At 43.2% G+C, this 111,274-nt stretch overlaps 2 protein-coding genes across 7 annotated transcripts; both read right to left on the minus strand.

Annotated features, from left to right (window-relative positions):
• Positions 1-1,313: 1,313 nt before the first annotated feature.
• LOC139582859 (centrosomal protein of 170 kDa protein B-like) lies at positions 1,314-31,640 on the minus strand. Of its 4 annotated transcripts, none has more exons than XM_071413254.1 (20): positions 31,327-31,639; positions 29,415-29,552; positions 21,450-21,539; positions 20,207-20,287; positions 20,008-20,064; positions 19,732-19,843; positions 18,171-18,287; positions 17,472-17,999; positions 16,112-17,370; positions 15,573-15,761; positions 15,211-15,334; positions 13,343-15,121; positions 6,127-6,385; positions 5,809-5,980; positions 5,516-5,554; positions 4,787-4,924; positions 4,446-4,534; positions 4,230-4,323; positions 4,062-4,113; positions 1,314-3,863 (listed from the first exon to the last, which is right to left on the minus strand). In XM_071413254.1, the coding sequence occupies exons 2-20, from the start codon at positions 29,517-29,519 to the stop codon at positions 3,613-3,615; spliced, it is 5,535 nt and encodes a 1,844-aa protein (XP_071269355.1). In that variant the 5' UTR covers positions 29,520-29,552; positions 31,327-31,639; the 3' UTR covers positions 1,314-3,612. The 4 variants fall into 4 exon arrangements, with proteins under 4 accessions (XP_071269355.1, XP_071269354.1, XP_071269356.1 ...); XM_071413253.1 differs by having other exon boundaries at positions 18,150-18,287; XM_071413255.1 differs by lacking the exon at positions 5,516-5,554 and having other exon boundaries at positions 18,150-18,287; positions 31,327-31,638.
• Positions 31,641-33,745: 2,105 nt separating this feature from the next.
• LOC139582860 (RAC-alpha serine/threonine-protein kinase-like) lies at positions 33,746-100,709 on the minus strand. 3 transcript variants are annotated; one of them, XM_071413258.1, is made up of 14 exons: positions 100,535-100,709; positions 59,989-60,173; positions 39,544-39,672; positions 39,222-39,336; positions 38,741-38,867; positions 38,484-38,615; positions 38,342-38,407; positions 38,162-38,230; positions 37,811-37,936; positions 37,561-37,689; positions 37,183-37,397; positions 37,015-37,102; positions 36,809-36,911; positions 33,746-36,615 (listed from the first exon to the last, which is right to left on the minus strand). In XM_071413258.1, the coding sequence occupies exons 2-14, from the start codon at positions 60,032-60,034 to the stop codon at positions 36,536-36,538; spliced, it is 1,425 nt and encodes a 474-aa protein (XP_071269359.1). In that variant the 5' UTR covers positions 60,035-60,173; positions 100,535-100,709; the 3' UTR covers positions 33,746-36,535. The 3 variants fall into 3 exon arrangements, with proteins under 3 accessions (XP_071269359.1, XP_071269361.1, XP_071269360.1); XM_071413260.1 differs by having other exon boundaries at positions 39,222-39,333; positions 100,535-100,708; XM_071413259.1 differs by lacking the exon at positions 100,535-100,709 and adding an exon at positions 99,439-100,248.
• Positions 100,710-111,274: the final 10,565 nt, after the last annotated feature.

Below are 111,274 nucleotides of genomic sequence, written 5' to 3' on the forward strand. Positions count from 1 at the left end.
TGTGGACTAGTCTGAGGTGCATCTGCGGACACTAATGTGGTTTTCCAAAAGCTGAGATCAACATGGCAGTGTTGCCATTGTTTATAAATATCAAAATAATGTCTCCAACTCCCGTATCACACTCGAACTGAAATTATGTGTCTACATTGTACGATCAGTGAGAGCCTCATGACATGAATCACGTCAAACTTGATTTCAGTGATGTCTTTAATACTAGCGTGAGAAGAAAATAAGTGGTTGATTATAGAGCCACAATGCAGGTGATGGCTGTAGGATGAAGTTGGTAAAGAGCAAGTGCAGAAACTTGCCGTCTTCATGACCGTTGATCACAGTTTTTGAAGTTCATGTAGGCACAAGTTGGAAAATGTTCATCCCCGTAATGCAACACACTTTGGAAGGTGGTGACTGTCTTGACAAAAGTGATCTGCTTGAACGCGCCCATTATCGCCTGTGCTGCTCCTGACAAGTAATTTCACTAAGTCTACTTTTAAAAAGAGCACTTTTTTCATCAATTGTACACAAGACAAGATTGAAATTTGACTTCTGCTTTTACTCAACCCCTCTGAAAAACACATACATACACAGGTTGGAGCAGGGGGCTGCCACTGGGCACTAGTGGAGCAGTTGTTGTGGGAGGGTTAAGTGCCTTGCTCAAGGGCACAACAGCAGACAATGGCATCTAGGATTTGATACCAACAACCTTCCGGTTGCCAGTTCACTTACCACCTGATATTTCCCGTCAGTCCCAGGATTCGAACTGGCAACCCTCCGGCTGGAGGCTCGCCTTTAACTGTTAGGCTACCTGTCGCCCCATGCTTTGTACACCTGAGGCAATATTAGGCTATCAATTCATAACATTATTGACAAAATTGCTACATTTCTGTTTGGTTGGGAATCATTGGACAGCTATTGTCAAATACAGTAGCAGAGATTGAGACTTGTGGGACTGGCCCAAGACATCTGTAATCCACAGTGTGATGTAACGCCCATGACCCAAGAAGGGCAGGCATGGTTTTATGGGTAGGCATAGTTTAGTTTGATTGAACAGTTCTGTTACAATGCCTCCCATCAGAACAAGAATAATCTAAGATTAGACCTTTTGTTCCAAATCCTCCCCAAAGTGTAGGCCTACCCACAATGCTAGTCTTGTAAATCCCAGACCAATAGCACTGTTGCATTCACTTTAAGCTGGAACATTAGACAAATTGCCTCCCAAAATGTACCGTCTACTAACAATGTGATGTAGTGTACTAGTGTAATTGTTCTGTATGTCATCAACTTTTTGTTGAATATAACATCTGGAATAAAATACATTTATGACTGAAATCAGTTTATTACAAATTATATGATGGTACAAATCAATGTTCATGATGATGAACAAACTGGTCCATGACATCTATAAATATATTCAGTACAACAAAAATAATTAAATACATCTGGAAGAACATAACCGTTTAATTTAGAAACAACATTGTAGCCTTCAGTCTGACCATAACCTCAGTCATAGGAAAAAAAAAAAAACTTTTGACATATACCCGACAAATATTCACATAAAGTTTGGTTTGCACTTTGCAGTAATTTTTTAATTTTTTAATACAGCTTATACTTGAGTTGCATGCATTGTAACAAAATGTATATTTAGAAGCAAGTAGCTCAATGCTGACATCACCCTTAGCAGCAGAAGTGACAATCAGCACGATAGTCAGATGTCTGCTCTGGGTAGATGACAAATCCATACATTCTCAATGGCTTCAAGGTCAGTGAACACCATGGCACTAATGATTGTTAAAAAAAAGCTTTGCTTTTAGCATAGATATGGTCTGTTGTAGGCTTAAGTACTTGACAGAAATCAAACTGATAAGCACTACCCTAAAACAGCCTGCCCTTGAAAGTTAAAACATTGCGAAATCAAAATTTCAGCCACAAGTCATTGTATTTACTGCTTAATTAAAGGTACTGCTTTGTTTTCAGTTCCACCCATGGGTTATGAGGTGTATCTCAATGAAAAAGTGCACATTTGGTGAACTAGCCTGAACCCAACTAAACTATATAATTATGGTACACATGCACTTTCACAAAAAAAAAAAAAAAAATGTTTTTTTTTGTCAGTTCTTATTCTTTAACTTACATCTATACAGCATTCTTCTCACACATTCCCACCTATCCCAGCTGCCTTGGCAGACGGCGGGAATAAACTGTGACATTGGCTCAGCACACAACAGATACAGAACTCACAAGTGCTCTTAGTGCACACACACCAGTGGAGGCTGCTGAGGGGTGGACGGCTGATGATAACGGAGTGGAGCAAATGGAATACCATTCCACTGATTCTGCTCCAGCCATTACCACGAGCCCGTCCTCCCCAATTAAGGTGCCACCAACCTCCTGTGACACACATACAGGGGACAATAAAGAACTGCTCCATTCTACCTTTTACAAAGCTAGCACACTACGATACAGTCAATTTGGGGCAATTTACTCATTTGAAGCATCTAGGTTAATTAATCGCTTCACTCTTGAATCCTCAAGCGTTCTCTCCTTCAGACACACCAGAAGAAGCTACATCAGTACCATACTATCGACTACCCTGACAGAAATATAGTGCCACTGCCAATAACATGAAATCACAACCATAAAGCTTCATCATTGATACAGTGTCATCCAAAGCTTGGTAGAGAATGACAAAATGGAGGACTTAAATAATACCTCATAGTTGTTTGACCTAAATTAACAAATTCATTCATTCAAAATGACAGCATATGAAAATGTTTTGCCAAGTATGTTTTTCCCCTCCCTCTGATGCTGTTTATTGTATACTGTATTTATTTGGAATCTCAAACATTCTGATACACTATCCTAACATTCTGTACACACAACATTCATATAGAACACATCTTAAGAATTTTCACTATCAGACAATCAATTTGAAAAAAAGGAGGAGTGGTGGTCCGTTCATTCAGCAGTAGCTTTTTGCCAAGCAGTAAAATGTCCCAGTCGCTCAGGAACATTTAATGAATCATATTTTACAAGACAAGCACATAACACCACTAACACCCGCTCTAATTCTGCCATATTATTGAAGCAGTCCAGCACATGTTCTCATGGACACCTAGTAGTGTTTTTATTATGATTATCATCACTATGGTAACAAAGAATGGACAAGGATGTAGCCTGTCTTATCTTGGTCATCTTGCCAAACCTAGCCTGGTTGCTGTCTGTTCAGCTATTACATTCCACTCCTTGCCACTCCTGTCATTTGCCAAATCACAGGAGTGGCTAAGAGCGGCATGTTAGCTGAAAAGACTGGTACCCAGACTAGGCCAAACCTACAGTACTGGGCAACCACACATAGCACATAGTAGAGGACAAGTAGACAAGGCATATGGACATTATTTGGTCCACAATCGACTTATTAAAGCAAGCAACAAGTTACCACTTCTTTTACCCAGCTTTGCCTACTTTTACTTTTACTTGTGCAATGTGGAAGAAGCAATTCTAAACAGCGGTACTCAGTTACACCTTTACCAGTCAAAACCCATGTACAGTATACTGTGTCATGATGGTTTTATATTATAACCATCAGGAGATGCTACAGAACCCTGGGATCACTGATCAGGCCACAACGTTTGCCCCTTTGTGTCCTCGAGTGGACCTCTTGGTGCTTTCGTTGGTGTTGTGTTTGGAGGTGGTGGGGCTGGTAGAGGGGCTGGCACCACGCTGTCTGTCCCCAGTGGGCTTACTTGGGGCTTTCTTCTGCCGTAAGGGGGACCTGGTGGCCTGTCCTGCAGAAGTAGCAGCAGCCACCACTGCCACCTTAGGTTTCCCAATGCCAGCTCCACCGGGTTCCACAATGCTGTTGATCACTACAGAACCAAAGTAACATTCAGTGTTCTATTCAATTTCATTGGCCAACTGGATCATATGCTTTCAGCTTTATTTAGATGTTCTGAATATGTTGTGCAGATATGAGGCCGTTCGGGACAAGCAATTCAACATTACACTCCCAATCCATTTTAGGAAGATTATAACAAAACAAAAAACGAGCCATGTGTAACTCTTACTTTCTAGTTGTTTCTGTACTCTTCTCAGCTCGTTCAGGATGGAGGAGATTTCCTGTGAGAGTAGAATTAAAACGATGACAATTAAACATTTTCCCATATATGATGACCTCAGTTTTACACCAACATGTCTACCAATGTAAGATGTGTGGCTGGCTACAAATGTTGTACCTTATTTGATGTTTTTAGGATGGGTACTTCGTTTTCAGCATTGATCTTCGCTTCAATCTCCTCCCAGGCCTCAGTCTTATTGTGGAATAAAACCCTGACAGAAAAAAGACCAAGTATAATCTAACTGAGCCAAGCAGAGATGAAATAATGGATTAGCTCTTTTCTATTGAACAGAAACACAAGGTGAGAGCTCTGGGGTACATCAAGTTCCCTTACTTCATTTTCTCAGCCAGCTGTTCTGTGTTCTCCCGAATGGCCTGAGAGAGCTGAGAAACAGGGTTCAACATCAGATTGTCCAAAATCACCTGGAGGGAGAAAATGGCGGACGTCAAACCCTCAAGTATTCCCAAAGTAGTTTCACCCGCCTAAATATACTCTAGTCTAATTCCCAGCAGACCAAAACTAACTGCAACAGATCCATTTGTGTAGCCTGAGTGCCAGTTTGTTTACGAATGAGCCAGCTTTGCTATTTGTTATATTCCTAGGTTTCCAAATTATTGATAGGTAGGGAAAGTACTATTCTAAAAGGGACAAACAAGTGTTAACAGGAAAGTGACCTCTTCACGGTTCCACCGTGGCTTAGAGCTTGGGTCTTGGTCATTCATGTTAGGATCCAGGTCCATGACAGCGGTAGAACCTGGCGATAGTAGAACCTTCTGGTAGTTTAAGCTGGCTTCAGGGATATGTTGGACCAGCTGGAAAGAGAACAGAATCAGTGCATGGTCCGCACGTTCTGAACAACTGAAATGACCATGACTACTGAGGGACTCAGTGCCTCAAGGCCTTCTACTGCACTTCAAGGGCACAGCGAGAATAAGAAGTTACAATATCTTTGTTTTACTGTCCTAGAAAAAAATCAACCAGTGTGACTAGTGCTTTGTGATCACATGCTCCACGGCAACATGCAGGGGTGAGAGCAGTTGAACTGTGAGCAGTGAATTTGAGTTTTGCTGGGATACAAGCCGGAACAAAGTTACATTAGTGAAACGTGAAAATGTGCCTGTTACAGTGAGAGTTGCAGTGAAAGTCTGTAGTGAGACAGTGGCAGGCAGGTTTTATGGTCCTGAAAAGCTGTCACCATAGAAGGTCCTTAGAAACATAGAACATCCCAGTGTCATAAAATATAAGAATCTGTAGCTTGACAATCCAACAAAATACCAGTGTTTGGATTAGTGATGATAGCATGACTTGTGTGGGAGCACGGAGGTGAAGGGAAAGAAATAGAAACCGTTGCAGGACAGCGAGAGACAGAGAGAGAGACTGTCTAATGTATCTGAGGTATGCACCTGAGATGGGAGGACCCCTCGCAAAGATGTATATGGCCTCTGTACAGTAGAGAACAGAGACATGCTCATGAGAATCTAAGACATGATAAGGGATCCTTTGCACTTGTCACTGAGCCTATACAGAATATTGATGTAAAATATTTAGTGGCACATTGGTTTAAAAAAAAAAAAAATCCCATACGCTGCAGTGCCATTGTATTATGCATTGGAACATTACAACAGGATGAAAATAATGTGAGGTACAGGCCAGAAGGGCATATTTGAAGTGCATTATGGGTAGTGGGTGGGCACACCTCTTCCCGGCTAGAGATGGGGATGGTGGAGGCGGGCCCGGGTGTGTTGGGTGCAGAGCTGGGGGAGGGGTTTGTGCCCATTCCAGAGGAACTCTGGGAGTCCCCGTCCCCCGCCACTTCATGGATCTCACGGGCCAGAATGGCAAGGTCCTTGGCCAAGTCCTGACTGAGCCTGGGAAGACACAAACACAAGTCACGACCATTTAAAAAATACATACGTACAGAATGCATGTTCCACAGCTTTCAATCATGAGGCTCAGTAAGTGGTTTCAGGTGATACACAGTCAACCCATAGTTAGTGCCATTATGTCACCCTACTTTGCTATCTCGGCGCTGTGTGTGGTCCAGTTCTGGTAGTGGTCAGTCTCATTCTGGACTTCGTCCTCCTCAGTCTCCAGTGAGCCGGACTTGGACCGAGCGACTGCTGCTACTGCAGCCTTCTCCTTCTGAGTCCGGGGGGTCTGTGTGGCAGCAGACGTGTGGGAGGAGCGTTTGTGTTTGGGGGTTCCAGAGCTGGCCTCATATTCCTCCTCAGATGTGGAGGTGTAGTCTGAACCTTTCTGCCTTCGACGGGAACCTACCAGAAAATAGCACGGTTCATTTGACCAAACTCATTCAATTACAGGATTATTCCTCCCAGAAATAATCCTAAAAAAATAGTACACTCTAAATAAATTCTCAGATAGGAAGATCGTAACAGTAGACTAGTCATTCACATTAACAATTGCCAGACCCTTGGGATTACTCCACAATATTGATACTGATACATAAGTACGTAATACACCATCTACAGTGCATTCGAAAAGTATTCAGACCTTTTACTCAGTACTTTGTTGAAGCACTTTTGGCAGTGATTACAACCTTGAGTCTTCTTGGGTATGATGCTAAAAGCTTGGCACACCTGTATTTGGGGAGTTTCTACCATTTCTTCTCTGTAGATCCTCTCAAGCTCTGTCAGGTTGGATGGGGAGTGTCGCTGCACAGTTATTTTCAGATCACTCCAGAGATGTTCGATTGGGCTCTGGCTGGGCCACTCAAGAACAATCATAGACTTGTCCTGAAGCCAATCCTTTGTTATCTTGGCTGTGTGCTTAGGGTCGTTGTCCTGTTGGAAGGTGAACCTTCACCCCAGTCTGAGGACCTGAGTGCTCTGGAGCAGGTTTTCATCCAGGATCTCTCTGTACTTTGCTCTGTTCATTTTCCCCTCGATCCTGACTAGTCTCCCAGTCCCTGCCACTGAAAAACATCCCCACAGCATGATGCTGCCACCACCATGCTTCACCGTAAGGATGATGCCAGGTTTCCTTCAGATGTGACGCTTGGCATTCTGGCCAAAAAGTTCAATTTGTTTTCATCAGACCAGAGAATCTTGTTTCTCATTTAGGTGCCTTTTGGCAAACTCCAAGCAGGCTGTCGTTCCTTTTACTGAGGAGTGGCTTCTGTCTGGCCGCTATGCCATAAGGGCCTGATTGATGGAGTGCTGCAGAGATGGTTGTCCTTCTGGAAGGTTCTGCCATCTCCACAGAGGAACTCTGGAGCTCTGTCAGAGTGACCATCGGGTTCTTGCTCACCTCCCTGACCAAGGCCCTTTTCCCCTGATTGCCCAGTTTGGCCGGGCGGCCAATTCTAGGAAGAGTCTTGGTGGTTCCAAACTTCATCTATTTAAGAATGATGGAGGCCACTGTGTTCTTGGGGACCTTTAATGCTGCAGAAATGTTTTGGTACCCTTTCCCAGATCTGTGCCTCGACACAATCCTGTCTCGGAGCGACCACCCGGTTACTCAACACTGCACCTTAGAGGGTGCTGCCCTGTATACATAGACATGGAATCACTGGTCACTTTAATAATGTTTACATACTGCTTTACTCATTTCATATGTACTGTATTCTATTCTACTGTATTTTAGTCAATGCCACTCAGACATTGCTCCTCCTAATATTTATATATTTCTTAAGACATTAATACTTATGTGAATGAGGTATTTCTGTTTTCTATTTTTAATAAATGTGCAAAAAAATATATATATATATAAAAAAGAAACTGTTTTTCGCTTTGTCATTATGGGGTATTGTGTGTAGTTGAGGGAAAAAATTATTTAATCCATTTTAGGATACGGCTATAAGTAACAAAATGTGGGAAAATTGAAGGGGTCTGAATACTTTCAGAATGCACTGTATGCATAATATGGGTCCAAATCTGTTTAACAATAATTTACATGCACATCGAAAAATAGCTGTGTGATGATGTACGGTCAGGAGCTGTGTTTCTATGGAAACGGCAGCAGGCAGCAGAGGGCATCATCACACTGCTTCGTAGCGACTACACTGAGTTCCTACAGGACAAGCCACAATACAACATACCTGCATGCATCTCACCAAGGACAATGAGTCACATTCACTATGAAGGGTGGAAAAGGTCACTTCAACTCAGTGTCAGGCTCTGTTTCAATAATCTGATGATAGAGTATATTACCTTTAAATCATGATTTACAGTTCAGGATAAAAACTGTGTTCTCTGCAGTGCTTTGAGCAAGAAAATCCAAGATGGCGTAGCAGTCGGACGTGTGTTTGTCTTGTCCCGTGTAAATAGTCCTCGTATTTTTCGTATACATTTCGTATATATTTTAATTTCACTTTCCATCTAGGAACTGAATATACATTCCTACATTCCGCCTCACCCAATGTGGTACGGACCTGCTATTTTTTATACTTTAGAACCGTAACCCCAATCAGAAGCTAGCCAGATAACTAGCTACTAGCTAGTAGTCAGTTAGCCACTGCTGCGGTCTTCACCCTTAACTCGGACACAGCCAGCTTCAGCTCGGGCCAATACCTGCCAGTCTGCAAGCGCGATATCAACCCAGAGCATATAGGACTGCTTTTTCTCTACCACATCACCGGATTCCTGACGCAAGCTCTGGACAATTACACCGTATCATCACAGCTAGCTAGCTGCAACCGAGTGGCTACTACTGGCTAACACCTCTGTCCCGAAGCAAGCACCAGTTAGCCTTGAGCTAGCCTCGAGCTAGGCCCATCTGCCGGCTAGCCGAAGAGGTCTACCAGCGAATTCTTGGGCTACAATACCTCTTTTGCCAATTGGACTGGACCTTTTTTTGCCGACACAGAGCCCTGCCAATCCATCACAACTGGTCTAAATCAGCTACAAGCTAATTTAGCCATTTTTTGCCGCTGCTAGCAGCTTTTACCTTCTGCACAGACACCAGCCCTGTTATTAGCCTGGATATTACTCACCAATTTACCAGCATCGGACTGTCTCTCGACAACAACGCCGGATTCCTGCCGTAATCCCTGAGCCACTACTTCTGATCCTCACAGCTAGCTTGCAGCTAGCGCAGCTAGCGCCACTGCCACGAAGCTAGCACCAGTTAGCAAACACAATTCTACAATTCACAACCTCTCTTTCGCCATCGCCATCCGGCTTGGATTCTCTGTCGACACGACCACGTCTGAGCAGACCCCCTCCGTCTGAGCAGACCACCCCCCGGGCTACTAACTTTAAACGCCGCGTGCTAGCTTAGTGGAGGCCTCCCTGCTCCATCTACGGCTGCCCCCTGGACACTATGATCACTTGGCTACATAGCTGATGCCTGCTTGACTGTCCATTAATTCACGGTACTCCATTCTGTTTATTTGTGTTTTATCTGTCGGCTCTGTGCTTTAACTCAGGATCTGTGTGTAGTTAATCCGACCCTCTCTGTCTAGTCGTCGCCATTTTTACCTGTTGTTGCTGTGTTAGACTAGCACCCTGTTATTGCTGTTATCTTACCTGTTGTTTTAGCTAGCTCTCCCAATCAAGACCTGCAATCACTTTATGCCTTATTGTATGTCTCTCTCAAATATCAATATGCCTTGCATACTGTTGTTCAGGCTAGTTATCATTATCATTGTTTTGGTTTGCAATGGACCCCGTAGTTCCACTCTCCGTACCTCTGATACCTCCTTTGTCCCACCCCCCACACATGCGGTGACCTCACCCATTGAGACCAGCATGTCCAGAGATACAACCTCTCTTATCATCACCCAGTGCCTGGGCTTGCCTCCGCTGTACCCGTGCCCCACCATACCCCTGTCTGCACATTATGCCCAGAATCTATTCTACCACGCCCATAAATCTGCTCCTTTTATTCTTTGTCCCCAACGCTCTAGGCGACCAGTTTTGATAGCCTTTAGCCGCACCCTCATCCTACTACTCCTCTGTTCCTCGGGTGATGTGGAGGTAAACCCAGGCCCTGCATGTCCCCAGTCACCCTCATTTGTTGACTTCTGTGATCGAAAAAGCCTTGGCCTCATGCATGTCAACATCAGAAGCCTCCTCCCTAAGTTTGCCTTACTCACCGCTTTAGCACACTCTGCCAACCCTGATGTCCTTGCCGTGTCCGAATCCTGGCTTAGGAAGGCCACCAAAAATTCTGGGATTTCCATACCCAACTATAACACTTTCCGTCAAGATAGAACTGCCAAAGGGGGAGGAGTTGCAATCTACTGCAGAGATAGCCTGCAAAGTTCTGTCATACTTTCCAGGTCTATGCCCAAACAGTTCGAACTTCTAATTTTAAAAATGAATCTCTCCAGAAATAAGTCTCTCACTGTTGCCGCCTGCTACCGACCCCCCTCAGCTCCCAGCTGTGCCCTGGACACCATCTGTGAATTGATCGCTCCCCATCTAGCTTCAGAGTTTGTTCTGTTAGGTGACCTAAACTGGGATATGCTTAACACCCCGGCAGTCCTACAATCCAAGCTTGATGCCCTCAATCTCACACAAATCATCAAGGAACCCACCAGGTACAACCCTAAATCCGTAAACATGGGCACCCTAATAGACATTATCCTGACCAACCTGCCCTCCAAATACACCTCTGCTGTCTTCAATCAAGATCTCAGCGATCACTGCCTCATTGCCTGTATCCGCCACGGGTCCGCGGTCAAACGACCACCCCTCATCACTGTCAAACGCTCCCTAAAACACTTCTGCGAGCAGGCCTTTCTAATCGACCTGGCCCGGGTACCCTGGAAGGATATTGACCTCATCCCGTCAGTTGAGGATGCCTGGTCATTCTTTAAAAGTTACTTCCTCACCATATTAGACAAGCATGCTCCGTTCAAAAAATGCAGAACCAAGAACAGATATAGCCCTTGGTTCACTCCAGACCTGACTGCCCTCGACCAGCACAAAAACATCCTGTGGCGAACTGCAATAGCATCGAAGAGCCCCCGCGATATGCAACTGTTCAGGGAAGTCAGGAACCAATACACGCAGTCAGTCAGGAAAGCAAAGGCCAGCTTTTTCAAGCAGAAATTTGCATCCTGTAGCTCTAACTCCAAAAAGTTCTGGGATACTGTAAAGTCCATGGAAAACAAGAGCACCTCCTCCCAGCTGCCCACTGCACTGAGGCTAGGTAACACGGTCACCACTGATAAGTCCGTGATAATCGAAAACTTCAACAAACATTTCTCAATGGCTGGCCATGCCTTCCTCCTGGCGACTCGAACCTTGGCCAACAGCCCCGCCCCCCCCGCTGCTACTCGCCCAAGCCTCCCCAGCTTCTCCTTTACCCATATCCAGATAGCAGATGTTCTGAAAGAGCTGGAAAACCTGGACCCATACAAATCAGCTGGGCTTGACAATCTGGACCCCCTATTTCTGAAACTGTCCGCCGCCATTGTCGCACCCCCTATTACCAGCCTGTTCAACCTCTCCTTCGTATCATCTGAGATCCCCAAGGATTGGAAAGCTGCCGCGGTCATCCCCCTCTTCAAAGGGGGAGACACCCTGGACCCAAACTGTTACAGACCTATATCCATCCTGCCCTGCCTATCTAAGGTCTTCGAAAGCCAAGTCAACAAACAGATCACTGACCATCTCGAATCCCACCGTACCTTCTCCGCTGTGCAATCCGGTTTCCGAGCCGGTCACGGGTGCACCTCAGCCACGCTCAAGGTACTAAACGATATCATAACCGCCATCGATAAAAGACATTACTGTGCAGCCGTCTTCATCGACCTGGCCAAGGCTTTCGACTCTGTCAATCACCATATTCTTATCGGCAGACTCAGTAGCCTCGGTTTTTCTAATGACTGCCTTGCCTGGTTCACCAACTACTTTGCAGACAGAGTTCAGTGTGTCAAATCGGAGGGCATGTTGTCCGGTCCTCTGGCAGTCTCTATGGGGGTACCACAGGGTTCAATTCTCGGGCCGACTCTTTTCTCTGTATACATCAATGATGTTGCTCTTGCTGCGGGCGATTCCCTGATCCACCTCTACGCAGACGACACCATTCTATATACTTCCGGCCCTTCCTTGGACACTGTGCGATCTAACCTCCAAACGAGCTTCAATGCCATACAACACTCCTTCCGTGGCCTCCAACTGCTCTTAAACGCTAGTAAAACCAAATGCATGCTTTTCAACCGTTCGCTGCCTGCACCCGCACGCCCGACTAGCATCACCACCCTGGACGGTTCCGACCTAGAATATGTGGACATCTATAAGTACCTAGGTGTCTGGCTAGACTGCAAACTCTCCTTCCAGACTCATATCAAACATCTCCAATCCAAAATCAAATCAAGAATCGGCTTTCTATTCCGCAACAAAGCCTCCTTCACTCACGCCGCCAAACTTACCCTAGTAAAACTGACTATCCTACCGATCCTCGACTTCGGCGATGTCATCTACAAAATAGCTTCCAATACTCTACTCAGCAAACTGGATGCAGTTTATCACAGTGCCATTCGTTTTGTTACTAAAGCACCTTATACGACCCACCACTGCGACCTGTATGCCCTAGTCGGCTGGCCCTCGCTACATGTTCGTCGTCAGACCCACTGGCTCCAGGTCATCTACAAGGCTATGCTAGGTAAAGTGCCGCCTTATCTCAGTTCACTGGTCACGATGGCTACACCCACCCGCAGCACGCGCTCCAGCAGGTGTATCTCACTGATCATCCCTAAAGCCAAAACCTCATTTGGACGCCTTTCCTTCCAGTTCTCTGCTGCCTGCGACTGGAACGAATTGCAAAAATCTCTGAAGTTGGAGACTTTTATCTCCCTCAACAACTTAAAAAATCTGCTATCCGAGCAGCTAACCGATCGCTGCAGCTGTACATAGTCCATCTGTAAACTACCCACCCAATTTACCTACCTCACCCCCCATACTGCTTTTATTTATTTACTTTTCTGCTCTTTTGCACATCAGTATCTCTTCTTGCACATGATCATCTGATGATTTATCACTCCAGTGTTAATCTGCTAAATTGTAATTATTCGATTTATTGCCTACCTCATGCCTTTTGCACACATTGTATATAGATTCTCTTTTTTTTCTACCATGTTATTGACTTGTTTATTGTTTACTCCATGTGTAACTCTGTGTTGTCTGTTCACACTGCTATGCTTTATCTTGGCCAGGTCGCAGTTGCAAATGAGAACTTGTTCTCAACTAGCCTACCTGGTTAAATAAAGGTGAAATGAAAAAAAAAAAAAAAAGTTACTTAACTGTGACAATAATACTCACTGGTTGTGCTGGAGTATTTAGCCCCGCTGGAACGTGTGTGGGTGAGGAGCTGCTTCACGGGGGCTCCGGCCCCTCTTGTGGCCCCCTGCTTGGCCCCTGTTTCACCCACTGATGTCTTCCTGATAGGCCCAGTTGATTCTGCACTCCGGTTGGAGAAGCCAGGCCGGGTTGTAGGGGTCATGGTGGAGGACTCGTTGTCACTAGGCGTAGTGAAGGAGCCTGTTCTCTTCCTGGGCATGGCCAAGATGTCCAGTCTGGAGAGGAGCTTCTTCCCATCAGCAGACACCTTGCTGGAGGCACCAATGTGGTCTGAGTTCTGGGACCCCCGGTCTGTCTCAGTTCCCTCATTGTCAGAAGTCTCTCCCAGACGTGCCCTGCGCAGCATGGATGCCCGGGTGGGCCTTGGTGCTGACAGGCTGTTGGAGCGGATCAGTGCCTGCTGTGCTGCACTCTTGGCGGTCTTCCCATTGTCCTCTTTCTGTAGGGGCGCTATGAGCTTCTTGTTATGGCTGGTGGGGCGGGGACCGGTGTCATGGTCAGAGGCAGTGTCAGGCCAGTGCTGACCAGAACCCTGCTGGCCCTCTGATAGGTCCAGGGAGCCGCGGTTCCCCACGCTGCGCCGCATCTGGAAGCGCTTGGCCTGCTCGGCCTTGCTGCTGGAGTTATCACTGGCTGCCGCGTGGCTGCGGCGTTTCTCTGACAGACGCTCGCGGGCCGTGGGCTGGCGGTGGCCCTTACCCTGGACAGATTGACTGGAGGAAGATCTCTCCTTCTGGAAGCCACTGACGGTCATCCTCTTCTTAGGGCCTGTGGTGACAGGGATGTTCTTGTTGCTGACCAGGCTGACGGTGCTGGCTGTATCCACATCTGATTCCCCAGACAGAGAGTCGTCCATGTGACTGGAGGAGCCTCCTCTCTTAGAACTGCGTCCGGAGCCTGAGGAAGGGAACGTGACCTCCAGAGAGGAGAGAACGACGTCTGCTTCTTCCCTGAGGAAGGGCTGTGGGTCCTGGGGTGTCTCTCTCTGCTCCATGTCCCTCAAGGTGGGGTGACTGGAGATGTGTGGGAGCCTCTTGATCTGGACATCATCACTGGGTCGCTCCTTGGTGAAACTCTCCTGCCTGACGAATGAGGAAGACCCCAGGATGTCTTTACTGGGGTCTTTAGAGTCTTTGTCCTGCTGGGAGTGGAGGTTGGGGGCTGAGTTGTTAGGCTTTACGCCCGCCCTCCGGGGCTCGTGGCTGCTCAGGTGCCTGATGAGGACGGTGGTGGGGGAGGTTTTGGCAGGGGTGTCTCGCCCCCTCTCAGGCCCCTGAGAAAGAATAGGGCTTCGGGCCAGGTCCAGCTTGCCTGAGCTGCCATCCTCAGACCCAATGTAAAAGGAGGTGGACTTGGTAGACTGAGTCGGAGACAGCTTATCTTGACCCTTATACTGAGGTCCAGTGTCCCCGGGCGAGGTAGCGCCACTCTTCCTCCCCTGGCTCTTCCTGGTCCTCTCCAGCACAGAGCCATCGTCAGAGCGGCTGGCGTCACTCAGGCTGTCTGGGTCTACATCGTCCTGGACACAAAGACTCTGGGTGTTGTCCTGATGCCGGGGCGTGCCACTACTCCTCTCCAGGGTGGGTTCGGGGCCTGGGTAGATCAGGATGCTGGGGGTGAGGTTCTCTGGCTTGTCTCTGTCTCCAGGTGGAACCTGGGGAAGCAGCCTCCTGGTCCTACAACTCTGGCTACCCTCTAACTCAGAGTTATCCACGCTGTGGCTAGATATCAACTGCACATCTAAGAAAGAGAAATATTTTAATTCATGCTTTTTTCTGTTTTCTCACATAAGTTCTGAGCAGAGCGGTCAGTGGTTGCAGATATCTCACCTCCCTCTGCAAATTCCCCTTGAGGTGGAGTAGAGCCCGGTTCTGCATAGTTGTCTGCCAGACTGGCCCAGCGAGAAACCCACTTAGGCCCCTCCTCCTGTGCTGCATTGTTAGCAGACTGCACCTGAAACAGTGGAGGAAACTATAAGGGGTTGCATACAACTATACAGAGCACAACGTTGAAGGATAACTATAATTTCAATCTCCTTCCAAGGACAATCCTTACATTGTAAGGAGAGGCACTGTAGAAGCCAAAGGGAGTATCAAGGAAGGACAAATAATAAACGTGCATAGGTTTGTGCTGGAACATGCAAATGTATTAGATCCCTTATTTCTCCAGTAGCGTAGGACGGTGATGTTACCTGGATGGGGCCTGAGGGGGCCCCACTGAGGGTGGCTGGGTTAAAGCCATGCATAGAAACTGCTGCCATTTGATCCACAGTGCTATCGTCACTAGGCCGGAGCATTGCCAGCTCGTCCTTGCCATCATTAATGATGGGTCTATACACTCCGGCACCACTGTACTCTGGTGAGTCGAGGACCCCAAACACCTGTCAGGGAGGGACAGAGCATGCATGAAGTAGGTAGGAGAAGAGATTGGACAATGGGACTTTGCAAGGGGAAGAAGGAAGGCTGAGTTGGGAGGGGGTACTGGGTAGAGGGAGGATGTTCAAAGCATGCGTCCGTCAAGGTATTGTCATCAAGGCATTATATGGTTTATTGTAGAATTATACCACTTGTTAGAATCGTAGCATTTAATGTCAGAATCCAAACAGTTGAAAAGCTACCATACAATAATTACACGCATGTGAAAAGGTCCACCATCAACCAAAAAAAGTAATGGTGGTGGCAGAGACTTTAAAAATGGAGAATGAGTACCCTCTGGCTACTACAATCTCACCTGGTCGATCATGTTGCGTGCCTCCTCCACCTCTTTGTCCTGGGACTCTGTTTCGATAGTGTATGTGCCGGCATCACTCAGACTGTCCTCTTCCTCGTTTCTCACCACCCTGGAGGCTTTAGGGTCCACCCCACGCACCCCCAGATCCAGGGGCATCGGAGGGGGCAAGGAGTGGGCTGGGGAGGCAGTCTGGACAGGGCTGCGGGAGGGGGGGTGGGAGATGGCTAGGACTGGGGAATGAGGGGCAGGAGTTGGAGAGTAGGAACGTGGCGCAGTGGGTTGCAAGGGGGTGGAGGGATAGGAGACGGCTGAAGGAGGGTCTAAGGGGGACGGAATGCGGGTGCGAGAGGGTGACATCACCATCACCGGGGGAGCGGACATGGGAGGAGGAGACGTCTTATCCCTGGTGGGAGACAAGGCTCTGTGGACTGTATCTTTCATCAGGAACTCTGCTGCAAACTCCTGGGCCAGCTTGGTCTTCTTCCCCACACTGCCAAACGGCTTGATGGTGATGCCAGAGGAGGTGCGAGAGGAAGGCCCAGAACCGGAGGAAGAGGAGGCACTGCCTCCACTCAGGGGCTCCTCCGTCTTCTCCCTCTTCAGGGAGCTAGACCTCTGGGACACACAGTGTCCCTGGCCCTTCAGAGGAACAGTCACCTGCTGGGTGGGAGGGATGTGGCCGTGCATGGAGTTTGGCCTCTCCCCACCCTTCCTCCGCTCCAGCTTGGCCTTGAGGGCGGAGTAAGAGTCTGCGTGGGCAGGATTGGCGGTGAAGGATTGCGAGCGTTTCTTGCGCGGGTTGTCGTCGAAGAACTCTATGATGAAGGCTTGCTGGGTGAGGGGCTCCTGGGGGCCGGGCTTAGAGGGACCCATGGTGGGGGAGCGAGCCTCAGGCGGGCTTTGAGACAGGGGCCTCTCAGGGGCCACAGGAGAAACTGGGGTCAGTTTGGGAGGGGAGAACTGAGGCTGAAGTAACCTTTGTGACGAAACTGACTGCTGCAACGGAACTGACAGGACTGTCTGGTGTGACTGGACTGACATAACTGACTGCTCGGACTGGATCAATTGGTTTGACTGGACTGTCTGTTGTGACTTGACTAATTGGTATGACAGCACTGTCTGTTCTGACAGCTCAGACAGGGAAAGCTTTGACTGGATCGAATGTTGCGACTGGACCCGGTGGTGTGACTTGCTTCGCTTCCCTTTCCCTAAGACCAGGTCCTCAGAATCACTCTGGGTCCCATCGTCATGGTGGTGTCCTAGAAACAGAACCATTCAAACCGCAAATAAGGGACAGGAAACAAATAAACAACACCTTACAGATTTCTATAAAATATTTATCTAAAAGTACCCCTCTGACCTTTGAGGCTTTTGATGTTGACGGCCTGGTCACTCTTGACACTGTAAACATCCTCACACGTGGGACGTCTCCTCATCATTCTGACATCACTGTGCACCAACCAATCTACCACCTTGCACTCAGCTGACATCACCTCAGTGGGTGTGGTGGCCAGAGTTTTCCCGGACGCCTGCTGCTGCTGCTTCCTCTGGCGCGAGGAGAACTTGGTCACGTGGTCCTTGATCTTGATCTTGCCTGGCGTGCAGTCATCAAACTCTATGGTGAAGGAGGCGTGGCTCTGCACCACAGGGGGACTGGGTGTGGTGAGGGTGGGAGGGGCTTGGGCAGAGGGCGTGTCTGTGTCCTTGGTGGGGATCTCATGGAGCTCTGCCCCCAAGGACTTGGGATGCAGCTGGAACTCCTTGGTAGGGATCTCAAAGTAGCTAGGCTCCCGGTGGTAGGGGAAGATGGACTTGCCCTGATTGTCTCTGTACTCTAACAGGGAGCCATTCACCTCTGGATCTAAGCCTGAACCTTCCTTTGGAATCTCTGGAAACGGATAAAGCCCCAATTAGCACCAACAAGCAAATTAAAGGACAACCACAAACCATGTTTTGTTAATCTCTATTCCCTAAAAAGGAACTGGAAACATTTTCACTTAAAATTTCCAAAGTTTTAAGAGTATTTTAAAGAAAGGACCTCTAGTAACGTGGGACCGACCTGGGTGACCCTCCTCTGGCCTGTGTCCCTCACTGTGCTGTCCTTTGCTGGCCGCATCCTCCTCCCCCCACCACGAGGGCTGGCCATACAATGGGGTGGGTCGGGAGGTTGGAGCCTCTGAACATGCACGGAAACACACAAACACGCACGCACACACGTACGTATGCAAGCACACACACACACAGCCAAATGAGAGAGGAGTAATTTTTCGGAACTGCAGCAGTCATCCATCTACTATTGGTTCACTGGGAGTTTAAAGGAAGAATATTTAAGGTTTGTCTTTACCCCACTAGAATACATCAAATCACCAGACTGCAGAAAAATGATAGAATCCATCTCTAAGCTAGATACTATGGGAGCACTGGTAGCAAACCCAAATGAAGATTAAGTATGTTAGATATCACACCCTATGGATCCGTTCTTTCTTCAGTATCAGATTTATTTCACATACCCTATCATACTTCAACCCATGTTTCCACTCAGGGTTTCTTTTTATACCTTTTGATGCTAATCAAGACAAGTGCTAACATCAGACACGCATAAGGTGTGTTATTTATGACACAGTATTTCATCCAGTGTGTCCAACCCATCCAGTGGAAGTGCTTTAGGCAGTGTTTATTCAGGTTTTATCTGAGCACAGAGGCTGCAGTAAACAAGGAGATTAACTCTGCGTTGATTTCAGTGTGGATTCAGCTGTATTCCAGTGATTTATATGTATGTCATCACAGCATCGCAGGGCAAGCAAAATGTTTTTCAGGGACAACACATCAGCAGGAGAGGGCACAACACAGCCTATCCTGATAAAGCTGTTGAATCAGTGTCCACTAGTCGATAGGTAATGTTTATGGCTTCTTGGATGAAATGACCCCTCTGGCAGAGAGCTTGACAGGGGTATGCCAGTGTGAATAACATAGAGCAAAAATCAAGCAGGCCGTAAGTGCTGAACTGTGACTATGGGTGCTGCAGCTGTCACCATGGAGACGTTATGTGACCAAATGCAGCCGCCAGAGGGGGAGAGGGTGGCAGAGAGAGGGATGGAGGGCGAGTGAGGGAGGGGTGACAAAGAGGGGGAGGGGAACATGTTCTGACTGAAAGAGGTTGAGCTGATGCTGACATCATAGTCAAAGGACAGGGACGTTTTTCTTTTCTTTAGAGGAGCAAAGCAAGGCTAAAATACTCATGATCCTCACACACCATACCATTCCAGGTATTAGTGAGTCACATTTGATAAGCAGAATGATCAAACCTATTCAATCTAGGATATTCTGCCAAGTTAAACAGCTGTGTCATTAAGCAGTGGCATGATGAAGAGAAAGCAAGCAAGGTCATGTTTAACGTAGCATGATGTCCCAATTCCCAGAGTTGTCATGAGCTCAAAGATAATATCAACGCATGTAGCTATCCAAACAGGTATATCAATATGAGCACTACATGTATCTAGACCCCCCCCCCCCCCACCCTACCCCAGTAGGCGAGGAGCTTTGTTGAGAGAAAAAATATACTGAGGGAATATATGGTGGAATAGCATTTAAACAGGTTTGAAGCCTTCACTAACACCTACCTTGAGACAGAGATTTCCTTTCTGTCTTCTCTAGCTTGGACTCCAGGTGCTCAGCCATCTTCCCCTCTGAGGCCTTCAGACCCATCTGCAGCTGGCTGGTGTATTTCTCATGCTGAAACAGTAGGAGGCACAACACAACTCACAAAAAGAACACACTCAAGTTGCCAAAGAGAGTAAAGTGAATTGATGGTAGACTAGAACTGTCTGAAAAGCTAGTCCAGGTTAGGGTTTAGTGTTTTATTATAGTTGATGTTAGCATTAGCATAGAAAGCTGACCTTGAGTGCCTCCTCTGGGACTTTGTGTTGGCTCCTTTCTAGGATGTACACATGGGAATGTAAATACTAGGTTAAGGCAATAGCCAATCACATCACAGACAAACATTTCAATGACATTCCAACGCTGATGTTTATATAGGTTATTATGCATACATGGCACAATAATTATGCATTTATGACATGAGTGAGGAAAAAGGATATCATATCCGAAGCGAATGACATCAGACAGTTTGAGGGTGATGTAGGTTTGGTCTGGGATCCTCAGGTCATTCACAAAGGTCTAGAGGGGAACACAACATAGTTGGTTACTGTAAACTGGAGATATTGAATGAAGACAACAGTCTCCATGAGGTACTGGGATAGACACTGTGCACCACTCATCCACCTTCAACAATCAACACAAGAACAAGAACGTCAGTGGTATTTCAGTCCAGTACAGAAGAGTAACTGTATGGTTAAGGCCAGGGAAACCTAGTGGCAAAGCCCACTGGACCACATAGAAAGAGAAAACAACTGGAGATGTAATGATGCACAACATACAGGCCCTGAACTAAAAAATTATAGATATTTTTTATTGTCACATACACCAGATGGTTGCAGTGAAATAGGTTGTTTTACAGGGTCAGTCATAGTAGTACAGCACCCCTGGAGCAAATTCGGGGGGGGAAGTGCCTTGCTCAAGGTCACATCAACACATTTTTCACCTTGTTGGCTTGGGTATTCAAACCAGCAACCTTTCGGTTACGGGCCCAACGCTCTAACCACTAGGCTACCTGCCGCCCCAGTCAGTTACAGACAATTAGATACAGGCCCTTAGCCTAACTGTAGTGCAGTGCTAGTTGGACATGATCGATCCAGTCCAGTGAAAGCTACTTGGAATGTTTCTGCCTACTACGGAGGGAAGTCTGCATCAGCAGCAAAACAAAACGTCTCTCTGAAATATCTAACAGCTAGCCTCCCGCTCGCAACCAAATATTTCCCATCTCACAGCACTATTTGGAGGCCTTTACCATTTAAAAGGAAAATGTTTTCTTGACTGTTCAGTAAAATGGCCTCAGCAGCACTTTTGGACCGCAGTTGTCATGTTGCATGTATGTAATCATAACAAGTAAAGACACAGCATTTACATTATTACTGCACAGTAGCCTACGTTTCAGCGGACAGAACACCAGAAACTATCTTCATAGGACAGAGCTTAACCCTGCTTCTTTTGGCTAGCATTAACTTACATATGTAAAAGAGATAAGTGCCATTAAGTGCTTGCTTAAGCTGGTTATCTACGATGCCAGGCTTAGAACTACTTAATAGAATACTGAAACATATTGGGCCTTTTAGATATAATTCTGTCTTTGTGTATAGTAAGAGAGGGGAGTCCTTGTACCAAAGACAGAAAGGAAAACTACTTAAACGTTTCCCTGCCCATCCCCCCCGTGGGTACTCACTCCATTGAGGCTGCCCAGGTCTTTGACCAGGTGCTCATTTGTAGCAGGGTTGTAGTTGATGACGGCGTGCTGCTTGTCCACACTTCGAGACTGAAAGAGATAAGAGAGGACCATGGATGGTTACTTAAAGAGTAGGTTTACTTCACCTGTGCCCTACAATTATAATCTATTTTCAAATAATGCAATACTACATGAATAAGTACCATTATTACATATATAGGACAGTGACTGGAATTCCTCACATTTACTTCTGCAGTGATACAATTTGCAAGACTATTTTTAATACTCAGCAATACTACATGTAGATAATGAATGGTATCCCGTGGTATTTGGTGAATTGTATGAATGATGAGCAAAATATACTCTACATTCACATCCTCCTACTAACAATTGTGCCTGAACAGAACGTCCTCATAATGAAAACCGGTGATTACCAGCGACTGAGCTCTCTCTCTCTCCTATTTACCTACTCCAGCATGACACTTCAAACAGGGCCAGCCATACAGCGATCTCTCTCATCACAGGACTTTCTGTTGAAATTCATGTCTTTATTCATCCCTCCTCCATTATACGGACTCACACACCAACTGAATGTGAACAACAAAGGTCAGACACTAGGAGGTGCCTGGCTGTGCAGTGTGCACTAATGCAATGGCAAGCTTTGTCTTGATGGTCACTCATAAAGAGCAGGGTTTCTCAATACATTTCCCACCAACAAACCAAGTGCATGAGTACAGTACTAAACAGTGGGCCAAGTCAGTTGAAAAAGATATACCTACTATGATGCGTGATAAGGCTTGACAGTGGAAGGAAAAGGGAAATGCTACAATGGGGTCTCTTCCAGGAAGGGAAATGAGTCAGAGACAAACTCAACTACCTCATGACAGGAGTCATCCTCCAGACAAGTATCCAGAGAGCTTCGGACAGTGACCTGAAGCATTCTGCCTAGCCAAGTTGCTGGGTTAGTTGCAAAAATCACTGTTAAACACATAGTGATGAAAGACTTAGTGACACTGAAGCCTGATACAATAGACAAAGGATGGTAGTCATGATCCACCTCAGATGGAGGCACCATAAGACTGAACTAAATACTATATGGCAGTCATGGCACTAAAATGGCTAAGGGTCCACAATAGCAGTCTCTTAAAACTGTATCACAACCGCCCGTGATTGGGAGTCCCATAGGGTGGCGCACAATTGGCCCAGCGTCGTCTGGGTTTGGCCGGTGTAGGCCGTCATTGTAAATAAGAATTTGTTCTTAACTGACTTGCCTAGTTAAATAAAATAAAAATAAAATAGTACCTTTTTGAACACACATTGTATCTGATTTTAATGAATTATAAAATCATGACAAATAATCCAGTTAAATAAAATGGTGTAGCTGCACCTGTGTGTCATATATTCAAAACAGTGTTTTGAACTACACAATACCATCATTGTTGCCAGATGTATGAGGTAGCTTTCACCTCTAAACAAAAAGGGGGGTGATGAATAGTGCTGGCCTCAGTCACAGACACTGCTGTGCCTCGGTAGGTAGGACAAAGGCCTATTATCTGTGGCCAACAATATGGAGGGGGTGTAAATTACACACAACATCGGGAAGAGAAGGCCTTTCTCCGCTACAGAGGGGTCCAGGAGGATGAGGAGACTTTAAGTGCAGGTATGGAGAAAGATATGGATGGCAACAATTTTTCACAATACAAACTGTGTTTAGATACAAAGAGCAGGTGAGGAAGCATTAGTCCTATAACACAATGTTATACTGGGATAGCAACAGGCCCACCATTCGCCGTGTGAGGAAAAAGTCCACCTCAGCTGTTGCTATAGGCAACTGACCAGATCAGAGGAAGCTGCAGGGCTGACAGCTCTGCATCGTCGGGATCTCCAAACTGGTTCCACGGCAACTGCCAGGGACTATATATATATATATATATATATATATATATATATATATATATATATATATATATATATATATACTGTGCTCTAATGGCCTCTTTTTCACTGCTGTTCTGGTTCAAGACTTTTGTTGACAACTGGATGACTGGGTAATCTTTCTAAAGGTGTCTTCCTCTAGTAGCAAACAAGAGTGTATCTTTTGTATTGAAATCCAGGGGTTGATTTTTGGAATATCCAGGGCTGAGGTTTTGACTGACAAAAGCCTGACACATATAATAGAAAAGCCAATAAGAAAAGTGTCTATTTCAAAGTCTAGTCGTGTCTTTCACAGTACAGTTGTCTGAGCTATGCAGTGAAATGGGACATCAATCTGGCTATAAATAGCAGTATGTAAATCACACTGTTGCTGTTCCACCCACATATCAATAAGGTAGTGATCTCCAGCCGACAGCGCACTAGCCCTAACCGGACGACAACCAATTTCGACATACAGTACACCATCTCATTAAACATCCCAACATAAGAGTCCTTTGTTGAGAGGCGTCCGCTTCCTGATTTCTGTGATGCTTGATGTCCATTTCCCCTTCTTGCTGCCCCTTCCTACAGTATGGTAGTCAATCAGATTGTTCTAAAAAAGGTTTTACCATAACACAGCCCATGCACCCATTATTTTAGAGTGCCTTCAGAAAGTATTCACACCCCTTATCTTTTTCAAAATTGTGTTTGGTTACAGCCTGAATTAAAAATGGATTAAATGGATTTTTGTTTTTTATCACTTTATCACACACAATACCCCATAATGTCAAAATGGAATTATGGTTTTTGAAATGTATTAACATTTATTCAAAATGAAAAGCTGAAATGTCTTGAGTCAATAAGTATTCAACCCCTTTGTTATGGCAATTTTGAAATATGTTCAGGTCAAATTAGCTTAAAGCTGCAATATGTAACTCTTTGGGCAACCCTACCAAATTCACATAGACAAGTGAGTTATAGATCTGTCAGTCTCATTGAAAGCAAGTCTAAGAAGCTGTAGATCTGTTCTATTTGCTAGTTCTATGCTTTATGCTTTCTATTCTTAAGTTTTGTTTTTGCATCTTTTACTTTCGGTTTTGTACACCAGCTTAAAACAGCTGAAAATACAATATTTTAGGTTATTGAAAGGATTTTTTTTTTTACAGCGGTTTAGATGGTACAATGATTCTCTACACTGTATTCTCTATTGTTTGTTTAGTCACATAAACTGAAATTAGGCGAACTATTAGAATTTTAGCAATCAGGAAATGGGAGAGGGAGTTCTGCATATTGCAGCTTTAACAAGTTACATAAGTTGCATGGACCCACACATACAATTAACGGTAAGGTCCCTTAGTCGAGCAGTGAATTTCAAAAAACAGATTCAACCACTAAGACAAGGGAGGTTTTCCAATGCCTCGCAAGAATGGCACCTATTGGTAGATATTATTTTTTTTAAAGCAGACATTGAATATCTCTTTGAGCATGGTGAAGTTACTAATTAGACTTTGGATGCTGTATCGATAAACCCAGTCACAACAAAGATACAGGCGCCCATCCTAACTCAGTCGCCGAAGAGGAAGGAAACCAACCGCTCAGGGATTTCACCATGAGGCCAATGGTGACTTTAAAATAGTTACAGAGTTTAATGGCTCTAATAGTTTTCTCCTATCATTGTAGTTACTCCACAATACTGTACAGAATAAAAAATATTCCAAAACATGCATCTAAAGTAATACTGAAAAAAATGTTGCTAAGAAATTAGCTTTTTGTCTTGAATAAAAAGTGTTATGTTTGGGGCAAATCCAATACAACACATTACTGAGTACCACTCTTCATATTTTCAAGCATAGTGGTGGCTGCATCATGTTATGGGTATGCTTGTAATTGTTAAGGACTGGGGAGTTTTCAGGATAAAAAAGAAATGGAATGGAGCTACGCGCAAGAAAAATCCTAGAGGAATCATCACTGGGAGATTAATGCACCTTTCACCAGGACAATAACCTGAAACACAAGGCTAAATCTACACTGGAAATGCTTACCAAGAAGACAGTGAATATTCCTGAGTGGCCGAGTTACAGTTTTGACTTAAATCTACTTGAAAAACTATGGCAAGGCCTACAAATGGTTGTCTAGCGATGATTAACAAACAATTTGACAGAGCTTGAAGAATTTTGAAAAGAATAATGGGCAAATGTTGCATAATCCAGGTGTGGAAAGCTCTTAGAAACTTTCCAAGAAAGACTCAGAGCTGTAATCGCTGCCAAAGTTGTTTCTACAAAGTACTGACTCAGGGATGTAAATACAGTTGAAGTCGGAAGTTTACATACACTTAGGTTGGAGTCATTAAAACTCGTTTTTCAACCATTCCACAAATTTCTTGTCAACAAACTATAGTTTTGGCAAGTCGGTTAGGACATCTACTTTGTTCATGACACAAGTAATTTTTCCAACAATTGTTTACAGACAGATTATTTCACTTATAATTCACTGTATCAGAATTCCAGTTGGTCAGAAGTTTACATACACTAAGTTGACTGTGCCTTTAAACAGCTTGGAATATTATGAGAATAATATGAGTAAATTGGAGATGTACCTGTGGATGTATTTCAAGGCCTACCTTCAAACTCAGTGCCTCTTTGCTTGACATCATGGGAAAATCAAAAGAAATCAGCAAAGACCTCAGAAAAAAATGGTAGACCTCCACAAGTCTGGTCCATCCTTGGGAGCAATTTCCAAACGCCTGAAGGTACCAGGTTCATCTGTACAAGCAATAGTACGCAAGTATATATACCCTGGGAATGGGCAGCCGGTCATACCGCTCAGGAAGGAGACGTGTTCTGTCTCCTAGAGATGAACGTACTTTGGTGCGAAAAGTTTAAATCAATCCCAGAACAACAGCAAAGGACCTTGTGAAGATGCTGGAGGAAACAGGTACAAAAGTATCTATATCCACAGTAAAATGAGTCCTATATCGACATAACCTGAAAGGCCGCTCAGCAAGGAAGAAGCCACTGCTCCAAAACCGCCATAAAAAAGCCAGACTACGGTTTGCAACTGCACATGGGGACAAAGATCATACTTTTTGGAGAAATGTCCTTTGGTCTGATGAAACAAAAATAGAACTGTTTGGCCATAATGACCATCGTTATGTTTGGAGGAAAAAGGGGGATGCTTGCAAGCTGAAGAACCCTGAAGCACCAACCCTGAAGCACGGGGGTGGCAGCATCATGTTGTAGGGTGCTTTGCTGCAGGAGGGACTGGCGCACTTCACAAAATAGATGGCATCATGAGGGAGGACAATTATGTGGATATATTGAAGCAACATCTCAAGACATCAGTCAGGAAGTTAAAGCTTGCTCGCAAATGGGTCTTCCAAATGGACAATGACCCCAAGCATACTTCCAAAGTTGTGGCAAAAGGGCTTAAGGACAACAAAGTCAAGGTATTGGAGTGACCATCACAAAGCTCTGACCTCAATCCCATAGAACATTTGTGGGCAGAACTGAAAAAGCATTTGCGAGCAAGGAGGCCTACAAACTTGACTCAGTTACACCAGCTCTGTCAGGAGGAATGGGATAAAATTCACCAAACTTATTGTGGGAAGCTTGTGGGAGGCTACCCGAAATGTTTGACCCAAGTTAAACAATTTAAAGGTAATGCTACCAAATACTAATTGAGTGTATGTAAACCTTTGACCCACTGGGAATGTGATAAAATAATTAAAAGCTGAAATAAATCATTCTCTCTACTATTATTCTGACATTTCACATTCTTAAAATAAAGTGGTGATCCTAACTGACCTAAGACAGGACATTTTTACTAGGATTAAATGTCAGGAATTGTGAAAAACGGAGTTTAAATGTATTTGGCTAAGGTGTATGTAAACTTCCGACTTCAACTGTACATATGTAAATGAGATATTTCTGTATTTCATTTTCAATATATTAGCTAAAATTTCTAAAGACATGTTTTCACTTTGCCATTATGGAGTATTGTGAGTAGATGGGTGAGATCAAAATAAATGTCATCCATTTTTAATTCAGTCTATAACACAACAACATGTTGAATAAATCATGGGGTATGAATCCTGAAGGCACTGTATGTGATGATGTAGGGGGAGTGGGTGAATTTGGAGAATTTAACATTTCTCAAGAACTTTAAACAGCTTTTTGCTGCAATCTAGGGAGATAATCATTATGCCGAATTCTATGTAAAAAAAATAAAAATTTAACTATTTTTCTGCATAGGTTCACTAAGCATACCCAGTTGCCTGTTTACATTTCATTTTAATGAGGGTGTCATTCTGACTTTTGTAAATCACACATCTCAATATTCTACACTAACATGACTAGGTGTCACGTTCGTTGGAATAAATATCGGACCAAGGCGCAGTGGATGTTGAGTTCCACATAATTTAATGATAAAGTGAAACTTAGCAAAGACAAAAAACAAATAAACAATAAACTAACACTGAACCGTGACTACAGCGGTGCTACATGCACTAACTCAAAACAATATCCCGCAAACACATGTGGAAAAAATGCTACTTAAATATGATCCCCAATTAGAGACAACGATTACCAGCTGCCCCTAATTGGGAATCATACCAATCACCAACATAGAAAAACAAAACTAGAACCCCACATAGAATAATAAACTAGACTAACCCCCAGTCACGCCCTGACCTACTCTACCATAGAAAATAAGGGCTCTCTATGGTCAGAACGTGACACTAGGATATTACATCCAAATTACAACACAGTACATGTGATCATAACACACATCATCAATACAGACACATATCATAGCATCATAATTAATACGCAAATATCATGATATTATCATAAGGTGCCTGATTACATTTTAATCAAGTATTTTTCTGCATATCTAAGCATACCTCTTGAGCTATCTATATCCACCTGACATGTGGTTGTTTATTAAAAGAAACTAAATATGCTTCTCTGCTAAAATCAGGTTCAAAGATTGAAAGGAATGTGAGTCTTATTTAGTACATTTAGTAATTACTTCCTTTTCTAAAGTCTAGCAACCTTGCCAGATCGTTAGACAAGCTACTCTAAATTGATTGATAGCCTGAAATGGCTTGGTAGCTAATTATGAGGTTGGGAGATTGGGAACCTATCTAGCTGGCTAGCTAAAGCCATCTTCATAAAATTGCTAGATGGCTAGTATCTAGCAAACAAACATTTTTGTTTTATTTATTTATCAAGAAGGAATGAATAGACTACATAGCTTGATAAAATTCATTTACAAACATACCTCCTGTGACTCCTGCCCATTACAGGCAGCTAAAATGTAAATCAAACGCTGTGTGTCACTCTACACTCTCTCTTCTCCTCCACTGACAATACTGCACATACTAGAATATCTAGCATCCTGCCTTACTAGCGAGAATAGGGGGGGGGGGGTACTCTTTGCCTGGTCCAGTCAGTTCCCCCTCCACAAAATACTGCTGACAGATCTTTGATTAATAATTATGATAAAACATGGGCTTGAAAATTAAATGGATCGAGTAACACTGGTCTATGCTACTGCTACTGCACTGTACAAACACACGCACAGGTCAAAGATTGTTTTTCCTCCAGACAGCAAACTTTCACATGATGGGATAATAACTGAGCATGCATTCTGAGGGAGGATAGCTAGAGACATCTTCTGACTTTTGAGCAATTTGTTGTCTTTCATGCTACACAGAGGAAAGAGACAGTGGCTGAGGAGGGCTGAAGAGGGTTGTCTGACTGGGTGGAATACTCACTGTTCAATGGGCACAACTACCAGAAGCTTTATCTACTGCCCTGCTTTACTTCAGTCACAGACATCATCTCTGAATGATCTTAGTAGTCACCATGTTTTACACACAGAGCTCTCCTCTTCCTCAAGAAGAAGAGGACTACAGAGAATACAATACCAGCATACAATGTTCTCTCTAATTATCTGTGCCTGAAGCTAAAAGTATGCATTTGATTAGAGTAACATAAACATCAAGCCTTTAAGGAGGTCTTCAGTTTAGGGCAGGGTCACATCACCTACCTGCAGCATGAGTTCACAGTCCTCCCGGCCCACAAAGATCATCTCCCGTGGGAGGCGGTGGCGGGTGCCAGAGCTGCTGACCAGGAACCATGATGTCACGCTCATATTTACAGGCCCCCTAGGAAACCCCTTTGCATCCTGGGACACACAGGGGACAAATACAGTAAGTCAGAGTAGGTGGTAACACACACAGTGCTGCACACTGCCAAGCCTTGTAGATACCGCTACATCAGCAAATACAGTTCAATGATGGCTAGAGCATTTCAGAGCACTTCATCCACTCAACCAACAAACAATAAATTGCTGATTTCAATGCTTTTTCTGTCAATATACATTGTACATCCATCAGCTCGCTGTAGGCCTAGCTAGCTATGTATATATATGAGGGAGCAGGACATCAATTGATTGACTTGTTATTTGACTTCACTGGCTCACGAAACATTCCCAAAATGCTATGCAGGATGCTGATTCACAGGAAATGACATGAGAAAGGGTGGTGTTATTGGTATCATTGAAAAATCAATGGCAGACATGCTTGGGTGGAAACATGACTGTGAGCCTATTTTTAAATGACACCATAATTAATAATTCGGTGAGCATGATCAGAAACTACTGTCTGTGTGCCCTTTGCCCTGGTTCAATGTCATCAACAGGAAACGGTACTGTAGCTAGGGATGTGGTGAAGGTAAGTCCACAGCCCCCTGGGTAGAAGTCAGATCTGATATGACACAGGGTGCTTTGGTACTGGTGCCAAGGGATGTGAAACTGAGAGGGGCCAAGATGCTACATGTTGTATCAAAAACACTCGAACCACACCCTTGACCAGGGATGGCTAGCCCTCTGCTAGGAGGAGATCGCAATACCGCACAGCCATTTCACTGTGGAATAAATGGGGCTTTGGTAGCAGCAAACAGCATCAGATGCCTTGTAAACTTAATGAGAGCCTACGGTATGTCCAGCAATGGACAAATATGGTGTTGCTCTGATACCAAAACAAATATACTGTAGGCCCTAAAGACACCCAAAACCATATATACTGTATATATACAAAATAACAATGTAGGCCTATATGGTGATAAGTAAGCTATTATTAGTATGTTATAAGCCTTATCCTATTGACTAGCACATGTTAGGCCTATCTCAAATGGAAACAATAAAACATATTTGTAAATATATTATATTTAATATTTCATACTTAATTATTCATAAACACATTTTATTCATTATTCATACTGAGAATACGAATCCCATCAATTTCCACATTCCATTACAGGCCAGTGTCAGCAGGCTATAGGGTGCACGTGATTCAACACTTTCGTCTGTAGGCCCTACTTGAAACATACAGGCTAATTGAATCACCGTCCTGGTTACATTCAAGCTCAACCTAAATGTGTTATTGAGGCGACCCGTTTATCCAATACGAAGGACAGTGAAAATTCAATCCAAAGCATTTAATTTGAGAAATAACTCGATCAGATAGCGAAGCTGTGGTCCCGAATGCATCAGGGATCAGGGAGAAGCCGAGACGACTGGATGATAATGATGATGCTATGTCTGCCTTATATGCCTAGCCCTATTGCTACTTCACATAGGCTACTACGATACACTGTATTGATATTTACACATCCTGTATAGGTCGCTATAGCATAATATAAGCAGAGGGTGCCACTGTCGGAAATGCCATGGACAGAATGCTTGGATACAATGTAACATTAAAAATGCGTGTTAAACGCCAATACTAGTCTGTAGCAGGCTGCTGGCCCATTCATTGAAGCACGGACGAGCTAGATCTTTCTCCTTTTAACCTCAAATATATCCGCGCCGACCACACCAAAGATAGGCCTTGGCTACTGGCATCATAAACCAACGTCATTTTCTACTATAGAAATCCTCGCCCGGTCATGCGACCTACCTACAATATTCCAGATGCTGCTCCCCACCAGAAAGCAACAAACGATGTCACCACCAAATATACAGCAACAGCCTTGGCGCAATCCCTTGACAGTTTGTGGTCAAATGTGGCTTGAAATCATTGTCGTTACGCGGGTCCAGGTGAATAACATGCGAACTTCGGGTGGGGATATTGATGATGCTGTTATGGCATTTCTGTCTGTGACGGAGAGTCGCCGACCGTGGACCAGCGCCGCCTCCAAGCCCTCCGCAGGTTGTTGACGCAACACCACCAGAGGCGAATATCAAACGCTGCTCTTTCGGGTGGTGCACCTGCTGTAATGTAGGCCAAATACAGGAATTTAGTTATGTCTATCTCAAATAAATATTATCAAGCGATGTCACACGAAAATTTGTTGAGGATTCCTGTGAAAATAGCATTGGATATTGAAAATATATATATATATTTTTAAATTCAAGTGAGGGACATTGGTCACTTTATGTGATGTCGTCAAGTCTTTTGTTTCCTTTATAATACATTAATATTGTAGTGTAGGCTAACCGCAAATTTGGAGTAGCTGACATGATTTCAAATCTTGCACGTGTTATTATTACGGATATTGACTGCACGTAGGCCTATAGGGTATGCTTTCTCATCCCATCCAAACTGTCAGGTTAGGCTAGGCTACATGTCTTTACCACGCCCTTTTGGGTGGCCTGTAAATCCGCGCGCCCGTACTTATGTAGTAGCCATCAGTAGGCTATTCATTAGATGTGGTTGCTGAAAGCAAATCACAACTTTAGAAACTGTTCATAGTTATTATTTTTCCGCTGGAACCTCTAGCGCCAAAATCCGTAAGAACTACCAACATCAAAACAGCATTAATGCTGCACGCATTAATGTTGTGTTGATGCTGCACGCATTAATGTTGTTTTGATGCTGCACGCATTAATGTTGTTTTGATGCTGCATGCATTAATGTTGTTTTGATGTTGGTAGTTCTTACGGCACTGGTTAAGTTGCTTGAAAAAAAACAACTTTTGATTATATTACTTATAGTTTTCACACTACAACCATATTTACATAAATCCCAATGCATTTCAGGGGCCATAGACTTGAATGGGGAAAAAATCTAGAATAAGCTAGAAAATACCATTCCATTTAATATAGAAACGCTAAAACGTGCAGACCGGTCTGGAATAGTGTGCTTGTCTACAGCTTTTTGATACCATTTAAATACTTTTTGAACTAGAATTGTTTTAAATCTGCATAAAACTCCATAGGCTTGAATGAGAAGTATTTGAATTCACCACTTGAAACGTTAAAGCTACAAAGGATTGTTGCTATTTACATTTGCATAAAAGCCCCATGGACTTTAAAGGCCAAATTTGGATTCACCACTGATCTTGATCTATTTCAGCAGACTGACTAAACTTTTCCTACTTTATAACCCATAAAGCTTGCTGTATCCCCTTTAATTTCAATGGCGGAATGCAGGCTTCAACATTCTAAACTGAAACCATTGAGAATGTTCAAACAAAAACATTTTTGAGAGCTTAAAAACACATATGGCTTATGATGATATAGTACTCACTCTTGCTTACTATATATACTAGTCCACTATAATAACTCCACACCTACAAACCACCCCAAAATAGGTCACTATAACACAGCCTATGAAAACCCTTTTACAGCCATAAATACTTAAAGACTAGCAAGCACACCACATTTACTTCAGTAAAAATCCTTTTCTAGTTGGTGTAATTTCTGTTCATGGTCAGTTATAAATTGTGATTTCAATCGGTCTCCTGTAAAACTATGATGTCATGTATGATTTTAGATGCTTCATTTGGCTACATGTGCCAACACAGTCTAATGCCTAACCTTTCATGTGTTTTTTGTGATCATTTAGCTTTATCCAAGATGGGCCTATGTGTATCAGGAATAACTGCATAGAGTGAGTGCAACCTTTACCATTGACTAAATACAATGATAGACTGCATAGCCTTTTGAGCCAGACGATGGCGCACTATGCATGCCATATGGCTTTGCTGAAACAGAGCCTCCTTGAGGAACTAGCTGAAGAATTAACATCACAATGTAAATGCAAAACATCCTTCAGATCTATAGGAGTTTTTTTTTTAGAAGGTAGGGGCTAGGGGTCAACTGAGAATTCAGCAATTGTCTAATGTGTTGCTCCATCCACATCAAGCTCCAGCACCCAGCTTGGCTCACAGCTGGACACTAGCACACTGGACTGTCTCCCTGGACATCTGCTCCCTATTCTGGGCCATCTACACTTGGCTCTGGACCTCCATTGTCAGCCCAATACAGATATCCAGAGGATGGGCCAGCAAATGATGTGCTGGACAATATTTTTTAGGCTACCTGATACTCTTTATACAATTGGGGAGCTTAGAGTTAATTGAAAGAATCGAAAATCACCCAAAAAAATCTTTATTTCTGAATTCCAATTAAAAATACCACACACAGTGAGGGAAAATGTTATTTGTTCACAAAAGCTGGTGCATTCAATTGTTCAGTTTCTCATCTACTAAGGGGGCAAAGGAAATGAAATAACTTAAGAAAATGTTTAACACCCCCCTGACAGGGTAACTCATCAGGGGAGGACCGGTCCCTGACCGGTCGATAAGCAACAATTAGGTCAATGATAAAAATAAATGGAATGTGACAAAATTAAATATATGTTTTCCATTCATTTACAATTTATTTTCCATTAATTATCAATTGTATTGTTTTGTGAAAATTCCAAACCATTTCCTCTAGAAATCATTTATATTCAGACTAAACTAAAGGCCTTAACACTTGGCAAACCTAGAATCTGGTGGATCAGGACAAAGTCAATTATCTTCTTAATTCTTGAACAGTCAATCATTTTAAAGCTAAACGTAGATATCCTCACTTGGATTCAATTAGGACCATTGAGACACATTGAATTGTTACCCTCACAGACCTGTCCGCACAATCTCGTGCACACACACAAATACATACAAAATAAATGGTCATCCTTCCTCGATGGTGGTCAGTCACAGCCTGTTTGGTGTGTTTCACTTGCAACAGTAACGGTCTATGTACAGTAGCAGTCTGTCTGAAAGGTACTGTAACAGTCACTGAGGTGTTGCTAAAAGCATTGCGGAGAAAACACCCAATAACCGGAAAGGATCACAAAACAATAGAAAAAGAAAATGTACACAAACAATCACAGAATAGGCTACCTGTTGAGAACTAACAGCAAAGAGAAGGTCATTTTATTGGCAGAACATTCACAATTAATTTTGTACACTCAATCCCAAGGTTCGAATCAGTACATGCCTTTCAGATGATATTATCCAGGCTTCAGTCGGTGCTACTCCGATAAGGGTCAGGGCAAAACAAAGCAGAAAGTAAGGTTGTAAATCTCTCAAACTAAACGAGACTTTGGTCACAGTTCTAGCTAAGACGGATATTAATTTCAAACCATTTATTTTGTTTCAGCATTGCCCTCACGAGGACGCCAGTGACAATGTCTGCCTCCTTTCCCCTCACCATGGCATGGTGTTATTGCACAAACTCTCCACCAAGCTAACAGTCTTCAGAATATTTTCCAGAACTGAATCATTGATGAGAGTTTTGTTATACATTGTCCGGACTGTGACTGTTCTCAATAATAGACAATATTTGTGGAGAAACTGCTTGGTTGGTAAACTTTTTTTTCAAAAAAAAACAAAAAACTCTACAGGCAGGTGAGCTTCACTCTTGCGTAGTTTAAGCTATGCATGTGTGCACATTCAATGGCATGCTGGTAGAAAAAGACATATGTTTTCAACAAGTTGATTTATTTTATCAACATGTAGCTAGCATGATTTTCTGCTAGATATAAAAAGTGAGTTATATTACTTCTCATTTCAATGTACTTTGAAGTATATGTCTACAGCTTTGATAGAAAAATATAAACCAAGGACCAACTCAACATTTGTTACAGGGTAAATGGATAGTGCCCTTTCTAGAAAAAACAAGTGTGTGTGTGTGTATGCATGCATGCATGTATGTTACACACACACACACCTAGTCATTTCACCATAAAATGTATCAGGAAAATACCTCCCCTACTGTGGTTGCAGCAGCAACTTTACAGGAATGAACAAGATTGCTATTCACATGATTTCTCATGAAAACATCTATTTCACTAAACATAAATGTAGCCAATACACCCATCAAAAATGTCCTTTGGAATTCACAAAATGATGTGTGGATCATACTCTGTGCTTCACTTTACAGATGGTGTGATCCAGTAGAGCCAACTGTTTTCTCGATACATTGTACTGTAGTCACTAAGGACAACTGAGGCCAGTAACACTGAAGAAAAGTAGACGGCTCATTCCATACACTCCATTTCAGTTCTATAGCACTTACTCCTACTAGAAGGTGTGTGTGTTAAGGAGGGTCAACATTTGAGAGGTGAGAGACTGCAGGGTTATGCTCAGAAGGCACGAAATGGGAGAAGGCAACAGGAGGTGCTACGGGAACTTGTTCAATAAGAACACATATTTTCATTTTCTATTTCAAAACTTGTTGCTTCGTGGTGTCCTACTGAACACAACCCAGGTGTAGAGCTTTAGTGTTACCTCTCGCAAACATGTAAAACCTGGGAGTCAGAGCACAATGGCAGTGGTGGCTAGTAGATGGAGATGGGAAGGACTATTTCTACAGATCACGCTCTGATGTTTCCCTTTGCTCCATCAAAATATAAAGACAATCATTTGGAGAAATATATAGTGTACCGTTTAAAAAGCTAGTTTTCAGAGAACGCTTATGAATGTGCTTCTCTTTTGAGGCTAGCGGCATACGTATCATTGACAGGAACATCATGCTGCCATGAAGAATTAGGTAGGTCGGTCACCACTGTGTCCAAGTGTGTTGCTTTCGGCAGGCAACAGAAACCTCCCCTTAAGCAGAACAAGAACGGTATTTGAAACACTGGTGACACCAAGGTTGACTCAATAGTTTATAGTGACCTTTCTCTCATTGTCCATCTGAAGAGGAGACCAGGATAAGAAGCCACGCTAGACAATTGAGATGTGCACCAACAATTACAGCAAAATAATAAAAGTGAAAAGAGGTCATAGATGGCCTGTGAGGATGTGTTCTGGTCAGAGGTTGCTGTGTGTGGGGTCAGGGTGAGAAGGGTATGGTCCATAAGAGAGTGAGGAGAGGGAGTCTAGGTTTTTGGTTCAGGCTGTCCCACTGGCAGAGTAGGAGAACTGAGGGAAGTGGGGTCTCCTGTCGCTGTCGAAAGACTCCATGCTGTCATCTGGGAAGGAAAGAGAGAGAAAGTTAGAGCACAAATCATTAAAAAGTAACATTCATCTTTCAAAGCAAAAAACAAGGTCAAAATGTGGTTTATCTAGTAGTATGAACGCTACTAAGCCAACTAAGGGGAGTCGATGTCCTATAAATCCATAAAATCTTTAAGCAACGTTTTGTTGAGTTGGGAGGGAGGGTACCTTGTCCTGGAGGCGTGATTGTGATGGTCTGCCCGGTGAACTCCACGTCAAAATAGCGGGTGTCCGTTTCCGAGGTGACCTGGGGCTTGAATGGCGGGACCAGCTGAGAGGAAAGGGGAGGAGTCATGAGTGGGCACCTGCCTGTCATAACACTTGCCATCACCATGAGAACAATGACAACACATAGAAAGCTTAGGATACGATACCTTCTTCTCGTACACATCTTGCCACTCGATCCCAGCGAAGAACTTGTGCTGCATTATCTCCTTGGCGTCATCAGGCCCTCCACCTAACCTAAAGAAAGGAACACACACACAAAGTCAGTGTGTACACACACACACACACCCACCCACCTACACACACACACACCTTACCTCTGCTTGGGGTCCTTCTTGAGCAGACCAGAGAGCAGGGACTTTCCCTCAGGGCCCAGGGTTCTAGGAAAGCGGATCTCCTCCATCAGGATCAGCTCAAACAGCTTCTCATGGTCCTGGTTGTAGAAGGGCAGCCGACCGCACATCATCTCATACATGACCACACCCAGACCCCACCAGTCCACAGCACGACCGTAGTCATTGTCCTCCAGCACCTGTGTGTTGGAAAGGGGAGGTAGAACATGAGCGTCATGTACATGTGGGTGGTAGATCCTCTGGAAGGGCTTTCTAACCTCATAACTATGTCTATGGTAGTGGTCCTGATTCACTGATAGTTTTCGATCAGTGGAAGGAAAGGGTTGATGGGTAGGTGTTTACCTCAGGGGCCAGATACTCTGGCGTCCCACAGAAGGTCTTCATGGTGACCCCGTCCTTGATGCCCTCCTTACACAGGCCAAAGTCTGTGATCTTTATGTGGCCGTCTTTGTCCAGCATCAGGTTTTCCAGCTACAGTAGAGAGGGTTTCACAAGGTGAGTTCGAGAACAGGGAGGTTCCTACTTGAACTTGTCCAATAAAAACACATTTGTATTTTCCCTTGCGAAATGTTTTCACGACTCCCTAAGTCACCTTCAGGTCCCTGTAAACCACATTCTTCTCCAAGTGGAGGTAGTCCAGCGCCGACACGATCTCCGCTCCGTAGAACCGGGCCCTCTCCTCGGAGAACACACGGTCTCGCGATAGGTGGAAGAACAGCTGGGTTGAAAGAGATTGTTATTGTGTCAATTCAATTTACAGTCACATAAATCCGAACCATTTCCCCCAACCTTACCGATATTAAGATCACCATCATACGATTGTCTACCATGTAAGATAAGGAACCATGTCCACTCTATTCATTACGGTCCATCTGCAATGTTCTGAGTATTTCACCTCACTGATAAGGCCTTTACATCAGGTAAAATGCAACAAAGTACTCACCTCTCCTCCATTGGCGTACTCCATGACAAAACACAAGCGGTCGTGCGTCTGGAAGGAGTACTTCAGACTCTTTATGGAGCGGATGAAGGAAGAGCACAATTAGGTTACCCATTTATATTAGTATAACAGTAAACAGAGGGAACAGAGTTTCTATTGGACACCAATGGAATGGTCGCTCACCGTTAAGAAGGGGTGTTTGGAGTTCTGTAGTACTCTGTTTTCAGTGAGAGTGTGTGCTACTTCATCCTAGAGAAGACTAAGGAGATGAGCTTGATCCAAGAAAAGGAAATACCAGTATATACACACACACACATCTACTCACTTTTGCCACAATCACTTCTTTCTTGAGGATTTTCATAGCGTAGTATTTTCCGGTTGCTTTTTCCTTCACCAGGATAACCTTCCCAAAAGTGCCTTTTCCCAAGAGTTTGAGGTATTCAAAGTCATGCATAGTCTAGGAGACAAAGTGTTAAAAACAAAGAGTTGGATAAACTTTATTTTACCACATCTAAAACCCTGCCACTGGTATTTGCCTTACAGCAACACAAACGCTGAGAACAGAGGGTTAGGTGTACGCACCACTTTGAGTTTGGGCTTGGTGAGGTACATCTCCATGTCCATGGGGTCTGGTGAGGAGTCCATCCTCTCCTCCTCCTGTTTCTGCAGCCCATCAGCCACCTCCTGGATGGCCTTTGTCCACTGCTCCCTGAGGACGGAGGGAACCAGAGGTTGGATGACTCTAACGTGTGTGTGACACATTTATTTTTGTGGGGACCAGAAGTCCCCACAAGAATAGTAAACAACAATTTGAGCAACTGGGGACATTGTTAGTCCCCATAAGGTCAAATGCTATTTCTAGGAGGTTTAGGGTTAAGGTTAGAATTAGTGTTAGGGTTAGAATTACGTTAAGGGTTAGAAGCTAGGGTTCGTTTTAAGGTTAGGAGCTAGGGTTAGGGTAAGAGCACAGGTTAGGTTTAGGGAAAATAGGATTTATAGGACTGAATTGTGTCCCCCCACAAGGTTAGCTGTACAAGACTGTGTGTATGTGTGTTTAACCTACCTATCCTCTGGACTCTCCACATGGAAGGTGCGTTCTATGACAGTGGTCCACTGTAGGCAGCGGATGATGAATGTGTTGGGCTTGGGTCGCTCAGTCTTCATGAGCTGACAATCTGCTGGTCATAAGGAAAAAGAGGGAGAGAGCGGGAACGAGAGCGAGATATGTCATGTGGTGAACCATCAGGGATGCATAGAATGTAGTGCAGGGCAAGAACAAAAATGTGCAACCTCTGAGGTACTTGAGGACCTGAGTGGAGATGCACTGCTCAATTTGTGTGTTAAATATTGTGATTAGGGGGGAGAGTGTCAGAGGGTTGCCTTACGTGCTACTGAGAAGTTATTGAGTGGCGTCTCCAGTTGGTCGACGTCTTGCGGTCGCTCCTTGTACCCGATGAACGTACCGTCTCTCTTCAGCAAGAAATACCTGGGCCTCCAGGTCTTTATGTACTCTCCTGAGAAAGCGAAAGAACCATTTAACAGATACCCTTCAGCCAATTGCATGTATTACATCAGAAAGGAGACTACTCAACCTGTCAGTGCAATCCTAACCCTAACCCAGTCTGAAGAGCTAGTAAGTGTGTGAGAGAAAGACTGAGTTTGGTTGACCGCAAACTTGAGGCATTTGTCCTGGTGGTTTCGACGAAAACAGAACTTCCCCTCATAGGCCTTTTCTATTTTTTGTATCTCCCCTTTGCACTGCATGTATTTACTGTATGTGTCTGTTGTACTGCCTTCCTGTACTGTACCTTTAAGAAAGGCAGCTAGTAAACAGGGTCTCCGATATGTTCTTCATTTATTTTTATAACCGCGACTACGGGTACTTCTGGTAATCAACAACCATATTCTAGAAAACAGGAAGTGACACACTAACAGCACATTTAGAGAAAAACGACACCCCAATCAGGTGTAGTGTCGGTGCTGCTGCTGACTCATCTGTTTACTGCTCAATAAGGGCGATAAGATGAGATTGGAATCTTCGAAAAACAGTTTCATTTCACACGCACATTTCATGCCTAGCGACTAAAGCAGATGAGTATGTGATGCTCCTAGGGCAAAGTGACCTAATGAACAAGCTGTTGCCTTATAAAAGACAATCCATACCTATTAAGTGTTGTTGCATGGTGCCTGTCCAGACTCATTTACCAATGCCACTCATCTGAAACCCATATCTTTGCAAACACATAGGCCTAGGGTTAAACTTGCGGTAATTTATGGCAACTTGGTCATTTTTTTTCTTTCCAATTGTAGTCGTATATAGTATTATTTTTTTTATATCTCTGTGTCAATATTGTCCATAGGTTTCAAGAGAAAAGCCTAATTGAAAAAAGCATCTAAATCAACAATGGGATTACTTTCAAATTTACTTTTTTCAACATTTTGGTGACAAAACATTTAAAGTAAAATAAGTGTGAAAAAAAGGCTATTTCATGCAGAAATCCACACACACACACACACACACACACACACACACACATAAATGAATGAAATTGTATTTGTCACATGCTTAATCAACAACAGGCTACAGACTAACAGTGAAAAGCTTACTTACGGGTCCTTTTCCAACATTAGAGTTTAAAAAAATCATTATGAGGTATAACTAATGAGAAAAATAGCATGGTTATATACAGGGAGTATGAGTACCGATGTGCAGCAATAGGAGGTAAACGAGGTAGCTCTATAAATATACAATGATTTCGGGAAAGTATTTAGACCTTAAACTCCCCACATTTTGTTACATTACAGCCTTTTCTAAAACTGATTAAATAAATGTTTTTCCTTAATCTACACACAATACCCCATAATGACAAAGTGAACAGGTTTTTAGAAAGTTTATAAAAAATAAACAGAAATACCTTTAGTATTCAAACCCTTTGCTATGTGACTAAATTGAGCTCAGGTGCATCCTGTTTCCATTGATCATCCTTGAGATGTTCCTACAACTTGTTTGGAGTCCACCTGTGGTAAATTCAATTGATGGGACATGATTTGGAAAGGCACACACCTGTCTATATAAAGTCCCACAGTTGACAGTACTGTGGGACCTTCCCCAACCAGAAACCGTGGATTGATTGCAGCATTCGCGCAAAACTGAAAGCGCAAACCACTGATTTTAATCATGGCAAGGTGACCTGAAACATGACCGAATACAAACAGTGTAGCTATTCCCTCCGCAAGGCAATCAAACAAGCTAAGCGTCAGTATAGAGACAAAGAGGAGTCGCAAATCAACAGCTCAGACACGAGACGTATGTGACAGGGTCTACAGACAATCACAGACTACAAAAAGAAAACCAGCCCCGTCGCGAACACTGATGTCTTGCTCTCAGACAAACTAAACAACTTCTTTGCTCGCTTTGAGGACAATACAGTGCCACTGACACCGCTACCAAAACCTGCGGGCTCTTCTTCACCGCAGCCAACGTGAGTAAAACATTTAAATGTGTTAACCCTCGCAAGGCTGCCGGCCCAGACGCCATCCCTAGCCGCGTCCTCAGAGCATGCGCAGACCAGCTGGCTGGTGTGTTTACGGACATATTCAATCAATCCCTATCCCAGTCTGCTGTTCCCACATGCTTCAAGAGGGCCACCATTGTTCCTGTTCCCAAGAAAGCTAACTGAGCTAAACGACTATCGCCCCGTAGCACTCACTTCAGTCATCATGAAGTGCTTTGAGAGACTAGTCAAGGATCATATCACCTCCACCCTACCATACACCCTAGACCCACTCCAATTTGCTTACCGCCCCAATAGGTCCACAGACGACGCAATCACACTGCACACTGCCCTAATCCATCTGGACAAGAGGAATACCTATGTAAGAATGCTGTTCATCAATTACAGCTCAGCATTTAACACCATAGTACCCTCCAAACTCGTCATTAAGCTCACCCCACCCTGTGCAACTGGGTCCTGGACTTTCCGACGGGCCGCCCCCAGGTGGTGAGGGTAGGAAACAACATCTCCACCCCGCTGATCCTCAACACTGGGACCCCACAAGGGTGCGTTCTCTGCCCACAACTGTAGGGCTGTCCAGAGGGTAGTGAGGTCTGCACAACGCATCACCGGAGGCAAACTACCTGCCCTCCAGGACACCTACACCACCCGATGTTTCAGGAAGGCCAAAAAGATCATCAAGGACAACAACCACTCGAGCCACTGCCTGTTCACCCCGCTATCCTCCAGAAGGCGAGGTCAGTACAGGTGCATCAAAGCTGGGACCGAGAGATTGAAAAACAGCTTCTATCTCAAGGCCATCAGACTGGTAAACAGCCATCACTAACATTGAGGTGGCTTCTGCCAACATACAGACTCAAATCTCTAGCCACTTTAATAATAAAAAATGGGATGTAATAAATGTATCACTAGTCACTTTAAACTATGCCACTTCATATAATGTTTACATACCCTACATTACTCCTCTCATATGTATATAATGTACTCTATACTATCTACTGCATCTTGCCTATGCCGTTCGGCCATCGCTCATCCATAGATTTATATGTACATATTCATTCCTTTACACCTCTGTGTATAAGGTAGCTGTTGTGAAATTGTTAGATTACTTGTTAGATATTACTGCATGGTCGGAACTAGAAGCACAAGCATTTCGCTACACTCGCATTAACGTCTGCTAACCATGTGTATGTGACCAATAAAATTTGATGTCAGAGCAAAAACCAAGCCATGAGGTCGAATTTGGGGAAGGGTACAAAAAAAGATATCCGCAGCAATGAAGGTCCAAGAACACAGCGGCATCCATCATTCTTAAATGGAAGAAGTTTGGAACCCCCCCAAGAGACTCTTCCTAGAACTGGCCGCCCGGGACAAACAGAGCAATCGGGGGAGAAGGGCCTTGGTCAGGGAGGTGAACAAGAACCCAGATGGTCACTCAGACAGAGTTCCAGAGTTCTTCTGTGGAGACGGGAGAACCTTCCAAAAGGACAACCGTCTCTGCAGCACTCCACCAATCAGGCCTTTTGGTAGTGGCCAGACGGAAGCCACTCCTCAGCAAAAGGTACATGACAGCCCGCTTGGAGTTTGCCAAAAAGGCACCTAAAAGGACTCTGACCATGAGAAACAAGATTCTCTGGTCAGATGAAACCAAGGTTGAACTCTTTGGCCTGAATGCCAAGCGTCACGTCTGGAAGAAACGTGGAATCATCCCTACAGTGAAGCATGGTGGTGGCAACATCATGCTGTGGGGATGTTTTTCAGCAGCAGGGACTGGGAGACTAGTCAGGATCGAGGGAAAGCTTAACGGAGCAAAGTAGAGCGAGATCCTTGATGAAAACCTGCTCCAGAGCGCTCAGGATCTCAGACTGGGGTGAAGGTTCACCTTCCAACAGGACAACGATCCTAAGCACACAGCCAAGACAACGCAGGAGTGGCTTAGGGACAAGTCTCTGAATATCCTTGCGTGGCCCAGCCAGAGCCTGGACTTGAACCCTACCAAACATTTCTGGAGAGATCTGAAAATAGCTGTGCAGCGACACTCCCGATCCAACCTGACAGAGCTTGAGAGGATCTGCAGAGAAGAATGTGAGAAACTCCCCAAATACAGGTGTGCCAAGCTTGTAGCGTCATACCCAAGAAGACAAGGCTGTAATCGTGGCCGAAGGTGCTTCAACAAAGTACTAAGGGTCTGAATACTTGTGTAAATGTAATCCGTTTTGAATTTCTAATACATTTGCAAAAATGTATACATCTGTTTTTGCTTTGTAATCATTCTGTGTAGATTGATGTGGGGGGTAAATAATGCAATACATTTTTGGGTTAAGGCTGTAACGTAACAAAATATAGAAAAAGGGGTCTGAATACTTTCCGAATGTAGTAGCAGCGTAGGTTATTTTTGAAATTTTTTACTACCCCTTTTTTCCCTCCCCAATTTCATGGTATCCAATTGGTAGTTAGTCTTGTCTCATCGCTGCAACTCCCATATGGACTCGGGAGAGGCGAAGGTCGAGAGCCATGCGTCCTCCGGAACACAACCCAACCAAGCCGCACTGCTTATTGACAATGCTTATTGACAATGCCCGCTTAACCCGGAAGCCAGCCGCACCAATGCGTCGGAGGAAACACCGTACACCTGGCGACCATGTCAGCGTGCATGCGCCTGGACCGCCACAGGAGTCGCTAGTGCGCGATGAAACAAGGACATTCCACTGCACAAGTTTCATTCACCCACGTGGGTATAACCAATGAGGAGATGGCACGAGATGGCACGTGGGTACCTGCTTCTATAAACCAATGAGGAGATGGGAGGGAGAGGCAGGACCTGCAGCGCGATCTGCGTCAGAAATAGGAATGAGTTATATTTTAGCCCTTGGCATCGCAGACGCTCGTTGGCGCGCGCGAGCAGTGTGGGTGCAATAATTGAATAGCATGGATTTCTAAATTTATTTTGCGACGCTTGCGCACGCGACGTGTCCGGTCTGGTCAGCATGTGAGTGTGTGACAGAAAAAAAATCGTTTTTGTGTCATTTAGAGGGGAAGTGCTGCTGCCATGTGGGAAATAGTAGGTGGCTTATTTCAGCTCGTATCTTTTTGACTGATGTCATATCGATGGTAATATGGCTAAGAATCGCAAGCTAACCAACAACTGTAACGATGTATTTGAGACATTGTGCAAATGTAATGTTTTCAATAAACATTGTTGACGAAATATAGTTTACATGTTGTCAACAATTCAAGCCAACCCAGTCTGTTTTGCCTCAGTTGCGCAGGTGTCATTTTATTTTCTTAACAACTAAACTGTCTATAAAGACAATCCATCTCTATATATTAAGTGTTGTATGGTTCCCGTCTAGACTCAATTACCAAAGACGCTCATCTCAAACCCATGTCTTACAAACACAACACCTAGGCCTAAACTTCCGGTAATTTACCAAAGTTACCAGAACTTTCGGTAATTAACTGGTCATTTATGCCACTATGGTAACTCTGGTCATTTATATTTGAACTTTTATAAAAATGTATTAATATATATAGTATTCATTTGCTTACATCTGTGTCCATGAGTTTCTAATGGATAGAACATATGATTCAAGAGAAAATTTAAAAAGCATCAATTCAACAATAGCATTGTTTTCATTTAACTGCAACTCTTCCAACTATTTACTTTTCACAACTGCCACCAGTTTGGCACCAAAACATTTTTTTTTAAATTAAACAAAGTGTATTTCATGCTGAAACCCTCATATTAAACAGCAATGCTATTCACTAAGTTGATGGTTTATATTTAGGATCATGTTTTACAGCTTTGTCATTCTATTTATAAAATCTTATTTGATAATTTTCTATATTTATTTTACATGTGATAAGGCCACACAGAGGGCCAGAGATACACATGATTATCTGAAGTACCCAAAAGGCTACTAAATGTCATGTGATAAAATTACAGTTAGCAATAATATACTCTCCGTTTGCAACACTACATAAAATCTGCCTCCACCCTAGTGGCAGATCAGTGCATTTGAGGTAAAAGGAGAGAGACCCAGTAAACAATTGTGATTAAAACTAATAATGAATAAATAATTTATAGCTACCCAAGCAGGCAGGAAGTCAGTGGCTAAGCCCGGTGGTACAGTGACAGGGCAGATAAGAGATGCCATTGCAGTCTGGGTTAGGAGGAGGATGTGGTTTCAAAAGGAACTGTGTGGCTTATAATAAGAATCCACTTCCTCCTCCCGCCCGGTTGTCTTAGGTAGTCTCTTCTAAAAGAGAAGTCGAACACATGTAAACTATTGCGTTGTATGCATGTAGATAGCTACAAAAGAAGCAACTTAAACAAGTACCTTTATTGGCAAAGCAATCAATCATCTATGTATGCATAGTGTGCTTACACTTCGTTAATATCACTCTGAAAAGAGTATTGCATGAAAATAGCTTGTGAGCAGAATGAATGAGGGTAGACCCGCACACTTCCTGTCTAGACTAAGACAAGTGGGTCAAAACAGCAGTCAGATGTCAGCTGTCTCTGGCCTTTTCCATTCAAACACAAGCACAGGCAACAGTGGTCCAGTAGTCTTCTGGTCAGTAGTCCCATTTGCAAGCATCTATGAGCCTTATGCTGGGCCTTGTTAACACAAGGTGGTACAGTAATCAAATGTACACGTACAGCACTAACTCAGCACACATTTCTCATCTACATGTAAGTGTTGAGAGGAGCCAACACCACAAGTACGTCTCAGCCTTACAACCACTCCTCAAGATTCCTCAACTCACTCCACAGTGTGTTCAACCACACTGGGTCTGAGGTTTTTGGTAAGGAAGGTACTGGATGGCCTGGCTAACAACCATGGCCACCCTCCCCCAACTAACTGCCAATCTCTACAGACAGATCCTGGTGTATCCATCTCTGCAACATTCACAAATGGAATGCTTTGATCAGGCAAGAGTGGCACACCATCGCAAGCCACACAGCTGCACACTAAAGGGTGTGGTCTGCTGCCTGCAACATGGGTGTGGCTACTTCGACTAGCCGGGAGGCTAGTCCCATATCAGGGACAAACCAGCTGCCAGGATACTAAAACATAATTTAGGCTGAAGCTGGGATTTAAGAATACGTCTTTCCAGTGGTGATTTGAGTCACATCCAAACCATCTTGTTTCTCCTTCATCTTGTATGACTCATTTGATTGGAATCGGAGAACTCCTAGCCATGTTGAGAGATTGGCTAAAGGGAAGGGTGGATGCGTTCCAGGGAATCCAGATGTTTTTCCCTCAGAGCAGGCTTTTCCAGTGGGTGACTAACTCCTTGGCTCAGGCCCCTGCCGCGTTTCAACGTGAAAAGAATCACAGGGAGGTCATCCAAGCAGCCATCCGTGGCTTTGATTATCCCTGGAATAGTGGGAAAGTCCACGCTCTGTCTGCTGTGATGGAACCGATCCCATAAGAGAACACCTTTGAATACCATCCAGTAAATCTTGTGTACTTAACTCACCTCACACTAAAATACAGCCCTATTTAATGGAAGCAAGATACTTGACATAAAATTGTGTCATTCAGGCAAAATGTATACACCTCATTTTCAGTACATACAAATCAGTTCAGCATGTTGTCAACCATACAGATGAGACATGACTGGTATGCTTGGCCTGTTTAAATTAGGTGGCTGCCATTCAGTGCTTTAACGAGCATGACCCTCAGTGTGTCCCCTATATTCATTTTGCAGCGTCAGGCCGCCGCTGCTAAATCTTAGGCACCAGTCTCCCGCAGCTAAATCGTAGGCACCAGTCCCCCAAAAATATACAGAAGTTTGGACACACCTACTCATTCAAGGGTTTTTCTTTATTTTTACTATTTTATACATTGTATGATAGTATAGTGAAGAATGATAGTGAAGACAAACTATGAAATAACACATGTAGTAACCAAAAATAGGGTTAAATCAAAATATATTTGCCTTGACAGCTTTGCACTCTTGCCGTTTTCTCTCAACCAGCTTCACCTGGAATGCTTTTCCAACAGTCTTGAAGGAGTTCCCACATATGCTCAGGTCTTGTTGGCTGCTTTTTCTTCATTCTGCGGTCCAACTCATCCCAAACCATCTCAATTGGGTTGAGGTCGGGGGATTGTGGAGGCCAGGTCATCTGATGCAGCTCTCCTTCTTGGTCAAATAGCCCTTACACAGCCTGGAGGTGTGTTGGCTCATTGTCCTGTTGATAAACAAATTAGTGGGACTAAGCCCAAACCAGATGTGATGGTATATCGCTGCAGAATGCTGGTTAAGTGTGCCTTGAATTCTAAATAAAATCACAGACAGTGTCACCAGCAAAGCACCCCCGACACCATCACACATGCGGAGGTCCGTTCACCTACTCTGCGTCTCAAAGACACGACGGTTGGAACCAAAAATCTCAAATTTGGACTCATCAGACCAAAAGGACAGATTTCCACCGGTCTAATCCATTGCTTGCGTTTCTTGGCCCAAACAGGTCTTCTTATTGGTGTCCTTAGTAGTGGTTTCTGTGCAGCAATTCTACCATGGAAGCCTGATTCATGCAGTCTCCTCTAAACAGTTGATGTTGAGGTGTCTAATTTGAACTCGGAAGTTTTTATTTGGGCTGCAATTTGAGGTGCAGTTAATTCTACTGCAGAGGATAAGTTCATTAGAGGTACCTCTGGGTCTTCCTTTCCTGCAGCGGTCTTCATGAGAGCCGATTACATCATAGTGCTTGATGGTTTTCAACTGCACTTGAAGAAACTTTCAAAGTTGTTGAAATGTTCCGGATTTACCGACCTTCATGTCTTAAAGTAATCTTTCTCTTTGCTTATTTGAACTGTTCTTGCAATAATATGGACTTGGTCTTTTACCAAATAGTGATATCTTCTGTATTCCAACCCTACCTTGTCACAACACAACTGATTGGTTCAAATACAAGGAAAGAAATTCCACAAATTCACTTGACTACCTCATGAAGCTGGTTGAGAGAATGCCAAGTGTTACTACATGATTCCATGTGTTATTTCATAGTTGTGATGTCTTCACTATTGTACAATGTAGAAAATAGTACAAATAAAGAAAAACCCTGGAATGAGTTGGTGTCCAAACCTTTGACTGGTACTGTATAATTTTTTAGAAAATGATATTCAAGAGATGGGAAAAGGTTTTCAGTTTAAACTTAAAACGACTAAAACCAGATAGATATAAAGTACATAGAAAAGATAATGTAGCTACCCAATTATAAGATCATCTTTGAGAACTAACAAACAAAATAAAAAAGTAGCCAGTCAGGGAGAATAAAATTCCAAATTTCATGGGCCCCCCATTGATTTTGCTATAATGTTTGAGTCACTCAGCATTAGAACACTGCATAAGCCATGGCAAAATATGTAGAATTGCAGGAAACTACACTTATCAAAAAATATTAGGCGTTAGTCCCATGTTTCAGGAGATGAAATAAAATATCCCAATATGCACATAAAAGAGCACTATAAAATGTGCCGTTTTGTCACAACACAATGCCACAGATGCCTCAAGTTCAGGGAGAGTGCAATTGGCATGCTGACTGCAGGAATGTCCACCAGATCTGTTGCCAGAGAATTTAATGTTAATTTCTCTACCATAAGCCGCCGTTTTAGAGAATTCAGCAGTACGTCCAACCAGCCTCGCAACCGCTGAAAACGTGTATGGCACCGTGTGGGCGAGCGGTTTGCTGATGTCAATGTTGTGAACAGAGTGCCCCACGGTGGCGGTGAGGTTATGGTATGGGCAGGCATAAGCTACGGACCACAAACACAATTGCATTTTATCAATGGCAATTTGAACGCAGACATATACAGTGACAAGTTCCTGAGGCCCATTGTCGTGCCATTCATCCACTGCCATCCCCTCATGTTTCAGCATGATAATGCATAGCCCCATGTCACAAGGATCTGTACACAATTCCTGGAAGCTGAAAATGTACCAGTTCTTCCATGGCCTGCATACTCAGACATGTCACCCATTGAGCATGTTTGGGATGCTCGGGACCGGCATGCACGACAGCATGTTCCAGTTCCCGTTAATATCTAGCAACTTCGCACAGTCATTGAAGAGGAGTGGGACAACATTCCACAATCAACAGCCTGATTAGCTCTATGCGATGGAGGTGTCATGCTGCATGGGGCAAATGGAGGCCACAGCAGATACTGACTGGTTTTCTGATCCACGCCTAGGGCTGTGGCGGTCATGAAATTGCCAGCCGGTGATTGTCAAGAAAAGAACTGCTGGTCTCACGGTAATTGACCGTTAATTAGCATAAAACATGTTTAGCATCTCCTGGCTTCCACGCATATCCTACAAGCCAATGATGCAGACCTTTGGAATATCTACATTTTAAAAAGTCTAATAAATGCATGTAATATAGCCTACATCATCACAATAAATCCATTATTTAAGTTAGACAGGTCTAAACAAACATGATATGAAGAAAATGTAGTCTATTTCAGAAGAATAGAATACTCTGAGTGGTCCTTACGTTAGGCTATGCCATATGACTGTGCGCTACACTAGTTTATTTTAACAGACAAGTTTTGCTTAGAGTCCCATGGCATTATTTTGAAAAAAAGTGCGCACATGCGGCTATTTGTTGAGCGGTTAACAAAGAAATTGGTCCTATATACTTAATTTATAGTTATTTATGCAACTTTAGTTGTGATAAACGGTGGGCAATATATGTTTAGATTTTTTATACACTCATGATGGGACTCTAATGACGATTTGGAAAGAAGTCGCAAGCTGCACACACTTCAGTCTCTCATTCCCAATTTGATATTCTCGCCAAGCCTCGAATTTCCCGGCGGCATCCCCCTCGTGTGGCCGTAATCCCCCTTAATTAACTTCTTAAGGCTAGGGGGCAATATATTCGGAAGTTCAGATGACTGACGTGCCCAAAGTAAACTGCCTGTTACTCATGCCCAGAAGCTAGGATATGCATATAATTCGTAGTATTGGATAGGAAACAATCTGAAGTTTCTAAAACTGTTAAAATAATGTCTGAGTATAACAGAACTGATATGGCAGGCTAAAACCTGAGGAGAATCCATCCGGAATTAAACATTTTTTTTTTTTTAGGTCACCACCCATTGAAATGTTTGTCTATGAGGAATTCAAAGAAAATCCTCCCAGATTGCATTAAGGGTAAGGGTTAGAAAGGGTTTCTGGTTTGTTTTTTGAAAAATGAATTAGTAGTTGTAGTTTTTCAAGGTGGCTCTCATTTTGACTGTCTTGTGGCATGCGTGGATGAGGACGCACACCTCGTTATTTATCTCCTGTATTAAACATACAACATTCAGTCTTAAATGTTATTGTTTATTTACACATTAGGGTACCTGAGGGTTGATTAGAAACGTTGTTTGACCTATTTGGACAAAGTTTATTGGTAACTTTTGGGATTCCTTTGTATGCATGTTGAACTAGTGGAACAGGTGGATTACTGAATCAAACGTTCCAACTAAACTGACTTTTGGGAAATAAAGGACTTTATCGAACAAAACAACCATTTGTTGTGTAGCTGGGACCCTTGGGATTGAAAACAGAGGAAGATCTTCAAAGGTAAGTGATTTATCTTATCGCTATTTGTGACTTTTGTGACACCTCTGCTGGTTTGGAAAATGTTTTTAATGCTTTTGTATGCGGGGCGCTGTCCTCAGATAAATCGCATGGTATGCTTTCGCCATAAAGCCTTTTTGAAATCTGACAAAGCGGCTGGATTAACAAGAAGTTATGCTTTAAATATTGTATAACACTTATTTTCATGAATGTTTAAATATTAAAATTTTTGTATTTTGAATTTCGCGCTCTGCAATTTCACCGGCTGTTGTCGAAGCGCCCCACCTTTCCCAAAAATCCAGGCCTTTTGAGGCCAAAGTGGCCGTTGTGTCCTTGAGCTGAATATAATAAACTAATTATAATTCCCGGCTGTCGTGCTCCGAAGCACCTCTCACTCACATGGCTCTCTGAGATGTAGCCAATGCCTGCTATATGATCGGGTCCTTTACAGTCATTTTAGCTAAGTAGTAGGCTACAAGTGAATGACACGTCGTGGATGCAACTGCGCACGTCCCCCCTTATCGAATTCCGAGGCGCATATTGAAGATGTTAGAACTGTCCACATTTAGCCTACTTTTCGTCAGCCAACAAGTTCAGTAGGCTTAACGAACAGCAAAAGCACTAGCCTATGTCAATCTACTGTCCCCCATAGTGCAAATTTTGACCTATTCTACTGGTCAACTTGTCCTTCTGTGTAATAAATAAATAAATAATCCAAACACTCTTGGACAGTCGTGGGATGCGATAGATCACAAATGAATACAACTCGCATCAAAAAACTTTTAAACGCAATGAGGCTGATGGTTTAGCTTAAAATGTTTAAACTATTAGGCTATTTTTTCACATTATATGCGCAGCAATGAGCACACGGCGGCAGGCTATAAGCGCAAATGTTCCAAAATGCAATCTATTGGCAGGAAAACTGTTCTTGAAAGTGACAGCAAATGCAATTATCCATGTAATGCTTTATTATAAAGGTGCATTTTTATGGTAAAAATGATCTTCCCCAAACTTGAAACAAGTTTGCCAGTTAGGCTTTACACCGGTTGTAAAGCAGATTAATGTGCTTCATTTTCAAGACCTTATTTGGCCACTTTAGTCGTGATACAAACCTTATCCAAACATAAACCTATGGTCTAGGATACATGTGTGCAACTAGGATTTGAAAAAGTCTAAAAATAAATAAGGTATGCTCTGTTTCGTGACTTAAGTGATAATACATAATTCACAAGCAATAGGCTAATATTGTCACCCATCAGACTATTCTTAATTTAATGTTGTCTTTACATATGTGTGAAATTAGTTTTGATTTAGAATGGACCATTATCATGCATCTGTCTCAGAACAGGGGCATGGGCAAAGAAAATGCATGTAAACTACGCACTTAAATAGAAAATGGAGGACGCTTTTTTCCATGCCAGCCAGGTAGGCTTTGTTCCTGCATTAAAGCGACACAATATTAGGAAAGTTGATGAATAAAATGTAATAGGCCTAGCCTATAGAAAGCTGATGGGATGCTCCTCTTTTTAATAAAGGCCATCAAATGTTCACGCAATTGCATAGCCTATAGTAATGTTGCGCAACATGAGCACTCATGAAATGTTTGATTTACGATTACATTTGCATTGATGTCAGAGTGATTAGAGGAACAATGAAGTGCTGAATACCAGGCAGTTAGCACGTTTACGCTACAAATTACCATCAGCAGCATCAGAAGCCTAATTACCATGATAAAACAGCCACGTGGAATTTGACTGCCTTCTAGACCCGTGACTGCCGGTGTGGCAGTAATACAGTCACCGTAACATCCCTATCCATGCCCCTACCTTTTAAAAAAGTTATAGTATCTGTGACCAACATATGCAGATCTGTATTCATGTGAAAACCATAGATAAGGTCTCAATTTATTTATTTCAATTGACTGATTTCCTTATGAACTGTAACTAAGTAAAATCTTGATGAGTTTCTATTTTTGTACAGTATAGCTTTAAAACTGTACAACTTTCTCTCCACCTCATGCCAAAATGTGTAGAATTAAGAATGTCCCCTACAAAAAAAAACTTGCTCGAATAGTCTTTTCTTTCGACCAATCGATTGGTAAATGTTTAAACATATTTCTCCATATATAGACACATCCTATGTGTTTTAATCAAATCAACTAAACTCAGCATAAAAAGAAGCGTGCTCTCACTGTCTACGTTTATTTTCAGCAAACTTAACGTGTAAATATTTGTATGAACATAAAATTTAACAGACAAACTGAACAAGTTCCACAGACATGTGACTAACAGAAATGGAATAATGAGTCCCTGAACAAAGGGAGGGTGGGGGGGGGTATCTGGTGTGGCCACCAGCTGTATTAAGTACTGCACTGCATCTCCTGGACTGCACCAGATTTGCCAGTTCTTGCTGTGAGATGTTACCTCACTCTTCCACCAAGGCACCTGCAAGTTCCCGGACATTTCTGGGGGGAATGGCCCTAGCTCTCACCCTCCGATCCAACAGGTCCCAGACGTGCTCAATGGGATTGAGATCTGGACTCGTCGCTGGCCACGGCAGAACTCTGACATTCCTGTCTTGCAGGAAATCACACACAGAATGAGCAGTATGGCTGGTGGCATTGTCATGCTGGAAGGTCATGTCAGGATGAGCCTGCAGGAAGGGTACCACATGAGGGAGGAGGATGTCTTCCCCGTAACGCACAGCGTTGAGATTGCAGGCAATGACAACAAACTCAGTCCGATGATCCTGTGACACACCGCCCCAGACCATGACGGACCCGCCACCTCCAAATCGATCCCGCTCCAGAGTACAGGCCTCGATGTAACGCTTATTCCTTCGACGATTAACACGAATCAGACCATCACCCCCCGGTGAGACAAAACCGCGACTAGTCAGTGAACATTTTGCCAGTCCTGTCTGGTCCAGCGACGGTGGGTTTGTGCCCATAGATGACGTTGTTGCCGGTGATGTCTGGTGAGGACCTGCCTTACAACAGGCCTACAAGCCCGCAGTCCGGCCTCTAGTGGACAGTCTGAGCACTGATGGAGGGATTGTGCGTTCCTGGTGTAACTCGGGCAGTTATTGCCATCCTGTACCTGTCCCGCAGGTGTGATGTTCCGATCCTGTGCAGGTGTTGTTACACGTGGTCTGCCACTGCGAGGACAATCAGTTGTCCCTCTTGTCACCCTGTAGCGCTGTCTTAGGCATCTCACAGTACGGACATTGCAATTTATTGCCCTGGCCACATCTGCAGTCGTCATGCCTTCTTGCAGCATGCCTAAGGCATGTTCCCGCAGATGAGCAGGGACCCTGTGTATCTTTTTGGTGTTTTTCAGAGTCAGTAGAAAGGCCTCTTTAGTGTCCTAAGTTATCATAACTGTGACCTTAATTGCCTACCGTCTAAGCTGTTAGTGTCTTAACGACAGTTCCACAGGTGCATGTTTATTAATTGTTTATGGTTCATTGAACAAGCATGGGAAACAGTGTTTAAATCCTTTGCAATGAAGATCTGTAAAGTTATTTGGATTTTTACAAATTATCTTTGAAAGACAGGGTCCTGAAAAAAGGACTTATCTTTTTTTGCTGAGTTTATATGCACTGAGCTTGTCTGATCCTTTAAGCAAACTGTTTGATTAAATAATTAAGACAAATGACTAGAGGGAGTTTGACCGCAATTGATTTGATTGCGCTGGACCTGGCTCAGACTTGCTGCGCTGTGTAAGAAAATAAATAAACAGCGAGTGACTGACTAGCACCTGTCGTCTCCCTCTCCTCCCTGCTGCAGCGACCACTACAGAACATCAACAGTGTGTATTGCACTGCAACATAATTACAACCAAGTCTGACTGAAAAGTTCTTACCGAAATCTCTCATTTGTTCAGAATTGTTTACCTATTTCCTCAACCCTTGCTCTCTTTACTGATGCATGCGACCAATAGGGTCTGATCTATAGCATATCATAATCACATCGATAAATTGGTCATAAACTCTGACCAGCGTAACACGACAGAAAAATGGATTTAGAGGACGTGACAAATAAACTTGAAAACGGGGGAATGTTTACTGGTTGCTCAGGAGGTAAAGGTGTGTGGAATGAATGACTAGTTGTGGAAAGTACTGGTGATCAAGAATAAAGTAAGGGGCAAGCGCTGCGTGCATATTATGTGTGACAAACAGGTGCTGTTAGATTACAATATACGTTTTCTGACCATTTGGAACAAAGTATGTTTTTTTTGGTAAAGCCTTTATTACAGCAAAAACTAAAAACAGTCACATTCATTCGTTAAGCAAATTAGAGAAATGGAACGATTTAGGCCTATTTATTGTTTACACTAATTATTCAATCATCCCTTTTATTTAATTAAAACTAAAATGCTTTATTGCATTTCAAATCATAAATGACTCATTTGCTGTGTGATGACATTAATGAATAAATGATTGATATTTAAGAATTGAAATAAAGGCCGAAGTTGGTTACGGTATTAAGATTAAACAGGATGCGCTCTTAAGCATACAGCTCAATGGTGGTTATACAAGGCTGCTATACTAAGCCTACTAATGATAATGACATTACTTATTATAATGCTAATAATAACAATAAGGAGATCAAGGAAAAAGTGCCATTATTATATATATAATTTGACCATTTGGAACAGTGTAGACACTAAATAAATAAAAAATAATACCAGAGGCTGGTCTAACGGAAAAAAAGAAAGTGTGAAGTCTATTTCAGCATATCAAAGATTAAAAACAGTGTGTGTTCTTGTTTTGGTTACATGAGTGGTTGTTGTGGTTACATGAGTGGTTGTTGTGGTTACATGAGTGGTTGTTGTGGTTACATGAGGCCTGGTGCTCATGGAATCAGTAGGCTGTTAAACACTCAAACAGGCAACAGAAGCAGGATGTCATTTCTGTAGATATGATTTATAAAGCCAAGTACATTTAAACAGTTAAGCTATTGATTAAAGACCTAATTAAGTTGGGGTTTCCTCTCTCTCCTCACTTCTACTCCACAATTAAGGCAAGGGCTGTTCTCTCATCTCCTAACTCTTCTGCTGCCTCCGCCCCATTGTTCTCAACACCAATATGCTGGTTAACTTCGCTATTATGCACATGGCAACATGGTCTATGAAAAGGCGCCAATTCAACAGCGCACTGATGTGTTTCAGAACCGCATCCAACGCGGAAGAAAACCCATTTGTAAAATATATATTTTTATTTGTGATGCAACATTGTTCTTACATAATATAACCACATACAATTTCAGTAGCAAATATCTGACTGATGGACTGTGCCATCCCCATGGATCAGTCCACTCAGACATGCAAGAATCGGACAGGTGTCTTGTACACCATGATTATTATTTTTATTGCTACTGCTCGACTAAAGAAATCTCGATCGACCAACAGCCTATCGACCAAACAATCCACCAATCGACTAAAATGGGTCAGGCCTAGTAGAATTGCAAGTAATTCGCTTTAAAACAGCTACATTTAGTCTCTGCGGCCAAGAGAGCCACTAAACTTTCAGTTGGAGGCTGTGCTATTGGACACACCCACTACCCCTCCCCCTACGCTTCCTTTGCCACCACTGTTGAAAATAAATCCTAGGGGAAACACTGCTAAACAAAATTTGTTGTAGGATGTTTGAGTGACAGGTGGGCAAAATCCACCCTGAGCAGAAAGTGTCTGACAGAACCACTCTGCAGCCTTCATAGTTTCCTGTGGGTGATGTCACCATGGTCACGTCAAGAGAGAAAACATCTCCAAATCCCTTGTGGACAAAACAGGCTCCCCGCCACATTAAGCGGCGCAAATCCAGCACTGGCTGCCTTTTGATCAGGGCCCAGAGCCATTCTGGGTGGGGTCTGTCTGCATAGCTGAACTGGGATGACCCCCAAACTCCTAGCCACGGCGCTACACTGTCCGACTGACTGGCCAAGGCTGGAGGGAGGGAGGGGGTAGGACTCTCCAGTAAAAACCCAATGGCCTTGCAAACGCCGACCGTCCCGCTTCCACAGTTTGTGTAGTAGGAGTCTTGCTGCTGCCATCCTCAGCCACACCCTAATCCCTGCTCCATTGCGCCGCCTGGCTTTTCCAGAAAGTTGGCCTCTGGTTGAGTTGGGTGTTGTACACAACCCAATAACACCATTTGCTAGAAAATACCATATTGGAGAGTCCGTAAAATATATTACATCCAGTATAGGCTATCATGGAAGATTTCATGTGTGAAAACCATCGTTTTTCATTGTTGCAATCTGGTCGTCCCCGTGGCTAAAGCTGTGTTGAGGCGTAACGGCGTACACTACGGCTGGGCGGTACCGTATATTATGATATACCGGTATTGATGCAGGGACTGGTTTGGGTTTTTACTTTACCTTCTATACCAGTATTTGAATGTTTGGTTTGTTGAATGTGATACGCCATGTGTAATGTCAATTTTTATAGTTTACTTCGCTACTTGAGTCATCTCTCTCCGTGCCACAGACCTAGCCACGCCCCCTGTCACTGAAGGAGAGCATTTGTTGTTCCTCAACCACGAGACACTTGCATTCAGTCTGCATGGTCAATGCAGCACATGCAACAATGTTGATGACAACGATGCCGTTTTTACTTTGCTTCTTAATATAAATCCACTAGCGTTCTATGATGACACTATTAGTTCATGTTTCTTACATCAGCAAACAGCTAGTATGTCCTTTCTTAGCAAGTTGCCCTAAATCTTGTGAGATGCTAATTGTTAGCCACTAATGCTAATAGCTAGCTAGCTAATAAATGTACTGAGTAAGAGCAAATGTAGCTAGCCAATACAGCCTGATAATACCATTGATGGTGTAGACCTAAATCAGCTTGTTGTTTGTGCAACAGTATCTTCTAAATCAAAGAGGAATATGCAAAGCAAGAATATGTTAGATACATGAAGTAGCTAAGAGAAAACATGCAATGTAGCCAAAGCTTATAGGGTCCCCTAAGAAACACTTTAGTTCCTACCCTGTCACAATAACTCCTCCCTGGCATTTTAATTCATTGTCATCTCAAACACTGTATTCAATGTACCCACTATTATATTCTAACTATAGAATTAGACTAGTCATTCTATTTTCATGATTCCAACAGTTTTGCTCTAATTAGCAAGTCAAATTGCAATTGCAACATTTGGTTAAAAATAAGTCCTAGATGATTTGTCCATATCATGCAGCCCTACGTGGCAGTATGGACATTCTCAATTGAGCAGTGGTGTAAAGTACTTAAGTAAAAATACTTTGAAGTACTACTTAAGTCGTTTTTTTGGTATCTGTACTTTAATTTGGACTACTTTTACTTCACTACATTCCTAAAGAAAATGCTGTACTTTTTACTCCATGCATTTTCCCTGACACCCAAAAGTACTCGTTACATTTTGAATGCTTAGCAGGACAGAAAACGATCCAATTCACGCACTTATCAAGAGAACATCCCTGGTCATCTACTACCTCTGATCTGGAGGACTCACTAAACACAAATGCTTTGTTTGTAAATTGTGTGAGTGTGCTCCTGGCTCTCTGTAAATAAAAAATGGTTTGCTTTAGGAATTTGAAATTATTTATACTTTTACCGTTGATACATTTTATCAATTACATTTACTTTTGATACTTAAGTATATTTAAAACCAAATACTTTTACTCAAGTAGTATTTTACTGGGGTGACTAACTTTTACTGGCGTAATTTTCTATTACCGTATCTTTAATTTTATTCAAGTATGACAGTTTGGTACTCTTTCCAGAGTGCAGGAAATGCAGAAATTATGAAAGTGCTGAAATTTGTTTTAGTTGAAGTTGAATTGAACAGTATAAAACAATCAGAATGGAGAAAGACTTAATGAAATCACTTAGAATGGATGTGTTGCCACTCTAGGATCATTCACTACTCAAAGCAAAATGTACAACTTTCATTATTCAAAAACAAACAAAAAAATATTTTAAATACCGTGATATAATATTTTGGCCATATCGCCCAGCCCTAGCGTGCGCTGGCAACAGTTAGTTAATACAGTGTGGGGGGGGGTCTATTTCTTTGTTTATAGAACACGGAAAGGGTCAAAGGTGAAGCAGGTGCGAGTGAAAAACACACCAATTCCAGACGGGACCGGAAAATATGCACATGGAATGGCCTGGGTCACAGCAGAGACCCAGAGTTCAATCTGCACAAAGACTAATCCAAAACAAGAGAAAGGTTGAAAAACACAGCTTTAAAGTTAAATGGATGTGCGATCCCCCCCCACCCCCAGAAATTGGCAAATGTTTTACACATAAAACATTTCTCATCATCAGCTTTTACAAATGCCCTGATATAACCTCTACTAGTGTGTACACTAACAGGTTTGTTATGAGGATGTATTCACAGGCCTTAGGTGTCAGGAACCACATTTTTATGGACCATAAACATTCATAGGGGCCATAAACATTCTTATAGACCGTAAACATTGCATCACTTGCATTGTAGACCTGGTTATCGGTGAATGGAGCTGAAACAGGAAGCAATCTCAGAAACGTGTGATGCAGGGACGACTTTATATGCCCTTATCTCAAGAGACAACAGGTTGGCTAATTGAAAAGCATGCAAACATAACCAGAAAAAGCTACTACAAAATCTACACTTATTTCATAGCAGGACAGAGGCAACATCAATGGAAGATTGTGTGATTTCCAAAGCCTTAGGTAAGAGGGTGGTGGAGATCGAGCGTACAGGTATTACCTCGTTTGTGAAGCCATCCCTCCTTCACAATGACTACTTCACCCATGGTGGCCCGTGGAGGAATGGGGGGGGGGAGGGGTTCTGTCCGCTGAGGTGGTCCCACAGAAGGAGGCGTCACTCTCGTCCCCTTCACTCAAATCAGGAGCGGTATAGTGCTGGGAAAGGTTTCAGCCAGCACTCTTTACCTATTGGGAGGTTAAGACAGACGGACAAGGAAGAAATGCGTCCTAGTTCAAATCCAGCAAATTATACATTCTTAAGTGCTGCAAATATTAACAAAAGGTAGAGTGAGAGCAACATTTAGAGACAAAGAAACTACAAAATGGCAATCAGTGCTTATTCCGCAAAAACACCAAGTTACTTACTATACAAAGCAATTACAAAATCACCATTAACAAAATGTTAATACAATGTTAATGTAATTACAGTTTTACAACACATGAAAAACAGCAAATGAAATGTTACATGTTCCTATTTCTGTCTGAACGTCTTGTAGCATCCTCCTGAACAAGCCTCTTGTATTTGTTAGTACAAGACCCTTACTGTAAATGAAAGCACAGGGACATAGAACTATGCAGACCCTTTAGCAGCTGTCAAATCATTCTACTTTGTTATGGCTAACCCCACTTATCCCTCCATACATCTCAACAGTGGAAATATTGCTTCATTATCATCCCCTGGATATATATTTTGTGCAATGCCACATATATCACGTAATGGAATTATAATCAAGATGGTTCCCAGGTTAGGTCAGGTAGTTAACCTGATATACACCTGGGGCTGAGTGACATTTCAGACTTATATTGGTAGGCCTAATAATTATACTATTGTACCGTAACTACACTATGATCATAATACATATTAGAACAAAATAATAATAATTAATATAATTATTTATAAATATCCGTTAGCAAGCATTGTGGGGCTCTATTTGTGCTAATCCTTAGTTTCTGGAAATCCTGCCCCTGACTGCCACCCAATGATATTCAAATAAATTGCACCACTGTTTATCAGGATGCAATGAAAAGGCATGAAAAGAGCTTATGAATGCACTGACAGAAGACATGCATTATAGAGGGGGTAATGCTGGTTCACATTCTGATACTGTATTGTCTTCAACAACAGACAGCAGGTGCTGTCTAGCACAGCATATGCCAAGTGCATTCTAGTGATGGGGGTATCAATGCAGTTACATAAAATCGGGATATTATTTGAGCTAGTAGGCTGTACCACTGCAACAAAACTCCAGTATTTTCCATTAATAGATTGTTTCCCCCATCACTTTAAACTACAATATGTACACTCCGTTCAAAAGTTTGGGGTCACTCAAATATTTCCTTGTTTTTGAAAAAAATTCAATGATGCTGGAGGAGTGCTTGACACCATCTGTTAAGCATGGTGGAAGCAATGTGATGGTCTGGGGGTGCTTTGGTGGTGGTAAAGTGGGAGATTTGTACAGGGTAAAAGGAATCTTGAAGGAGGAAGGCTATCACTCCATTTTGCAATGCCATGCCCTGTGGACAGCACTTAATTGGAGCCAATTTCCTCCTACAACAGGACAATGACCCAAAGCACAGCTCCAAACTATGCAAGAACTATTTAGGGAAGAAGTAGTCATCTGGTATTCTGTCTATAATGGAGTGGCCAGCAGTCACCGGATCTCAACCCCATTGAGCTGTTGTGGGAGCAGCTTGACCGTATGGTACGTAAGAAGTGCCCATTAAGCCAATCCAACTTTTAGGAGGTGCTTCAGGAAGCATGGGGTGAAATCTCTTAAGAATACCTCAACAAATTGACAACTAGAATGCCAAAAGGTCTGCAAGGCTGTAATGGCTGCAGATGGAGGATTCTTTGACGAAAGCAAAGTTTGAAGGACACAATTATTATTTATAACCTTGTCAATGTCTTGACTACATTTCCTATTCATTTTACAACTCATTTCATGTAGGTCTTCATGGAAAATGTCAAAGTGACCCCAAACTTTTGAACGGTAGTGTAACTTCGTGCGACCCCAACCAAATTCACAATGAAATGTGAGTTATAGAGCTGTCATTATCATTGAAAGCAAGTCTAAGAAGAGGTAGATGTTCTGTGTGATCCATTTCCATGCTTCCCGTGCTTAAGTTTTGCGTCTTTTACTTTCAGTTTTGTACACCAGCTTCAAACAGCTGAAAATACAAACATATTTCACAGTGGTTTAGATGGTACAATGATTCTCTACACTACACGTGCTTGTTCTGTCAAACTAGTTGAATTTTAGCAACCAGGAAATGGAGCGATTCCTACATAGTGCATCTTTAAATAGGGAGACAATTTTTTTTCTGCACTTATATTTCCGTGACTGATCAACAAAACAAAAAAATCTCATGGCTCTCTCATCCATCTGCAGCAGACAGACACATGGTGAGGAATATGTTTGGAACATCAAACTGCAATATATAATGAGAAATGCAATACATATTGTATTGACACCTAAGTATGGTGATAATATCATATTGTGAGGTCTCTGGCAATTCCCAGCCCTAATACATTCCAGATGTACATTTTCTGCACATCTTTGCAGATAATAAATAACATGTTGATGTGGTTCCTGAGACAGAGATGTCAGCAAATTACTTCCAAGTTCCCTCCTCACTGCACTACATTGCACACTCCATCTAGCAGCTACTAACAGTCTTTACTTCGCACCTTAATTGTTTTGATCTACCTATCAAGTATCATTTCGCCTGGAGTAAAAAGAACAGGTTCCAACAGTGAACTGCTCAGAAGGCCAAAACAAAGACCGGACATTTTTAAACATACATGCTCCTTTGTCGACCATAGCCCACGAGATTATTTGTTTGAGTAAATAACGAGCTGCCAGATACAGTTAACTGCCAAAATAAATGAAAAACATTTGAGTAAACGAGGGTTGCAAAATACTCTACATGACCAAAAGTATGTAGACACCTGCTCGAACATCTAATTTCAAAATCATGGGCATTAATATGGAGTTAGTCCCCCCTTTTCTGCTGTAACAGCCTCCACTCTACTGGGAAGGCTTTCCACTAGATGTAGGAACATTGCTGTGGGGACTTGCTTCCGTTCAGCCACAAGAGAATTAGTGAGATCGGGCACGGATGTTGGGCGATTAGGCCTGGCTCGCAGTCGGCATTCCAATTCATCTCAAAGGTGTTTGATGGGGTTGAGGTCCGGGCTCAGTGCAGGCCAGTCAAGTTCTTCCACACCGATCTCTACAAAGCATTTCTGTATGGACCTCACTTTGAGCACAACGGCATTGTCATGCTGAAACAGGAAAGGGCCTTCCCAAAACTGTGGCTGAAATAGCCAAATCCACTAATTTGAAGAGGCGTGTGTGTGTACACAAGTTTTTTTGTTTTTGTTTTTATTGAGGAACAGAGAAAGTACAAGTAAAAGAACAAAAAGGATCTGGCAGTTACAGCGCACATCATTTTTGTATTCCTAGTGATCGCCTTTTTACTGGCTGCCAGCAGGATCTTCAAGAGGTACTTTTCTCTATTGTGTAAGTTATCAGGTATTTCACCCAAGTACAAAGAAATTAATGTTTGTTCTGTCAAATCCCATTTTTCCCCCCCAATGTTCAATCTTATTTCTCCCCAGTAAGTTTTGATTGCGGAGCAGGACCAAAAGATATGAGAGTGAACCACCCTTGATAGCCCACATTCTCTCCAACAACGGTGTAGGGAGCCAGTCTGTTTTGATTTCAGCTTAGGTGTTATGAAGAAACGTATAACATTCTTCCAACAGGATTCTCTCCATGATCTTGAGTTGGTGGAGCTTTGTTGAGTCTCTAATATGTTCAACCATGTTTCATCAGTTATTTCAATGTCAAGTTCCTCCTCCCATTTCTTTTTAATATAGTTTGTAGAATAATTCTTTGAAGATTGAATACCCAAGTAAAGATTAAATATTTTTTTTGTTACCCCAAGTTGTATGCGTTACTGAATACTTGGATTAATTTTAGAGGTGCTTGAGGTAGGGTTGCACATTTTGGGGAATATTCAGTTGTGGAAACTTTCCGTGGGAATTAACAGAAATATATGCAAATGAATATTAATACAATAAATGTAATGTTTTTTGCATTGATATATTTACCATAGCATATGGAGAAAGAAACATAATCCTTTCACCTTATCATAAGTAGACAATTGCAAATGATTAAATCCTTCCAATAGAAATGAAACAATTTAATTACAAATAGAAATTTAATTTAATGAGTTAACTCTTCACATGATTTCACTGAACAACAAAAGGGAATATTGAATAATGCCCAATGATCCATCGCATATCCTAAAAACATCTTCAACATACAAGCTTTGGTTGTCTTCCTCTCAGGCTTCCATGTCTTCTCCCTGGACCTCCTCAATGTCCAGCACTTGAACATCAGACTGAGGACTCATCTTCACTATCACTTTCCAACCTTGTTGAAGATGGCTCGTTTTCAGGCTCAAAAACCCTCATTTGCCCGGATGGCCACCAATTTTTCAACCCTTGTATTGGTCAGCCTGTTGCGTACTTTGGTGTGTGTTCCCAAACAAGGACCAGTTGCGCTCTGAGGCAGCTGATGTTGGTGGGATTTGGAGGATGATGGAGGCAACTGGGGAAAGAGCCTCAGATCCACAAAGTCACTTCCACCAGATGGCTGATGAGATATGCTGGCACGACTGCCATATTGCATCTCCATCCCAAAACCCTTGCTTTGAAGTGTACTTCGCCAGACTGCCAAGAAACTTTCCCTCATCTAGGCCAAGGTGGCGAGACACGGTAGTGATGACACCATAGGCCTTGTTGATCTCTGCATCAGACAGGATGCTCTTGCCAGCATACTTGGGGTCCAACACTGTGGGGTGCATGGGCTTCAGGCAGAAGTCTTCACGCTTTTTGATGCATTTTCAGAACTGCAGTTTCCTCTGCTTGGAGCAACCGTGAAGTGGGCAGGGCAGTACGGATTTCTTCTCTTACATCTGCAAGCAGAGTGAACATCAGACAGGATGGCATTGTCTCCCTCAATCCATGTAATGGCTACTGCTATGGGTTTCAGTTTGACTGCTTACCACTCTCTCCCAAAATACATCATCCAGGAGGATCCTCTTGATGGGGCTGTCCATATCGGCAGACTGTGATATGGCCATTTCTTGGAGAAACTTCTTCCCCTCCAAGTGACTGTCAAACATGACAACACCACCCTAATGGGTGTTGCTGGGTAGCTTCAATGTGGTGCTCTTATTCTTCTCACTTTACTTGGTGAGGTAGATTGCTGCTATAACTTTATGACTCTTCACATAGCTAACCATTTCCTTGGCTCTCTTGTAGAGTGTATCCATTGTTTTCAGTGCCATGATGTCCTTGAGGAGCAGATTCAATGCATGAGCAGCACAGCAAATTGGTGTGATCTGAGGGTAGGGCTCCTCCACTTTAGACCAAGCAGCCTTCATGTTCGCAGCATTGTCTGTCACCGGTGCAAATACCTTCTGTGGTCCAAGGTCATTGACGACTGCCTTTAACTCATCTGCAATGTAGAAACCAGTGTGTCTGTTGTCCCTTATGTCTGTGCTCTTGTAGAATACTGGTTGAGGGGTGGCGATGTAGTTAATTACAAATGAGTAGATAAAGCATGTCTGGTTGGAGGGGTGTATGCTGGGCAAAGAACATTCAGAAATCTCTTCCAATCACCTGTGAGCATCAGAGGTGAACCAGTTGCATACACAGCTAGAGAAAAACATTCATTAGCATTTCTCTGATTACGTTTCTCCATTGAGTCAAAAAAAACGTTGGTTCCAGGAGGACCGTGAGCTGTTGCTATCAATAAGGTGTCTGATTCATCATTTTCACCTCGAATAGAAGTAGGGGGTCTTTTGTCAGAGGTTGCTTGTTGTGAGCGCTGAGGGAACTTTATGCACTTGGCCAGATGATTCTGCATCTTCGTTGCATTCTTCACATATGATTTGGCACAGTATTTGCAAATGTACACAGCTTTTCCTTTTACATTAGCTGCAGTGAAATGTCTCCATACATCAGATAGTGCCCGTGGTATTTTCCTGTAAAGATTAGGGGGGAAAACGTTAAAAAAGAAAAATACAATTCCATGTACAGATACATAGTTAAGCAATTTAAATCTAACTCCTTTGTAAGATAAATGTTTTAAAATCAATCAGGTTAATTAACACTCCTCAGTTAGCAAGCTAAAACCCATATGGGTAGCAGAAATTGTTAACAAGTTAGAAATGATTTAAACACACTTTGCAGTAGGCTACTATTTAATAGTTAAGACAAATCATGTCATATAAAATATATATATATTCACCCCACCCAGTATTGTAATCAAAACTTACCAGAAAGCATGTAGTCCTTGGCTCGGACAGTGTAGTAGTGTGGGCTCAATAACATCTCAGTGTGCAAAATCTTGAGAAATCAGCTGTATATGTGATGGAAGAGTGCACTGTGCATGCAGAGGGTTGCAATTCCATTGAATTGGGGATAGTTTAACCAAAATATGCCACAAGAACAAGAATTGCCTTGTGTGTATCCCATAAAAAAAAGTTGTGTTGTCATGTGTCTGCCTATTTCGCATGAAACCCGTTTGATCCCGATCAATCAATTCTGGGATTACGTCTTCCATTCTTTTGGCTATTATTGATGAATATAGTTTATAATCCGTGTTAAGAATTGCAATTGGTCTATAAGAACTGCATTCCTTATCTTTACCCACTTTTGGGATTACAGATATGATGGCTTCTCTCCAAGATGATGGAAAACCCTCCCCTCCCGTAAAGTCCAGTTAAAAAAGGCCTTAAGTAGGTGTTAGTTGTTCTCTGAAGGCTTTGAACCATTCTAAAAAGGGAAGCCATCAGTGCCTGGAGACTCGTTTACTTTTAGATATTGCTTTATTAATTTCTTCAGTAGTTATTTCTGAAGTAAGTCTATCATTTTGCTCTGCCCCAATTGAGGGGCAGAGCAAAAAAAAAAAAAATGCTCTATTGTCTGTGCATCTGCGTTCTCTGGTTGCTTGTACAGATGTGTAATATGATTAAAATGCATTCTGTATTTCATCCAATTTACATGTAATCTTTGTTTTGGGGTCTTATTTTGAAAATGGTATTCCGTGCTTGTTTCCTGAGTCTCCATGCTAGTAATTTTGTTGCCTTTGAGCCTGCTTCATAATATCGTTGTTTCAGGAATCTGAGCTTTTTCTCTTCTTCACTATAAATCTGGTCAATTTCTTGTTTTACCCTTGAATCTCTTGTAATATGAGGGTCTTTGTAATGACTGGGGCCTTTCTAAGTTGAATGTTTCCTGTAAATTCAGAAGTTTCTGTGCTTTAATCTTTTTCTTGAGAGATGTGGCTATGATCTTTCCTCTAATAACCACCTTAGCTGCATCCTACAATGTAGCAGGAGACACTTCACCGTTATCATTATTCACCAGATAGACGTTCAATTCTGTCTTTATTCATTCCTTGAATGCTGGATCATTCAGCATGCTTGTTTTAAGCCTCCATAAAGTAGTTCTTGGTATGCTATCAAAGTAAGGTAAACTCCATTATGATCTTTAATTTCTGACAAACTCTAAATTAACTGAATTTGGGATCAAGATTGCAACTCCCCTTATACCCATTTTGTAAGAAGAAAAAAAACAATTCCTATATCCCATTTTCTTGAGTTTCTCGTGTTCAGGTGTGGATAAGTGAGTTTCCTGCCAGAATAGTATGTCAACTCTCTCCTGTTTCATCTTTGCTATTACCTTACTTCTCTTGATGGCACTCCCCAGTCCGTTTACATTGAGACTTAGGACCTTAAATTCCCGATGATGCATCGATATAAATAAAAAAACCTGTGCACCATAACTGCCTGCTTTAACATGAGCCTAGAAATTAACGAAAAAACAAGAACAATAACGTAAACCAAAGTGGGAAAATACTTTGGCATTTGGACTCCCATGTCAGAGGACTGTCTCTTGCCTCTGGGGTTTGAGGGGATAAGCCTGTCCGCAGGAGGTGCCCCTCGCTCAGATATAAAAATGCGTAACGCAGTCGCAAACAGAACCGAAAATATTTTGTCATTAACCGACGTGTATAAGCAACAAGTGAAAACTATATAGGTCATGCGTGCATATCATGAATCCTCCCCTTGATATGCCCTTCTGTCACCCCGTTGTCAATGTGTCATTAACCATGAGCTAATAGATATGTTACCTTCTCTAGGGTAAGGTACAGCATTCGGAATTTTGGATGAAATGCATGCCCAAATTAAAACTGCCTGCTTCTCGGGCCCAGAAGATATGATATGCATATAACTGGTAGATTTGGATAAAAAACACTCTAAAGTTTCCAAAACTGTTAAAATAGTGTCTGAGTATAACAGAACTGATTTGGCAGGCGAAAACCTGAGAAATCAATTCAGGAAGTTGTTATTATTTTGGTTTTGTAGTTTTCTATTCAATGCCATTACAGTATCCATTGACTTAGGACTCAAATTGCAGGTCCTATGCCTTCCACTAGATGTCAAGTCTTTAGAAATTGTTTCAGGGTTGTATTCTGAAAAATGAAGAAGTAAGAGCAGTCTCAATGAGTCGACCCTAAAGTGTCAGAGCTTTTTCATGCGCGAGACGGAGAGAGTGTGCGTTTCTTGTTTACCTTTTAAATTGACAACGTTATTGTCCGGTTGAAATATTATCGATTATTTAGGCTAAAAACAACCTGAGGATTGAATATAAACATCGTTTGACATGTTTCTATGAACTTTACGGATACAATTTGGATTTTTTTGTGTTCCTGTTTTGACTGCGTTTGAGCCTGTGGATTACTGAAGAAAACACGAACAAAACTGAGGTTTTTGGATATAAAGAGACTTGATAGAACAAAAGGAACATGTATTGAGTAAATGAATGTCTGCTGAGTGCAACCATATGAAGATCAAAGGTAAGGGATTAATTTTCTCTCTATTTCTGACTTGTGTAACTGTTCTACTTGGCTGGTTACTGTTTGTAATGAATTGTCTAGTGGGCTATGTTCTCAAATAATCGTAAGGTATGCTTTCGCCGTAAAGCATTTTTTAAATCTGACACCGTGGTTGGATTCACAAGAAGTTCATCTTTAAACCTATGTAAAATATGTTTTGTTTTCTGAATTTTTATAATGAATATTTATGTATTTGAATTTGGCGCCCAGCAGTTTCACTGGCTGTTGAAGAGGTGGGACGCTAACGTCTCACGTACCCAAGAGAGGTTAATGTGATCACACATAAATTTGTCCTTAAAGAAAACACTTTTGGCTAATCACCCTTGCTCAGCATTAGGGGAAAAATAGGGGTTAACATTTGACCTAATGATGCACCAATATATTTTTGGCTGATAACGATATTCTATATTTTCCTTGACAAAAATAGCAATATTTAAAATTTGCCTTAAGCATTCTAGTACAGTTAAAGTTACACACACACACACACACACACACACACACACACACATAGAGGCAGCAGTCTAATGCACTGCATCTCAGTGCAAGAGGCATCACTACAGTCCCTGGTTCCAATCCAGGCTGTATCACATCCGGCTGTGATTGGGAGTCCCATAGGGCGGCGCACAATTGGCCCAGCGGCATCCGGGCCATCAATGTAAATAAGAATTTGTTCTTAACCAACTTCCCTAATTAACTTCTCTGGGATAGGTGGCAGTATTTTCACATCCGGATGAAAAGCGTGTCCAAAGTAAACTGCCTGCTACTCAGGCCCAGAACCTAAGATATGCATATTATTAGTAGAGTTGGATGGAAAACACTCTGAAGTTTCTAAAACTGTTTGAATCATGTCTGAGTATAACAGAACTTATTTGGCAGGCAAAACCCAGAGGACAAACCATTCAGATATTTTTTGTTGTTGAGGTCACTCTTTTCAATGGGAATCCAGATTTCTAAGGGACCTTCTTGCAGTTCCTATCGCTTCCACTGGATGTCAACAGTCTTTAGAAATTGGTTGAGGTTTTTCCTTTGAGAATGAAGAAGTAACACTTTTCATAATGAGGCTCGAGGGAAGTGTACTCTTGTTAGAGGCGCGTTACACAGACGCTCGCTACACTTTGTTTTCCTCCGGTATTGAACACAGATCATCCCGTCTTCAATTTTATTGATTATTTATGTTAAAATACCTAAAGTTGTATTACAAAAGTAGTTTGAAATGTTTGGACAAAGCTTACAGGTAACTCGAGATATTTTGTAGTCACCTTGCGCAAGTTGGAACTGGTGTTTTTCTGGATCAAACGCGCCAAATAAATGGACATTTTGGATATGTATCGACGGAATTAATCGAACAAAAGGACCATTTGTGATGTTTATGGGACATATTGGAGTGCCAACAGAAGAAGCTCGTCAAAGGCATGAATTATATCTTTATTTCTGCGTTTTGTGTCACGCCTGGAGGGTTGAAATATGATGGTCTGTGTTTGTTTGCTTGGGTGCTATCCTCAGATAATAGCATCGTTTGCTTTCGCCGTAAAGCATTTTTGAAATCTGACACGTTGGCTGGATTCACAACAAGAATAGCTTTAATTTGGTATATTGAATGTGTGATTTCATCAAAGTAAAATTTTATAGTAATTTATTTGAATTTGGCACTCTGCATTTTCACTGGATGTTGGCCAGTTGGGATGCTAGCGTCCCACATATCTTAGAAAGGTTAAAAAGTTCACACGCACACAAAAAAGTTTGTTGGCATTTACATATGTCCCCACTATCAGTAAAACATACTCAAAACCTATTTCTTTCACTTACTTGCTGTGCTGTTTCATTGTTCATTCTCAACCAGGATTTCTATGGAACGCCGTTTGGGTCTTTGCGTGTCAATAGATATGTCAAATAACACTATTTGATGTGTCAAATAAGCTTGTTGACCAATCAGTACCTGAATATGACTGCACGGCACAATCATTTAAAGGCATTAATAATTTTACGTAGCTATTAAACATTGATTACCCTATCACTCGTATTTCAAATGTCACAACAATTCATCGATACATATGCTATGATGCTGGTAAAGTTGTCTCACGCAACTACAGTGCTGGTCATTAAAAAAAAAAGCTAGCTTCCGCATGGATGCAAACAATGTTCTTCCCCAAAAACATAGCAAAACGACAATCTGTTTCAGTTGCTATAGTTAGCTAGCTATATAGCTAGGTGTCATCTAAAATAACCCTAATTTATAAGACAGTTCTTATTTGATTAATGGTGGTCTGACCCATCTATTTTGAAGCTAGCCACAATAAGGATTAGGCACAATAGTGGACTTTGCGGTCAGCCTTCAAAATAAAACTATGCCATAATTATATTTATATTCATTTGCATCACTGTCAATGACTGACAGTGATGCAAATTAATACAAATAGAATGCCATACTTTTATTTTGAAGGCTGACCGCAAAGTCCACTATTGTGCCTAATCCTTATTGTGGCTGGCTTCACAACACAACCAGGCCCAGCCTCACTAGCCAGATGAAGCTAGCTGGCTGCTTATAACGTTAGCAACCGGGTAAATTAGCTGGCTAGCTATTTATTTTTATGAACCGAACAAGTGGCAACCTAGCCAGTTGGCAATAGTCAACATCGCCCACGACATAGAACAGTTGATTGTCAAGGGCAATGAATTCAATCATCTTGGCTTTAAAAGGATTTCACCTTTGAGTTGGCTCGCTGACATTTTCTTACTCTTTCAAATGACTGCTCGACTTCTTGACTGCTCGATCCACACAGACATTGTGGGCGTCATTACGTCATGTACCTACGTTATATAGGTATGCACGGTAGCTTTGACATCGGTTTTTAACAATCGGCGTTAAACCAGACATCGGGCCAACACTGATGTTCGCATTTTGGAGCTAATGTCGGCCGATTCCGATATGTTCACCGATAGAACCGTGCATCCCAAATTTCTCCTATTGCAATATCAACGGTAACAACCCAATATGTCTAAACAGCTCGCGGTAACTATTAAGTCTGTTAAATCCAATTCAGTGTCTTCCATCTTCGTTGGAAATGCCTGAGTCTCTCGAATGTGAACGTCTTCTCGCCGAGGTGATTTCCCGCTTTCCTTGACTCTGCTCGCCGAAAATGATCCATGGGAGGGCCTGCTCGAGTCTTTCCGTCGGTGAAGATGCTTTTCTCCTTGCGGTATACTTCACTGGGCTGCCCCTTCGACTACAGGTCCTCAGCCGCCTCGTCTGCACGCTCGTATGTAACCGGGCCATTATCCAGAAATACCTGCAATTTTGCCGGGAATGGTGTTTGGAAGCGAAATTCCGCTAAGTGCTTTCTTGATGGGGGTGTATTCCTTCCTTTTCAGTATCTCTCCCGCGTAGTCCTGATTAAAGAACCGTAATACTATGGATCTTGGTGGGGTGCCGCTGGGGTTTTTTTTGAGGCCAGAGCATGGTGTGCTCTCTCGATCCCCAGGTCAGTGTCGTCTCCAAGTATTTCTTTGAATAGACCCTCCACGAATTTGGGCATAGAGTCTTTCTGCGCCCTCTGCACGGAATAAAGTCTGTTGTTTCGATGTGAAAAACCTTTGAGTTCTGTCACTTTTGCCTGTAGTGCGTGATGGCTTTTCAAAGACAAGAAAAAAGGAAAAAGTATTTCCTTGACTGCAGTGTTCCATGTGTCCGTTTCCCCAATGCGCTGTTCTGCATCCCCTATTCTTGTAGATATGCTGTATAGTTTTGTTTGTCGAGTTTCTGGTTAATGTCCTTCTTGAACTCATTAGTTATTTTCGTACATCTTCTCGAAGTTCCTCTCGTAAGCCTGTGAGCGCAATTCCTCTATCACATCACGAAATGAGGGTTATTTTGCTGGTGCTAGCATTAGCCATCTGTTTCGTCGACGATTATATCTTCTGCGGTCTTGTTACGGGCTATTGTTGTAGCTCCACAACCTTCCCAGAAGTACTCCTTTTGTATATATTTAAAGCAGCTGCTTCCACACAGGTGATTCTTGAATTAATTAACATCATTCTAAGGATCCTTTATAAAAATGCAGAGTTGCCCATTATTTTGGCAACCTTGGCTAGAAGCTGTTCTGTGTTGGAATGGTTTGGGCATAACCCAACAGAATGGTATGGGTATATAAAAGGATACTAAAAATTTGAATGCAGGGCGCTGATTGGCCAGCTCATTCTCGAGACCGCTGATCCTCGCAGGGAGTTGACATGTTCTATGAGGAAATAGCAACCATTTTATTTTTTTAATAGTCTGTTTAAGGTGGGGTTAAGTGTCAACATTATCTGGGTGTGAGTTAACAGAATATGAATTTAAGATATTCACTGGGCAGTTACGTTTACACAAAACGGTGCATGTAATCTCCCCTCAGTAGAATATTAGGAAAGTCTACTCTATCCCTGGGATGGCCTTTGATCTGTGCAGTACAAAGGGTCAAGCGGTTGTCTGAATGTAATGTCTCCCTGGGGAGTTAGGGAGGTAGTACAGTGCGCCCAAAGAGGTGAAAACATGGCATTTTTTGTCTGCATTGAGGCAAGCAGGAAGTCAGACACTGACCTTTGTTGCTTTGCAGCACATAGAGCCCCAGTGTTATAACACTCTTGCTACACAGCAGAGGAAGAAGGCTGACAGGACTACCTAGAGATTTAGGTGAGGGAGCCAGGAAGGGGGGAGAATGCGAGAGTTGTTTTTCATTGCTTAGACTTGGTGGGAAGCTGTCGGTTAACATAAACACACATTTCCATAGGATGTCCCAACTCAACGAGCCACGCTAAAAAGGTATTGCAGCCATGTAATGTTGTCAATCAAAAATGTATTTTCCAAGCTATAGCACACAATATTTGACATAAAGCAGGTTTTTAAAAAGGACCAAAGAGTTGTCTGCTTCGAGGTTTCCTTTTCGCAAAGGAAAACAATATTGCAATACTGGTATCAATCACAGACCTATGTATACGTTAGCGCTGTGAGTTGCCAGGGACCTCACGATATGAACGATACTTAGGTGCCGATATGCATTGCAATTCCATATGTATTGTGATTCGATACTATGATTTTATTGTGAGTCGATGTTCTAAAAACATCCTGCTCACCATATGTGACCCATTTCAAGAAACTAGGCTTACGACGCACGTCACAGGAAAGGTATGAAGTTCACTTGTATGCATTTTTTTGCAGAAATTCCATGTGCCTTTCTAACAAACTTGTATGCAGACCAATCTATAACATGTGCTGCTCAGTATGTGTGGATAATCTTATCAACCATGGCTTTTGAAAATGATCATGAAGATCTGAAAAAGTTTTGCTACTGCTCAACATTGCTACCCTGAAGTTAATAGCGCTGTCGCAAAGCTCTGTACTTTCTGGAGGATGATGGTGCCATACTGACTGACTCTGAAAATGAATCAGACAATGAGGAAACCCCTGATTTAGCTAAAAACTTTTTTCATTTAACCAGACATTGTAGTCTTCCGGTGACAATGGTGGGGAAGAAAAGATGTCGTCACGGAAGAAGAATGCCTGGTGGAAGCAGAGAGATGACTGCCAAATGTGGAGAGTCCAAAAAGATAACACAGAAAGAAGGTTGTTGTATAACACCCATCTCCAGATTACATCTTCAAACTAAAGGCAACGTTTACAGGTAAGGGTCTAGCTACATTTTCAGATTTTGTATGTTTCTAATTTTGTCAGAAAGTCATTTTCATTGCAAGTTAAAAGTATACTGCTAGCTAGCAAGCTAACGTTAGCTGGCTGGCTCGCTAGCTACCGTCACGTGTATGATCTGTGTAGTAATATTATTTGGATCTCAGAAAACCATTTGCATTACTAGATATAGCCTAATGTTAGCTAGCTAACATTGAACCTAGTTGGTTAGCTTTAGCTACCTCCAGATTCATGCATGGTAGTATTGCCGCGTTCAAAACTGGGAACTCTGTCAAATCATGACATCAGTGATCTTGAGGTTGGAAAGTCGGAGCTCTAGAAAGTGGCCCAAGTTCCTGAGTTGGATGACCGTTAGATTTTTCCAATGAACTTTTTTTCTTCTTGAATTCCCAGTTGTTTTGAACACATTAAGAGTTAGGATTATGGTTCATTGTTCAGCTAGCTACATGTCTATAAAAAATAAAAAAAATAAAAAAAGACTCCACTATTCAAAACCATTTCACTGTACTGTTTACACCTATATCCTGTGCATGTGACAAATAAACTTTGATTTTAATTGATAGTGTGTTTACCAGAGACAGTAATGTAAAGAACACGGCCTGTACCAAAGTCAGATTAGGATATAGGCCAAGGGCTGGATATTGTATTTTACTACTTTTTGCTACTACTTACATCACTTTTAGTCTTGAAATCTTTGGTCGTTTACTACACTTTGAATCCTTAACCTCACTGGTGCAGGGGGCAGTACTTTCACGTCCGGATGAAAAGCGTGCCCAGAGTAAACTGCCTACTACTCAGGCACAGAGGCTAGGATATGCATATTATTAGCAGATTTGGATAGAAAACACTGAAGTTTCTAAAACTGTTTAAATTATGTCTGCGAGTATAACAGAACTCATCAAATCCAACCAGGAAGTGGGAAATCTGAGGTTTGTAGTTTTTCAAGTGATTGCCTATCCAATATACTGTGTCTATGGGGTCATATTGCACTTCCTAAGGCTCCCACTAGATGTCAAGTCTTTAGAAATTTGTTTCAGGCTTCTACTATGAAGGGGGAGCGAATAAGAGCTGTTTGAATCAGGGGTCTGGCTGAAAGCCATTAGTTTAGTCACGCGCGCAGCCGTGAGCGCAAGCTCCGTTCCTTTGCATTTCTATTGACAAAGGAATTGTCCGGTTGGAATATTATTGAATATTTATGATAAAAACATCCTAAAGATTGATTCTATACATCGTTTGACATGTTTCTACAAACTGTAATAGAACTTTTTTGACTTTGTGCATTTTGATTACTGGACTAAACGTGAACAAAAAGGAGGTATTTGGACATAAATGGACTTTATCGAACATTTGTCTAACATGGAGACCGGGGAGTGCCATCAGATGAAGATCAAAGGTAAGTGATTCATTTTAACTCTGACTTTTGTGACACCTCTCCTTGGTAGGAAAATGGCTGTATGGTTTTCTGTGGCTAGGCGCTAACCTAACAATCGCAAAGTGTGCTTTCGCCGTAAAGCCTTTTTGAAATCTGACAGCGGTTGCATTAAGGAGAAGTTTATCTTTAAATGCATGTTAAACACTTGTATCTTAGATCAATGTTTATGAGTTTTATGAGTATTTCTGTAATTTGATGTGGCTCTCTGCACTGTCACCGGATGTTTGAGACAATGCATTTCTGAACAATGCGCCAATGTAAACAGATTTTTTATATAAATATTAACTTTATTGAGCAAAACATACATTATTGTGTAACATGAAGTCCTATGAGTGTCATCTGATGAAGATCAACGGTTAGTGATTAATTTAATCGCTATTTCTGACTTTTGTGAGCCCTCTCCTTGGCTGGAAAATGGCTGTATGGTTTTCAGTGACTAGGCGCTGACCTAACTTAATCGCATGGTGTGCTTTTCGCTGTAAAGCCTTTTAGAAATCGGACACGGTGGTTGGATTTACAAGAAGTTTAACTTTAAAATGGTGTATAATACTTGTATGTTTGAGGAATTTTAATTATGGGATTTCTGTTTTGAATTTGTCGCCCTGCAATTTCACTGGCTGTTGTTGAGGTGGGACGCTACCGTCCCAGAGAGGTTAAGAGCTGGGTGGGGCTAGGGTGTCGACAAAGCTCTCCAGTAGGTGTACCAAAACATTCACAGGACATTTTCTCAAAAGTGGGGTTACAAATTCAACTTTCAAAACAGAATTACTTTCCCATTATTCCACAACTGCAACTCCATTTTCTAGGTCGGAGTCTCTACATCTATCCAATGTATATAAAAAAATAAAATAAAAAACTTTACATTTTGCTACATAGCACCGAATCCAGGTGGTGGGTCGCATATGTCTGCTGCAGGGACAAGAGAACCATGAGAAAACGAGTTTTGATCTGTCATGGAAATACAAGTGCTGTAAAGAAATTGGCTCCCTATTTAAAAAGATGGAGATCAAGCTATGAAGGAAAAATACTGAAGTTTTGCCACGAAAAAGAAAAGATGTATCGTCAACTATAATATCCTGATATGCAACTATCAAATTTTCCCTCATGTCATATTTTCCCCCCAGAATGGGATGTACAGTGTAATGAATCTCAGACAGACCTATATGCAGACCATAGGAATTGCCTTGAAATTATCCAGTGATAACTTCAAAAGGAACTGGGGGGGCTACAGTGAGGGCACTATTGACTGGGACTAGCCAATGAGAACAGAGGCGGTAAAAGGTAGACCAAGTCCAAGTAAAAAATCTGCTGAATACACCCCTCTTTCCCCTTCTTTGCACCCCCCTTATGTCTGGCTCTTTGGAATGCACTGAAAGAGAACAGTGTTCCTGTGAACTAAAAAGTTGTCTATGATTGGTTCCAAATCGGTAATGGAATTTCTGCAATTTAATTGGCTACAATGGGAAATCATAGTAGTCACAAACCACAGATTGGTTCACAAGTTTGGACAGCACAGTAGAGTATAGTTCAGTACACAGTAGAGCACACTAGATTTGAGTACACTATAATGTACTGTACTCTACTGTCCAAATTCCTCATCCATAATTATGCATTTTTGTATAGTACAGGCACCCATGAAGAAATTCCATTATCGCAATTCACTTATTGAGGTTCAAAAACCAAAATAGATTGTGTCAACATGCAATGTCATAGCCGACGCCATTCTTTCCGCAGACGTCATTGAATCTTAATTCGGAGCAGATATTTAGTCAAGTTTTTGGAAACCATGAAGGAGATATTAATCGAAATTCTGTTGCCAAACTTCGCATCAGCATAGTTCTTCCAGTAAACATATTTTTGTAAATGTTTCAGTATAAATTAAAAGTAGTCCTTGTGCATAGAGTTGCATGGTTTGTTAAACTTTGAAATCAATGTTTTTTTGTTTGGCATACATTTTAAGTGAAAACTCGGAGGTTCAGTGCAATTTCGTTACCGTGTAAGACTTTGTTTTTTAGATACTCTCACCTGTGGACACCAAGCAAGCTGCAAGATAAAGCATGCAGTCCAACACAAACATATGCAGTAAACACATCCTTTTCTCACAACACCTATAGGTTTTGATACAAATAGTCATGTCATGCGAACAGGCACACACAAAACCCAGTGCTAGCATACCAAATGTCACAAGAATGGCTCATACTTGCAACACACACACCCCCCCCTTGGAATCTCACAGACAACCACTCCTGGTTCAGGCACACTGCTACAAACCAGAGCATTCCTCCCTCTCGAAGCTCGCCCGCCCACCCAGTCACTGCTGCTGGGGGGAAAAATGGACTGGGCCTGTGGCCAACACTCTCGCTCCCTCAAAAGAACTTGCCTACTCAAAACACACACACACACACACACACACACACGACAGCACTCAAATGAACCCAAATCCCTCACAGCTGGGCACATGGCCAAGCCAGAGAGGGAGGGGAGGAGAGAAGGATGAAGAAAGTGTATGTGCGAGAGGAAGACCGATACAGAGAGAGGGAGATAATGGTGGAGGGGAAAGGAGGGAGGTGAAGAGAAAAGAGAGAGGCCCCTTAAGGATGCCACCACCACCGCCCCTCCCGCCCGCCAGGTTCCACATTTGTGCCCTCGCTCATGGTGAAGTGTGCACCACACGCCCCAGTGTCAGGCAACCTAGAAAAGCTGCTGCAAAGAAGAGGGAGTGTATAAAAGACAGCAAGAAAAGAGGGTGGTTAGAGGATGGCCTCTTCCACATGCCACGCAGCTGCACCCTTATGCATCCACAGCTGGGATTTGGGGCATGCCAGTGGCCATGGCTTTGCATTACCTAACATGTGGCTTGCTGCAGAGAGCACTAAGTAGCAGGGTTTTATGATGACTATGGTTCAATGGGTTCATCCCAGTGGCGGCACAGCACTCGTGCGCCCTTCAAAGTACAGGTGGTGTTGGCCATTTGAAAGGGACGTTAGCAGGCATTGTGGGTTTCTGATGAGTGTGGTCAAAGACTTGAGTCAACGTGACAAAAAGCATTTCAGTGCAGTTTGTTTTCACTATTTGATCATTTATGGGTAAATCCATTTTAATTCACTTTTTGACAGCATCCCTTTTGATTTAAAACGTTCCATACATGTTTGCCCATGGCAGTGGTCAGAAAGTGCATACCCCACCCATGAGACATCCATGTCTTCATCACTGGAAAAGATATACGGTTGCATTTGATATAATTTAAAAGCCTACAGTGTTAACCTATTATTTATTTTAAAATGTTTTGATACATTTTTGAAAACTTACAGCTGCAAAATGTAACTTTTTGGTCAACCTGTCCAAATTCACATAGAAAAGTATTATAGATCTGTCGGTCATTGAAAGCAAGCCTCAGAAGCGGTATATACACTGCTCAAAAAAATTAAGGGAACACTAAAATAACACATCCTAGATCTGAATGAATTAAATATTCTTATTAAATACTTTTTTCTTTACATAGTTGAATGTGCTGACAACAAAAATCACACAAAAATGATCAATGTAAATCAAATGTATCAACCCATGGAGGTCTGGATTTGGAGTCACACTCAAAATTAAAGTGGAAAACCACACTACAGGCTGATCCAACTTTGATGTAATGTCCTTAAAACAAGTCACAATGAGGCTCCGTAGTGTGTGTGGCCTCCACGTGCCTGTATGACCTCCCTACAACGCCTGGGCATGCTCCTGATGAGGTGGCGGATGGTCTCCTGAGGGATCTCCTCCCAGACCTGGACTAAAGCATCCGCCAACTCCTGGACAGTCTGTGGTGCAACGTGGCGTTGGTGGATGGAGCGAGACATGCTGTCTCAGATGTGCTCAATTGGATTCAGGTCTGGGGAACGGGCGGGCCAGTCCATAGCATCAATGCCTTCCTCTTGCAGGAACTGCTGACACTCCAGCCACATGAGGTCTAGCATTGTCTTGCATTAGGAGGAACCCAGGGCCAACCGCACCAGCATATGGTCTCACAAGGGGTCTGAGGATCTCATCTCGGTACCTAATGGCAGTCAGGCTACCTCTGGAGAGCACATGGAGGGCTGTGCGGCCCCCCAAAGAAATGCCACCCTACACCATGACTGACCCACCGCCAAACCGCTCATGCTGGAGGATGTTGCAGGCAGCAGAACGTTCTCCACGGCGTCTCCAGACTGTGTCACGTCTGTCACATGTGCTCAGTGTGAACCTGCTTTCATCTGTGAAGAGCACAGGGAGCCAGTGGCGAATTTGCCAATCTTGGTGTTCTCTGGCAAATGCCAAACGTCCTGCACGGTGTTGGGCTGTAAGCACAACCCCCACCTGTGGACGTCGGGCCCTCATACCACCCTCATGGAGTCTGTTTCTGACCGTTTGAGCAGACACATGCACATTTGTGGCCTGCTGGAGGTCATTTTGCAGGACTCTGGCGGTGCTCCTCCTGCTCCTCCTTGCACAAAGGCGGAGGTAGCGGTCCTGCTGCTGGGTTGTTGCCCTCCTACGGCCTCCTCCACGTCTCCTGATGTACTGGCCTGTCTCCTGGTAGCGCCTCCATGCTCTGGACACTACGCTGACAGACACAGCAAACCTTTTTACCACAGCTCGCATTGATGTGCCATCCTGGATGAACCGCACTACCTGAGCCACTTGTGTGGGTTGTAGACTCCGTCTCATGCTACCACTAGAGTGAAAGCACCGCCAGCATTCAAAAGTGACTAAAACATCAGCCAGGAAGCATAGGAACTGAGAAGTGGTCTGTGGTCACCACCTGCAGAACCACTCCTTTATTGGGGGTGTCTTGCTAATTGCCTATAAATTTCCACCTTTTGTCTATTCCATTTGCACAACAGCATGTGAAATTTGTCAATCAGTGTTGCTTCCTAAGTGGACAGTTTGATTTCACAGAAGTGTGATTGACTTGGAGTTACATTGTGTTGTTTAAGTGTTCCCTTTATTTTTTTGAGCAGTGTATATGTTCTGTGCACGCTATATCTATGCTTCCCGTTCTTAAGTTTCATTTTTGCGTCATTTACTTTGTGTTGTACACCAGCTTCAAAATATTTTTGGTTATGGAAAAGATCATTCACAGCAGTTTAGATACAACAATTCTCTACACCAGCGGTCCAACCTTTTTTGCACCACGGACTGGTCTCAGACAATATTTTCCTGGACAGGCCGTTGAGGGGAGGTCACGATAAGGACCGGGACATCGATTAGGCCTATAAGTTTAGTATAGACGCTTTTTCATAACATTTTAGTTGAAGTAGGTCTAACGTGATGACATTATAAAATCAAAGTGCATATTTTATATATTTTCTCTTAATGACCATTTAATAAAAACACTAACTCACCATGTCGCTGAATCAGTGGGAGCCCTGAACTTGTTTCCCAGCAACAAGACGGTCCCATCTAGGGGTGATGGGAGACAGTGACTCCCTGTCCCTTATGTCCATACTCTGTAATTTCGTTTTGGTTGCAGTCATTGCGGAAAACCGCAGAGATAGGATGTTGGAAATGGAAGTAACGTTTTCAGTATGTTTGTGACTCAGGATATTCTGCCTTGATTTTAATCCAGAACGTCGGCAGAGATGAAGTTCTCAAACATAATTAAGGCCACCGTCATTTGCAACCTCAAGGAGTTGATCTTCTTCCTGCACGGACATGGACGATTCACCTGGGACATTCACAAATGGGTCGTGGATCCATTCCTTCGCACTTCGTGGGTCTTTGGCAGTTGGGAAGTAACGCTCAAACTCCATTGACAGCGAAGCTAGGTGATCACACACCAGCTGGGAGAAAAACAGCCCTGTCTCAGTCTCTCCCAAAATCCCCGCTAATGTTTAGAACATGACAAATATGCTCCGGTCTACTCCCCGTCTCCACAGTTCCAGTTTAGCTTTGAATGCAGCCACTTTATTTGCCAACTTAAAGATGGTTGTCATTCTCCCCTGAAGTAACAGATAGAGTTCATTGAGCAGGTTGAATATGTCACACAGGTAAGCGAGTTTTGCGACCCATTCCTCGTCATTGAAATGTGCTGCCAGTGGTGACTTTTTTTTCTTAAAGAAACCTCTGCAGCGGTCTCGTAACTCACACTCTGGCAAGCCATCTCCCCCTGGATAGCCATCTGACTTCTGTGTATAAGACAGTCCTTCTCAAATAGTGGGGGACGCCCCCCTGGGGGGGCTCGGAGCGATGCCAGGGGGGGGGGCGTGTGACCCCGGGGAACATGCTTTTTTTTGCCGCAGCGAGTAGGCTAATTTTTGCACCGAACAAGAGCACACAGCACAGAGCAGGAGATATGAAGTGCAGATAACAAACTTAAGAGACATCATGGAAAAATATTTAACAGGGATGAAAAGGCAGAGAGGGACGGAGATAATGAGACAAACGTAAGTCTCCCGAAAGCTAAGACGAGGAAATATGACGACGCGTATGTAGCGCTTGGCTTCACTGTGACTACGGTGGGAGACGAGGAAAGACCGGTATGTTTACTGTGTCTAAAAATGTTGGCAGCGGACAGCATGAAGCCAAATAAATTAAGGCGTCACTTAAAGACATTACACCCCAAACACGCTGATAAGCCGCTTGAGTTTCTTCAGTGAAAACGTGCCGAATATTGCTAACAATCGTCACGCTTCGTGAATGCTACTTCAGTAAACCAGCAAGCACTGTTAGCATCATATAAGGTGGCGTACCAAATTGCTCAGTGCAACAACAACAAAAACACTCCATAGCAGAGGAGCTGATACTGCCTGCAGCATTAGACATGGTCTCTGTCATGCTGGATGATGCAAGTGCTGCAAAAATAAAAACTATCCCTCTGTCCAATGACACTGTCGCCAGACATATAAATGACATTGCTGACGATCTTAAAGAACAGCTGGTAGATAAACTCAAAGACAAACGTTTTGCCTTACAGTTCGATGAAGCAACAAAGACTGTTTGTTTATCGCTTATGTACGTTTTGACATGACAAACTCCCTGTGTGAGGATCTACTTTTTTTTTTTAAATATGTCAGAGACAGAGCCACAGCTGAAGAGCTATTCAAAATGCTGGACTGCTTCCTGACTGAGAATGGGCTAAAGTGGGATAACTGCATTGGTGTTTGCAGTGATGGTGCACAGACCATGGCAGGGATGAGAAGGACTTCGGGCACTCAAGAAGGCCTCACCTAATGCTGAGTGGACACACTGTGTTATATACAGAGAAGCACTGGCATCAAGGCACCTTTCCTCTGAATTAAGTGAGGTTATGACTGACATTGTAGGTGTAGTCAATTTTATAAAGACCAGACCACTAAAAACAAGAGTCTTCTCTGCTATCTGTGAGATGGGAGCTGAACATCAAGCTGTGCTGTTTCACAGTGAAGCAAGGTGGCTGTAACGAGGAAAAGTCTTGTCCCGAGTTTGAGCTCAGAGAGCAGATAAGAATGTTTTCGGAGCAGGAGTATGACCTCGCAGAAAAACTGTGATGAGAACTTCCTGGCAAAACTGGCCTACCTGAGTGACATATTTGGAAATCTAAATGAACTAAATCTACAGCTTCAAGGGAAAGATAAACACCTCCCTCAGGTCACAGACAAGATCAGCTGTTTCACTCGAAAGCTTGCAATGTGGGGACGGCGACTTGAAGGAAATACTGATTCATTCGAGAACCTGCATGAATTTGTTGACACTACCGACTATGAGGCCACCTCAGTGATTCCATATATTAAAGGAGCATATTTCATCACTGATGGGATTCTTTAAAAAGTACTTCCCTGAAAACAGTTCTCTCTTTCTTTCTCTCTCTCTCGGAGGACCTGAGCCCTAGGACCATACGTCAGGACTACTGGGCATGATGACTCCTTGCTGTCCCCAGTCCACCTGGCCTTGCTGCTGTTCCAGTTTCAACTGTTCTGCCTGCAGTTATGGAACCCCTACCTGTCCCAGACCTGCTGTTTTCAACTCTTAATGATCGGCTATGAAAAGCCAACTGACATTTATTCCTGATTATTATTTGACCATGCTTGTCATTTATGAACATTTTGAACATCTTGGCCATGTTCTGTTATAATCTCCACCCGGCACAGCCAGAAGAGGACTGGCCACCCCTCATAGCCTGGTTCCTCTCTAGGTTTCTTCCTAGGTTTTGGCCTTTCTAGGGAGTTTTTCCTAGCCACCGTGCTTCTACACCTGCATTGCTTGCTGTTTGGGGTTTTAGGCTGGGTTTCTGTACAGCACTTCGAGATATTAGCTGATGTACGAAGGGCTATATAAAATAAACTTGATTGAATATGACTGGGTGAGAGATCCTTTCAATGCACCAGCTCCAACTGGTTTCAGCTCTGCAGAGGAGGACCAGTTCATTGATATGACGTCTGACTCCACATTGAGACTGAGGTTCACATCACAGACACTGAGTGAATTCTGGCTGAGTGTAGAGAGGCAGTATCCACTCTTTGGGCAGAGGGCCATGAGCATTCTTCCTTTTGCAACATCTTATCTTTGTGAGATGGCTTCTCTGCTGTTGCTGCACTGAAGACCAAGTACAGGACCCAGCTAAACATTGAGCAGGAGCTGAGAGTTGCAGTATTATGCTTCAAACCCCACTTCGAAAAGCTGTACTCTGCAAAACGTGCTCATTGTAGCCATTAATCCTGACTTCCTCATTTTTTTTATTTTTTTTTTATCAGCACAAATTGTTTTATTCATTTTTGTTTTATAGGTCAAAGTGTTTCATATATTGTGCTCCTGAGTTAATGTTGCTGATCAATTTAAGTATCAAATGGTCAAAAAATGTTTACAGTTTAAATAAGGCTTGAATTATTATTTATTTTTTTCAGGCAAATTGATGCACTTTGTCTTTTCTGTTACAGACTAAAAAACAATGTTAATAAAGTTATTCTTTGTTGTAAGTTGATCTATATTTTTCTTTAATGTTAATGTTAATAAGGATACAATGTTATGCAGAGGTGTACTTATAAACTGGCCTACCTGAGTGACATATTTGACACTCAACGTCAACAAAACAAAGGAGATGATTGTGGACTTCAGGAAACAGCAGAGGGAGCACCCCCCTATCCACATCGACGGGACAGTAGTGGAGAAGGTGGAAAGTTAAGTTCCTCGGGGTACACATCACGGACAAACTGAATTGGTCCACCCACACAGACAGCGTTGTGAAGAAGGCGCAGCAGCGCCTCTTCAACCTCAGGAGGCTGAAGAAATTCGGCTTGTCACCAAAAGCACTCACAAACTTCTACAGATGCACAATCGAGAGCATCCTGTCGGGCTGTATCACCGCCTGGTACGGCAACGGCTCCGCCCACAACCGTAAGGCTCTCCAGAGGGTAGTGAGGTCTGCACAACGCATCACCGGGGGCAAACTACCTGCCCTCCAGGACACCTACACCACCCGATGTCACAGGAAGGCCATAAAGATCATCAAGGACAACAACCACCCAAGCCACTGCCTGTTCACCCCGCTATCATCCAGAAGGCGAGGTCAGTACAGGTGCATCAAAGCAGGGGCCGAGAGACTGAAAAACAGCTTCTATCTGAAGGCCATCAGACTGTTAAACAGCCACCACTAACATTTAGCGGCCGCTGCCAACATACTGACTCAACTCCAGCCACTTTAATAATGGGAATTGATGGAAGTTATGTAAAAATGTACCACTACATTTTCAGCCACTTTAAACAATGCCACTTAATATAATGTTTACATACCCTACATTACTCATCTCATATGTATATGTATATACTGTACTCTATATCATCTACTGCATCTTGCCATCTTTATGTAATACATGTATCACTAGCCACTTTAAACTATGCCACTTTATGTTTACATACCCTACATTACTCATCTCATATGTATATACTGTACTCTATACCATCTACTGCATCTTGCCTATGCCGTTCTGTACCATCACTCATTCATATCTTTATGTACATATTCTTTATCCCTTTACACTTGTGTGTATAAGGTAGTAGTTGTGGAATTGTTAGGTTAGATTACTTGTTGGTTATTACTGCATTGTCGGAACTAGAAGCACAAGCATTTCGCTACACTCGCATTAACATCTGCTAACCATGTGTATGTGACAAATAAAATTTGATTTTATAACAATTTTATAGACAAATTATACTATTTACAGTCGCGGCTGAGAGTTGGGGGGCGCGAAATGTTTACTTCTTCCTAGGGGGGGGGGGGGCGTAACAGAAAATAATTGAGAAGCACTGGTATAAGAGAAGGCATTTGTGCTCTGCGTCCATTTCCTCACAAAGCTGCCCAAACAGAGGTGAGTTAAGGGCATGTGCTTTGACGTGATTGATAACTTTAATAACATCATTCAATACAACGTTCAAGTCAGGTGACATTTTTCGGCTAGCCAGCATTTCTCTGTGAATAGCAATGCGCAGACTCACATTCAGGCGCAACCTCTAACCCGGGTAGTAAAACCAGACAACCATCCAGTCACGGCAGCAGCCCCATCCGTGCATACGCCAACACATGACCAATCCAATTTTCCTGACATGTAATCATCCAAAGACTTGAATAGTTCTGCGGCCGTTGTGTTAGTCGGCAGGGACAGCACACACACAACATATCCTCATGCACATCATCCTGAAATATATATATATATATATATCGCACAAACAGGCAGTATTGCCTTGTGGTCGACGTCGGTAGATTCGTCAACCTGGATTGCATACCATGGTGACTCGTTAAGCCTCTAACAATTGCGCCTCAACGTCCTCTGCTATTTCATCAATTCGCATCAATTTATTGCTATAGCCCATAGAAACACATTGAATAACATTCAAAAATTGCAAAACAGTCAAAAAATGTATCCTAGGAACAAGGTTTTGAAGTGTCTGTCCTACAGTGCCTTCAGAATATACTCATACCCATCACCTTAATCCACATTTTATTGTGTTACAGCCTGAATTAAAAAAGGATTAAATATATAAAACGCAACACATAAAGTGTTGGTCCCACGTTTCATAAGATTAAATAAAAGATCCCAGAAATGTTCAATACAAACAAAAAGCTTCTCTCAAATTGTTACAAATTTGTTTACATCCCCGTTAGTGATAATTTCTCCTTTGCCAAGATAATCCATCCACCTGACAAATGTGGTATATCAAGAAGCTGATTAAAACATGATCATTACACCTTGTGCTGGGAACAATAAAAGACCACTAAAATGTGCAGTTTTGTCACAACACAATGCCACAGATGTCTCAAGTTAAGGGAGCATGCAATTGCCATGCTGACAGCAGGAATGTCCACCAGGGCTGTTGCCATAGAATTGAATGTTCATTTCTCTACCATAAGTCGCCTCCAACTTAATTTTAGAGAATTTGGCAGTACATCCAACAGGCTTCACAACTGCAAACCACGGCAGCCGAAGACCTCCACAGGTATAAGCTACGGACAATGAACACAAATGCATTTTATTGATGGCAATTTAAAAATGCACAGAGATGCCGTGATGATACTGCAAATTGTTGTGCCATTCATTTTTTACCTTTATTTAACCAGGTAGGCCAGTTGAGAACAAGTACTCATTTACAACTGCGACCTGGCGCCATAACCTCATGTTTCAGGATGATAATGCAAGGCCCCATGTCGCAAGGATCTGCACACAATTTCTGGAAGATGAAAATGTCCCAGTTCTTCAGTGGCCTGCATACTCACTAGACATGTCACCCATTGAAAATTTTTGGGATGCTCTGGATCGGCGTATAAAACAGCATGTTCCAGTTCACGCCCATAACCAGCAACTTTGCACACCCGTTTAAAAGAGTGGGACAAAATTCCACAGGCCACAACGAACAGCTTCAGCAGCTCTATGCAATGGCGATGTCGCGCTGCATGAGGCAAACATTTCTTCTTTTTTTTTTTTTTCTGTGACCAATAGGATGCATATCTGTATTCCCAGTCTTCTGAATTCCATAGATTTAGGGCCTAATTTATTTATTTCAATTGACTGATTTCTTTATGAAAATCAGTATAATCTTTGAAATTGTTGCGTTTTATATATTTTTGTTCCGTGTAGATTATTATTATTTTTATTCTGCACCCATCAACAAACAATACCCAATAATGAAAAACATGTTTTAGGGAAGGTGTCTCCTCATTAGTCAGCATGTGTTCCACCTACGCCGGGATGTCCATCTTGTTAGTTGGAAGGAGTTTTCACCTGTGTTGGCACAGATATTTAAGAGCTGCTGGCCCAGCGCTCCAGTTGTCTTGAGATGTAGGGTTAAGACCTTTAAGTTGGCTATCTAGACAATCCTTTATCTGATATTCCTTGTTTTCGTTTTGCTCCACTGTTTGGTTTGTTTCCTGTCTAAGTCTGGTGTGTTTTTTTTGGGGGGGGGGGGGGGGGGGGGGTGCTGCTATGGTGACCAGTGAGCTGAGAAGTCTTTGCTAGGTAAAGCCCCGCCTTACAGATGACCTGGAGCCAGTGGGTTTGGCGACGAATATGAAGCGAAGGCCAGCCAACGAGAGCATACAGGTCGCAGTGGTGGGTAGTATATGGGGCTTTGGTGACAAAACTGATGGCACTGTGATTGCAAATTGGATGCAGTCTGAGTAGAGTGTTGGAGGCTATTTTGTAAATGACATCGCTGAAGTTAAAGATCGGTAGGATGGTCAGTTTTACGAGGGTATGTTTGGCAGCATGAGTGAAGGATGCTTTGTTGCGAAATAGGAAGCCGATTCTAGATTTAATTTTGGATTGGAGATGCTTAATGGGAGTCTGGAGAGTTTACAGTCTAATCAGACACCTAGGCATTTGTAGTTGTCCAGATATTCTAATTCAGAACCGTCCAAAGTAGTGATGCTGGACGGGCGGGCAGCAATTGGTTGAAGAACATGCATTTAGTTTTACTTGCATTTAAGGCCACAGAAGGAGAGTTGTATGGCATTGAAGCTCGTCTGGAGGTTGACAGTGTCCAAAGAAGGGCCAGAAGTATACAGAATGATGCCGTCTGCGTAGAGGTGGATCAGAGAATCACCAGCAGCAAGAGCGACATCATTGATGTAAAGAGCGTCGTCCCGAGAATTGAACACTGTGGCACCCCCATAGAGACCGCCAGAGGTCCGGACAACAGGCCCTGCGATTTGACACACTGAACTCTATCTGAGAAGTAGTTGGTGAACCAGGCGAGGCAGTCATTTGAGAAACCAAGGCTGTTGAGTCTGCCAATAAGAATGTGGTGATTGACAGAGTCGAAATCCTTGGCCAGGTTGATGAATACAGCTGCACAGTATTGTCTCTTATCGATGGCGGTTATGGTATCGTTTTGGACCTTGAGCATGGCTGAGGTGCACCCATGACCAGCTCAGAAACCAGATTGCATAGTGGAGAAGGTACAGTGGGATTTGAAATGGACGGTGATCTGTTTGTTGACTTGGCTTTCGAAGACCTTAGAAAGGCAGGGTAGGATAGATATAGGTCTGTAGCAGTTTGGGTCTAGAGTGTCTCCCCCTTTGAAGAGGGGATGGCCGCGACAGCTTTCCAATCTTTGGGAATCTCAGACGATACAAAAGAGGTTGAACAGGCTAGTAATAGGGGTTGCAACAATTTCAGCAGATCATTTTAGAAAGAGAGGGTCCAGATTGTCTAACCCTGCTGATTTGTAGGGGTACAGATTTTGCAGCTCTTTCAGAACATCAGCTATCTGGATTTGGGTGAAGGAGAAATGGGGGAGGCTTGGGCAAGTTGCTGTGGGCGGTGCAGGGGTGTTGGCCAGGTGGAAAGCGTGATTCGCATCTAGCGTGTGAGTGCCATTTCTCAAACTGAGTGATAATTAGTACAACGATTAAATTGGGCTCAACTTTGAGAGTTCGAAGACCAGAATTATAAACTTTGAAACAACTGGTTTCTAGTAGGCTACAGAATTAGAGTAGGGACGTTTCTCAACCTCCAGCAGTAGGCTCAAACAAGCCGGTTCCTCTACACAGTCAGAGGCCTGTCACAGACTGACCAGCAGCTGACTAGCCTCCTTATTTCTGTTTAGAAAACACATTTGAATGTCAAAACTGTGCAGGGAAAGCACTTATGTTGATGCAACATAAATCACCCCAAGAACACCTCCAGAACCACTTTCATATTTCAATTGAGAAAATGTGTTCCCAGATGATGAAAGGGGGCCTTGCCTGAAAGTTTGGGAAGCACTGATTTAGGTCATGATTAGCACAAATACAGATGCTTCAGCCTATTTATTCATCGTCACTAAGCTGTATCAGTTGGGATACAGGTGATAATGCTAAATAACACAACCAGCCTGATAATATGGAGCAATATGTTATTAGGCACAATTTGAGGGGACATGTATATTTTAATGGTGTCATTTTTTTATTTTATTAGAGTAGAAAAGTCAACAGGGTTGCATTCAGTAGGGAAAAAAACTTGGACCAACAGTTTAAAGTAATACTGAATTTGGGATTTCAGTTGTGGTTAGGCTATATTGACCAAATTATCAGGAAGGTTTTGGATGCATTTTCCCTTCAGAAATACCAGAAACAGTAATTTACCAGCTATTTCTTAAAACATTTTATATCCTGGGTGGGGTGGAGGCATGCCACCGGATGCCCCTGAAAGTGATTTGACCCCGGAACCCATTGACCCTGACACCCCCAATATGCAACACAAAGTTACGCCCTTGCCTGTGTTAGCTTTTAAATTATATCAATCTCAACGGTTTATATTTTCCAGTGAAGACAGTACGGTCAGGTATGCAAAATGGGTCACTTTCTGGGCACTTCTACAATGGGCAAATACTGTATGTAAGGAAGGTTTCATTCAAATCAAAAAGGAGTGCTGTCAAGAAGTGACTGAATTCAAAAGGATTTACCCTTATACCACTCACACACAGCAAGAGGTACGGGGCACCAAGTCTAGAACCCTGAACACCATATACCCACCAAGCCATAAGACTGCTAAAAAGCTAATCAAATGGCTACCCGCTGCTGCTACTAGTACTATATCTATCCTGTTGCCTACTCACTTTAACCCTACCGATATGTACATAGCTACCTCAATTACCTCACACCCTGCACAGCAACTCGGTACTGGTACTCCATCTATATAGCAATGATATTTTAACACCTCGTCAACATTTCCATTTTTTCCCCTTATTTCTCTAACTCTGCATTGTAGAAAAATGACCAGTATTTAAGCATTTCACTGTTAGTCTACACCGTTATTTAAAAAGAATGTGACAAATAAAAATGTATTTGACACAGCCAGGCCAGAATCTGCAGATGGTAGATGCTGTGACTGATCCAGTGTGTACAACGCAAAGGCTGAGAGGACTTTTGAGTGGCATCGCCCTTAGTCCTAACAAGTCATACATGTAGCAGCTGTTTCTGCCAGGTACAGTTCCTAACAGGTAGAGTTCCCTAGGTACATTCCACCAAATGGGTGAAATTATGCAAGTTAGTCAGCCAAGTTGCCCATACTAGACCTATTTTGGTTAACGTTCTGTTCCATTACCAGCCAGGCGTTCACTGACCATGCATGTTGATGATCCTTTACCATCTATTACACAGTATTCTAACTAAGATCCCCAACCCTGTGTCGTGTTAAGAGTATAAACGTTTCCGGCGTTCGTGTGGTTTCCAATTATGTCAGACATAAAAATAAAACAGAATCATTCGTCAGATCCAATTGATACAAAAACGTAACAAAAGTAAATTATGTAATGAGTGTGAAGGTAATTCCCGTTAAAAGTAGTTTGAAAAGAGGCTGTCAATATCATTTGTTAAATCGTTCACATTCAGCAGGCTGTCAAATCTTTGCATTAATCACTAATGTTCGGAACAGGCTGAGCGAAAGGGAACAATGAGTGGGTGAGGGAGTATAGACGGAGCATTTACAGGACCGAAATATAAAAAACACATTTCCAGATCCATCCCTTGAATTGTAATGCATCCGGACAGAGGGGCTCACCTCTGAATTATAGCTTTTAGAGTGTTTGTTTTATGTTAGTTAACTAAGCAACCACCATCACCCCTGGTTTCGAATGGTCCACCTTGACGAGTGTGAACATTATGGCTGGGGATTGCCAGGGACCTCACAAAACGATTTCAAAATACTTAAGTGCCGATACAATGTGTTGCGATTCTCAAAGTATTGCGATTCAATACTGTGATTTTATTACGATTTGATGTTGCAAACATATTGCTCACTATATGTCTGCTGCAGAGAGACAAGAAAGTTTCGATCAGTCAGGCAAAAGTGCTGAAAACATGTTGGCTCACTATTTAAATAGAAGCTATAGGATCAGAAATACCGGAGTTTTGACTAGTGCTAGCTAACACCAATTAAAAAAGACAAATATTACACATAAATATATAGAGGCATGCAGAAGCCAACTCAAGCTCTGTACTACATCACCATTCACCTCCCAGATTTTGTAACAAATGCGGTGGGCTCTGTATAGCCCCTTATTGGCATGATTGTTTGATCGTAGGTGGGGGCGTTACATCCTGTATAAACACAAACTCACTTCCCTGACAACAGCTCTGCACTGCTCCATGAAGCGCAAGAAGTATGAAAGCCCCCCGACTTCTGCTGAGGCCATTCTTACCCTGACTTCTGCTGAGGCCATATCACCGTAAATGCTGCATGGCCAATGCAGACGTCGGATTGACCATGCGCCCCCGATGCACTTCTCTCCAGAATGCACCCTCTCCAAAATTGTGCACATTCATTGTGTGAATTGATTTCGTTTGATCGTTAAGTGTAGATCAATTTCCCCATTACATTTACCATTAATTCCTATTCTACAATGTTTGTTACGGTTATTTATTTTAATGCATTCAATATGATATAGTCTTCATGTTCTCATTGTCGGAGTGGACACTTGTGAGAAACAAGTTTGTTTATTTAATTCCATTGACAAGTTCTGTCAATTGAGTCATTATCTTTTGTTTGGAGCACTCCTGTTAATGTTGAATAAGGACACCCAAGTCATAGACTGTTCTGCTACCGCCCGGCAAACAGTACCAGAGCGCCAAGTCTAGGTCCAAAAGGCTCCTTAACAGCTTCTACCCCAAGCCATAAGGTAGCAGAACAATTAATCAAATGGCCACCCAGACTATTTACATTGGACCCCCGTTTGTTTTTACACTGCTGGTACTCTTTATCAATGCATAGTCACTTTAACCCTGTTTGTTTGCGTCGAAGTAGCTGTCCTTGTACCTAGCATCAAGCATGGTGGCGACACTAAAGAGGCTCAGAGAGAATGCCAAATAATCGCTTGTTCATAGCCTCTAGTAGAGTACTTTTGCAAGTTAACCCCATGGTCTGTGTCGGCAGTTGTCGAGCAGGCGTTTCAAAACCATGACAGAGGGTATCACGTCTGCTGCAGACGCAGTTGATGAGCTTATTTCTTGAGTCAGTTGTTTGAATGGAGCTAGGAGTGTGTTCATGTTGTCAGTGAGTCTCCACAAGTTTGTACTGACTGTTGAAGGTAACTCAGTCAGCTGCGTACATGCCAAGCACTTGTTTTTGTTCCAGCAGGCTCTCCATGTAAAAGGTACTGTTCCATCTGGTGGAAACATCTTGCTTAAGCCTTTTCATTTTCACTCCAAGCTGCTTCTGTATTGCTTGCAGGCAGCTGTATGCGTTTAAAATGACCCACCATCTTCCTACCTGTTGCCACTATGCTGCGTTGGGCCAAAACACCTTCGTTCACAGCCAGTTGCAGCGTGTGCCATGCATGGCAAACTGGCGACTCTCCCAAAGCCTTTGTCATGTTACGTGCATTATCACGTAGCACAGCATGTACTTCGTTCTTGGGGATTTTCCAAGTGTTAAACATGTTCTCAAATGCCATTGAAATGGCAGCAGCGGTATGAGAACCAGCACATTCTTGAGCATGCAAGACAGCTTTCCTCAGTACGAAATCCTCGTCGACCCACTGTGCTGTCAGATTCAGCACGCTCATGGGGCTGACGTCGCTGGTCCAAATGTCAGTCGTGAAGCTAATAGCAGTGACGCCCATAGCAAGTAGCTCATGGTTGTGCGTTTCAACAATACTGTAACTCCGGTAGGGCAACATCTGAAAAATAGCGGCTACTTGCTAGTGTGTACCGGGGCTCGAGGTGCTCGACCAGTCGGCGAAAGCCAACATCATCCACGACAGAGAAGGGTTGATTGTCAAGGGCAATGAATTCCATTATCTTGGCGTTAATGGATTTCACCTTAGTTGTCTCGCTGAAATTCTTACTCTTTCAAATGACTGCTCGACTTGAACTTGTTGGAAGTGTGCGCTTAGTTTTTCTGCTCTTGTTCTAAGTAGTCGCTGAACGTCTGGGGGTGAAGCACTTTCAAATGAGTATTCAGGTTTGTGGTATTGAAAGATATCACTTTCTCCCCTCAGGAAATAATAGCATCAAATGCTACATATGACCTTTTTGTTAAATTCCTTTGAAACTTCAAAATAGAGCGACGCAGTAGGCTGTGTTAGGAATGCTGTGTTGCACGTGTAGCGCTGTATTTTTTTGTTGCATCATTACATCAGCTACCTACGTTACAGGTATGCATGTCAGCTTTGACAGTGTTAAACTATACGTAGGGCCGATGCCGGCATTTTTAGCAAATATCGTCCGATTCCAATATGCTTACCGATATATTGTGTATCCCTAGTTTGAACTACACTCAGCAAATAAAGAAACGTCCCTTTTTCAGGACCCTGTCTTTCAAAGATAATTTGTAAAAATCCAAATAACTTCAGATCTTCATTGTAAAAAGGTTTCAACACTGTTTCCCATGCTTTTACAATGAATCATAAACAAATAATGACCATGCACCTGTGGAACGGTCGTTAAGACACTAACAGCTTAGATGGTAGTCAATTAAGGTCACAGTTATGAAAACTTAGGCCACTAAAGAGGCCTTTCTACTGACTCTGAAAAACACCAAAAGAAAGATGCCCAGGGTCCCTGCTCATCTGCGTGAACGTGCCTTAGGCATGCTGCAAGGAGGCATGAGGACTGCAGATGTGGACAGGGCAATAAATTGCAATGTCCGTACTGTGAGACGCCTAAGACAGCACTACAGGGAGACAGGACGGACAGCTGATCTTCCTCACAGTGGCAGACCACGTGTAACAATACCTGCACAGGATCGGTACATCCGAACATCACACCTGCGGGACAGGTACAAGATGGCAAAAACTACTACCCGAGTTACACCAGGAATGCACAATCCCTCCATCAGTGCTCAGACTGTCCACAATAGGCTGAGAGAGGTTGGACTGAGGGCTTGTGGGCCTGTTGTAAGGCAGGTCCTCACCAGACATCACTAGCAACAACATCGCCTATGGGCACAAACCCACCGTTGCTGGACCAGACCGGACTGGCAAAACGTGTTCTTCACTGACGAGTCGCGGTTTTGTCTCACCGGGGGTGATGGCCGGATTCGCGGGTATCGTTCTCTCACGTCACCCCGCTCCTCCGCTCTCTCCACTGGCTTCCAGTTGAAGCTCGCATCCGCTACAAGACCATGGTGCTTGCCTACGGAGCTGTGAGGGGAACGGCACCTCCGTACCTTCAGGCTCTGATCAGGCCCTACACCCAAACAAGGGCACTGCGTTCATCCACCTCTGGCCTGCTCGCCTCCCTACCTCTGAGGAAGTACAGCTCCCGCTCAGCCCAGTCAAAACTGTTCGCTGCTCTGGCACCCCAATGGTGGAACAAACTCCCCCACGACGCCAGTTCAGCGGAATCAATCACCACCTTCCGGAGACACCTGAAACCCCACCTCTTTAAGGAATACCTAGGATAGGATAAAGTAATCCTTCTAACCCCCCCCCCCCCCCTTAGAGTTAGATGCACTATTGTAAAGTGGTTGTTCCACTGGACATCATAAGGTGAATGCACCAACTTGTAAGTCGCTCTGGATAAGAGCGTCTGCTAAATGCCTTAAATGTAAATGTAATGTAAATGAAGGAATGTGTGTTACACCGAGATCTGTACTCTGGAGCGGGATCGAGTTGGACGTGGAGGGTCCGTCATGGTCTGGGGCGGTGTGTCACAGCATCATCGGACTGAGCTTGTTGTCATTGCAGGCAATCTCAACGCTGTGCATTACAGGGAAGACATCCTCCTCCCTCATGTGGTACCCTTCCCGCAGGCTCATCCTGACATGACCCTCCAGCATGACAATGCCACCAGCCATACTGCTCATTCTGTGCGTGACTTCCTGCAAGACAGGAATGTCAGTGTTCTGCCATGGCCAGTGAAGAGCCCAGATCTCAATCCCATTGAGCACGTCTGGGACCTGTTGGATCGGAGGGTGAGGGCTAGGGCCATTCCCCCCAGAAATGTCCTGGAACTTGCAGGTGCCTTGGTGGAAGAGTGGGGTAACATCTCACAGCAAGAACTGTCAAATCTGGTGCAGTCCATGAGGAGGAGATGCACTGCAGTACTTAATGCAGCTGGTGGCCACACCAGATACTGACTTACTTTTGACCCCCACCTTTGCTCAGATACACATTATTCTGTTAGTCACATGTCTGTGGAACTTGTTCAGTTTATGTCTCAGTTGTTGAATCTTATGTTCATACAAATATTTACACGTTAAGTTTGCTTTAAAAAAAACGCAGTTGACAATGAGCACGTAATTGTTTTTTGCTGAGTTTATAAAATCGAGCAAAGCCATGCAATCTCCATTGACAAACATTGGCAGTAGAATAGCCTTAATGAAAAGCTCAGTGATTTTCAAAGTGGCACCGTCATAGAAGGCCACCTTTCCAACAAGTCAGTTCATCAAATTTCTTCCCTGGTCAACTAAGTTCTGTTATTGTGAAGTGGAAACATTTAGGAGTAACAACAGCCCAGCCGCAAAGTGGTAGGCCACACAAGCTCACAGAACATGACCGAGTGCTGAAGAGCATAGGGCATACAAATCGTCTGTCCTCAGTTGCAACACTCACTACCGAGTTCCAAACTGTCTCTGGAAGCAACATCGGCACAATACTGGTTTGTTGTGAGCTTATTGAAATTGGTTTCCATGGTCAAGCAGCCGCACACAAGCCTAAGATCACCATGCGCAGTGCCAAGTGTTGACTGGAGTGGTGTAAAGATAGCCGCCATTGGACTCTGGAGCAGTGGAAGCGCGGTCTCTGAAGTGATGAATCACACTTCACCATCTGGCAGTCTGACAAATGAATCTGAGTTTGGCAGATACCAGGAGAACACTACCTACCCGAATGCATAGTGCCAACTGTAAAGTTAGATGGAGGAGGAATAGCTGTGCCACTAGAGATCCTGGAACAAGTCCAGGCTCTGTCGCAGCCGACCGTGACCGGGAAACCCATGAGGCGGCGCACAACTGGCTCAGCATCGTCCGGGTTAGGGGAGGGTTTGGCTGGCAGGGATGTTCTCAAGCACTAGCGACTCCTGTGGCGGGCCGGGCGCAAAGCACACTGACACGGACACCAGGTGTTTCCTCTGACACATTGGTGCGGCTAACTTACGGGTTAAGCGGGCATTGTGTCAAGAAGCAGTGCGGCTCGGCTGCGTTGCGTTTCAGAGGATGCACAGCTCTTGACCTTCGCCTCTCCCGAGTCCGTACGGGAGTTGCACCGATGGGACAAGACTAACTACCAATTGGATACCATGAAATTGGGGAGAAATAAAAAGGGTTAAAAATGTTTTTATAATAATTGTTTGTCAAGATCAGTGTGGAACAACTTGACTGGCCTGCACAGAGCCCTGACCTCAATCCTATCGAACACCTTTGGGATGTATTGGAATGCAGACTGCGAGCCAGGCCTAATCACCCAATATCAGTGCCCGACCTCATTAATGCTTGTGACTGAAGGGAAGCAAATCCCCGCAGTAACGTTCCAACATCTAGTGGAAAGCCTTCCCAGAAGAGTGCAGGCTATTATAGCAGCAAAGGGGGGGGGGGACCAACTCCATATTAATGCCCATGATTTTGTTATGAGACATTCGACGAGCAGGTGCCCACATACTTTTGGTCATGTAGTGTATATTTTCTAAATGGCATGTCATGACAAAGATGTGATGTCAAGTTCAACATCGTGAAAAACACTAATGCAGTATGATGGGTCATTTATAGCTCTCCAAAACCCAAGGGAGCTTACAGCCGTCTCCCTTTTGGGTTCTCAGATGAAGGTACCACAGCTGGCTCCATGAGAACTACAATCCCGATGTTCTGTTTTAACGTTTAGAAATGTGAATGATCCTCGCTTGTAATATGGTTTTAGAAACCTTTGGAACTTAACTTTCATACTAGCGAGAAATAATCTTTCAAATAGAAAAGATATATTTACTGTATGCAATTTAGCAACGTTTCACCTGAATGTAACAACCTCCAGCCGAGGTAAGACATGAGCTGTGTTCGAATACCTATAGTAAACATACTATATACTTAATGATTATATACACTACATACTATTTGTTCATTTTAGTATACCTTCTTCAGTTGAGCGTACTAGCGCTGCGCCTGTCTACAAGAAGTTGGTGTTGCTATGCAACCTCTTGCTAACTTGTTAGTATAACAAATTACTAGCTAGACATTTTACGCCTTCTGGTGAGTTCTTAAATTCAAACTAGAGTGCACTCTGGGCATTCGTAAATTCATTGTGTTTTCAGACTGTCCGTTTGTAAATTCAGAGAGTTGATCATTTTACTCACCCTAGCGGAGCTGGTTAGGCTGTTTTCCTGTTATCCAAAGCGTTGGTGACCAACTGCTGCTGGGAACAATTTAATTACGCTTTTTTGGCAATGTTTACTGACACCGGCACCTGAATGTCCAATGAGAACTCACAACGACTATACCACTTAGCTAAGAATGACGGGAATAATCAAGTCAATAAATGTTGGGTAGTTAGTGAGGAAGCATATAGTTAATATACGGCCTGGCAAGTTCGATGTAGGAGCCAACTAACGTTAGTATGCATGTTAGCCAGCTACCATCCTATGTGGTTCGTAAGGATAGCATAGCTAACAAATTGTCATCCAACATAACATGTAAGGTAACTTATTTGCAAAGTCAATACTTTATTATATTGCTCAACATTTTAACATTTGTCATAATTAGTTAAAGCAATGAATTTGTATCTGCTCTTTCACCATTGTCTTCAAACCTGAAGAAAAATAAATAAATAATTAAGAATTGCATTATGGGCCCTAAAAGCATAATATATTTGTATACTTCGTGTTTTGGCGAACGTAGTACGACATCCGGGAACTTTTGGCATACCAACTATATCCATACTATGACCAATGAGCATACTATATACTCAATTTACGTCACAAATAGTATGGTTAGTATGAGTATTCTAACACCACTATGCTCTCACCTTACATGCGCATTTCCATTGGACCATTCCATTTCTGGTTGGAAGCAGGTATTACTCAAAACACAAGCAGGTGCAATTCAGCTATCATGCATAGAGCAAATGTTAATTTAATATATACATGAAAATTCAGTTCCAAATGTGTGTCGCGTGCGAAGCATATTTGCGTTTGGACAGAAAATATTTTGGCCAGCGTTGGCGCATATCCCTCACAAGGTTAAAGGGGACGTCAAGAATAAGGGCTCGGTGGTTGCTTTTCATGAAATTAATTCTGTAATAAAATATTCATATTTTAATACAATGTTTGCGCCAATCTTTCAGGGTATATACAGTATTAGTATATGTGGATACAATGTTTCCACACTAAAGCAAAAAAAGTAAATACCATTGTTACATTGGGATTACAGTTGAACCAGAATCTGGGTTTACGGTAGACGTTACTATACACCCAGATTCTTGTTCAAGTATCACACGTGTTAGACTACTGAAAGAAAGAAAAAATGAATGCGCAGGTTCCTCTATGGTTCGGCAACAATGTAGAAATAATTCAATGGAACAACAACCAAGTCCCTCTTATTTCAATTTTGGCGTTAATAAAATAATTCAACAACCGTTTCAGCTAAATTAAAAGACAATAAATAGGCTGAGTTTCACAAGAAAACAACAGTATGAGGGGTGGGGGGGATTTGTGGACTAAAACACGGCGGATTTACTACAGTCCGTGCTGTAGCCAAATGAAACCAAGCGGCATGCAACCAATTTACTCATAACAATTCATGACAGAGTATCCGTACATATTACATTTAGTTTTTCCCCAACACCCTGCGTGACAGCAAAATAAAAAACGACTTTACAGCAATTATTTGTTAACTCTTCGGACACATGTAATACCCTGAGTTACTGTGGAAATGGGCAATGCGCCACACAACTAACTATATGTTACATACTTTAGGCATAACAATATATTTTGGCTCGTTTTTGACAGTTCAAGGCCTAGCAGAGCAGATTGGGTGAAGATATCCGCATCCCCACTGACTACAATGCGAACTACTACTATTTCTGACATGACTGAAACAAAACAATTTAAACAGAACTTTACCTTGACCAATTCGAACGTTATTAGGGGTCATTGTTTGGACTCTTTGACAACTTATCAGCATATTTGTCCATGCGTATTATTAGTTAATGTATCCTCATGCACTCAAAAGTCTAGTCGTTCTCCCATTAAACCAACCGAGCCTTATGTCCTCATAACATCCGAATCACCCCTGGGTCCTAAAGCCGACGTAGTGCTTATACCGTAACCCATAAAGAATGATAGAGGCCTCTAGTTACCAAAATGCTATTTTAGCATTGGCAGCAACATTGAGGGCTTCCACCATTTTAATGTAGTAAACTGGGTGGGATTTCTAATTTCATTGGCTGATCCCTCCCGGTGACCCTGTTGGATTCATGTCCAACCGGGACATAAGGAGGGATCAGCCAATCCTGAAGAAGAAAACTGACTACTTAAAAATGGAGATTGCCTCAATGACGCAGCGCATGCTGTCACAGACGCTATGATGGCACATATACAAAGATGAGTCCTCTATCTATCTCTATGCCGTAACCTCATTTGGCTTTTCCCCGTTTTAGAGTTCAATGTGTGCATTGCAGTTATATCAAGGAATGTGCAATTGTCACTCAAGATGCAAAATGACACGTTTTGTGGAACTGTGTTGAACGTTATATACGGGATGATTATGATGACAATTGAGAATCACACATTTTATTTGCCTATAATTGAATATTCAACTTAAAATGCAAGTGGATCTTTTTACAGTTTACTGTAGGCAGAAGCAACTTAATTTGTATCTACCAAATGTACTTATAACGCCATATTCTATCAATGATATTCTACCATTATTGCTATAATGATCAGTAGCCTAATACCCACTATGAGTCTATTTAATACCCGACGATGAGTCTATGATTGAATGCGTAAAAATGTCTAGATACCCATGAACATCAGCCTTGTTCGAACACTCATACGAACCGTACTATTTGTGACGTAAATTGAGTATATAGTATGCTTATTGGTCATAGCATGGATATAGATAGTATACCGAAAGTTCTCTGAAGTCGTACTAAATTCGTCAAAATACGAAGAACACAAGCAGTGGACACTATTTCCGTGCTTTTAGGGCCCATAATGCAATTCTTCAGAAAATGGGCGTGGTTTCACATCGTTTTCAGATTTGAAGAAAATGGCGATACAAATTCATTGCTTTAACTAATTATGACAAATGTTAGGAAAATGTTGAGCAATATAATAAAGGAATGACTTTTCAAATAAGTTACCTTACATGTTATGTTGGTTAGCTACGCTATCCTTACGAACCACATAGCATATCATTACAGCAGTATGTACCGGTATGTTAGCTAATTACCGTCCTAATGTTAGTTGGCTACTACATCGAACTTGCCAGGCGGTATATTAACTGTATGCTATCTAACTAACTACCCAACGTTTATTGGCTTGATTATTCATGGAATTTTTAGCTAAGTGCTATAGTAGTTCTGCGTTCTCAATGGGCATTGTTAATTCTGGCTATCTACATCGATTTCAGAGCACTCTTGTCTCGTCTGTGTGCCGGATCGCAGAATAACTGATGCATTTACAAACGCTCAACACCCATTGAATATGGCTGGTGTGAATTAACATTGGCCAAAAAGAGCGTAATTAAATTGTTGCCAGCAGCACACTTAGTAACCAATGATCTGCATAACATGAAAACAGCCTAACCAGCTCTGCTAGAGCGAGTAAAATGGTCAGAGAGGTGCTCTCTCATTTGTGTCTGGAAGTAGCTAGCTAACGTTAGCCAGTTAGCTTGGGTGCTTGACTGCCGTTGTGAGTTCAGAACCCTCGGATCAACCCTACTCCTTGGCCAGAGTGTCCAGTGTGTGCTCTCCGAGAGCGAAACGCTCTGAATTTACAAATGAACAATTTGACAACACTCTGGATTTACGAAAGCCCAGAGCGCACTCAGGCACTCCAGATTGAAATCATGAAACACCCGAAATCGTAAAATGTCTAGCTACATTTACATTTAAGTCATTTAGCAGACGCTCTTATCCAGAGCGACTTACAAAATTGGAAAGTTCATACATATTCATCCTGGTCCCCCCGTGGGGAATGAACCCACAACCCTGGGGTTGCAAGCGCCATGCTCTACCAACTGAGCTTGTTTTGCTAGCAAGAGGTTGCATAGCAACAGCATCAACTTCCGGTAGACAGGCGAAGCGCTAGTACGCTCAACTGAAAGGATACCTTCTTCTACGATGAGGTTCAGCGGTGGTTGGCATCCAATAAATGTTGCATTACCGCCACCTACTAGACTGGAATATAACTCCCTTATATAAATACTGTACTCCACTATTTAAATCTATTTAGTCCTATTTCAGGCAAACAGCCTGAAAGCATGGGACACTACCACTTAACGCACCTTCTGATGTCAAGTCTTGCACACCCAAATACCTCTCTGCAGCTGCCACAACAAACTCTATTTTCTGTGACTTACGTTCCATCCCTGCAGTACAGTTGATAACCATTACTATACATTCCAAAAATCCAATCTTACTGAAACATATATCACTTGTTGGTTTATCCCTCTGTACTGGTACAAATCTACTACTCACACCACTCCTCTCAGGATCCCTCCCCCTTGACCCATCTTCCTCTACTTCACTGCCTCAGCATATGACCACTTCTGCACTACTCTAACCCTGGAAACCTCAACCTGCCTCTCTCGCACTAGACATTTCTGATCCCCAGCCCCATGGGCACACCTACAATTAACACATACCACTACTTTCCCCAATGCTACCCATTCCTTTCTCTCATGCCCTTCTGCACACTTCTCACACCTAGGAACCTTCCTCCTACACACTGCTGCCACATGCCCATAAGCTTGACACCTGTAACAACGTAATGTAGTCGGCACAAAAGCTTGTACAGGATAACTTATATATCCTAACATCACCTGGTCGGGCAAAGACTCAACATCAAAACTCAAAAGAACAGACAATGACTCTTCTGTTTCTCCACTCACACCACCCTGTCTGCGTCACACCAAGCGATGAGCATCACAAACACTGGGAATCTTCTTCTTCAGTTGACCAGCTTTCACATTTACCGCTACCCCAGTAATCACTCCTTTCAATGATGCCCTTTTCTTGAGAGCAAAACAATTCACATCTATTGCCCCCATTCGTTTAACATGGAGCGTCTGCTCCCTCTGACCAGCAGAAACACATAATTATCACAAGACCACTTCTGGTTACCCTCACTGATTCCACAACACCCAACTCTGTTTTCACCCTGAAACCTCAAATGGATCAGCCAAAAGGCAAGGGTCCACTCTTTCCAAAAACTTCACTCCTACTGTCAGATTTATCTTTATCCTAACCCTCGGTGCAAGTCTCGGGCTCCGAGAACTTCACCACACCTACCACCTTCGATACTTTGCCCTCATTCACTTTCATTCTCCTCCTGTCTTCAACTGACTCTGCTTACACTTTCTACCATTCTTCTTTAACAAACCATCTCCTTTTTCCCCACCATTTTTAACCGACTCAAGCTCACCCTCTTCCTCCCTCTCTCTCTTAGACCTCCTCTGTCTCTCTTTTTCCCATCCGGCTATCTGGGCCCCCCCTCAGGATTCGGCTGGGACCGCTGTATACTACTACTGTAGTATACAGTATGTTAGTATGGGTATTCAAACACAGCTATAGTCTTGAGTTATGTCAGGTAATTACTTACAATATGCATTATAGCAAACCATTAGCTCTTCTTTCTTGATTGTAAAGAGACAACAACGCAAGCAGGGGCGTCGTTTCAGCTAAACAAACCTAGGGTATTGCAAATGACTCTGAATTTTTATCAAGTAGAAGCTCATTTATTGCATTTTTACTTCATTTAAAAACTCTAAAATGCCATTTAAAGAATAGCAAAAAAACATAAAAAATTTACTTCAGCCATTATCACCTTGGCTGCTGTAACTTCCTTCACCCCAGTCGATAGCGGACTTTACATTCTACAAACACGTCAGACAGCAATTCGCTGCTACTCACTAGCTCAGTACCGGGATCAAAAACTCTAGTTTAGTTTGATGTCAAACAGCAGTTATCTAGCCATCTATCTCCTCCACAGTTTTGAAAGAAAAGTTGTGCTGTTCTCTGCAGAGCTGTGTGGATGCCCAGTCCATAGTCCTAAAGCCAGCCAGCTGGGTTGCTTCCATAGCCACGGGGAGTAGGGGTGCTGCAGCACCCCCTGAAAAATCTGAAAATACCCTGATGAAAAAAGAATGCAGTTAGAGTGCAGTATATATCACATTAAGGTAAGACCCAAATGCAGACAACGTCGAAGTAACAACCGTTTATTAATCCAAAAGGGGCAGGCAAAAGACAGGTCAAGGGCAGGCAGGGGTCAGTAATCCAAATAGGTGGGGCAAAGGTACAGGATGGCAGGCAGGGTCAAGGCAGGCAGAAAAGGTCAAAACCGGGAAAACTAGAAAACAGGAACAATCGAGAGACAGGAACAGAGGGAAACCGGTGGTAGGCTTGACGAAACATAACGAACTGGCAACAGACAAACAGAGAACACAGGTATAAATACACAGGGGATAATGGGGAAGATGGGCGACACCTGGAGGGGAGTGGAAACAATCACAAAGACAGGTGAAACAGATCAGGGTGTGACAGTACTGCAATTATTGCGTCCAAAATACCACAGTCGACTGCAGTTACGACACTTTTACTGCAGTTTCAGAACGGCCAACTTTTTTTGTAAGGGTTAATAAAAAAATCACAGCACCCCCACCCCCAAACATCTTCCCGTGGCTATGGTTGCTGCATTAGCCTTTTAATCGGGATATAAATTATTTTAGTAGTCTATTTTTAATTGTTCGTGTTGAGCTAGGGTATGCCATACTGTGCCATACCCAATTGACACCTCTGAGCACAAGACCCATATCAACAGAGTGGTTCCTCAGGACACTGTTACCAAGATATCATGTCAGTGTGCCAGAGTGTCCCGGGCTCAGATAGGCCTCATCAGGCATCTGCACACTCACGGTACCCCAGACTCATCCCAAAAAATCATGTCATGGTGTGTGTGTGTGCCTACTAATAAGGTATTTGCCACATTGACAACACTTCAACACAGTTTCGATAAAATGCCTCTATGATGGTGGAGGTTTGGTGGTTAATTTTTCCCCACACAGGGGAAATCCCCTCAGAGCCCCAGCCGGTAAACAAGAAGTCAGTGCAGAGTGGGTCTGCCAGCAGGACAAAAGGCGTCCATTCAGCTGGCTCAATTATGAGAAACACACACAGCCGTGCTTCATGAGCTATTTGTTATTGAAAAACTACTAAGACACTTTTTAGTGTTCTGTGAAACTGCTTTGGTTCATTGACCTTATTTGGAGTAGCCTAATTATCTTGCTGTCAAAGCCTATAACTAGGCTACTGCTGTCAAAGGGACATTTCCAACTGATCAAAATGTGTTTTCAGTTTAGCTAATTATGTTTTCTCAGGCATGGAACTGTGGCCAGGGAAAGGACTATTTTGCTTTGTCAAATTCTTCTAAATTGTTATCAAAGATGACCCCTGCATCAAACAATTGTAATGTTTAACATGTTTTGTGATTTTTTTAGCAACAGGACATGGGCAAAACACAACATTTTGTACTTTCAAATCACACATGCAAATTGAGGAAAGTCATGATTGACAGATGAAAAGAAATTGAGGATAAAAATGTTGACTTTGGAAAAGAGTAGAAAGGCAGAGAAAGTTGGACCAAGAGTTTCTTTTTACACATATTTGGTATACACACACACACACACACACACACACACACACACACACACACACACACACACACACACACACACACACACACACACACACACACACACACACACACACACACACACACACACACACACACACACACACACACACACACACACACACACACACACTGCATCAGTCTGGCCATACAGTTAATAATAATTAGCAGACACTTTTATCCAATGCAACTTACAGCCATGTGTGCATACTGTAGCAGGCTCAAGGGTGTGGGGTTTCCTTCTTCGGGGAAATAGAGTAGAGTATATCACGTGTATTCCGTTTCTTTAGCAGGTTCACATGGTAAATCTGGGTCAGATGCCTACGTCCCGGCTGTCTAACCCTATAGTTAACTTCACCCACCTTCTCAATGACTTCGTATGGTCCGTTCCACCAGGCCAAAAACTGACATTCTGAGATGGGGACCAACACCAACACCTTTTTCCTGGCTGAAAGTCCCTTCGTTGTGCCCCTCTGTTGTACACCTGCTCTTGGGCCTCCTGGGCCTCCAGCATGTGTTCCCGTATCAGTGGGTTGCCATCATATCTCTCATATCTCCCACGTGTTCCACCAAGGTCTGGTGGGGCGACGGTTGCTGTTCCTAGGCTTCTTTAGCCACGTCCAGCAGTACCCGGGATCGTCTCCCATACAGGAGTTTGAAGGGAGAGAATCCTGTTGAAGCTTGGGGCACTTCTCGGATCGAGAACATCAGGTAGGTTAGCAGCTGGGCCCAATTCTTTCCGTCAGCCTCCATCACCTTCTTTATCATCTGCTTCAGGTTTGGATTGAATCCTTCCACCAATCCATCGGTCTGAGGGTGATACACTGAGGTGCACAACTGGGTCATTCTCATTAGCTTGCATAGATCCTTCATGATTCCTGACATGAAAGGGGTGCCCTGGTTGGTCAATATCTCATCGGGAATGCCTACTTCGGGAGAACAGCATAACCAACTCACATGCGATTCCCTTGGTGGCCATCATAGTGCGTAGGGGAATGGCTTCCGGGCACCTGGTGGCGTAATCCAAAATCACCAGAATGTATTGGTGCCCTCTGTGACTCTTGGGTAGAGGTCCCACCAGGTCCATTGCAATCCTGCTGAAAGGAACTGAAATAATGGGTAGGGGAATTAAGGGACTGTGAAAATTGGTTTTTATGAGCCACCTGCTGGCACTCCGGGCAACTGCGGCAGTGTTCCTCCACTGCTTTCTTCAGTCATGGCCAGTGAAAGTGTACCTTGTACCTGTCAAGGGTCTTCTCCACCCCTAGGTGAGCCCCAAGAAGGTGGGAGTGCGCCAACTGCAGGACAGATGGTACAAAGGGACGGGGCACCAACAACAACTCCAGACATTCGTCATTCTTCTTCACGACCTGATATAGCAACTTGTTCTTTATAGAGAAAAGGGGGTAGGTTATTTGACTTACCCCCTCCACGGGCTTTCTGTCCACTATGGTCACCTGCTGGAGAGCACTGGCCAAGTTGGGATCCTCCAGTTGGGCCGTGCCGAACCGGACCGCTAGAGAGGCGGGCTCTGGTGCCACCTCATGTTCCATTGGTAACATGTCTTTCAGACTCGCCACCTCTCCCTCCAGTCTGGCTTCAGAGTTCCCCTCCGAGAGGGGATTGGTTGATGCCTGGGGGTCCACTACCTGGAATCCACACATCCGGTCATCCCTCCTTCTGGTGCCCCTCCCACCTCTCCGACTTCCTCCTCCCTTCTACTCTCCGACTTCCTCCCTTCTGGTTCCCTCGGTTCCCCACATCTCCAGACATACTGGTCCACAGTTAGCGGAACGTCGGGAAATCCCTTCCGATAAGGACCGGCACAGGCAAGTTTGGGACGACTCCCACTGTTCCCGTCTGTTGTCCCTTTGTGGTCTGTAGGTGGAGGAGTGTAGTAGGGTAGTCCTTGGCCTCACCGTGTATGCACGTGATGGCCACGGTGTCAGTCAAGTTCTGGGACTGGGCGAAGTCAGTCAGGGTACACCATACTCCCGGAGTCCAAAAGTGCCGTGGTGCCCTTTCCGTTGGCTCTTACCCGGGTGACAGGGGAAGTACCACTCTCCTCAGCCCAGCATGCCATCAGTAAGCCACAGGGAAGCTCGGTGGCTACCTCACTGGCTGAGGCCGAAGGCATCGGGACATTGCGGTCTGGACAGTTCCAGGCATTGTGTCCCGGCTCCCCACACTTGTAGCACTTCCTGCTGTCCAGGTTCAGGAAGGGGCGTTGTCTCGGGGAGCTGACTGTTGGTGTCCCCCCATCCTTGGCTGGGGTTCTGGACGTGGTCCTCCTTCCTTTTTTGCTCCTTCGGGTGAGTGGAGGGTTCCGCCTTCCATGGTTGTCCGCTGTACAGGACCTCCAAAGCCACCTGTTGTCCTTCCACCAGTTCCACCAGCTGATCTGCACTCTGCAAGTTAGCTTGGCTGGCTAACCTTTTAGTTTCGAACGGGAGAGACCATATACATTTATCTATGACCACTTTCTCGATGGTCGTGAGCGTCATAGGTTCAGCAGTTAGCCAGCTCTTGGCCAGCCTAATTAGATCATGCATTTGTGATCGGGGGGATGCTGTAAGATCATACGCCCAATCATGGAATCTTTGTGCCCTGTTAATCAGCACCTCGTAATGCGTCGCCTGGCCAATCGTCAGATCCTGATAGGTCTTCTGTGCCGCGCCTGATAGGAAGGGTGCTAGCAGGCTGGCCCATTGCCCATGGGGCCATTTCTCCCTAGCCGCCGTCCTTTCGAAGGCTTGTAGGGATGCCTCGATGTCGTCAGCCTCGGTCAGCTTCAATATAAACCTACTAGGTTTGGGATGAGAGACTGCTGCGCCTGCCGCTATGCGGGCCTGGGCATCTTTCAGCTGGCTGAGTTCAGCTCGCAGGAGAGTGGTCTGCTGATGCTGTTCTTCCAGTAGCTCTCGATGCATAGCCTGCTGTTCTATGTTCGCCTCCACCAGCTGTCTCACCAATGCTTCCATTGTGCTCTGTGTCTGTTTAGTTATTGAGCTTGATTTGGGTTGCCCGTATTCTCCACCATATGTAGCAGGCTCAAGGGTGTGGGGAATCCACGTCACCAAGTTCAATACCAAAACATGCACCAGTAGCATAAATAGAACGCAAATGGGGTTTATTAAGGATTTCGGTACACGGGGAAAGAAGGGGGAATTCACCAATCACCTCACAGCCCACAAGCCGTTCTCGTTGTCCATTACGTTTTCCAGGGGTAATCCTCACACTCGGGTCCTCAGCCAATCCGGTCCGGTACACAAGGGGGAGTAGTCCGACAGTCCAGGTCACAACAGGTAATCACACAGATATTGTTCTCGCTTCTCCCACTCTTCATAACGCTATTGGTTCTCTCCTACTCTGCCCCTTTGTGCAGGCTGCTTCCTCCTTTATCCTCAAGCACTCCCTGGCTTAACAAACCACCGCCTTGCCTCGTTGGGGCAGGAAGACCATATAAGACTTGGGGGTGGAGCCAGCAGGCTGTAAGATATCTCCCCTCAATAACCACTCCCCTCACCTCTCCCTGCCGTCTGCCACGATACATTTTTGAATGGGTGGCCCCAGTGGGAATCAAACCCATGTGCATTGTAAGCGCCGTGCCTCATATGACCATAGTTGGCTTTGCAATACCAACACATTGGGTAAACATCTAAACATCTAAACCAGCAAATTTAAACCAGTGAATTTACTTTTTAAATTGTTAATACTTTTTCATCTATTTTTGTTGCTGAATGGTGTACGAATGTTGAGGGTTATCAGGAAGCTTATCTGTAGCTTGTTCATATCAATACCTCTTTACTTTGTGACACAAAGAGTTTGGCTTTTACTGTACTAATGTAGTCTAAACTAAAGTCATCAACAGGAATGGATTAATGAGCAAGCATGTAACTGTATATTATATTGTATATTGATGCCCCCCCCCCCCTTTCTCTTTCTCACTCCTTCTCTCTTATCCGGTAAGATCTCAACCCCCCAAGCAAAGGTCAGATTGACAAAGCATCTGGCATGCACCTTCTTCTCCCCTAACGTGTTTTTCTTACAATTGCACACACCCAGTAAAAAAATAGAGCTCTTAAATCCAATTAATGAGAAGATAAGCGTTTACAACCGTTTTCACTCGGGTCTTTGTGATGATACATTTAGTGATGCAAGCTGTTTTCTTTAAAAAAAAATACAATACTGTATTGCCCAAGACGTTTTAAAAGAGAGTTACAGTACTGTGTTGCCCAATATATTTTAAAAGAGAAATACAGCACTGTATTGCCCAAGACAACAGACACCTGCCGAGAACTGTTTGTGACATTTAGCACTTCAATGCGCACATCGTTATCTCTTCAAAAAGGAATTTCCATGGGAAACCACGATATGATTACTGTATGTTTTCACTCGAGCTGCAACAAAGGATTTTCACTGATATCTGTAAGGTCTGAGCGTTGTTATGACTGAAAGTTTTCCCAGAGAGAGGGAGAGAAAGTAAGAGAGAAAGCAAGAACGAGTGAGTGAGAAAGAGAGGGAGGCAGATGGTGTGACAGAAGTCATTGACACCCCTACTGTGCAGAATTCTGAGTGCTAGTCTGAAAGTAAGCCACACACAGCACCTTTTCTTTTCAAGACTTTTCTGTCTTTCGTGTGATGCCCACTTAGGATATATAGTGAGGGCCCTACTGGGAAGGTTATTGTAATTGAGCCTAGTGGAGGCTCCTCAGAGGAGGAAGGGGAGGACCATCCCCCTCAGTGAATTTCTTAAAAATTCAAAGTGAAACATTCAAAAATGTATCCTTTTTAGATAAAACTATACTAAATATATTCATGTCATCAAATAATTGAGTAAAAACACTATTTTGCAATGAAGGTCTACAGTAGCCTCAACAGCACTCTGTAGGGTAGCACCATGGTGTAGCCGGAGGACAGCTAGTTTCCATCCTCCTCTGCGTGCATTGA

The sequence above is a fragment of the Salvelinus alpinus genome, chromosome 8 (genome assembly GCF_045679555.1).
Source record: "Salvelinus alpinus chromosome 8, SLU_Salpinus.1, whole genome shotgun sequence".
Lineage (NCBI taxonomy): Eukaryota > Metazoa > Chordata > Actinopteri > Salmoniformes > Salmonidae > Salvelinus > Salvelinus alpinus.

Excerpts from the sequence above, each read along its gene's own strand:
- LOC139582859 (XM_071413253.1), bottom strand. The coding sequence starts at position 29,519 with ATGAGCGTGACATCATGGTTCCTGGTCAGCAGCTCTGGCACCCGCCAC. Across the intron at positions 20,288-21,449 it reads ACCTGGGCAGCCTCAATGGA|ACCTTTGTGAATGACCTGAG; the intron begins GTGAGTACCCAC and ends GTTCCCCTCTAG. Across the intron at positions 5,981-6,126 it reads CACAGCGCCGAGATAGCAAA|GCTCAGTCAGGACTTGGCCA; the intron begins GTAGGGTGACAT and ends GTGTCTTCCCAG.
- LOC139582860 (XM_071413258.1), bottom strand. The coding sequence starts at position 60,034 with ATGGGTGAAGTAGTCATTGTGAAGGAGGGATGGCTTCACAAACGAG. Across the intron at positions 39,337-39,543 it reads CAATAACTTCTCAGTAGCAC|CAGATTGTCAGCTCATGAAG; the intron begins GTAAGGCAACCC and ends CCTTATGACCAG. Across the intron at positions 37,398-37,560 it reads CAGAGTATCTGGCCCCTGAG|GTGCTGGAGGACAATGACTA; the intron begins GTAAACACCTAC and ends TCCAACACACAG.